This window comes from Chroicocephalus ridibundus, chromosome 4 (assembly GCF_963924245.1).
Source record: "Chroicocephalus ridibundus chromosome 4, bChrRid1.1, whole genome shotgun sequence".
Classification (NCBI taxonomy): domain Eukaryota; kingdom Metazoa; phylum Chordata; class Aves; order Charadriiformes; family Laridae; genus Chroicocephalus; species Chroicocephalus ridibundus.
This window is the reverse complement of record NC_086287.1, coordinates 54848470-54989414: the sequence shown is the minus strand read 5'-3', so window position 1 is coordinate 54989414 and position 140945 is coordinate 54848470. Positions and strand designations below refer to the sequence as shown.

The following is a 140945-nucleotide window of genomic DNA, read 5'->3' as shown; positions in this document are numbered from 1 at the left end:
TGCAAAATGATCAGGTGGCAGTTTAATGAATTACAGCAATAACCATTACGGCATGATGTCCAGCAGACTTAAATATCAGCCATGTTTTGCGAAAGAAAACCACCATGTTAAAATCTCCCTGTGACCACTGAGAAAGAAAATGCCCACTGAGAAAGAAAAGGACGTTACTTTGAAGAGGAGACTGCCACAACTGGGAAGCGACCACTGGGAAACCAGTCAGCAGAAAAAGGTAGGGCACAGCCCTGGTGAAATTCAGGTGAGGTCCATCAGTTCCTAGTAACAGGAAAAATCTCACTGCCATTTGGCTGAGCTTTATCCATACTTTAGTCATGGTGAGGTGGTCACAGGAACCAATGCATGAGCATGTGAAATAGTGACCCAAGTACTCCTCAGCAAGCAAGGAAGTATTTGGTACAAATCTGATGAGACCAGAGCACAGCAGAAGAGCTCCTAACCAAAAACCCAGGGTTATGTTTTGAGCTTAACTGAAAACATCGCTAAATAACAGGAGACACAGCAACTTGCCGTGCTGAAGAGCTTGGTGTTGCCTGGTGTGCTCTTCCTCCACTGCTCCATCACTGGGAACCAGCCTTACTGTACCAAGAGAGAAATTAGATTACCAGGGTTTAATATTATTTGGAGAGGGAGCAAGAGATTTGTAATTAGAGAGATGCAGTGTATTATGTGATTTTGGTAATATACAATCATTATCAAGTGCATTTCACTGGTTTCATCTGGACACGTGCATTGCCAAGGTCTACATCATTTTAAGAGATGTCCAGTACAATCAGCTTCAAATTACAGCTTTCTCCATTCCTGAAAGATGCTCTGATTTGGGCATGCTTGATTCATTCAGGTGTAATCTTTGCCTCCAAAACAATCAGATGTTTTAAAAAAAAAACACAGCTGATGTTCTAGTATGTATTAGCCTTCAGTTACTAAAGTGTTAATATTCTAAATATTAGCAGATGTTTCTTTTCTATCAAAAATATCCCTTCAGAGTTGATCTTCCGTTTAATAAATATTTTATCTAAGCCACTTCCTTAAGGTTCTTTTGTAACTATTATCTCTTTGACCATTTTTATAGCACAGAAACAATTGTCTAATTGCAAGCCAACAGAGAAGTTGCCCTTGAAAGTGGCCTGAATCCAATTAATTTTTTTTTAGTATTCGGGAAAAAAAAACTGGGAATATTAATACCAAGATTCCTGGCATGTTCTGAGCTTGCTTTATTTTTGTTTCTAGTTAAAAAAGCACTCACTCTGCTGCATTTAAACACTTCTCCTGCTGCTCCTGTCTTGCACCATGGCACGGTTTGGTATATCATTGGGAATTAGCAATTCTCCTGATTAGACTGAGCATCTGAGCAGTGCCTATGCCATGCCACCGTCTTCCCTGCCCATCCCATCCCAGTGTGAGCATCCATACTGTCCCGCGCTGAACAACTCAAGGTATAGCAGCAAAATGACTGAGGATGATGTTGTGGGTGGTCAATCCCCACTTTACTGTATATTATAAATAAAAACACTATACTCACGTAAGAAGCGTTATTGCACTGACCAGAGTTTGTGATCAGCCTCCGGCGCTGCTGGGCAGGGGGCTGGACGTGGTGAACGTGATGCACGGAGACCCAGCTCTGCATCCCTTAACAACTTATAAAAGAAAATCCTACAGGCTTTAATTTCTACCTCACTATATAAATGGCAAGGCTTTAACAAGCCGATTTTCTTTCTGGCTTGTTGGTTTCCTTAATCTGTGTGCTCTCATAAAAAAAAGAAAAACAGTTCAATGGTATTTATGTATATCTGCCTGAAAGTATTTTATATTATATATTACTGTGGCTGAAAGAGAAAGGAAGTTTCTTTGTAAATAGCAGCTGGCTGTTTTGCTTTCCTATGCATTGATATAAATTTCATGAACTCGTTTTCGTGCAGCAGAAAAAGAACTCGGAGCCGGAACGTGAATAAATTTCCCTTTACGTTCAGCATCGCTTCCCCCTGCACACGCAAACAGAAATGCTTTCAGTATTTAAGGTTCCATTTAACACAGTCGCAGTCGGAAGCAGAAAAGAATATATAAAGAAAAGCAGTGGTATGGCAGACACATCCCAGTGAACGAGCCTGTGAGCCAGAGACAGCCTTTCCTATTTTGATTTGTAATTTGAGGATAATTCAATTAGACATTTCAAGCAATTTAAACATTCATGCATTGTCCGGCACCAAAGCATGAACTGTTCAGCTGCAAACTAGACCTGACAGCCTTAGCAGGCTGAGGAAAAATCCCAATGTTTAAAATGAAAAGCCCTCACCTAATTGATGCCTACTGGAAAATTTAAAAAAAAAAAAAAAAAGAGGGGTGCAAGGGAGGACAAGGCCGGTGAGAGAAGTACAAACAGCAGAAGGAGGTGTATATCCTGGCTGGGGGCTTCACACCTCATTTGCAGCCATTTGCCTAACAGAATATTTCAAGACATGTACGCTCCTTTTAGAGAGAGATTAAAATACAAACACACCTGATCACCCATCTGCTCCACCTCGCTGGTGGTAGCTGAAAGGCAGGCAGGCGTTGAGGAGCAAAATAGAAGGGAACTGCTGATGGTGATGATGACGATGAAAGCTGGATTCCTCCTGCCCGCGCTTAACAGCATCCAAAAGGCATCACCAAGGTCCCGGTACCGTGCCCACGCAGTAGGAGAAAGTCCTGCCGGGACCTAAGGCCCACTTAGAGAAGCCGGAGAGCAGGAAAACCCATCCCTGTGCCTGCAAGGAGTTGCATGACTCCTTGCCCAGCACCACGTGTGGCGGATGCAAGGGGTCAGGGACCCAGCCCTGCGATAGCTCAGTGATGTTAAACACTGTGTATAACAATAATGCAAGAAGTTCAGGGGGAACCTCAAACAAGGATGCTTCAGAGCCTTGTCTGCTCTAAAGGCACTCTCCTCTGAATCCAAGGGAAGGAAAGCTGCTTGTCTTCTCCCCAAGAAGCTGTGCTGGAAGCAGAGGGTCACGCTAACCTATCAACCGGCTGGCTGGCTGGCAAGACTGCTTTCGTGGACACAGATTTGGGCTGCTCAAAGTCATTCTTTTGGTAACAACTTTTATAGGCAGGTGATAAAAGCATCATCATTCATCAAGTAAAACTTTTCTGGCAGGCTAGATCCCTTTCGTGTTCCTTCAATGGCTCATTGGGGAATCTCTGGTGCAGAAAACTCACCTGCAAAACTTTTCAGGAGTGGATCACGCCTATCCCCTCTTCATTTTAAGCATCACGCGGGACCAAGTTTGGATGGCAAAAAACTGGAAAAGTACATAGAGTAAATGTGGATGCCAGACACAGTGGTAACTTTCCTTGAGCCTTTCTATTGGAAGACCCAGTGTCCACTGTGCTTATAACCTATTCAAGTGTGCTGAAATTTTCCATGCTAACTGCTTGCTGCAAGCTGACCTTTGTGTTTGTCTAGGGGCTGTGGAAGACCAATCCCATTGCTTCCAAGAATGATATTTGGGGAAAAGATATTAAAACAAAACCCAGCAGTAACTTCCGACTGTTTTATTGAGAATCTCTAATTCCTCCAGTCTTTGGAGAAAGGATTAAATTTAATAAGCAGATCGATGCTTTTATTGCCAGTTACAAGCCTCTGGAAACTCATGATTTCCCTTCCTTACAGACCACTTGAATGGGATAGGTAAATCATCTGAAAAGTCTGTTTGTGGTAAAGTTGCTCCATCTCTGATACTCCTACTAAAATTAAGACACCAAATTTCAGTCAGTTCTTGTCCAAGAATTAATCAATTCAATATCTGTGAATAAAGTCAAGGGTAGAGCTGAATAAAAGCGATTCAACTCATTTGCTTTAAAACCTGGAGTTTTGGAGGATCAAAACTATTTGGAAATTGAGTTCAAATTAGCAGTGAATTTTACTCATAAAACTTTTGCAATATTTAGAAATGGAGTGGAGAAGAGGGGACCCTGAAATGGCAAAGCATTTATTTTGGGCATTAAAATATGTCATAGACTGAGACACAGCAGAAAAGTTGAATATTCCAACTCCAAAAATGTTTGGGACTGGCCCAGAGTACAATCTTTTGATTTGCCAAAAACAAACCCCACATTTTCTTTTCGTTCTAACTGAACACATCTCCTTCTATGTTTTTTTTCCCCCCTAATTCTACCAACAAAATAAAAACTCTATACTTTCCCAGCTCTACCAGACACCCTTGAACATTGCATATTTATCTCATTACCAAAGCAGAGGTTGGATTCGTTCGTCTCATCCTTTCCTTTCTGCCTAAAACAATGAGAGAATGCCCAACTTTTAGAGGAGGATTGCCCCATCTTCCAATATTTTGGTAGAAAGAGACCTTAGTAGAATAGAGAAACCACTTAGCAGAGATAAGCAGAGTCTCACCAAAGGAGAATCATCCTACTTGCTCTGTTAGTGGGAATGAAGGATATTTTCAACATCTCCTGGTTGAAACAGGTGACTGGATCATACATGAATACATGAAACAAACCGTCAGCATGAGAAATCCCTCAGACGAATGACCACATGAATCTACTCCACCTTCCTGGTACCTTGGGCGGTGCTTAGACGAAGCTACAATTCAACAGCTACTCAAACACGCCTCAAACACCGAGGTGTAGGCACACCGACCCACGCATACGGATATACAGATACACATGGGGCCTGTCAAGAAGTGGGCAGCAACTATTTGCAATTTTCCATGACAATGTGGCGTAAACTGTTTGGGGACATCTTTTGAAGCAAGCTTTTCTCCCTGTCCCAATCACTAAAGGGAAATTGTTATAATCTGATTTTCCTTTGAAAAATTGCAATGGGAAAATGGAGTGGGAGATATCTCTGGGTTTATTCTTTTCCTAACGTTTGAAAGTACTGATAGTGCACATCTGAATTACTGAGGCTTTACGGGGGTGGAGGAATGTACCTGAATGAAGAAATTACAGATTCAGCAGCTATGTTGGCTTATTCTTCTCATGCCTCATCACCTGCAATATGAATTCAGGTCTCCAAATAGGGTTTTCAGCTGCATTTGAGCAACTCATCGTTTTCAGGTTATGATCTTTCTGACCCGCAGCTGTATTCAGGGAGGTTGTCCAGGAAGAAAAAAAAAATATGCAATTTTAGCAAGCAGTTCCCCAGCTGAGGCATCAGACTGTATGGTACCCATAAGGTCACCCACCAGCTTCACTGGCCCTGCTAAAAGCAGTAGAACTACTCCTTAGCAATAGGCATGGGGAAAAGCACCAGAAGTTTATTTTAATAATTATAATTTCATGTGAGAATTGTGTTGTTAAGATCCCACAGAAGATGGAGCCAAGCACTTTGCAGAATTAAAATTTAACATTTCTGAGAAAAAAAAAAGAAGTCTTCTCTGAAAAGCTATTTACTGTAAAAACAGGAAACGGATCCATCATAATTTTGAGGGATGCTCTAAATTCAACATTCCCTTTATAAGAGTTTTAACTTATGAAAATGAGTCTTGTGATGAAATTTATACTGTGCTGGCTGCCATATAAACACAGTGAGAGACATTTTCTTCCCAGCACCATGGGATCTGAACAGGCCCAACTTCTGCTGTCAGGACCTTGGGGGATATAAATAATATTGCAGTTTCATTTGTCATATGGGAGAAGGTGTTTATTCTCAACACCTATGACTTATGAAGCCCGACGTGCAAAGCCATTGAATGTCTGAGGCAAGATTCCTCTCACCTACTTTTAACCAAACTAAAATTTTGGTGCTTAATGTATCTAAATTATCTAGAGCCTTGTCATCAGCGGAGAAAGACAGCGCCTCCAGATGGCAACCCATCCTACCCTGAAATAAGCACCTATGCCTGGGGGGCTGAACGGCCCCAGCCTGTTTGATTGTGCACGAACAACGGCTGCAACACGGGACGTGGCTCCCAGGGTCTGAATTTATGGATAGTGAGAGGGCAGATGCTGCCACACGCAGGCATTTCAGCAGGGGGTTATCATCCAGTCTGATGATGTAGACATGCCCATCCTAGTGGGAAATAATGCAAAATTAAGTAGTAGTAATAACAACAACAATAATAATAGTAATCATTAATCAGAGTCGGAACAGTCCATCCAAAATCGGACATATTCATACAAGCTTCTAAAGAAAATCCAACCTTATTCTGGAAAAGACAGTGGATTAATTAATACAGAACAGGACTTCAGAAAATTTGAAGAAAAACATTGTGTGTATGTGTGTGTCCATCTGTGTGCAATTTAGTTCACCCTGAGTAGAAAAATGTTTTTCTGGAAATAATAATTCTTGGACAGACAATACCTTTGAGGTCACTTGCACAATCTGGTCAGGCATCCACTGAACGGGACAAATGAAAAGACTGCGGCACATCCTCATAGCTCCCAGTTAGCTCCAGCACGGCCAGCACAGGCTTCCACAGCAACTGCAGGGTCGCGGCTGCTTGGAGGCCCAGCTTCCCCCTCTGGAGACAGAAACCCAACCTGGGACCTGATGGGGGTCCAATGAGCGCACGGGAGAGGAGCTCAGGGTCCCAGCCCAACTTTCTGGCAAGGCCATCTCCCTCCAGTGTTGACGTGAATGTGGAAACGCAGGCTACAAACATATTAAAACATAAAGCCCGTCCCCCCCCCCAGCTCCTTACAACCCATTTTCTTTTTTTAGGTTAAGAAAAACTGCAGTGGCCACAGGACAACTCCTTCAAATCTGTTTTGCCTCCTGCTTTTGAGCAGTTTCTCATATCAGACACGTAAGTGAGGATGTGAACGCCCATTGAACTGACTCGCCTGTAGGGTGAGGGGCTGCAGTGTCCGTCCAAGCTGGCTGGTCGCACGCCATCTACGAGAACGACCAGAGGCGCCCGAAAAGCCAACTCATCCCTTCTGATGGCTGCAGTCTGTCACCGTCACCTGAATTCAGCACGCATCGCACAGACGTGCCCGTTCTCCGAGGGAACCAAGCAGCTGAAGGCAACATGACACTCCATCAGCTTAGGCAAGCTCCAAAACAATCAGCACTGAGTTTGCACCAATGGGTTTTCAGGGATTTTCTGCCTTGACTTATATTTAATGAGCAGAAATAAGGAAAAAAAAAGGTAGAAAATAAGAAAAGCTGAGAAAAAAAGGGAATCTAAAACATACCAGCTGCCAATTCACCTTTCCCAAACAGCTCTCAAGCCCCATTTGCTCCAGTAAAATACACCTTTATTCCAGGAATGTTCCTGCTGATGTTATTTGTAGTATGAACAGAAATTTTTAAAATAGGTTTTTTTGCAATTGTTTTTCAAACCTGCTCACTGCTCTCCTGTTTACACAAACAACTTGTCTATCCAAGGGGAGATCTGCTTCGGACCAATTTCTTTTGGTCAGATTGTGCATCAGTACCTCTAGACTTTGCCGGGAAAAGAATAATAATTTAAAATCTTGCTTTGCCCTGTGTTTGTTTTCAACTGTAGCTGAATTAAGACAATGACCTGTAAATAACGCGTATGAACCATGAGCCAGATGATCAGCTGAGGCTGCAAAGCCTTGATGCTGGATTGGAGAGGGGATCCCAGCCATCAAAGGCATTGCAGAAAGTACGATGCCCAGCGGATGATCCTGGCTGCTAACAATTAAGGATCTGCGGATGCTGCCAGATCTGAAGGGCTGAGGAGGGAGAGCAGAGTTGTGTGGTTGGTGTTTTTTACAGGGTGGTGCACTATGTGTGCTGATTTCAGTGGCTGGGCTCCCATGGACTTGGCTGGTGGGTTCATGTTCAGGCTTTCAAGACCAAAGGGAGTGCTGTTGCATTTCATGCAGAGTTCTGGGGTTTGAAGTAGATAAGAAGAGGATGTTTATTGAAACCAAAGTATAAAATATTTGTCTGAAACTTCCTTTTGCATAGAGGAACACAATTTTAAATGACACTGGAGGCAAAACCAGCTATTCCATATTATGTTCTGCACATTTTATCCCATGCGTAATATGCCAGGAGACAGACTAAGGAGATGCACAAGTGATGAAATTCCTGTTTGCAGGAGAGGGCAAAAAATCCTGCAGTAACAAAGACAGAATTCAGCCATGTATCATATGATAGCGATAACAAAACTAATATAAATGAGACGTGACACTTGAATGCTAGAGAAAGACCTACATTCTGCATTTGTTGTGATGATTCACAGCAATGAACTTGACCCCAAAAAGAGCTACGTAAGTGCTCAGTATTATTAATGATAATCATTATTCAGAGAATTCCCAGATGGATTAATTCAACTTCCTTTCCACAACAGCTCCGGTCTCCTTTTATTCAGCATGTCCATTTTATTCCCTTCTAATTAAATGCGATTTTCTCAGCAGATGCCTTCATTTTTTTATTCAAATATTTGACTCAGCAGAGCTGAGCAATGGGCATCCCATCCTGCCCGCCCAGCGAGCGCTCCAGCTCTGCCTCGCAGCCATCCTCGGGGAATGACACCGCTCTGGAAATGCACTGAAGGGAAAAGCTGTCATTTTTCGATGAGGCCCACAGTGCGGATCGTGTCCTCCTCTCTGCATTGATGTCAAATGATAATCACAAGGCCAGCCTGTGTGTTCTTGGTGTAACTTTTAGAGAATCAGTCTTATCAGTATGGTAAGATTATTTAGTGGTTGATTCTGTTTTCATGAGTGGGGTTTTTTTCCCACATTACATTTTTTTTCCTAACCTCCTGAATACTACCATGATTTATAGCATTTTTATTCTTCACAAAAACCAAGGTACTGAAAGAAAGAACTGTCGTATGGGTAACATCAATTTCTCATAGAGTCCCCCAAGAACAGAAATAATGCAAAGGTCTTGCCCTACTAATTGACTGCATGCTGCAATTTGTCTCTCTCATAGAACTACGCGTTCTCATGCAAAATAGAGCAGCTGCCATAAACCTGTCCATTCATAGAAATGAGCTGAGATCTTCACCTGGTAAATAGTCATGTAAATCCCGCTGGAGTCAAGGAACTTCAGTTTTATCAAAAGCAGAGATCCAACCCCTTTGCTCCCTTCACCAAGATGCCAGAAAAAAACCCAGTCCCGTTGTGAGCTGATATCTGCCTTATTCCCTCTCCCCATCTGTGTTGGCTGTGGTTGCTCCCGCACAGCTCTATGCCCTCTGCCTGAAGCTCCAGGATGGCTTCCAGTCTCCCAGAGCTTTTAATTCCCTTATCTCCATTATTTAGACAAATGCGGAACACTTCTCCAGACATGTTGCAGGGCGCCAGTTTATCTGCATTAATATAATAATGAGCCTTTATCCACAGTATCCAGCCTCTCCTTAAAAATCAATCACTGCCTGATGAATGTTCTGTAAATAGGGGGATCTCCATGCTGCAGTACTAGATGTACTGCCCTCCTCGTTTGATCCTGCTCAGCTGAGTTTCACTGCTTTTCTTCTTGTTCTCCTCTTCCGACGTCACCTGGCCACTGGCCGTCCTAATGTTTATTGTTAAATAACCAGTGTGAAGAACATTCACGATCTGTTTAATGGGACCCGTGTCACACATTCAGAGGAGTTTAGCTTTAACGCACTTACCTCACTGGTCAGGGGCACAGGGAAGCCGAGGTGTCCTGAGGCTGTGACTTGTTAATGAAAACTGTTCTCTTTGTCTCTGTACCGCCCATGAAATCTTGCCATGGTCAAGGTGTCCCAGGGCTAAGCACAATACCATGCAATTACGTGGAAAGAGGAAGACCATAACATTTATTTTACCCTGGGAACTGTATGAAGCTATACTGTAGCAAACCAGCCAAGCAATACAGAGCTTTTTGTATGACATACTTATTTTACCTGGCTTTTTGGGGATGACCTTTTTCTTTTAAATGCCAGATTATAAAAACTATCACAGAAAGACAAAGCTGAGTATTTTCCTTATGCTCTGTCTTCCTATAATTTTACAAATTATAGGAAGGCCTCTCAGAAACATAATCCTATGCATGTAGCCATATGTGCACACAGCATTTTGAATGCCGCCTTCTGGGCGCTCTAGATGTGCTGCTTAGGACAAGATATGCTTTTTATGCTATGGAGAAACCTTGTCAAGAAGTAGAAAAGGACACTGTCTTTAAAAAATGTGGCAGGTCACCATGTTTTACTTGAAATGGATAGGGACTCTAAAATATACAAATCTAATATAGATAGGGAAATAAGATGGAAAATGGCTTCTTTTTGAGCAAAAGACAGGAAAAAGGACCTGTAAGAGTCAGTCCAAATTTTATGACTCACCTATTGGAAAAGAAGTTTCCTTCATTGCAGGAGGATAGTTATCTTCTTCCAGCTCCTTGTATGAATTTCCATCTACGTACGGACTCTGCCTCATCGCAGATGGGCATACCGTGAGAGAGGTCCAGTTACGCTGGGCACTGTGCAGACACATAACAAGAGATATTCAGTCTCCAAAGAACTGAAGAGAGAGCAAAAGCTAGGAGAAATTGATAAATTTTACTCCCATTCGAAAATGGGAAAACTGTGGGACACAGTGGCCTGCACAGAAAGGAAAACTCACAGGGAATAGCCCAAAAGCCCGCACTTCTCGGGATTCCCATAGCATCCAGTGAAGCGGGGAGATCTCAGCAAGAGTCGTCTGTGTTCAGAGTGTAACCGTGTCACCGTGGCCCTAAACCACCAATAACCACCTTTGGGGACAGCTACCCTCTGAGCCACAATGGCCCATCTTCTGTCACTGTCTGTGGTGGAAACTTCTGCCTTTCAATGCTGCTTTTTCCTTGGCGTTTTTCCTTTTGGAAGAAATGTGGTTTTTCTTTCCATGGAGAAAGCAGTTCAAAGGCAGGGTCTCTTTCCCTAACTTTCCTAAAGAGAAAAAGGAGGTCATATATGCTGGCATTTTCTTGTAACCTCTTTCACCATCTGCAGACCCTCATGGTCTGCTTGTCCAAACCAGTTAGGACTGGAAGGTTTCTATTTTTCTTTCTAGCCAGGGGAGAAAGTTCATAAAACAAAAGGAAAATGCCTCAGAGTAGCATTTCAAACAGAAAATTATCTACCCTGAAGATGTGAAAACCCTTTTTGCTATATTTATCAGTTTCATAGCAGAAAAAGGTCAAAATGTGAATTTACCCAGCAAAATCAGAAAAGCCTCTTTAGGCTTCCAGTGTCCCAGCTGGCATAAAACTAAAACTGCATCTTATGGCTTAATGTTGGCAGGGCTCGGCTTTTTGTTGTATATGAAAATGTTGTATAGAAGGTCTGTGGTACTGAGACAACACAGGGTCGGAAAAATCAGATTAAAATTAACAGTCCACAACTGTGCAATTAAAAACCAAAACAACAACAAAAAGCACCAGGAAAAATGATGCAGAACCACTTCTATTCTAGAGACAGCCAAACCCATTAAGCTAATGAGTTAAGCAGCTGATGTTTTGACCTGATATTTTTTCTTCATTTAGGATCTTTCGTTCTTCATGCAAGAAGATCTCTCATTATTTCTTATCTAAACAAACCCCAGTATATGGGCATTCTTCTGCAAACAGTTTGCTGAGAAAATTGTCCTCTAAACAGTCCCAATCTAAAATTTGAACAGTGTGACCAATGTGACCTATTACATAAATTCTGTTTCTCTTCCCTTGTGAGCCAATGACCTAGACTTTATAAACAACTTCCTTTTTATCCCTCCCTCAACAATTAGTTTCACTGCAAAATAAGTTTCCTTTTAAGATTTTTACTTTTAAAAAACAGCAGGGAGATGGATGACAGGACTCTTTAATGTAAAGCCCTGCTCTGTCACGTACTGCTCGTAAGACACGGACACAACAAACAAAGCCAGATCCCCAGAAGACATGTGACAGAGCAACCCAAAATGCAGGGCTCAGGAACACCTCTTCAGCTGCCGCCTGGATTGAGAGGGGCTTAAATTCACTGGCTGCTGGGATCCCCCCAGTAGAGCAGCTCAGTTCTGGGCACACACATGATTCCATCCATCCAAGCAGCCCCAAGAGCTAAAATTCATCAGAAATCACAAACTTGTCATTTCTTCTGCCCTGATCAGACTGGGCTGTGGAGGGAGACTCTGGATTCGCAGCCTGGGCTTAGGGCACTGACAGGGAGGAGGGGGTCGTAATCAGTGCCCTGGTCTGGTCAATATTGTGCAAAGTGGGGACAGAGGAAAGAAAGGAAAGAGATCCCTACCCAACAACGCCGGGAAAGGCCACAGACTGGAGGTAAGAGCCAGATTCAATTCTCGGTATAAATCAAATCGGCAAAGCAGCTGCTTTATCTGCCAGAGACGTGGGAAACATTTCATCTCCCCATGCCCCACCATGGTGGCTGCGCTGTGTGCAAGTAGAACTGAAATGGGTTAGGTGTTTAACTGAAACCAGCCAGGTGTTTTAATATGTTTTTCAGAAATGCTAACTCTGCACCAAGGAAGGCAGATACCGCCAGGAATCATTTAGGCACTGAAGCCCATGACCGGTGATGGCCAGTCACGTCAGTTTTGCGGGCTCCTGTGGAAAACCTCCTCTAGAAATGTTGAACACAAAGATTACTGCAGGTATATACAAGCTTGCTTGTCTTCATCAGCTTTCACAGCTTCCCAAGGAGTAGTCCGCAGGCTCCCAGGGGCCTGGTGTGTTGAAAAGCATTAAGTTAGAGACTGAAGACGTGTCTGTGCTCTGAGTGCAGCAGTTTGCAGAGGTACCTCAGCTAACACTGAGTGAATCATCATTGAAAGTAAACACCTCCATTTTCATGACAGTATGAGTAGGCACACAGAGGAGCTTACATGCCGTGACTCCGTTCCCTTGCAATAACTCATTCATGCTTCTGTATTTTGTATAAATATTCATATCTTGCAATAGCACATCCATTATCCTTCTTCTCTATCCCGTATAAAGAGCCACCACTGAAGCCAATGGATACTGACCCACTTCATACGACACCAAGGAAACAAATATCTCTCCTTTGGGAGGGCTCTTCCACACCACACTCACAGTGCAGCAAACAGGCAAGCGGGGCAGGCCCACCGTGAGCACTGGACTCCCACACCTTCATCCCATAATGAAGGAGAAGAAAGCTGAGGAACGGGGCAGGCCAGCACCACCTCCACACCTGGGACCATCACCGTGCCAGACCTTAAAAGGCTTTGCTCCCTCTTCAGTATGTTTCTGCTCCCTTCCTCCCCCAGGGAAGTTTCTGAGATTAAAAGCTTAAAAAGTCTTCCAGTCGTGTTAGGAAAAGCGGGTGCGTTTCATGGGGTCTCTTTAGCCTCTCTGTCAGGATCAGAAGAGAGGAGATGGCTTGCGTCCAGCCCCGAGCTTCCCCTAGGTGAAGTGCACAGCATCCCCGGCAAAGTTCCTGGGATGGGTAATTAAATTGTTCCAGCACAGGCTCGCACGCCTTCCAGGCTGGCACGGTGGTGATTTAGGAGGAAACCAGGAGCGCAGCTGGGAGCGGGTCTTCTGAGTCCAGAGAGCTTGTTTTCTCATGCTTTTCCTATTCCATCATGCTCTCCAAAAAAAATGAATGACCAAGCTTGACTTTTAACAATTTAATTTTCTGAGTGTGTTTTGGCATTGATCAAGAAGCTGCGTGTTCTGGACTTCAGGTGATTGTCTCTGAATTGTTACTCGCTATACGTGCCTGCAGTGACTATACATGCCTGTGACATTTTTGCTAAGCTAATCAGTTCCTGCTGCTGAAGCTTAATAATTGTTACTCCTCTGCCATGCAAGGCCTGAGGTTGTTCTACTAAGGAAAACAAGGGCAGAAATTGAATCCGAGGAGGAAAAGTTTCCTGCAGGATCAGAGTTTTATATAAGCCTTAATCCTTGAATACTTCTGAATAAAATACCTCATCAAAACTAAGAAAATGAAAACATCTTCTACTTTTGTAAGCAGCAATTTTCAATTTTTTTTTTTTTTTCACAAAACAATCATTTACTTACAAATCTTGGAGAAAGTAATGCAGACTGGATTGCTACTCTTGGCCAGATTCTGCCATTCCTCCTACCTTGAACCGACTTCATTGCCAACCCAATGTTAGCTGTCATTACTGATAATTGTAAAAGGATAGCACTGGATTTTGGTCTGGTATTTGCAAACTTCCCTCTTTTCAGTTTTTTCACGTGTTTGATGACTACATTTCGAACCTTTGAAGAAGGCTTGAAGAAGAAGCATACGATTCCTTTAACAAAAAATCTGCATGCCCTCCTCCTCTGGGGGAAGATGGGCTCCAGCTCCTGTGTGCAGAAGCGACAATTCAACATTCTCCTCTTGCCTCACAGGTGGATATCCTACATATACGAAGGAGCTACCTTAGGGTATAAATTCCCCTAAAAAGACCAGACATGTACTGTGTTATGTATGCCTGCTGGTAGCTTGAGGTCCAGAGCTCTAGTGATTCAAAGCACTGAAGGGATCAGACATTCAGAAAATCAAAAGCCATCTCTCCTGTTGCTCATCTCTTCCTCCTTCTGCCTTTTTTTTTTGCTAGGGCCTTTCTTTCCCCATTTTCCCCTTTGTTTAAATTTAAGAATGTCTCCTTCGTTCCTAACAGGAAGAAATACTTCATCCTAGAAATGTTTATGGGTCACTGACAATGATGCACAATTTGTGTTTTGCTCATTAAGGACTTCCCAGTCAAACTTCAGCTCTTTCCTGTCTATTGCTTCAATTAATCTTCCATTTGGCATTTGCCTGCCTATTAACACTAACAAAATATTGTTATGGAAACATATCAAGTTGCCCTTCTTAGACTATAATCACTCCTTCTGGCATGAAGTACAGACAGGTTCAATCTGGGCTTTAAGTTCACTTCTAAATTTCAAAACATGATACAATCTGCAAAAATTCAATAAATTAAACCCTCTTTCTGCTCCATCTTCGGTGTTAGCTAATCTACTTTTTAATTTTGGTATACCCTTAAAACCAGGTATCACATGCAGAAAAAGTTGCATCTGAAATGTTTCTTGAGTGGGTAGTTTCCCCTCTATGAGCCCTGGAATCTATTAAGAATCATCAAATAAATTTTTTGCTTGGCTTTATTTTTTTGCTTACATATCCATGTGGAATTTCTTCCACTGGCCCATTGAGAACCCATAACTACATCAGTTCTCCATCTCTTGGGCCCTTCAAGTTCCTTTTGAACCTGCTCATCATCTTTCGTGCACAGAAGATCTTTACACAGAGACACCGGGGGTAAGGTAAGTTCCTTTTACACTTCTCAGAGGGCTTCACATGTATAAACATGTTTCTCATAAAACTGCTCTGAGGAAGGTCAGTCTGACCTCCCCGGCAGTGTGATGAAGGAACTGAGACACAGGTGCTTTGTCTAAGATGGGTCCCACTCCAGGACCAAGAGGATGGAAGCCAGACCTCTCTTTTCCATGTCCAGTCCCAGGGCATTCCTGTGCAGGCTCATTTGGTGCCTGACAATTACTCGAGTCAATGGAATCACTGTATCTCACTTAATGAATGCCTCAGATTAAACAAAGGTTTTTTTCCTATATGTATATTACACAGTGGGTCTACACAAGTCCCAGATTTTGTTTGCCTCACAAAAGCATAAAACATTTGTTTCAATGTTTCAGGGACAGTTTAAACCTGTGTATGTCAGAACTGAATGTAGTATCAAAGTATATATATTTGAAAACATGACTCTCTGTGATGGCAAAAAAGATCAGATAATTTGAGGACAACCAAATTTAATTATGTAAATATTATTTCTTTTATTCCAAATTTTTTGTTCCTAAGCATTAATTTAGAGGGGATTTTAGCTTGGCTAATCCAATAAAGAGCAATGACTTGGAATAAAAACAGCGACAATTACTCCGAGTCCTCTGCTTTCCCTTGTAGCAAGCAGCCTATCCCACCATTAGCTTTTAAGCTTTCAGACACATCCTTTCCATCTCACCTACTGCTGACATTTCCCAAATGAACCGCCTCCATGGACAGCAGTGTTTCAGCAAACAGTCATTCTCTCCTGCCACAGGATATCCTACAGCTGTCTTATCCGGCAAACCTAATCAACCTGCTGGGGAGAGCTGAATTATTACAGATGTAAGGCTGATTGAAATCAGTGATTCCCTCCACTTAATCCCAGTGTGAGAAAACAAGCCTTTGCATATATAAATATCAAGTTATCTCAAGCAAGTATGGAGCAATAATGACCCGAAATACCTGTGTTGTTCTGTCAGTACTGCATGAATTGCTGAAATATTTGGGAAACCGATTGAATGCTGATTCCAAGCTTGTTTCAGATTGTCATCCTGGGTATAGCTTTCTATAGGAATGAGTCATAACAATTACAACTTATTAGATTTCTTAGGGAAGAAGTCTTAAATAAGCCTTTGCAGATCTGGCCAAGATCTTTTTGTATATCTTTTTCACAGCAGCTGATGCTGAAAGAGCCTCCAGGGACAAGGGCATCACAGATTCCCAGCCTTGGAGATGGCACCTTGGATCAGGAATAGAATAGAATAGAATAGAATAGAATAGAATAGATTCAGTTGGAAGGGACCTACAATGATCATCTATTCCAACTGCCTGACCACTGATCACAAGTTAAAGCATAGGTTTGCCATGGCAAGAGGAATAGTACTGTGGAAGTCAGGGAAGACTGTGAGACTTCAGACCAAGTCAAGCACCACCATATTAGGGAAAGAAACTCCCAACTTGTCCAAAGGAACACCACAGATCCTTGGGAGAGGTAAGAATCCACCAAAAGTACCACTTAGTCTAAAATTGTTCCGCTGGCGCAGTACTACTGCTGTTCACAGGTGCCTTGATATATAGGCACCTGCTATCACTAAAGCTTACTTCCCTTCCCACATGGGATGAACAACCCACTGTAAACAAGCCCACACCAGCACAGCTAGGACATGGCTCGCTGGTGCAGACTGGCAAGCCTGCACATTTCCCCAGGATGGGAGATCATGGTCCCAGCTGCAGGGACGCTGCTGTTAACGAGAGCCAAGTCCTCGGAAAGTAGTGTATCTATTGAGCTGGTGTGCTTTTATTTTAAATGATAAAGACCTTGCTGTATTCACCACAGGTTCATTCTCAGGGAATACTCCTCCTTGTGGTTTCTAGCGTAGGCCAGATGGTGAAACTCTTTTCCCGAGAGGGTTTCCTGAGCCATGAAACCAGTGGAGGACCATACTCCAATCACCCTATTTGCTCCAATCAGTGCCTTAGATCACAAGAGACTGTAACAAAGTCATTAGGCCTACTGGAGGAGAAAAGAGCTATTTAAAGTAGATCTAGCACCAGAACTGGACTGAAGTGGAATTTTCCATTTTATACGTATGAAAGATTAAGCTGCAACTGCGCCACGCTGCTGCAGAATTAGCCGTGGATCCAATTATGACTCTTCTCCCTTCAGCCCTGTAAAGCTCCCTTTCTGAATTTGCAATCAGCAATAAATCAGTCAATGTTTATCTAAAACGCTTATAATGCCTCCTTCTCCCTTGTGCTCCTTGTCAGTTTGTCCTTAGATTGCAAGAAAACATATTGTTTATCCACCCTGGACGCATTTCCCAGATGTCTAGGGAAGACCTTCACACACACCAGGTGCTGCTTTTAATAAGTAAGGCTTTAACTTTCATAACTTTCATAACTACCACGCTATTTGCTACATGCTGTGGTTTAAGGGTAAAAAATAAACCCCACAACAACAAAACACACTAAAACAAGAATGTCAGCCCAGGACACGGCCTCCCCCTTTCCTGGGCTATTGCAGAAGCATAAGCCCTCTGAAGGTTACTTCTCTGCCAGTTTCAAATATTGACCTTGATGTCCTGTCCCTTGCAATATTCTTTAAAATCCATCATCTGCAAACTAAGTTTAAGTCCGAAAACCTAATTAGTAACAGAGACAATGAATAACAAGCTTAAGGGGAGGGAGGAGGGAACCTCTTGCAGGTGGCCAGCTCTTAGCTGAATAATTCTCTCTGCAATGGTCATGCTTCAAAAATTTAATTCTCTGTAATTTCATTTAGGATGGGGAAAACAAAACCAAATGAGCAAAGTGATATAGGATTTCATTTATATTCTGGCAGGTACATTCATCTAAAGTTTACCTATAATAGCTGCAGTTACTGTACCTTTCTTCCAAAGCATTTAATGGTGTGAAACAAGTGGCAACAAAAAAAAAATACAGGACCTACTTGGCATTGCTATTTGCTATTTTTATACCAAAAAAAGAAGTCTCCCTCCTGTCAGACTGATTGTGTTAATCTGAGATTCCTACAGTCCTTCAGACTTGATTGCTTTTTGATTCTTGCTTAGAAGTGGCAATAAAGAAGCTGAAATCATAATTCCTATTTAGAAGGCAAAGGGGAGGCCGCTTCACTTCTGCGGTGAGTGGCACATTTTGTTGCTTTGATTAAAAAGTTGTTCTGAGAAGCTTAACTGCTTCTGCAGTATTCAGAGCACAAAAGGGATGGTATTTACAGAGACACTTTAGGGATCACCCTTGCAATTTTTCGGAGCTATGTTGATGTTGTTGCTTAAGCATAACAAGGCAGAGAAACAGGCATCGAATTCAAAATATTCTTTCTGTCTTGAAAAAAATAAATCAGTCCTCTCAATGATGGACATATATTTTCCTTTCTGTAGTTCTTAAAGTGCTATCCACCTTTATTAAGGCTCCTAAAGGGAGATTTTCAGCGACAGAACAACCTCTGAAAACAAAAAAAGTCTTAAGTATCAAGTAGTAATGGAAGGCCTTTAGCCCAGAACTGCAATGACTTGCAAGTGCCTGCTCCCTTTGAGATGAATGCCCAGAAACCTCTAAGAGTCAAGGTTTTTATTCCCTGAGAGTGAGCCAAAAGCGAGCATCACTGTAGAACCACAAGCTACCATTCTTTTCTGGAGACAGCAATGGCTGACGGATTCGTCAGTGTATTAAGCAATCATCCGTGCGGGCCAGACTCCCTTGAGACTCAATTTTCACTTTTAAAAAAATCAATACACTTCACTGCTACATTCAGCTTTTCATATGACGACAGCACTGAGAATTAATATTTTACTGAGATTAATAACAGTGGACTTACGGAGGGCATGTAGGACTTTGTGCCCACTTCGGAATCACGGGAGAGCTCAGGTAAGATGCTGTTGGCTTAGAGATATTAAGTTAAATCACATCTAGGTTTTTTATTTGCTGATGCCAGGATCCTTTGTGTTGTCTGAGACTATAAGATCAGCTGTTCCTTTTGCACTGGCGTCATGACAAAGGCCCCTGCTAGCTTCAGATCTAAGCTCAACCCAAACTACACAGATGTATTTGAGGTGCCTGTTATGTTTCCCTCTGCTCCAGCTACCAGCAGAAATAGCGCTCTCATGCCAAACAGTAAAATTAGCTGCAAGGGAAGTAAATGTCCCAAATCCAAGGTTCATTTCCTAATATCTGAAACTACTTTTTACTAGGAAACTCAGTTGCAAGTTAAGCTTGTTCTCACCAAATCTTTTGCTACAGCTCAGAGTTGTCCAAACCTACTGTTTTCACCTGCTGAGACACTGAACAGGGAAGGAAACAGCTCAGTCCCACTCAGATCTGCTCCGCTTTGTGACACTTGAGGCAACATTATTAAATTCCCTACTTCTAATACCTTCATTTGAAGAAAAGCATCTTCAGCAGCCCTAACGTTTGATCTCAGCCTCACAACTGGGGAAAAGCACCAGCTGTTTTGTGATTCAAAAGGAACAGAACAATAACCCACTGAGGCTACTTCTCCTCCACGTGGATGGATGAGTCAGATGAATAACTGGACAATGCAGATCAGTTAAGCCTAATTCAGTTAATAGAATTAATTTGCAAATTAGTACACATTAGGTGAATCAGCTGCAATTCATTTTGACAGAAACATTGAAAAATATTAAAGTAGTTACAACGAAACATAGATAAATATTGCTGCTGAAAAGGTTCCGAAGAAGGCAGTCGCTACATGGAAGCTTTTGTCTGTAAAGGCTGGGGATGCATAGGTTTGAGTTTCATAAAATTAGCAGGAAGCATGTTTTCTTCCTGATTTGTACAGCTTTTATCACCCTGACAACTCTCAATGGATCTTAAATAATAATTAGAGAAGGGCTCAGAAAGTTCTGTCTATGATCCAGGCATAGATGCTTTTGGGGCTGATGTAGGGGTCTGGTGCAAGGAAAGGAAAAGAAATGGTTTTAAATTTGAAAGCTGGCCTTGGGAAAATAGCCTGGCCCTCTCACACTCTTCCTAAGAAAGCCCAGAAATACGTCTGGGCTTTTGTTACCGTGACACTCAGAGCAGATGAGCATCTGATATTTGAGCCAGCTCAATGTCTTCAGGGTGCTGATCACTGGGAGGAAAATGCCAGGAGTATTATTTTCTGTGTTACTGAAAGGCTGGAAAATGCTTTGGTCAGGTACCGTTAATAGGATCTCCTGAGGAAAAGTAGACCTGCTGCTACTGGAGCACTAAGATGATTTAGGAAGAGGCTGAGCTGAGGTGTGCGTGATCAGAGCAAATTGAAGGCACAAGCTAAACACAGGAGACCAGATGTGCCATCCCCCCATGACAGAGAAGAAAACCTCCACTGTTGGCTTGATTGTGCAACGATGGCGAAACCTGGTGTTGAATAAATGTATCCGAAAGAAGAAGATCAAACCATGACTGCATCGGTTTACCAGTTCCATCTGACACCTCGATGGACTGAGGTGACACCTCGATGACACCTGATCGACTAGCACCACAAACATATTGCTGAGGTGCTTGCTTGCTTCACAGTATCAATCCTTGCTCTTTCTGAGCTATAAATACAGGGTTTGATCCTTAACAGGTGTAAATCTGCCTCTCTGTAGACTTTGGTACACGTCTGGCAGTTTGTACTTGCTTTGGATCTCACTAATCAACACCGTGTAGGCAGGATTTCCTCAGCAGTGCAAAATGGGTAACAGTTTTAAGGGATTATTTGTTTCTTTTGATGATGGTCCTTTATATTCTGTTTTACTGACATTTTCCTGCATGGCAAGGCTTCACAGGTTTAGAAAAGCTTTTGTAAAGAACATCACTGCAATCAATTTGACTTCACATGAAAGCCATGAGCTGCCAGAAAAACTATAACCTGCCTAAAGGAACTATGACCTGTAAAATTTTTATTCTATGTGTAAAACTTCACAGGCTATTGTGCTATGGTACCTTTTGGAAGGGATTTAAAATAGTAAACGAGCCGTAACAGTTATGTTGCCCAGCTGCTGAATTATACATCGAGAAAATTGACCCAGCATCACGTTGTGTCTATCAAACCCGGGGCCTCCTGGCTCACAGTCATGGCTTGTCGGGTTTGATGGGGAGGTGGTTAAAGGCAATGTCGGGGCAGGTTACCTGGGGCGGCACGCAGAAGGCTGCCGGCCAGTCAGCTGGCAGCCCCATGGTATCTATCAAACCCAGTGAAATACTGTAAAGTCGTTCATGATGCAGACTCCCAGTAACAATCACGGGTTCTGCTTTGCCACGTTAACGCTTCGTAACTATGAATGAGAACGCAGACACCCTTCCCCAGTGCTGTCAGCTCTTCACAACCTCCTGCACCTTGCACACAAGTTATGATACACAAACCACACACAGCCATAGTTGGAAGCGCCCCGGTTCCCAGCGGCAGGATTTGGGGACCACAGCAGCTCACCAGGCTGGCCAGGCCTCATCGTCATGCGGCCTCCCATTACCTGAGCCACAGCATCTCCAATGGTGGCCCCTGACTCCTCATCAGCAAGCCCTGGGGAGGCCGATTCAGGTTCTCTGCCCGGTCCCTCTGCAGTTGGAGGGGCATCAGGACACCTTCCCTTCCACTCGATCTTCTCACTGCTGTCCCTCAATGCTCAGCCTCCAGCTGAAATTGTGCTCGGCAGAGTTTGGAGGGAGTAATTTGGAGTTATAAATCAACAGACAAATGCAGGGCCTTCCTTTCAAATTTGCATCAACCCAAACAAACAAGCAAGGCATTCGACACAGTCTCCCACAGCATCCTCATAGGGAAGCTTAGGAAGAGTGGGCTAGATGAATGGAGAGTAAGGTGGATAGAGAACTGGTTGAAAGACAGAGCTCAGAGGGTAGTGATTAGGGGCACAGAGTCTAGTTGGAGGCCAGTGACGAGTGGTGTTCCCCAGGGGTCAGTACTGGGTCCAGTCCTCTTCAATATAGTCATCAGTGACCTGGATGAGGGGATAGAGTGCACCCTCAGCAGGTTCGCTGATGACACAAAGCTGGGGGGGGGTGGCTGACACACTGGGAGGCTGTGCCACCATACAGAGAGACCTGGACAGGCTGGAGAGCTGGGCAGAGAGGAACCTTATGAAATTCAACAAGGGCAAGCGTAGGGTGCTGCACCTGGGGAGGAATAACCCCATGCACCAGTACAGGTTGGGGGCTGACCGGCTGGAGAGCAGCTCAGCTGAAAGAGACCTGGGAGTCCTGGTGGACAACAGGATGACCATGAGCCAGCCAAGCAGGCCAATGGCATCCTGGGGTGCATCAAGAAGAGTGTGGCCAGCAGGTCGAGGGAGGTCATCCTCCCCCTCTACTCTGCCCTGGTGAGGCCGCACCCGGAGTACTGTGTCCAGTTCTGGGCTCCCCGGCTCAAGAAGGACAGGGAACTGCTGGAGAGGATACAGCACAGGGCTACCAAGACGATTAGGGGACTGGAACACCTCTCTTCTGAAGAAAGGCTGAGGGATTTGGGTCTCTCTTCTCTCTGGAAAAAAGACGGCTGAGGGGGGACCTTATCAACACTTATAAATACTTAAAGGGTGGGTGTCAGGAGGATGGGGCCAGGCTCTTTTCAGTGGTGCCCGGGGACAGGACAAGAGGTAATGGGCACAAGCTTGAGCATTTGAAGTTCCACCTAAACATGAGGAGGAACTTCTTTACTTTGAGGGTGGCAGAGCACTGGCACAGGCTGCCCAGAGAGGTGGTGGAGTCTCTGTCTCTGGAGACGTTCAAAACCTGCCTGGACGCGTTCCTGTGCAACCTGCTCTAGGTGACCCTGCTCTGGCAGGGGGGTTGGACTGGATGACCTCCAGAGGTCCCTTCCAACCCTATGGTTCTATGATTCGATGAAATAGCATATCAACTTCAGGACAACTCCAATGCTGTTGCCTCCACCTGGTTTTGGGCAGATTGCTGAGACGAAGACCCACGTTGTTGACTAAATGGCACCCGTGCAATCAAGATTCAGATGCTGCTGAAGGAATACAGGCTTCCACCCTGCTGGAGAATTACATTAAGATGCAACAAGGAAAACAGTGGATGAAACTCTCCCCCAGAGCTGTGTGCAGCCAGGGGAACAGCACAGGAACCTTTGTTGCAGAGCTCCTTTCCAGGACACGCTAGCGAAGACCAAGCAGCCCTGGGCTCTGGTAATCTCCATCCATCTCGAAAAGAGGCCATGCAGGCCAGGGCTCAGAGAGATCTTCAGGCCCAGAACGTTTGTCCATCCTAGAGCACATCGACTCTTGTCAGAGCATGAAAAGCAAAGCCAGAAAACCCGCTGCGTGGTTTTGGGGCCTTTGACCTGCCACGGCTCTAACGAGATGTCACAGAAATGTTACGTATAAGACAAGGCACGTATGTAGATCATAACAGATGTGCTGCAAAAGCCGTTTGTTTGCGATATCCTGTGTGTAGCCCAGTCAGTGGCTGCCCCTGGCAGGCAGGAGGAAAGCACTTGGAGGGGCCCGGCAGTGACGTTAACCTCACTTTTAGGACACCGACTTACACAATCCAGTGTCAGGACACCCCACAGCCCAAGCGGGGTTTTACCCCTCCCTTCAGCCAAAGGACCCCATCTTGTTGAAAATTTCACAGTTCGACGCACAGTAAATTGATTCTTTTACTAGGTCGGGCCTGGCAATAGGCCTTGATTTAAGTAGCTGATTGCAAGGGCTGACAAAACACTGCTCCTTGTGATCAGAGAGAGGATGGATCCTGCTCCTGGGGACATATTCCCAGACACATAGCCGTGGTGGGAGCATGGCAGAGCGGGAAGACCGGCCTCTGCTATGTGGTAGCATTTTTAGGGAACAACAAATGTTGTTTACTTCCTAATCTTCCTACAGAATATAAAGAATTGCTGCTCTGGGCTATTTCAGACTGATAATGTGAGTGACTCACTTGAGTTGTGTATTGACCTCAGGCACTGTAAAGATATATTTTACAGTGCTTTTAAAAACAATTAATGCAGATTTCTGCACTTCCGAAGATGCCTAGAGTGCACTTAGAGATTTTCATGAGGCGTTAAGCCACGCACGTCTGGCCAAGCCCCATGTTATTGATTATTATTAGTCAACACATCCTGAATCATTGGTCACACCATCTTCCAGGCTGTATTCTCTATGCTAAAGCAGCGTCTCAATTCGTATTTGCAGTCTTAATTTGCCTATGTATAACAGCTCTGTAAGAACCATATTAATTATAATCAGTGACAGATCCATGCTAAACCAAACGTTCAGACATGGAGGTAGATCCTGTGACCAGCTCTTATCTCTAAACCCTGAGCTGAAACCAGATCTAAATTCCCCCAAAGTCTTGAAGTGTTCAGTTATGGAGCCGGATTGAGCAGGTCTGGTTTTGGCTTGCGTTTAATTTTAGTAACTACCCACCACCGCATTTGCATTCTTTTTGTGTTTTGCCAGTCTGAATAGCGGATGCTTTGAAGCAGAGATTTTGCTAGGCAGGGAATGCATTTGTGCCATGTTGCCTACATTCATTATCTACTCAGTGAGATGCCTGATCATGGCTTCTGCTTTCCACAAGTGACTTTTAAAGACACTTTCTCAGGCTCTGCTCTTCCCCACAAATCATCTGTCTTCATCCTTTTAGTTTCCAGAATCCCCATTACACCCATATAAGTTCACCCACCTCACACCCAAGGGCTTCATATTCCCTCCCTCTTCTTGCCTTTCAGTTGGTCTTTCAGATTTGCCAGATGAAAATACAAAAATCTCTCTCTCCTACATGACCCATTTTCAGGCCCCCAATAGCACTTTCATTTCATTAGGGTGACCCCAGACCCCACAAAGTGAACCTGGGCCCATGCCTGGAAACATTCCAGGTCAGGTTGGACCGGGCTCTGAGCAACCTGATCTAGTTGAAGATGCCCCTGCGCATTGCAGGGGGTTGGACTAGATGGACTTTAAAGGTCCCTTCCAACCCAAACTATTCTGTGATTCTATTCATCAATGCATGCAGATCTGCACAATCTCAATTCACCATGCCAAAAATCAAAAATCAGTGCCTGAAACACTGAGAAATTATCATCTGGTGAATCTCTTAATAATCATCACATCAAAACAGAAATGTTTTCCAGAAACTCAAAAACTCTGCTTAGTCAGATGCAAGTCACTCACCTCAACAAATAGAAGCAAAACTAGTTACAATTACATAGCTTAACGCCGAATCGTAGATTTTCTTTGGTCCATTTTGAGCTTAGACTCTACTAATGTGTGAATCTGAGAAGGAAGGAAAGAAAAATCAGTTTCTCTCCACTGAAAACACAGAGAGGTGCACCTTTTAAGCAAGCTAACACATGCTTTACCGTCTTCTGGTTGGCTGGTTGATTGGTTTGTTCGGGTTTGGGGTAGTTTTTTTAAGCATAATGGTACTTTAATGTCAGATTTGCGAACATTTCCATTTTTCCTTTGGTAAATGCACTGAGGAAAGACTGACTCTCCACAACTGAAATGTACTTAGGCAGTTCTTTCCAGGTATGCCTTTCCACTTCCATGCAATCAGGGAGGAAAAATGTCGATTCTAAGAGTGGTAACAAAGAGTAGGAATTTAATAGCACTCTAATACACAACTTAAATGTGTGTTTGTTATTCTTCTAATCAGTGCATTACAGGAATAAATACAGAAAATACAACTGTGATTGCACAGATTTCAGTATTAATCACAAGAGGCTGTAAATCATGGTGCTCTCAAGATTTTATGTAAAATCCACTGAATTAATTGAGTCTCCTTAGATTCCAATGGGCTTTGGCTGAGTCCCTTAATGATATTAAAATCCATCTGTTATTAAACATCATGTTTAATACAACAGTATGCAAATGCCGTGATTTGTAAATATCATTATGCAAAAGTTCAGGTCCAATCGTGCTCCTCTTGAAGTCTGCAAGTTAATTTCTGTAGACATCAATAAGAATACATCTGGGATATGCATTTTTAATTGCACTGTATACAAGTATTGACAAAAGAATACAATACAGTAGTCACAAAATTAAAGAGGCTTCTATGAAACCTACAAAGAAGAGCAGCACAGAATCAATGAAGTAAAAGCAATATTTCAAAAAATAATAAATCAGATTTGGCAGTTTTGGAAAACAGTACTGAAGAAAAAGACAAATGAATTGGCACAGTTTAACAACCTAATTTCTAAGTGCACTTTATAATAACTCTCCTTACAAGCTGCTGTTTTCCCAGAAGATGATGACAAAAAGCCTTGTTAGAACATCACTGTTTTATAGTGACAGGTTTTATTGCATTGCCAGCTGTGAATCTAAAAAAAAAAAAAACCACAACAGAAACCCCCCAAAAAACAACTTCTATAAAGGTTCCTAAAAACCCTATTTTCTTTTGTTATCATCAAAAATAGCAACATAGCACTTCCATATGTTTGTGAATACCCACAGTTCTATTTTTAAAAAAAATAGAAGTTAAAGAAAAGTGATTTTTGTCTTAGCTTCAAAAATAATGTAAAGAAACATTTAAGAACAAGATATTTCAATGATCAGAGAGATATGTACAATGTGATAGATTTGAGTCCAATCCTGCAAATACATGTTCATGAATGCAGACTTGAGAACCTGTTGATTCTGATTAAGTGTAATTAAAGACCGGCAGGATCAGGCTCTTAGCTTCACCCAAGATAAGCTTTTCCACAATCTGCCCTAGGCTAAAAAGTATAGATAGTGTATATACTCTGTATACTGATTTATACAAAAGGTCTCTTACAGCTCTAACCCTGTTATTGCTAGGCTAAAAATGAACATTTGGAACAAATTACGTGAATCATAAAGGATAAAATTGAGATGCAGCTTCTGACGACTGAATTTCCACTTGAGCCATTTTAAATTGGGTACACTGTAGCCATTTGCGGAGCACAGATGAGGTATTGTTGATTTGTCCTGACCCCTGCAACATCCTCAGGCTGTGATGGTTGACATTGCTCTGGATGGCTTGGAGGCGTAGCTGGAGTCCAGCAGATAAATGCTGTTGAAATAATGCAAAACATTCAGTTTCTTTCCTTTAATACAGCACTGGGAAAGGTATCGGTTGTTGGCCAGGGAAAGTTCTGCAACTGCCCCAGTGTCACATTTCTTTCTTCTGCATCCTGCACTGTAGTGTTGCTATGAAAGGCAAACGTGCTTCCAGAAACAATTCCATCCCGAGACCAACTCCAACACTTTTATTCTCATCACCAAATTATCTTCACTGGCAAGCCACACTGATCCACTTTGCCCTCTCTTACAAACAGGGCCAGCTAGCATGGTTTTACCCAAGTGAGCAGGCCCACAACATCTGCTACAGAACCCAAATCCATCTCCTGAGCCAAGAGTCCCCATCCTGATTTGTCAGGGACTCTCAAACCAAAGATAGCACGAAAACCACTGCTGGGGGAACAACCAATGTCAGTAAACAGGGAGGAAAGGCCCTGCCCCAGGACCTGGTTAGAAGAAAGTGTTTCAGAAGGGAAAGGGAGAGCAGTACTGATTGCAGGACAAGTATCTTAGCTGGTGATGCTCTCTGTATGCTCACACCCGAAACCTTCAGTGCTGAGCCATCCAGCACATCTGGGTATGCTACAGTGATCTGTATTCAGAGAGACTGGAGACCACATTTAGTGATCTTATTTCCAGAATTTACAGAAACGTGTAACACTAAGAATAAAAAGGTACTAAAAACAACTTACCTTTAGATTTGATTGTATCATTGGCAACCACATTGGTATGAGCTGTAAGAAAAGAGGTGTATTTTGTTATCATACAAGTGACTTGTAAACATGCTCCGGTTACTGTGAGACAGACACGGGTATATCTAACGCATTTAGCTGTCCGAATGGACATAGCCTGAACCCCAAATCTGCAAACGTAGTTATTTTTAAACAATGCGTATGTTTCGGGGCAAGTAACTCTCAGAGGTAAAGAAGCCAGCTTCCCTTGTTTGTAGCTTGATGAATCACCAGTAGCAATTACTGATATCCTGTTTAAGGCAACGATGAGGGTATACAATAAAAACTTGTTACAGGAAATCACTTCTTATTGTCCTTGTGAGGGTGTTCCTGTATGTGGAGGTGAGCAATACCGGAATAAATACAGTAAACATCCTGCATGGCAAGGTATGCATCAAGAACTGAAAAAACAAGCAGCAGAAGTTCCTAATAATGGGCCAGATATTTAAATGATAAACAGCATTTTATAAGCCACTAGTCACATCAGCGCATCACTGCAGAATGTGACCTGTAGGCATGGGGGCACAGGTAAGAACTCTTAACTATCCAGAACAACAACTCAAGGAAGTCTGAGAATCTATCACCCATGATTGGATTGATATGTATTTCAGTCTCCTGCTCGTCGGAGAACTTTTGTTTCTGAGTAAGTATAACGTGACAAGCTTATGAAAGACAGAGAGGCATTTCTAGCAAAAGTATTCATGTTCTCCAATATTAATTTAACCACTGAGGTTATTGTTCTAAAATGTTCCTCCAAATGGCATTAAAATTTGCAATTTGCCAATTATGCTACCGGGAGCTGCAAGTTAAACCTAATCACTATTGACAACATTAGATAAAGTGCTTTCCCTTGTGCAAGGAACAATAATTGTTCCAATTTCAGTGCTGTTTTACTGGAGAATCATATGCAGCTCTGTCAGGACTGATTACTCAGTCTACTACATGGAGAACCATATTCAAACCTCAGCATTTACAGATAGATGCATGTCAAAACAGCTGGAATGCAGCCAGACATGCAAGCTCTGTACATCCTTCCGTTGTCTCTCACACTAACGAAGTGCTTAATAAGATCCAGTGACCGCAAGGCCCGATTGCGGTTTTTTGGAGAGGAGGGACCAGGTAAGCATACTGAGAAGCCATGCTCCATGTCCCACTGGCATCAACAAAATGTCACTGAAAATTTCAACCAGCATTAATGAAGTTCCTGTAGGAGCTAGCCAGAGGTGACAGGACTGGTGTCACAAGTGTGTCAAGCAAGGAGGGAAGCTAGGCAGAAAACTTAGGGTACCCCTCTGCATCTGAACCAATTCACTGCGTATCTTTTACAGTCAGCCGAGAGAGTCAAGAACTTCTCACATCCAGTTCATCTTGTCCCAGAGCAGGTATCTAAAATAGATCAAGATGAATCATGTCCAAAAATACCTGTTTATCTCCACTGACTTTAAAGGGCACTCACGGAAACTAGCTCATGTTGGTATCTACTCTATAGAGGTCTAAGGTCAGATATAGATCATTGTCCTTCAGCGCCGCTTCTGTCTTCCAGGGTCTGGACACATTTAGGGAAATGAAACATTCTGCTGCAGGCACAAGCAAGCAAACCCTCCACTCCTACAGCTGCCAGTTAGATAAATGAGAAAAGAAGACATTTTTATTGAGGCACTTGAGTTTTATTACCTAATCCTCAGCCAGCCTTTTCTTCACAAAGGAAGAATACGGAGAGCTAGTTAGAAAGAACAGCTGGAAGAACTGACTGCTGTCAGACACTGGCAATTTTTTTGAGTTTATATTTTCGACAGAATTATGTTGATTCCAGTGCAAGTTTTGATGGAAACCAGGCTGGAGAACAGGTTTGTCACTGTTTTTCTGGCTCCCCAACTCCTCTGTCTGCCCAGTTCTTTAGAATTCTACCCAGCAGCTCCTGGAGCTGCTCAAAACCCCTAGGTGTCTGCAAAAGATGCTGTAGTTTGCTGAGCTGCTCCTTTCTCTACTGTAGGCTCCCAAATTCCTCAGACATACATCTGATGGTCAGACAGAGAGCTGTGATCAGCAAGCAGCTGGTCTCCATCATCAATGACTGTCCTGGGATGGCTAGTTTCCCAGTTCCTTTGACAAAGAAAAATGACAGGAAAGCTGAACACTATCATTACAGCCCTCCTAAAACAGAATGCCTCTCCTCAGAGGAAAATATAATGAATTAAACAGATACGTGGGTATGCGTGCACCTGTGTAAATGTGTGTGTATATATATATTTATAGAATCACTCCAACTTAGAAAGAAAATAAATACATAATGGTTGAAATCTTTTCACAGGAAAGAACCTTTGTTTTCCTCACCAGATTGGTAAAGATAGTCTAACATCAGATCCAAAAAATATCCTCTGAGAATACAGGGAATGGTTCAAAGAATATCAGAAGCAATCAAGACATGTCTCAATGCTATTAGTGAGAGTTTAGTCCAATTTAATAGCAAAGGCCAACACAGTAAGAGGAGGAGGAAACCTCCCAGCACCAACACAAGGAGGAGATGAAGGAGTGCTTATCTCAGGCACCTCTGCTTTCAATGATGGAGAGCTGTATTGTTTATGTCTTCACTTTCTCTCTTGTTTTAGGACATATTTTCCCCTGACTTGTCACACAGAAAGTGGCCACCTAATATAAATATCCCATAAACTGCCTGGGACTCATGGGACATGCACCACCTTCTCATTGTGGTGCATTAAAAATACGTGTGTGCTGAATCATGCAATGACTTCATTGACAAATGAAGTTTTTCCAGCACCTGATTCCTCAGGTGGAATAAAAGACACTGCAGCAAATATAGTTATATGAATGATAAATGCTTGGGATTTATCAGTGCTACTGTGCTCAGTTCCAAGAGGAAGTCATTGGGAATTATTAATTTTGCTGAATGAATCTCTGATAGAGTGCTAAGAATGTTCTGTTTAGAAAAAAAAAAATCTCTCACTACACTACGTCCTTTCCTTCAGTGAAAACTAAACCTTGTTTGAAAGGCTTACATCTAAAATAAAGGAGGGAAAAAAAAAAACCTTTAAAGCACAAGATAAAATTATTTCATTATCAAAGGCAGGGCAATAAAAGATTGTCTAGAATAAAACAAGGTACCAAAAAACTGCCCAGTCAACTAATATGCAAAGACATCCTTGCAGACTTCTGAACTAGAAGTAACAAAGTTCAGATCTTCTTCACAGCCACTGAAGAAGGGACAGTCTCAAAGTTGGGTCTTTTTTCGAATTATTCACTTACTGGTTCCTGTGTGAATAAACTTTACACTTCTGCCTCTTTGAAGGACTTCAAACATACAGTAAGTCCTTCCCCAAATCATGACACCTACTTTCAGATCTGCTATATATATTTTTACAATTAGTTAGTTTTGAAAAAAAATAGTAATCTGGGGCTATGAAACCTATAACGCTATTATCTATGTATATTATTCCTGCAGGATTTCACTTTAGGAACAAGTAAAGGGGATCTGGACACCCAGATTCTTTTCTTCCATCTCTCATCCACTGAACATGAAAGCAAGCTTAGCACCTTAACCCTGAATTTCACAAGTTTGAGAGCTTGATTTTGCAGTAACAACAATGTGCTTTTAACCTGATTGAGCATATTATTGATAAATACTCTCAAATATAACCCCCTGAAAGCATTCATTTGAATTGTGACAGGAATTTGGCCCTAAAGGCCTCTCTTTTCACAGCTTTAAAGCCATTCTTTACCCTTGTCAAATCCTGGACAACCAAATCCTGGACAAATCTCCTAGACTCGCTGAAAGAAAAGCCCATATGTCTTCCAGGGACAGCCACGATCACTTTAACATCCCACAGTGTCAGAGTTTCTGTACTGAATCAAGTCATTACTGACTATAAATCTGTAATTTCACAATGAGTGTGAATATTTTCATGCCAGTTGACATCAAGACCTTCAATTTTAGCTGCTTTATTTTCAATTCCTCCTTGATCGTAAAAGACTGGAGTAAAACAACAGTCAGAAGTTTCCTTTATAGCAACAGAAGAGCTATATAAACCAACATATTTCAGTTAGATTCAGAGTGCGTTAAACTATTAATTTGTTGATATTTTATGTGAAAAATGCCTTCAGAATAATGCAATGTGAAAACTTGTTAAAAAAGCTAGTAAAAATCGATTCATGCTTGTGAGACTACCCCAGTCTTTTGGGACTCTGTTCTGAAAACGCTGTGGTGACCCACAGGAGAGTGACCACTGATTTCCAAAAAAAGAGTTTTACACAAATGGAGCATGCAGGATTTGATTCTCTAACCAAAGAATACTCTGTTACACATCCCAGGGGAAGAAGATTCACTATCAAATAACAGTTGACTAAGTCAGAAACTTAGGTGTCTAATAATAAGAAAACCACTGTGGCACAAAGTTGTTGTTATCCATCTAAAAGAACGTGAGGATCAGAACAGTGAGGCAATATGCAAAGGTCCTATGATGATTAAAAGTTACAGAATTGCTGAAAATTCAGACAGTACCTGGAGGTTTTCAAAGTCAGTGACACCAGTTGAGTCTATTAGATGAATAAGACCATTGAAACAATGGAAGAAGGAAAGAGGTGAGAAGTTCTTATAAAAAAAAAAAACAAAACACAAAACAAATCAGGAGAACGTGGATTTGAGATTATAGTCTGGTCTTACTTTTTACCAGAGATTTTATTTTTTGTTATACTCTATGAGGTTTTATTTCTGCGTTAGCATTCAATCTCAGCTTCTTCCACTTTCTTTTTTTGAGTGGGAGGGAAAGCAGAGGACAGTATGCCTACAAATCACAATAGACAGGCAACATCATTAACTAAGTATTCATAGAATGGCATGCCTACCTTTACAAAGATAGTAGAGTTGCATTCCTGTAAAGCCTCCATTAAACTAATCACATGCAGGCACACCATTTCCACCATCTTGAAAAAAAAAAAAAATCAAGCATAAAACCAAATTAGTGTCCAGCTTAACAGTGTTGTAAGCTAAGCCAACAGTCTCTAAAAAGACTCTTCCTGTACTTGCTTGGCAGTTACACTGAATCACTAGATGTGCATTTCTTAACCACTGACATATAAGATTAAATATTACATGAGCACTCAAGGGACATTTGTCTTTATTTAGTTTTCCCCTGATGCGGCAACACCTATCTGTTAAATATTTCAAAGTGCTTGATGTATTTTAATTCGTATCGCACATCAAAACAAGTTGCGTTCAGCTTTGTTCTTTTCAGACATCATAAATCCTTTTACATGCCTTTGCTGTGTAGTTCTCATCAATCAGTGTGTCAGAAATTGATATGTTTATTTACTGAATCTTCCAAAATTAACATACCCACAAAACCACCTTTTTTTTCTCCCATCAAAAGACAATTTATTGCTCTGAACTGGCAGCTAGTCCATAATTCATCCATTTTGTACCATGAATTATGACAGATGCAAATACCAGTTATTTGGTAGTAGACAGCATTTTATGTTTTATATTGTATAAATTCATAGGTACAAGACAAATACCCTGAGCCAGCAGTATTTACAGTGCCTGTCTGAACTATGTGTAAATTCCCCTCGATAATAATAAACTTAGCTTTTATGTAGTGCTTTTCATCTTCAAAGCGCTTTACAAACACTAACTAATTAACCTCACAACACCCCTGTGAAACGGGCAAGTATTATCTACATTTCACAGAGCAATAGCTGAGGCAGAGAGTTTAATAACTTGCACTAAAGCCACATAATGAGATACTTCCAGAATAAGGCTTGGAACTTGGGACTTCCAAGTCATATTCTTGTCCTAAGGCTTGACAAGAAGACTTTGTGTCTGACCAAACAACTGGCTAGTTAGAAGCATTATGCACACTGCCCGTTCATTCAAATGGAGCTTCATGAACTGCTGTTCCCAACAGTGGCTCCTCCACCAGAGACCTCACTAGATGTCAGAGGCTAAAATATCATTTAGAGACAGCTTTTGGTGGTCCTTGCCCGGTATGGACAAGGTAGAAGGGAATAGTAACTGGTTCAAAGACATTCAAGTGCAGCCCATGCAAGTACAATTGAAAGGGCAAAGGTCCGTACCTGCCTGGGGTGGAAGATGTTTCGCATAAGGAAAGGGGAATCACATAAAATAATTTCCAAATAGATAGCAGGTCACAATTTAAAAAAAAGAAAAAAAACCCCAAGCAACGAACGAATGAAAATCCCAAACCTTAAGAACACCTGACTTAGAGGACTGGGCCACGTATAAAGAATCCTTCTCACTCAAAGCTAGTATCAGGTTCTCCAGAGCCAGAGCTCCTATTTACCTTCTCAGGTAAAGTTAAGAAGTTTTGACAAGTCATGACAGACTTGTCATGACTTTCTCGGAAGTAGGAAACAAAATACACTTGCCCATCAGAAAGCAGCACTCAACCCTAAGCCTGCAGGCACAAAGAATCATTAGCCAATGGGACGCAAAGGTAGCGCCTATGAGAAGGCTGCTGGAACCCCTCCAGGTTGCTATTGTACAAAGCTGCTCTAACAGCAATGAGTAGTTGAGATAAATAAATGCTTAAATGTTATTTCCAAAACATGGTCTGGACGATTTCTGAACACAGTGAACATTTCCCTTTCAAACCTGATCTCTAGAGATGCCTCCTTCAAGTCATTCATTACTTAAAAATGTTTCCAGAGTATTTAGGTAGCTTATTTTTATGAGTAACTAATGGGTTATGAGTAGCCAAGTGTCAGCATTTTGTGTATTTTTTTCACCATCATGTGGTAAAAAAAATATTCGAATGGATATTGACAGAATTATCATAAAACATTTGGTTGATCCTGTAAGGAAGAGTCAGATGAAACAATAGGACCACTGTGAAGAACAGGAAGATATATAAAGTGAGACCTGATGCACGGAGCCCTTAATCCAACAAGCAGCAATTCTAGCTCTTGATTCTGTTTCAGGCAGATCCTGGCTAATCCTGTTTCAGGCCTACTGCAAGTTTAAACCACTACTAATTAGCTTTCCCTTTAATTTCTCAAAAGCATCGAAGTTGCTTTATGACATCATTCATGGTCCAATGTATTCCACTGAAACAAAGCCAAGCCCTCCAAAGTTTAATCTGTACTAAATCTGTACACAGCACTTGACTCACCACTTTGTTATGTGCCATGAGCTGTAGGATGCTCGGTGTCACTCGGCTCCAGAATTCCAGGGCTGTAAGGATTGCCGTAAAGCTAAATTCATTCTGATTCTGGACTGTCGGAGCTACTGCTGTTTGCTCACAATACACTGTCCAGAGCTGAGCAAATATAAAAGCATGGAAGAGGGAACACATGTGCAGAACAGATGTCTGTAGAAACAGATAACAGAGGAAAATGTTTATTTAAATAAGTATATTGGGATACAGCGCAGAGGATTTCATCAAGTACTCCTTTGTCGTGCATCCCAGCTTGCCCCTCACTTTCCCACATTTCCCTCCCATTAGGAACTAGTAAGTCAAGTACACTTGATAACACCTTCTCCATGTTTAAAAACTGGTTTTATATATACAGACTAAAACCCACATTTGCAAACACACACTCCCGTGCAATCTTAGTGTATGGCATTAAGGTCAGTCCCTTTAAAGAGAAGGTTAGTTCTCCAGAACAGCTACTCAGGATTAGTTCTGAGACTTGCTTGATGGAAAACTCCACCGCAACCTGTGGAAGGGCTGGAGGCTCTGGCACATATGACAACATTTCAAAAATGCTGCTGGGATAAGTCATTCAGATTCTGATCACCTGAAAGGAAGCCTATCCTACAAAATGCATCATCTTACACCTGCTCTGTTCATCTGTCATCCGTTTCTACCTTGCTGGGACAGAACTGCTCACAGTCAAGAAAAACAAGTTTAGAAAAGCTAACAGAGAATTCATTTTGCATACTCAAGCACAGCTCTTTGCTAATACGTGTTATATATCACAGTGCCTGAGCCTCCAGGAGCACTGGACATGAACTACTTCATTACGAGAAAGATGCTTTTGGTCAGAGACATGTTCTTGGTTTGCAAGTGCAACAGTGATTCATGCGCAGTGGTAGTATGATTGCACCAAACATCGCAATGGTTGCTTAGAAACTGGGAAGACTTATTTGAAAGAGAAAAAAAAAAAAAGTCAAAGAAATTAATGGGAAGCACCAGTGTCTTGACTGGGTAAGAGGAAAGAAAGGGGGATTTTATGTACAAGATACATGTGTGATCACTCTGCTTCTGCTACTAATAAAAACCTGGTTGGTGTCAAAGAGTGCTGCTATATCTGTGTTAAACTACTGTCACAAATGGCTTATGACTTGCAATAACTCTTCTTGTCCAGAGCACCTTGAGAAAAAAAAGTTGTGCTTGAACCATCACTGTAATTAGCTTTTGATCATAACATTATTTATAGGTTATCTAATTCTACTATACAACTAGAATAAATAACTTTCTGAGAAATTTGCTACAGAGATTGTCATTGCTAAAGGTTCAATTTGGAATTCAGTTTTTCCTTCCTCACTCCTGTGCTGGGATATTTTGAAATAGCTGCATCTCAGACTTAATTGTAGTGATTTCATCACCAGTTTTCTATGCATGAAGAGGCGGCTAAGCAAGAAAAACTACAGAGATTTCTTCCCCTAGATCACAGCTTTTACCCCTCCTTTTTTCTGACAAAGGAATAAATAAGTGTTTGCAATAATACGGCCAATATATAACACAACTCCACTTAAAACACAGAATCCCTTACCTTTGATTGCTCTGGAAACCCAATCAGAATAACAATAAGGTGGTCAGCAATTTGTGAACCCGCATCCAGTGGAATAGGCATGCAAGATGATGGAGAATTTGGACAGACAACATTGTGCGTCAGAGACCCCAGAAGTAGCCAGGACAGCAAACGAATGTGTGAGACACATTCTATGAACTCTTTGGGCCTGTCAAGAAAGAGTAGATTTTACAATGATGCCAAGTTTTCTGTTTTTCCCCAAAATATGGAGTCTCCTTATGCACACTAGGCAGATGCAGTCTCAGTGTGCTGGAGGCACAGATCATTGGTACATCTTATGGGAAGACCAGAACCACACAGACTTTAGTGGACTTGACGTACCATTAACAAGTCCAACAGAACATATTTGGTGGGTCTAAGAAAGTGTCTCCATAAAAGGCTAAAACACTCACAGATTCACTGGTTCCATACACAGTGATATTTTTTACATAGAAATCATCAGATGGGAAGAGTTGCCTAAGTGGAAATGCTCTTCTCCACTCCCCTGGACACCACACAGCTGACAGGGTGATGGCAGGAAATTCTTCATTCCACAGCGAGCTCTGAGGCAGGCGCCATGCCTTACTTCCACTCTCTTCCACTTCCCCGTCAGTAAAGTGGAGTTAATTTGCCTTTCCTCTTTTCCTTAGCCTCTACTAGGACATTTAGACTGCATGCTTTGGAGGGCAGAGACTATACTTTTTTGTGACACTTAAATCATCCAGTGCAATGTCTAATTGTAAAGCAATGTGCTTACAGAATCTAAAAAGGACTCGCACTTTTCTGGTGTCTGTCCCCTTGCTGCTACCAAGTTCAGATTACATACTCATTTGAGTTCATAGGCACAGGAAAAAAATAATTGTTTTTCAATCAATAAATCACTATTTACTAGACGCCTCTCACTACTGTTTTTACTTTCTAATTCGATGTCATTGTCAAGGACTCATAGCACCAGAGAGACATTCCATTAATTTATTTTTTTTAATAGACTCTGATACAATGCTCTTCCTCAAGTACCTATAGGGTCTTATAGGAATTCACTATCTTAACTCAGAACACAGTCCTTTTTTTTACGTGTAAGAAACTAATACACAAGGAGATAACAACTCTGTATTTCCAAAACTAGGTACGCTCTACATGGAAGTACATGCAGATGTATCTACAGGACTGGAGCCCAAGCACCTTAGTCCCCATAATCCTGGGGCAGGTAGTCTGGAACAAAGCTGGGACCAGAATACAGGTTTGTTGAAATAATACAGTTCAATAGTCTACACTCAAAACATCTCATTTGTTGTCACTGTAAGACAAGGGACAGTATCCCCCCTCAATATATTTTCTCTAATTCTAGGACTGATCAAGTACCTGTGGGCTTTTCACTGGCTGCATCTAGATCGAAAATCAAGTTAATTTCCAGAGTAACTCCAGTCAAGCCAATGGAGTTACCTCCACTGTTCCTTTGGCATGGACTTTAAATATTGCACTGATGAAATCCTCAGTTAAGGATGAGGGAGCTGCTGACCAGCTATTTCAATGTCCCACAGTCACTATTCCTTACTGCGGGTCTTATCTATGGAATCTGGCAATAAACACAGAATTCTGTGAAGATTTCTAACTCATTTTAGTATTCCTTTTTGTGGAAAAGCATTCTCACCCTTGTTGCATTGCAGAAGGAGGATGGTAAAGCCAAGGCAAATATCGGATCACAGCTTTGTTGTCTCTGTGGTTTCCCCGTGTGATTTCCATAGCAGCAATCTGAGCTAAACCAACTTTCAGGTGTCCACCAAACGTGTCTTCATGCAGTGGCTGAGAACAAGTCTTCATGTGACTCTGCAAGGCAAAGATCTGATTTTCTACCCGAAAAGAGTATTTCGCTTGAACCAAGTTCTTACAAGTAACGCATATTCTATTTCATTTCCCTTCAGTTCCCTTCTCAGGGTCTCTAACTGTGTATACAAAACTGCAGAACAAAACTCAGAAATAGATTTTCAAAACTTCTCCAGTCCCTATATTAGTAACAGCTTATAATGCCGAGGCCACATTTTCAAGAGCCCCCACAAAATATGAATTGTGCAAAACATATAGGCAGCTTTTGTACCAGCAAACTCAACAGCTGATGAATACAAACTAACGGTTGCCCATGCAGACAGCTTAAGTGAAGATGAAAAAAATCAAACCATTTAGCAAGACAGCATCTGGGCGGGAAAGGTTTTCCCTGTGCAATATGCCATTTACATGTACAGAAATAAGCTGTCACTCATTCACTGGCAATATGACGATGTTGCATTATTCAGCTGCTACAAATGCCTTCAAGCTCTGGAAATAAAAGTGATAAATCTTTTACTGAGAAACATGCAAATATTTATGCCTGGAAAGATAATTTATTATCCTGCTTTGTCACCTCTAAGGAATGTTTCATTGGTACTTCTTGAGACACTTGTGTATTTCTAATTAAGCTAACTTTGCACTACTTACTGTGACTAGACTAAGAAAACACATACTGAGTGCATTTGCTTGCTTAAAGGAGAGCCATTTGCTTTGCACAAGAAAATCCATGTCATCAGTTATTAAATTATTACAACAGGATAAAAATCAGAGCACCAACAATAGTTTGTAACAGATAAGTATCTGACCCCAGCAACCTACACTCAAAAATCATTTACCTGAAGTCTCTTTCAAGAGGGAAAAAACAAAACAAAACCATGTACCACCATGAATATCTAACAATTCTGTTCTACAGCCAGGTACAAAGGATAGAGAGGTATGCAGGCAGATACATTATGCTTCTTCAAAAATGGTGGAATTTGCTAAATAAAACCTTACTGAGCTTTACCAATTAAAATGTCAATCCAAAAGGAAAAACAAGGTAATAAACCGAACAGAAACAATAAACTGGAATGCGATTATCTTGAGAATTAACATTTATACCTTTCTTATAATGCAATAGCTGCTAATAAGCAGGACTGAAAATAATTAACCTCTTTCAAAGAAACTGTTCTCAGACATGCAAAATAAGACATTGGAAATGAATAAACAATTTTAACTATTTGTGTTCACTGAATTTCTGCGGAGAGTAGGCATTTCAAAATTTGAAAACCAACATAAAACTTTTGCTGTTGGGATTGCTACTGGTCATATAAATCATATAGTATTCTTTGTGCTAGTTTGATAGTCCAGATGCTGTTGATAATACGCACTTATAGTAAGAAATTGTACAACTGGATAATCTTAGGAACTTCCTAGGAACTTCACTTCCTAGGAGCACTTCTGTTAACAAAATGCTAGCAGCATAAGTAAACATATTAAATGAGTTTACAAGAATTTGAATCTAGATGTTGTGAATTTGTTTAAAGTTCTGACCATTGGTAAACTTAGAAACTTTTTCCTGCCTATGTTGGAACCACAGAATAAGTTTATCTGATCTAGTTAAATAAGAACTGCCTTTTCATTTTCCAAGTCAAAGCTTATTCTTCACAATACATAAAATGATGGTCATGTTTGACTCTCCTATTATGTTCATTTTGTTCTCAGATTCTTGCAGTACATGGCTAAGTCAAAACAACATGAAATTTTAGACCATTTAGTTTCAAATGGCCAGACTACGCTTTTGGGAAGCTTCTTGTCTAATTTCAAAATATAAAAATGAAAAACTGGGTTAAGTTCATGTCCTACTTAGATCTATGCATAAAAATTTTAAAAATAGTCTTACTGAGCATAAGAAATTATAATCTTATCAGACTTAAGCATTATAAGAGCATTTCTAAAAATCAGACTACAGTTCAAGGGAGAAGGAATGGAAGGAAAAAGTGCAAATAGCAGAGAGCTTTCTGCAGGAACACTTTACACAGGAGAGAGAATACCTGCAAGTATTTAGAAACAAATTTTCCCCATTTCTGGTTTCAAAAAAGTTCATGTTTTTCTGTGGAACTGGCAAACCAGATATATCTCTCCCTCATTTATGATTCATTTGCCTACCTATTCTGAAAGCAGTTCTGAACTGTAAGAGAAATGGGTGAATAACTTTAAAGGATACAGTGGGAAGGCAATCCAGTTCAGCTGAAAATGATTAATTAGTTTGTGCTTTGAAGTAAATTTCTACTCCAGCACAAAAAGATGCTTCCCTTATTAAAAGTATTTTTTTTAAAACTCAACATGATTAAAGGCATATAGCCAACAGGGTAAGAACTTAACAAAAGGGATATTTTGTCCAATAAAACAAGGTTACTGTGAGTTTCAAGAGACATGAGATTCAGTTTAGCTAGGATTCTTCTTCGTTTGTGATAAGTATTATTAACTTGCAATAAGGTGTCCCCCAGGGGGCACGGGGTGGGGTGGAGGGGACAGGGGGACAGTGAACAAGTAAGTGTGCGAGAAACCAGTAGGGTAAAAGATCTCATCTCATTGCTTCACAATAAACCCCAGTATCGAAATCCACAACAGGTTATCATTTATTCGGTGTTGCGTGACACACAAAGCTTGCATGAACTTGTGGCATGAAATGCTCCCGTGCATTTCCAGTAACTTTCAGCAGAGGACTGGTGCAGTAGTAGAGAGGCCCTTTCAGGGCAACACTGTACTGAAAGAGACGTCTATTAGCAGATGAACTCTGTGTTATAGAAACACAGTGGCTCTCTTGAGGTTAGAAACAAACGCAAGACCACGGTCAAAGGACTTCCCTAGAAGACCACACATGCCCAAGCCCAGGCACGTAAGCAATGGCAATGATTCAGGATAGCTAGAACAGGACAGCACTGCTTTTCTGTATCTGTCAACTGAGCTTTACATCACATAAAAGCAGCTTGGCTGGGACTATGCCCAGTGATGAAATGAGCTCTTTCAGTTGATGAACCTCCTCTTGGATCACCGAGTTGCTGGTGTACAAGGACTAAAACTCTACTGCCAGATTTCAGGATTGGCCGCATCTTTGACGGCGCAGACTCTCCTCCGTATCTGCAGCAGTCCCTCTGCTGCACTCCCACACCGTTCATTTGTCTTGCCAGCTTTGCAGAAGTCAGGAGCATCAAGGTCTAGTCACACCTCTGCCTCCACTCCATGTGCTGAAGGAAATCCACCCAGTGCAGGGCACGGTATGTAGCTCAAAAGACTACGCTCAACTTTGGCTGGCATTGAGAAGTGACAGATGGTTTCACTATAGAACAGGTGTTTTCCCTCTACAAAAAGCAAGATTTTAACCACCAAAGTTTCTCCTCCAGCTCAGTGCCCACTTAGTACTCAGCTTCAGATGGTACAATAAAACTACCTAATGGGATAGCTTTATGCTAAATAGAATATATATTGCCCCCTCCACAGCATTATGACTGTTAGTGATATTTTAGCTGAAATATAGCATCTATTGTTAATAGATTAAATCAAGAATTAATGTTACTTTGCTAGCAACTGAAACAGCTACACTTCTATTATTTCCTATTATATAGCAGGAATATTACCTAGCCTATTTCTTTTCTAAACCATCTTAAAAGAATTTCCATTTTGTAGGAAATTTAATAGGTACTGGCTTCCCCCGTGAAACAGAAATTCCAGGTTTTGACCAGCTAATTGTTACTAGGATGTTTTAATGAAATACATTCCTAAATAAAATACTTTATGTTGACAGTGGTATTTTCCTATCGCTCCTCTTGCAATTTGGCATCAAACTAATTTACAGAAACCAAAAAGCAGTCTGGACTACAGAGGTAAGAACTACTCAAAGTTTTCCCCACCTCAACAGAATATAACCCGACAATGAAAACAACAGCACTGGTAAGAAAAAGGACACTCCCTCCACCCACCCCCCTTTTTTTTAGGTCAATTACGGCATTTTAATAACCTCTGAACTTCCAATTAACTTACGTTTCTGTTTTTGTGTATGAGAGACACAGGATTCATCCAGAAGAGTGTAATTAGTTGTACAGACAAGGAGTTTTATGTTTCCATGGTTATATTAAACACGGCTGCTTCTTGCAGTGGTTTTGGCATGACATGAGCTTATCATCAACTTTACAGAAAAATCAAGCCTGCATTTTTATTGTGTGCTCACTATATTTGAATCAGCCTCCATTTCAACACTGCATAAGTGTCTAATCTATAAAAGTACTAACATTTTTTTAAAAAAAAAAGAAAAAAAAAACCTGTCAGTCATCCTCAAAGACTTCCAACCATTTTTCCCAGGTAGGTTCATTACAGAAAATGAACCTGTATGATTTTTAACATATTTTTATTAAAAAGCACAGACACTTTAGATCAACGTATGCCCAGAACCAACCTTTAATTTGGTTAAGGTATGCATATCTGCAATGAAATCCAGCACTTCCCCAACATATTGCCTCATGCATTCCATTGCTGCTGTTCCACACTAGAACATAAAAGAAATAAGTTTAAGTACCAGGTTTTGAATATGGTCATGTTCTTGTGTTTGTTTCTTGTTCACCAGCACACAATTTGTCTGTCTCAAATTCTTTATTTTGCTTTTTAGTTAGATTACTTTAATTAGGAATAGGTATTTTTTATGTTTTTCTTCTCACTGTAATATGCCCTCTTATCTGAGGATAGTATATAAGTCCAGTCACTGTAGCTTTTCCATGAATGATAAAATACTCTCATCTGTGGCAGCAATAAAAGATTAACTGTTGAAACTTTCAAGAACATCCTTGTCATGTCATCCTGAAATTTACAGTGGTCCAGAATCAAAGTCTTAAAAAGTCGATGAGAGTTTAACAACCCAGTTCTTCAAGCAGCTGAGCATTTCTGCAAGTGGAACCAATCAGCTACAAACCCAGAAAACAAAATTCAGTCACAGGCACAGATGCCCTTACATTCACATTAATCATGATGGAAAAAAAACAGTTTAAATGACTGGCTTCGGGTATTTTATGTGTAAACATCACTAAAATGAATACCGCTGAAATTTAAGTGTTGGGGTTTTTTTTTCCTTCTTTTTTTTATAAACTAACAAATGTTTCTGGGATATTCTTGAAGCAAGTAACACAAAATACAGCATTCTAATGGCACTTAGACAAGTTGCAATTTTCAAAAGCAGAGGCAAGGACTACAAGTGATAAATGAAATCCTTCAGTTTGACCATAAAGGTGTAAGCACTGAGAAGTGACCTGTGCCAGAGGAAGAACGACCTCAAAGGGAAAACAAACCAACTTAACGTTGCGCTTGTTGTATTCACACAGTAAAAATTTTCATAATCCTTCTCCTAGAACACAGAGAGAAATGTGAATCTGGCCTTTGGCTAGTATAAAATGTGCCCAAAGTGCGCACAGCAGTCAACAGGACAAAGCTGTAGGATTAAATACAGGCTTCAAACAGCCAAGAGAACCTGGAGAAAAGCTTTCAGAAAGCGACACAACTGACCCACTAGGTATCATATAAACTTCTGTTTACATGTTAATAGTCTGAGGTGAAGGTATCTGAATTCAAGGGGAACTACAAATGCCTCATTCTCTGGGGCCAACTAAAAGCAATGAGTAACTTTTTGAAGTTGCCAAAAACTACTGTATCCAAACTCATAGGCCCAGGGCAAAACACTGCAGTAAAGTTTACAGAAGAAAACTACTCTTCTTTGACCTCTATTTAATTACCTACGCTTTGAAGCACTGAAGCTGATTACCCTATCTGAGTATACATATGAACCAGATTTAGTTTTGATCACAGAATTATCAAGCCATAATTTGACTTTCAGTGGCTGAAACCTGAAAAACTGCTAGCATTCTATTTTTAAGCAACTGACCTGGGCACTTCTCATTTTTGTATGTTAATATCAATCTACACAGTGTTGAACTATGCCACCTTCTGGCTTTTCAAACGCTACGCCTGTCACTTCCCTTGACAGAATAACAAACAGTAAAACAAGGTAACTGGCAGCCCTGTCAACATATCCACCATCCGGTCTATGCGGACTAAGGATTCCACAGGGGTTCTAAAATACTGAATAATAGAATTATAAGAGATACTACACTCAGACCTCTGAAAATAATGCTCAGTTGTGACAGACTTCTCTCCAACCATCTATTCTGTCTCATTCAAGCAGCGTGCAGCACGATTCTCTACGATCTCTTCTGAAATGATCGCTTTCCTATCATACCTTGGAACACCAATGTTAGTTTATCTATTTAAAGCAAGTATAAATTAAAATATTCTGTTGGGAGGAAAAATATTATTAAAGATTTGCATTTAAAAAAAAAAAGATAAAAATCGTACACTTCAGAAGATACATGGAGATCCTATTAGGTCACCCCTAAAGCTGACAGACACACACATACAGCGGATGAGTTCTCCTCAGCTCCTGGGCTAATGCTCAGCATCAGTCTGTGTACTCAGTCACATGTGCCGTGGAACAAGTCAGGACCTCCAATTGCGCTACTTCCTTGCATATTCACCAGGTGTGTATTCAGCGCCCAGGCAATTATGAGTACTGGTAATTTAGCTACACTCATCAGCAAGATATAGATGAACGCCTTATACATTACCAGAAAAATACCATTAACTCCTTTCTTTAACCAGATAATCTTTTGTGAGAACAGAGGCAGTGGCTTGGAGCTTTCCTCCCTGCTACCATTTTTTGAGGCATTCAGCCGCTCTGTTCTTGTTGTCTTCTAGAGCACAAGCTCCAGCTGAAGTCAGTGACATGACTGAAGATTATCAGTGAAAGAAAGGGAAGCAACATCCAGTTCAGAACTTTTCCAACACGGAAAAAAATGGAAGCATCTCCACCTCCACCTCTGCCCGCAATACACCTTGCCAACCAGAAGAGACATGAAAAGGGAAGAACATTAAAATGAAGAAAAATGATCTGAATAAGATATATTTTTTTAAAAACCAAGACTAAGAGATGGAGTTTGATTCAGTACTTACTCCAGGCATAGAGGCAATCATCTGTTTATGCAAGATTGTTGACTCAGCTAGTTTTGTTCCAGCATCCGCACAAACAAACTGAGAAGAAATTAAAGACAAGTTATTATTTTTGGAGGAACCTGAAGACACTTGTAAGTTATTCATGACTTTATTAAAATCAGTTCAGATCTCTTCTCGCTTTTATTCATGGTAATTTGCCTTTAGAGCTCTTTCTTTATAAACAACCTAGTTAACTCACCATTATAAATGGGCTAATTTCAATGAAAAAAAATATCTGAGTTTAATGTGCTTAATTAACACATATGCTGTGCAGAAGCAATTTGAAGAGTATTATATAATAAATCAGACTTCCTTTATGAACAAAAATATTTATCTTTGCTATTCCTTACATATATCAAATGTTCCTCTTTCATTATAGAGTAAATCATGATAGAGGATGACAAGGCAGCATGCCGCGTTCTTCACTGTGATATTACTCCACTTTCATTGAACTTCTACAAAGATGAATTATATGAACAATTCTGAAGCTGAGAACATACTGGTATGGTGTGGTATAGCTTCTGCATAATACAGGCCACAATACTACAAAAATACAAGCTGTTTCTGAGAGAAGGCCAGTATCGTTTTATTACAGTAGAATATCTCTAATTGCTTATATCCCTTATGCTTTTATTTTCCTTGCCTTTTTTTTTTTTGCTTCTTTTTATTTCCAAATTCCTTGATCCAAAACATCTGATGTCCACCTCATTCATACATTACACCTGCTAATACTGTTACTTAATCATTATAAGCTTCAATAATACATTGGACACCCTGCAGATCATTTGCTTGTTCCTAAAACTTGTTGTCCTAATACTGTATTTGCACTTGAGCAATTTCTGTCCCTAGTGATGCATTGCAATTTTCTAAGAAAGAGCAGAGAGAAAAGAACTGTAAAACCAAGGTCTAAGCCTTAATTTTCTTTCTTGAAAATTAACGCCATGGTAACCTCACAAACTGAGATAGATATTGACTACACAATATATTTTACAGTTGTCTGATGCATGTGTGTTAGCAGCACTCTCAATGACTGACCGCTCTTCTTTCCAAATACCCTCTACAGACCTAGAATTTAGTCTTACACTTCCATGATCTTTACCTTTCAATGCCAGGTTTAATCTGAACTCAGACTGCATACCAAGACTTGGAAACCACTCAACCTATGTCTTGACAAAGAGTCTCTTCTTTGGGATAAATACACAAAGGACGTACCTGAGTTTAGATTAATAATCTAATTAGGTATCCTCAGACACAGGCCTGGCTCCAGTTAAGTCATCTTCTGGTTAGAAATTATGTTACAACAGAAAAAGCCAAAAGGAAACAAAACAGCAATCTAACTCATATTTCAGCTGAGAGGGCCTGCTGCTCTTCTGTACCACAGCTCTAATAATTACATGGGAAGTAAAAGAAATTCTTAGGTTTATGGGCTGGATCAATCCAGTAAAGACAGTTGAGTCTAAGTTCAAACAGCAACCATGACTCTCCACTTCTCTTTTAAAAGAAGGACCATTAGTAGACTTCGGTAAATAGATGACAGATTTTCTCCTACTGCACCCTATCTCAGAAAGAGCAACGCTGACGCTGGCTCTGCTGGACAACAGATACGTTATTTTCCTGAGTGAAGCATTTCTCAGTCAACCATCTGCGTGTAGAGTAGGCTTCCCTTGTACTACATCAGCTGTAAAAAAGGACCATAATTCCCTGAAGAATATGGGTGAGTATATTTAGGACCTAGCAATGAGTGCAGTGCAGTGCAATGCTACAGGCGTTGTGGAGCATTCACCATACAAGTCAACAAAAAACCCTTGCCAAAGACAAATGTCATTTATTTCAGGCATTTTCTTTTAACAGTAATAAGAAACATCAGCCAAAGCAACCTCTGCTGGCCTCATAAGGTTTCTATATCTTTTGCACAGAGATGTTTGGGATAAATATCAGATACTTATTCATTTCTAATGAATAATTAGGCCTTGTTTAGGTTATCTTTCTCATCATCAGACTTCCAGTTCCAAGGACCCTTCCTAAAGTTGCAATGCAGTCAAGAGAGAATGGAGAAACAAAACTCAAAATGAAAACTTTCTGACATTTCCAGTCCAATTCACTGTCATTTATGTCGTTTCCCTCTACAAATACTATCATACATTAAGGTGTCACTGGCAAGCAATTTAATGCCAGCCATGTGTAAAGAAAAAAAGGAAACAAAAATACCCCCACACTGCAAAAAGATGAGAAACGGGCAAATCACTGCCATGCTGCTTATTAGCGTCGTCTGCTGAGATACAGCTGCAGAATAACATCTAAACAGGAATGTCTGCTGACTGTAGTGAATTATCTATATACCATAATCTATCTATATTATACCTCCATTCACAATCAGAGTTTTTAAAATATATATTCTTACAAAAGTATTATATGTAACTTTAAATCCTTCCATTCAGTATTTAGCAGTTTAGATCTTCACGGAAGCATAAACTGGAACTACTAGATACACACTGATCTACATTAGCAGAAGGTCCAGCTGAAAACAGAAGTCACCTAAACAAAACAGCTCAGCTACACTGAAGCTTAGAGCCTGACTGAACAAGAAAATCCTAATGAGATACTCATATAATTTGAAATCAATGGAAATCCTGAAGACCTCTGCTGCTGAGATGTGAGCAGGAGAAAAGTACTTGGAAACAAAATGCTGGGTGAAGAAGCAGTTCCTATGGAAACCCATGGAAGAGCAGCACGTATATGATGGCTTTCATTTGCCAGGACAAATCAAGGAGACACTTTCTGTACCCTTTATCATCCAGGACACACCTGTGCTAGGATTGGGGTGATCTCGTTAAAATTCTCATTCTTCGTGAAGCGTTAACTCTCTTCTTAGCACTGATGTCACCAGTGACACTGATGGCACCATGGAATCTGGATGAATGTGGGTGTCAAATGTACACTCCTAGGAATTCCTTTGTTAGTCAGCCCACGACTGCTCTATCATTAAAGTGCTCCTACCTCCTTTGTTATCTCGAACATTTTGACTGAATCTCTGTACTCTGTGTGCACTGTCTGTATAGAATCTTGTATACAGGCTAACATGTCCATGGGGACATGACTGTCTTGGAAATGAAAACCATTTCCATTTGGTGCTGTGTTAACCCTGCTATAGCTTTATGGATTCAAAACCACACAATTTGAATTAATATTCTAGTGGCTTTGTGTGGTAAAGAGGTGAAGCAATCCTTTCATTCTATTAATGACACCAAAGAAAATTAAAATGATCAGATACATATGTGATTTACTAGTAGGTTTCTTAAATTACAACAGTGCTTGAGACGGGCTTAGTGGTTACTATGGTATTTAAATTCAAGAGGGTGTTGAATGATTCAGACCACATACTACCGAGGGCTGCCAACCTGCAGAGTCAATGGGACAAGTAGTCATCATGTCTCCAGTAGGCATCTATAGCAGATGGTCTGAATACAACCCCTGTTCTTTACCATTGACTGCATAACACCAGAAGCTGGCTGCTTTGGATAGCAGGAAATATGAATCACTTCATCAGCCGCTGAAAGGGAGATGTCATAGAAGACATTAAGTGCTGTTGTGCAAGGTATGAATACATCCCAAAGTGAATACAACACACGGGAACAGTGCTAGGAGGAAAACCCAGGCAATTAGCATTTTATCTTTATGAGATAAAGATAACCCAAGAGAGTTTTGCTTACTGTGTCTATCAGGTGATTGACTCAATGTGAAGGACAAGTGTTTACCAGTTATATCCCACTGCCAAAACTGACATGACACGTTTGCATTCTCAAATGAGGAATTCAGAATTGACTAGACTGTGGGATTGTCACTGTCCTGGTTTGAGCGACACAGGATTAATTTCTCTTTCAGTAATTTCACTTTGCAGTAAGGTCTCTTCTAATGCATGGGAAAACTGCATTTTTAGAAGACTCTAGTGGTTGAATTTGTGAAAATATTTACTTTATAACCAGGTATTTTATGTGGGTTTCCAGGTCTCAGTGTTTTCGAGCTCGCCAGGTGCAGGGACGGGGAGGGGCAAGACCCAGGCACTTGACCCAAGCTGCCACCAGGATCATTTCATACCATGAATGTCTCATTCAATATAAATTAGAAAGTTGGCTGTGTAGTCTCTCTCTCTCCCTTGATGGCTGCCATCCTGAGAACTCCTTGCCCCAGTGCCAGAACCCTGAGCCCTTTCCTTCCTCCTGAAGCCGCAGTGCTCACAGTGTCCCACATTTGCTGTCCCCTGCTGGGAGTGCACGGCTTCTGCTGAGAGAATGGGGTGTGTATAATCCCTGTATATTTTATATTGGTATTGGGATCAATATTGGTTCTTTGGTATTATTACTGTTAATTATTTAGTATTGTTCTATTAAATCTGTTTATATTTCAATCCTCAGGTTTCCTTGTTTTTTGCCATTTCCCCTCCCCAGGTGGGAAGGGGTCATCGGATGATAGAATAATTATCTAAATGACAATAAATTGTTGTGGGTTCTTCAAACCGTAAGAGTCACTCTTTGAGATAGCCATAGGACTGAGCTATACAATGGAGCAATGCAGAAAAATTGCTTTATTCTGTAATACAGGAAATGTCAGCTCAAGTCAACAAACACTGATGCACATGGTATCAAGCTGCATCACTGCACACATAAGACAGAAAGACGTTGGTGGTTGTTAAGTTATCTGATGGTCTTGGCTAGGACCAAAAAAAGAAGCTTAGGCTTAAATTAAAAAAAAAAAAAAGCAGCAAATTTATTTCTGCTTTTTAAATTAAAATGGATTTTAAAAAAATAACCCTTTACCATCGAAAGAAAAAACCCCATTGTTCTTCCCCGCCACAAATTCTTCCCCTAACACTGATGGCATAATAATTGTTGTCAGAGCTATCCTAACTGCTATATAATTTCACTTGTCAGTATTATTTCTCTGTCAACTGGCAACCACTTATTTACTAAGAGTAATGAAAAGAAAAAGATCCCAGAGTAAGCTATAAGAAGCTATATGAAGCTTCCCCCTCCCAAAACGGGAGAGGAAAGAGTGAATGGAGCTGTGATTCTGGAAGCATTATGAATGATCTACACAACAAACATCTCGCTTGAACCATAAGGAGCGCTCTTATGCTGGTTCCCCATCATTTAAAGTTACTAAACACATGTAAGGGTTAGCTCGTTGTAAACAATGAGAACTCACTACCTGTGATTAAAATTGATGGAACTTCAGTAAAATGTTTTTGTGGGACAGGCTTGTGGTGCCAAACAGTGCCACACTTGGCATTTTGAAGGCAGAAAGATTTTTCATAAGTTTGTATCTTACTTCCTCAGATTCTCCTATGAAAAAGCTAGCTTAACTCCTACCTCAGCAATCCAGAGAGTGAAATGAACAGACATTCTCTATATATTCTTTGCTGAAAAATTCCATGTTAAAAGAGAACAGCCTTCAGGGACTGGAGACAGCTTACTGCCTGAGTAAACAGAAACTAAGTTCTGGCCCATGATCGACCAGCAGCCCTTCCCACACAGACTGCTCGCTGGTTTTGGGGCTATGATATGAAGACAAGGCCACAGCTAGGGCAGCTGTCCCATTGCGACATGGTATGAAGCTCAATGGACTCGATCCTTTTGGGTTTCCTTCCACTCGAGATATACTCTAGGATCCTCAATAAATCAGCAATGATGGACAGGTCATTGTCATCCTGGGAAATGTGGATCCCCAATTTAGTTTCTTAAATTTTAGCATGGGAGTCTAAACATATGCACCCATGGTTACAAATGTAACTGGATTTTGATTCAAAAGATTCTTGCTTCCCCTGACACCGCTGGTACTTTCTGCAACCACGTGGGACTTCCTTTGCCCCTTCGCCCCCCCAAATTTGGACTGAGACAGGATCAGTATGAGAATTACATGGGAATCTCCTGTACCTGCACCAACAGCAGCAGATTCATGTCTGGTAAGGGTGACTTTAACTTGAGTGCCTGCAGTAACTCCAATATCACACTGCGTGTCAAGTAGAATTTGTCCCTTTCCTACAAAGAAAAACACAGAATTATGAATGTCCTGAAATTCACTGACACCCACTAGTAAACCATAAAGATATTCTTTATCTGACTTCGAAAATAAAAAAGTTACACAAGTGTACTGGTTTCTCCTGTCTTACAAACAGCAGAGATCATTCATCGTTTATGTAATTCTACAGACTTGATTGAACAGGCATAAATGAGGGTCATTCTCCTTTGACCTTGTTTCAGGCACTATATCCAAGATTTTAATATTTCACACATGTAATATAGATAGATTTTATAAAACAGTTACCAAGGCCAGGCATGCAGCATGGCTTTCACAAAGTCATTCCATATAAAGGGAAAAGGGGAAGGCAATAAGGATTGACACAGGAGAACAAAAATGGCAATAGTATTTAGCATTATTCGTTCATTAAACCTGCCAGAGATGGTCTACATTTTGCCATACCTTTTTTCTGTCATCATTCTCCTTAAAATAAGGGTGCCTGCACTAAGGCAGCTTAGACATCTATTTCATTCATTAGACTAGCAGTACTTTTCCACTTACACAATAAAAACCATCTTGGCTACAGCTGCTACAACAGAAACATTTTAAAACATAGGGGAAAATCAGCCAATGGAGATTAGAACACAGAAGCCTAAGAATAGAGTTGCAGAGCTGGGACAGCAAGGAGGTACAAGAGATAAGATGAGCCTGTTACACATCTTACTTTGACATTCTCTGACTTTAGACGATAAGATAAAAATGTGGAACAGATCTATAACCTGTTACTGACCACAGCAGCTCAAGAATTTTGATCAGCAGGAAGACTTACACTGAGCTCTCTTTCAAATGACCATTAGAAATGAAATAATGTTGTTTAATAAAGAGAGCATATCCAAAGTGTGCTTAAGATTTAAAGCCTAGTATCTTCCATCTTGTCTTTCATGGATGTTATGATGCCAGTCCATGAATCAAGAGACCTTACTGCAAGGCCCTAGTTTGATCTTCAATTGCATGGAGTGTGCAGACAGATTAACACATTTAGCTGAAGGAATAGGCCCCCAAAATGCAGCGGTCCTTGTCTGACTACATTGCTGCAGTCTAGGCAGCTAAACTCACAGGAAGCCAACACTCCTAAATAAATAAATAAATAAATAGAATCATTCCCTTATGGGAGCAGCAAACACTGAATCAGTTCTGCTGTGTTATGAAACCACTACTTCAGGGGACAAGTACTCAAAAGTCACGCATCCCACATGCATGAGTGGCGCTCTGATATGAATAATACAATGTAAGAATATCCAGGAGAGGTCAGACCAGAACAAACGTCCTCAGTAACTTATCTCCAACAAGGCCATAAGCAGATGCAAAAGGAAGAATAAAAACAAGGCAAGCATGTAGAATTCCCACTAGTATGCTCCTAGCCACCAACTACTTTCAGCTCAGGGAACTTCTGAGCTTAGAGTGGTTCCCGTATAATTCATAACTCTCAGTGGATTTCTCTTCCACATGTATGTCCATTGACCTCTTGGACCCATGTCAACTTTTAGCACCCAGAGTACTCAGCAAGGAGTCACACACTGATGAAGAACCACTTCCCTTTAGTTGCTTTGATGCTGGTTCCTACAACTTAATATGTTCTTGTACTGGAAAGGCATGAAATTACCGATCCCTGTCTGGGTCGCTTTTGATCTTACAGACCTCCCTCACATTCCCAGCAGTTGTTGCTTTTTCAGATTGAAGAGCCCCAACTTAGTTGCTCTGCATGAGGAACTCATCCCACTGTTTGGTCATTCTTGTTACTGTTATCTGAACTTTCTCCAATTCTACTATATTCTGACTGGGAATGGAGAACCAAAAGGGTGCACAATACTCAAGGCACAAATAGATCCTGATGACTTGCTAGAATCCACCAGCAAGAGCGACCCTTCCCACTGTCATATACCTTCACATCCATAATGTAACGCCATACTCAGTTGACAATTACATCCCCCAAAATACTGGACAGAAGTTCCTATCAGTAACCCAGTGCAGTAGCCTGCACATACTGGAAAAGAAGAAAGGTGACATTCTTTCAAAAGCATTCAGCTATTTTACAGACTAACACCTATGCCACACAGGATATAATTGGGCCATAATAAGTTGCTTTGTCAGAACACTAGGAAGGAAGCATAGGCTTCATGAATCCCAGTTTTCCTTGTCTCTAAGGATAATACAACAGTGAGCTACCTCTTTCTCTAAGAAGTCTCCCATCTCCCAGTTCAAACTCTTAATGTTTATTAGGCACACGCTGTGTGGAGAGATGAAGCAAAAAATCAAGCAAAATGTTTTTTGACATCTGACCTCTTGCTTCCTGCACTGTAAATCAGAAGTGGTGACACTGAAGTCAATAGCCCAGAGTACCCTTCCTATCAAAGTCTACTTATTCCTATCATTCCGTTGGTGATAAATATGTATAAACATAGTTTGTACATACTTTAACAACTTTCTGTTCTGCCACAGAGCTGTAAACGTGTATTAGTTCTGCCAGAATAATACCCAGGGGAGACATATGTGTAAACCTGGTATCAAAGAGTCAAGCATAAAACCCCGTTTAGCCTCTGTTCAGCCAAATTAACCCCCTCAAATGTCTATGCATTCCTATAAAAACTGCCTTGCAACCTTCAAACTGTGTCTATGTGTAGAACGTGAAACTACTGAAGTTTGTTTCTAGCAGTACCTCAGGGCCCAAACTTAGTAATGAGAACAATAAATTTGGTTCTTTAACGGAGTGGTATGCTATCTACCAAGTAAGCCAGTATAAAGCAAAATTGTTTATTTTATCTTTGTTGCTACTACAGTAATTACAAATACTGAAGATCGTCCATCTCAATATTCTTTAAAAAAATTCAATAGCAAAATCATGTCATGCCAAATTCGAGTGGTGTTCTGCATTTACTTAATAAGTGTCAACAGAATGCTAGCAAAAGACTAAGTTTAGGTTCAAGCTTCTGCAGCTGTAAGAGATAAAGCCAAAACGTGTCCATTTCGGACCTTAAGATACTTAAAAGGAAAACGAAAGATAAGAAGAGTACAATCCGCAGAAGAGATGCTACTCTCAACTGAGAGTTCCAAAGGCACTGAAAAAAATCAAATTGCTGACCTGGAACAGAAACTCAGACAAGGAAATATCAGATTGACGTGAGTCTTCAGGCTCCCAGACAAGAGATATTCCTGCCACAGGGTATTAGGAAAACGTTGGAGATAAAAAAAGATCTGGAGGGTTGTACAGCATTGACCTCTACAAAGTACATGTCAGAGTGGCTCAGTCTTTGAAAAGACAAGAATCCTCCATAGCTTAGCTGAAAGTTGGTGTTTTGTTCCAGCCAGAACGTTCAAAGTTGCAAAACAAGTAACTAAATCTGAACAGTTTCAATGTTCCCAAATACTATTCCTTCTGGAATTCACTTCCACGTGCTATTCCATCACAAACAATGCTCCTACTTGGCTACAGTTATTTCCACTGCAGAGAAACACAGACATCACAACTGATTTTTTTCTAACAGCAGTCATTAATTTGATATTTCTAATGCAAAACCATGGTAAGCTTTCAGAAATAACAAAGGTAATGTAGTGTGGAGTTCCACTAAATTAAGCATTTTGTGGCTATAAATTGCAGGAGACCATTCACTAATGATTCCATTTCTGGGTCACCAGGTTGCATTAAACTAGATCACAGAGGAGATTTTACCAAGTGCTATAATCCAAGCTTCCTGTGTACAATTAAGCACTCGATATATTAATAGAACACTGAACCAGGAAGCATGCAAGAAAAACATGGGGGATTTTAATACTGTGTTTTTAATAAAATTTTATTGAAATAACTGAAACCGCGAAGCATGAGGAGAGAAACATTTCCTGTATTTCACAATTTGCTTTAGCAGGCATACATGAAATAGTCTTATCAGACCACAAACGTAAAAAGGAATGTCTTTGCTTCAGTTTTAAACAGGCCTTTTTTTGTTTCAATGAAAAAAAAAAACCAACCCACTGTTGGACTTTAAGTTATCTTTCTCACTTTGCCTTGCCCAAAGCCTTAACTATAGGTCTAATTCAAATTACTTCCAAAAGCTGGACAGTCTCTTCTGTAGTCAGGATTTTTTTCTTTCAAACGAGCAAAAAAAAAAAAAAGGTATTATTTGCTTGCCGTAATTAAACACACTGTTAGTTTCTATTTAATGCTTCAAACCATTACATCTAGTAAAAGTTTTTCCTATTGTCTTGTGGTGCAGTTTTTCTGTGTCATTGCTTTTATCATTTCTTCTTCACTGTTTGTCCAGTGATACTTTAAGTCTTATCAAGACTGAAGCAACGCATCTTCCAGTTGTACATTATCAATATAGAAAATCACGTAGCTCCTAATGAGAGAACATTTCCTGAGGATTAATTACAGTTTTGACAAACATATCGAGGATGGAAAACCATGCAGTTAGTGGCTGAAGCAATATTTTTGCTCAATACCTTAACAATATACATAATGGAGCATATACAGCCCTAGTAAGAGGTTTGATTGGTTTTTGTGGATTTTGTTGCTGTTCAACTTCTCACCAATAGTTACAAAAATGAAACTGAGTAATAACTGAGTGTTATTTCTACACCATAGCTTTCATCCAGGAATCTTAAAAACTTTTAAAGGTGCACACATACTGCTCTCTTTTCCACACAGCTTACAGCCGCGCACGCCAAAGTTAGACACCTAATACGGAATGAAACAGATCTAAGCTGGGAAGCTCCTACCTTGGAGTCTTCCACTTTACTTAGCTATTTGTTGCCTCCTCTCATGGCTTTGCTCTCAAAGGGCCCTACCAGGAATATTTTAAGTTTTACTGCACAAGGCATGTGGCTAAACTTGTGCTCTAGGAAAGATATGACTGTACAGACATTTTAAGGAAGTCATGCATGAATACCAGGTATCATCTCTACAAGAGAAAAAAAATTCAAGTCATGAAATCACACCAAAATACTTTTCTGAGCAATGTTTTTGGCAGGTTCCCTTTATCTGCGTCTATACCATGAATGTGAAACTCAATAGTATTAAAAAATTCAGTATTATTAAAAGGCACTGAATCACGATCACTACTTGATTAGCCAAGCTACATTAAAAATGTTGAAATGTCTGAAACTTGATGCTGATTTACAAACATACTACTTGAGGGAAGTAGGACTTTGTCTGTCCTGCTTTCGGTTGTCCCTAGAGGAAAATATAGTCTCATTGTTACCTTAGTGAAGGCTCGGTAGCACAAACCACACAGTTCCACCAGGTAGGCCAGAGTGAAGACAGCATTCTGAATTACAAAGCTTAGTAATTTTGAAAAAGGCTCCAGAAGACTCTGCAATGACATGATTTAGAGAAATCAATAACTGGTTGCTCAGCAAGACAAAAAGCATTCCAACTCTGAAACGCCTGAATGAACAGCATTATTTTTAGCTCAGAGGCTATCTTGCTAAGATTTACACTGTTTCGATCAAATGGCCATTCTATCTAGCATTTGCTTTCATGCTTGTATGAGAAATTAGAAGCAAAAAGTCAGAAAATAGCTTCACCTCTGATACAGTGCTTATAAGATAGAAGAGATTCTTATATCTTATGTTGTGTTTATGTAGGAAAACCTCACTGACCTCAGCGGAATTGTACTGCAGAACTTCTAAGGAACTTCATTACTATCTTTTTTTAAAAAAAAAAAAAAAAATAAATTTTAAAGGGAATAAAGAGGAGGGGAAAAAAAAAAAAACGAGAACATCAAATCTTTAAGAAGATATACATTCACACCCGCACAGGAATGTAATCCCACCCACACTTTACTGTAACCTAGATTCCAAAGCTCTTATCATTCTCCAAAGAGTATCGGACTGCACAATTTTAAGCTTATATATAATACTTTCCTAGCTAGGGGATAAGAACACGTTCATAGAATGCCACAGGCTGGCTAAATCTCAGGCAACAGAGTTTTGTCTTCTTGGAACTTACCCTGCTAGCACTAGTGGTAGGTATCTTCAACAAGCAGATCATGATTCTTAAACTAGAATCTAAAGAACACTGTGAACATATTTGAAGGCAGGAAAGAAAAAAAAAACAAAGCGGAGTTAGTACCTTTCTGTGCACGTGTCTTGCTTTTAGTGGTGGCAGCTATGACTAATTCTGGGTGAAGTCTGAAAAATTAGCCCTGATAATTTTACTTTGCCTAAACTGGCTTATTCCTGAACACACTATCATACCCCTTCAGTGGTAACATACCACAGTGCAGGCCTTGAGATGAGAAAGTTTCACTAAAAGGCTAGTTTAGAAAAGTTAACTTCACCTCTTTTATGACAAAATTTTTCTAGCAATATACTGCTACTGTAATAAAAATGGATGCTGGGGGGCAGGGGGGAGGGGGTGGAAAGAGGGTTAGCAGGAGGTACACACCATCTGCCTCACGTTATATTTCTGTGGTTGCCCTGGGCTGTGACATTTCCCCCCTCACTCCAAGCCAGGGCTGTAACTCACAGCCCATAACATCAGAACGTGCCCTGGCAAGAGCTGCTCCAGAGGCCCCTCTAACATTTTCCTAATGGGGTAATTGATTTTTCTTCTGCATAAATCCCACAGGTTGCAGCAGTGAGTAGGACTTGTCAGGGCCTATCCATTGTCTTGCATCATCCCTGCTGCAAACATCGAGAACAGCAAAGAGTCATTTATGACCCCAGAGGAAGGAACAGGAGATGCCAAGTTCAGCAGTAAGCAATTGTTTTACTTGTATCACTAATGATACCTCCCATGAAAAAAAAAAAGGGAAATCAGAGTAAACGCTCCATCTAAATGTTCCGTGAATGGCAGATATGCAGTTGGAACTATTAAGATCCAATTCATTTCTTTTTATTTATTTCAATTAGACAAGATGCAAGAGATTGGAGTGGCTAGTATGCAAAGGAAATGGTTATTGCCTGTTTGGCTTAGTAAGTGCTACAGGATAGTGCCTCAATTTACCAAAACCTAAAGATGTTTCAAGATCTGACTACTGCATAATAGTGCCAAGGAATTTGATATCATTCATGTAATTTGATAGCGACACCCAGTTTAAAAGACAATGTTCTAAGTTACAAAGTTAGATTTTGGATCCCCCAATTCATCCTGAGCAACACTGCTTTGCACAGAAGAAATTACCACTGGCCTCATTCATGCCATCGGAAATAAAGTCAGAATAAGGGCATCAGAATCCTCTGTTTACTGTAAAGACTTGGAAAATTTTTTACTGTGTTTACGGAAAAGACATCTGGAAAGATACACACTAGGACATAGCTCCCTCTATATGTCCCCTGAGCACTCCAAAATCAGAGCCCAAAGCTTCTAGATTCAGTTTCTGCAACTATATTCTGATTACAGCCAGAATACAGTATGAACTACAACCTGATCAGCCAAGCAGGCTAGGCTCAATTCCCAGTAGTCTCAGTTCTCTCTGCCTGTCTGACTATTGTGTACTTTTAGCAAATGAATTAGGTGGTGCTGCTCTTCTTGAGAGTTTTATTTTGTTTTAACAGATAAAACCAGATGGGTTTTTATTGCCAGAATGCTCATTCTCTCAAATGCAGTATTCTAGTCTGACAAACAAAGGGCATGGAAAGCGTAGAGGAAAAAAGCCAACATAGAGGTAAAGAGTACTCAGGTCAGGGTTGTTACTGTTACCCACGGAAAATATAATTAAAGGGATGGATCAGATATACAACAAATCCAGTCTTCTGGAAACACTAGTTGAATAGTTGAATCACTAGAAAATATTCACAGTAATCCACTCTGATTTCTCATCTACACCTTTCCCACTGTTTCGGTACATCCCGAGCAATGGCAGTATAGCTCATTTTCACTTACCTTAAGTGGCAAAACACAGGGGAGTTTAGTAAGAAAGGTCTGAAACTGATTACTAATTGTGGTCCAGAGGTTGCTGGGCGAATCCATCGGCAAGGCTTCCATAAAGGTAGCAATATTTTCCAAACAGCGTAGCATTGCACCCCCTGCTGGTAAATTCTTTTTGTTGTTTAAACCCTGGGAAACAAAACGAGAACTGTAAACAAACATACACATGTAGAAATGGTCCCTTTAATAGTATTTGGAAATGCTAAGGTGATTTTTTAGGGACTAAATAATACTTACCTCTTCTATAATGCTAATGATAAAATTTTGTGCAGGGAATTTGAACTGTGTATGTGGCAGTTAGGTCTAGTTCAGTTCCTAAAGCACTAACCAAAGGTTTTCGAGCCAAAATGTTCAAAGTGGGGTCCTAACTCATAACCTGCTTAGACTGGCATGGCAGTAAAAACCTCATAAGAACTCGTAAAGTATTCACCAGTGGATTGCCCATGTCTTCCTTTGGACAGTATTAAACAAGATGTTCATTAATGTTCAGTAAATCATGTATGTGTTTTTGGCTTGTATACTAAGGTCAGGACTGGAAAGACATAAGCAGTTTTAAAGTGATGTCAAAATCTTTGCATGAACCGTCCGCCACGTTCTTGGAAGAGCAGGATAATGCAAGTGACTAGTGCCAGTGGGAGGATAAAAGTTATGGTAGGAACAAGCTGAGTGCACAGAAGGCAGTCAGTGAAAGGCAGGCAATACAACTTTGGACTACTTAAAGAAACTGCCATCAGACACAGAGGAGAGTGAGACCTGAGATTTATGAGCAGAAATGTTCCCAGAAACCAGAAATAGTGCTGGACAAAGGGACAGCCCACACTACCACTGTGTAGGACAATTCCAGGAGTTGGCTGGGGTTGGGGCTGGGGGAGGAACAAACAACAAACAAAAAAATGCAACCGCCCCCCACCAAAAAAAAAAAAACAAAACCAAAAAAACAGTGACAGCAAAACCCAGAGGGAAAGCGGTGAGGACAGCCTAATCCTCCTTCCAGGGAGGACTAAGCAAAAATTCACATTGCTTTTGGTGATGCAAGTTTGCAATCTTCATGAATAAGAAGAAACGATCCAATCTGCCTGATAATGCTAATAAAACTAGCACCATTAACAGAGCCGATTGCCCACATACCTCTAACAGCTGGCTCAGAGCGGCAATGGAACTCAGCTCACTGAAGTCCATAAGAGACGTGGCCAAGGTCCGTAAAAAACTTCCATCTGAAATTCAAATGACATTTTTGCACTGGCTGTCCATAGAGAGGTAACTGCAAGGGTCAGAAATGCACTCAGGTACTGCACGTTACCTTTAATATTGCTCTGGAAGAGCTGGGGGAAAATGCCGTTGGGAGCCAGCTGGTGGAACACACAACGGAGGAACTGCTTGGCCACACCTGCAGCATTTCCAGGGATCATCATGCTGAAACGAAGAGAAGGAAAAAGAAGAAAGAAATTGCATCGCATATCAAACACTTCCCAAAGCTGACTACACGGAGAAAATAAAGATGATCATATTCTTTTTAATTATGAAAGTGTTCCGTTATGAGTGAGACAGTCAAAAGCAGAACTGTCCTGATCTCAAAAAAACAGCTCAGCATGTTGATTTTATGACTTCAGCGCGACTACGCAGAGCTGAAAAAGTTATGTACGCATACCTAAAGTATTTAAGTCTCAATAAACAGTTGCATTTTTCCCAATTCTCCACATAATTTTATTTGGGTCATCTGAGTTTGAAATATAATCCTGCTCTCACCTTGTGTATTTCAGTGATACACAAGTTGAAGGTTGAAGTTCTTGGCTTTACCATAAAACACATGAACAAGAGGTAAATACACACATTATAATATTCATTTGCCTCTTAAAAGGGATGAAGTACTTCCTAATCACTTATAAAATGAATGGTTTCATTTAAAAAGCTACAGTATTATCTATTTACTCATAAACTGCACATCTTAACATTTTTTACAGCTTCTCAAAATTCATTTATCCTATTCAGCATCTGATTTACATAATGAGACATCACTACCAGGGGTTCTCCACGTCCAAGGATGATTCACTTGATTGAATGTATGGAGATAGTTTATCAAGACAAATACTGAACACAGAACCAGCTAGGAAAAGCTGCATTGAAACTGTGGAAACCAGAAGGCATCTTTAAATTATATCTGAATCTCAGTTTTTTCAAGTTCAATACATGTGGATATGGGTTCCTGTTCATTTTCAGAACACATGAGATATTTGAAACAAGTGGGAAAGGACAGGTTTTTCCTCTTGCTCACAAACCTTAAATAAATTTTTTAAAAGTTAAACTGAGTTGATTTCAGGGCCGTGGAGGATGATGCTTTAGATTAATTGTTTACTTTTGGCCAAGGTATCCTTTGCTACCATACCTTTCTGCTTGATTAGAAAAACTGGTACTTGATGCCAACCTGGAACAAAAATTAAAAAAAAAAAAAAAAAAAAATAAGTGAAGCTCATATGCTTTTTTTGTGTTTCATTGTTAAGTAAGCCAATAAAGTACCATTTTTTAGAAATAATAAGTAAGAATTTTAGAGAACATTTAAAATGTCACCAGAAAGGTTGTCTTAAGAGCACATAAATTCAGTCAAATCATGTCTGCACGACATAAATTCTCTTCAGTCTTGCAGTCTCACAAATACTTAACAACTCTAAAGAAAATTCTGCTTGCCTCCCTGCACTAGCGTGAAGATAATGAAGTAAAGCTATTGCCTTGCATGCACATCACAGATAATTACTAACCTAGAGGGTTTTGGAGAAAAAAGAGTTTGCCAGAAGCTGCCTACAGACTAAATTGTTTCTGATTAACACAGCAACATGGACTAAGCCAAAATTCTCTACTTGGCAGCCTGAAGTGAGGCTTCTAGTTACAGATTTTGGCACCTAAATAACTGGCCTAATTTCAGAAACATTAAGTATCTACGAGTTTTTACAAAGTCAAATGAGAAATACCGTGTTCTCAAAAATCAGGTCATGTCTTCTAGTACCTAAATATAGACTTTAAAGCCAAATATAGGCATTCAACAATGAAAACACTGAACACAACCTTAAAGCAAAATCATACCCCTCAATATCCTGGACATGTAAACGAATAGAATCAGGGTTTATAATATCAAAGCAACACACTTTTAATACTAAAAGCCACTAAAAAAGCAATTATAAAGATGTACACTTGAAGCATCTCTTACATACAAAATACCATGCAATTTTTATTTTAATCTGCCGCATATTGGTACTTCAGCTGGTATAAGTCGATATGTCTAAATGGAAAATTCATGGAGCTACGCTAATTTACATCTGCTGATGATCTGGCCCTTCAATGCTTATCTTTGATTCACAATCCTTTTAGGCTGGATTTAGCTGTTGCTCAATCCTCTGTCAGCCTCTGCTCTGAAGACAGTTTGTGTCTCTAGTCACCACTGCAAAATCCAAAAGAGACCCTGAGGCAGCTCAGTTGAATGCATCAGTGTAAACCAAAATGGACAGGGATTTTCATTAACGATGCATGACAAGCTGAGGACACAGCATACTTTCAACAGTGCAATAACATCAGGCTGGATGGTTTGAAGATTATATTCTCTTCAGTTGTCCCAGCATATCAGAAAAACTCTACTGAGTCCCTGACTCCACTGCTGTTAAGAGGAGTCCACACTAAAATACAGCATATTAATTCTGGTGTGCAAAGCTAATTCTGGGTGAAAACAGGTCTGAAGCTACCTTCAAACAATACAGACCTTGATTCTGGAATAACTGTAGCATCTGCTTACATTAAAGCTCATGAGGATTTCTGCAGAAAGCAATGAGACTAATCACATGCCCAATGGACACGACACTTATTTTCAAAAATCTACTAAAGCATACAAATACAACAGCAAGATATTTTTCCTAAAAGAAATTAAAGTCCTATGCAAAGTTTTTCTCTTCTTTTGAATGCAATAGTGCAAGTGGGTTTTAATGATAAACATTTGGGTTCTACCTTCGGAAAAACTTCACGAGACATGAACTACACTAAACACTTGAGAACATCTGAAACTTTTTGAAATCTACAGCTTGTATGTATTTATCATTACTACTCTAAATATTTTGTTGCACAAAGGCCATGAACTCTCATCATTACCTCCACTTTGCAGAGCAGAAAGCAGAACAGTAAAGGGACAGTAGACAGTCAAAGGATGTGTTCAAATTTGTACATGTTAAGAACAGAAGTTAAGCTTTTCAAAGCTCCTCACTAACTCAAGAGCCTAAATGCCATTTTCAAACAGGGCTTTGATACTTGGAAAGCTAAATCTAACTCGAAATCAATGAAATAAGAATTAACAAGTCAAAAATCATGATTCAGAAGGTAGAGCATAAAGCTAAGCACATGCCAGAGTCTTATAAACGTGTCAGTCTCTAATTGTCAGTAATTTGAACCCAGAACTTCTCTTCTGAAAGTCCCAACAGATGCTTATCTGTACCTGTGGGTACTCAAATAACTTTTGCAAATCTTTCTGTATATTGTTTAGGTATTCTGAAAGACCCTAGATTTCCTACTCCTTGTTTCCTCTTCTAAGCATGAATGTAGTAGTTCTTTTTCTAAAAATAAAAATGTAAGAAATCTAATTCAGTCTCACCTCTGCTGTCAAACGGGTATTTGGAGGTAATGATACAGCACTGCTTGATGAAAGACAGACTTAGGTTACGTGCATGAGGCACCTGAATGCCTCTCTGCTTGTACATGCTACTTATTTTGCATGTATTCAAAGTAACTCCTTTGTGGGGAGCCTCTTACTGGGCTTAGAATTTGCCAGAAATGGCAGCCAGTAGGAACAACACAGGACATTTACCAGGAATACCCCATGTTGCATGCCATCTGCTGCTCTAAAATAATCAGCTGTCTCACTCCGAAGATGCGGCATTTCTTCCTCAAAGCACAGAAAAAGGTAGCCCACTCGGCCCTGGTCCCCTGATAATTCACTTTCCAAATGATTTACTCTGTGGATGTAGTTCTGCTGTATTTACAAGAATCACACAGAATGGATAGCATCTGTCTAGACTAGAAACTTTGCCTCCATCAGAGTTCATTAGCAGTGACAGCAGGGAACTGCAGCCTTGCAATTAGTGGAAATGGAGGACTCGAATAGCTGCTGTGTTTAAATGGAATCTGGAGACAGTGATGAGACAGGGCTGTGAAGAGCCGTGCCCCTGCAGAAGTCATAGTCCAGCAATTTTAACTTCAGTCACTGAAAAAAAACTGGAAAAGGACAGCTGGGCACCATGTCTGTCTCCCCAACACACTCCTCCCATCTCTTAGGCAGGAAGTCGTGGAAGAGGCCGAGGCAGCACCGGCAAGTAATACAACAGTAATGGTGCACTTCAATCATCCCATGCACACTGGGTAAGAGTCACACAAGAAAAAATAATGGACACCAAATATTTAAGACCTTATCAGAGACAATCTCAGGGATGATTAGGAAGCCCTTATAAGGAGATGCAACTCTTTACTTATTCTTAATTAGCATACAAAATATGGTTGAAAAGCTTGAGGAGCTTCAAGTGTGCTAATGAATGATCATACCCAGGAGTCAACAGTCTTCCAGGAGCAACAAAATTCAGAAAAGCTGCCCACATTTGTGCGTAACTTCTGAAGCAGGAACTACATAAAAATGAAAAAATTATGTCAAAGCAGCAAAAAGGGGTATCCAAGAGAATTTAGTCTTTATAAGAAGCAGAGAAACTGTTTAAAAACATTGGAAGCACAGGGCCAAGGTACTCCACTTGTTAAGACTTCAAGAGAGCACAAGAAAGGAAAGGTGAGGGAGGTTATTAGAAAAAAAGAACGCTTCTTTCAAAAAGCTGAAGTCATGTTTCAAATGAAAGCAGAAAACAGCACAAATTCCGACAAATCCAATGTAAAAACCACAAGAAGGCAGGTCAAAAAACATTTCAAGGAGCAACTAGCAGAAGAAATAAAAGCTAACAGTAAATATTTCTTCCAATAAAACAGGATCAAGAAGCACACCAGACAGTATGCTGCATCAATTGCTGTTCAGGGAATGAACAGGGCACTCACGGAAGACAAGGGTCCTGCAGAAAAACTGAATATCCTTTACATCACTGCTTACAGTGGGACAAGCTGGGGAGATTCCTGACCTGGAACCTCCCTTTGGAGGGTAAGAGGGGAGGACATCAAAGGAGCTGCCCAAAATTGAAGTGACAGTGGAAGAAGTTACATAAGAAATTGATGAAATGATGAGTAACAAAGAAGCAGACAGAACCACATGTTATTCACTTAAGAGTTATAAAATATATAACTTTGTTGATGTAAACCCAATTCCAGGCACAAAATTATTTCGATCCCACAGGAGAGAAGAAAGTCCTGCATTTACCTGCCTACAGACTGCATGATGTCCAACAGCAGAGGAGCAGCCAAGTCTGGACTAAGGTGAATGAAGGTTGAGAGCACAACTATGGCCAGGCCTAGTGTTTCTTCATCATATTCTTCAAGAATAGCCCCGCAGTCATGGCACCTGCAAAGAACAGTTTTAAAAACCTGCATTAACAAATTTAAAACAAAGTATTACTATATATAGATATGTGTATAATTATCTTTTTAAAGTACTATTATTTAGTATATTCTATTCAAAATGTATTTCAAAAGATAACGTAAAGGTTATCTTTTATAATTAGTAACAGTCTGTGGCTTTCAAACGTTATTAAAGCTCCTCACTAGCTGCACTGGCTGCTTCTTCACTGACAAATGAAAGAGGGCCACAGGGCAGGCCTTGTTTTGGGTCCTCCATTAGTAATTGTTAGCCATTTCCCTCGCCGTATTGCACTGTGTCAGTTTGCACCATCCAAGAGAAATCTGCAGCAGTGAAGACTAGTCCTCAGCAACGTGAACATCTGCCAGTTCATGCGAATTGGGCTCAGGCAAGGGCTGAAGTCCCTGGCACTCTTCTGTTTAGCAGCACAGACACAAACAGTGACGCTCACAGATGATCTTAAAGAGATGGAACAATTTCACATTGTCCTTCCTGTCAGTCATGAATTATGAATAACAAATTATACAACTAGGAAACAATGGCCTGATTGGTTCCCATAGCAGTTATAACTATTAAGAAGGAAATGAAAGGACCTCTCAGGGGCACAGAACCTTAGATTTCAGAGAAGTCTCCTTTCCCAGGGCAGATTTGCTGCTGAGTCACTTATCCTTCCTGAAATGCTCAAAGACAACTGATGAAGTTCTGAAAGGGCTACATAATGTCTAATTATAAAGGGGATGTCAGATTTAGGAGAGATGAGACAGGCTTTCACAACCTATGAAAAAGGCAAACCAATGTGGGAAACTGGCTTATCTCAGCCCGGTAGGAAGGCTTTCTTAATTTTATCAATCGGTTGCTAATGACTCCAACAGATTGTGATATTTTAACTTAATGGAATTGTACAGGCAATTTTCTTGCCTTTGTTACTTAACAGAAAGAAAATATGCCAACAAAGTCAGGAAAAGTCAAGCTCAGCCAGTCTGTATGTTAATAGGTGGTGCTGGAGCTTTGGGGAAAGGGCCAAAGGAAGTGCCAAAGATAAGCCTAACCTTTGGGATGCTCCACTTTGTCACGCAATAAGGTCCACTTCCAGCCACAGCCTGCACAACGGCCCTGTATTTCTCCAGTGATCATCCTGGCATGACTGTCTACTGGACTGAGCACAGGAGCACAAGTAAGAACTTACAGTTTTCCTTCCCAATTTTTGACCAAATCAATGCACGGCTCCCTGCTGACTGCTTTACTTCTCCATTGAATGGGTACACTTATGTTTAACACTTCCTTTAGAGGCATTTTAACCAACCAGTTAAGGTTTGCAAAAGCTTTCAGGATCGGTGAGTATCAGCTTTAAAAACGCTATGTTGATTACACATGATTACACATCAACAGTTAACCTATTTCAACAGAAACCCAAAGGAATTTTTAAAAAGAGCTTTTTATTTTTCCTAAGGTGAAAGTGGTTTCTGATGGATCACAAGGAACCCTTGACTTAAAATAGGATGGGAGGTGCTTCCCCTGCCCTCCATGCACACGCAATAGCCTGAGTCATCATTTCGAATGTGCAAACTCATACAGGTCCTACTGAATTAAAAGCACATCTTGCTGGCAGTGTTTAGAAAATGTTTACCTCGGGGTAAAAAAATTAATTGAAAAAACTTAGCATAGAGATAACTGATAGACTGGACTTTATATTTCCATAAAGTATATCTGTACTTTACTTGACATAGTTGAACTTCAACTACTTCTTTGAAAGGAACAGAAAAAGAACTTACTTGTCAGTCATCACAGTGGGCTGGTCATCAGCAAATTCTTCTGGTGCAGGTACAAACATACTGACTATACTGGGTGCTGACAGCAAGCTAGATTTTGTGGCACCTTAAGGCAATTAGGGGAAAAAAAAAAAGGAAAGAAAATCACTAAACCAAAATCCAAACTGCTTGAAGAGCAGACTTCTAAAGAAGAGCCATAATGGTTTTACTGTGCACAGAAATAAGAAATAAAGTGTGTCTACAAAAGGATATAGAGCACATTCCTTGCTTCTGTCAGATTATTCCAATTACCTAGAACTATCAATTAAAAAAAAACCAAAACAACTTATTAAAAAAAACGCCTTGGAAAAAAATGATCACGAAAAGCAAAAATTCCAGGAAGGCGGATGGAATTGTAATCTACTTATTTTATTTTTTTTTAGGGAGAGAGGATGATGCTACTGTTGCTATGAGACTGGAGAGCAGATGATTTGCAGTGTTCCCCTGTATTTCTGGGGAATTACCTTCCCATAGTTCTCGGTGACACGAAGAAGGAAATAAGTTCCTATGTTTCAAGACCAAGTCATCAATCTATTCATACCATCTCTAACAGAGGCATAGGAGAGAAATCAGGAAAGGACAGCAAGAAGAAATAATTCATAAGGAGTTGAGAAACACTGAGAACATTGTCGGGCTGATGATTAGAAATGCTTTCCATTGGAAGTCTTCAGAAGCATCTTTATTCTCCGAAGCTGAGTTGTTCAGCTGGGGACACTGCCACTGTGATCATGCCAACACATGGGGTTCCCTATGCCCTTGGCAGTTTTTGTGCACCTAATTTCTGATAGATGCTTGTTTTAACAAAAGAAAAGCAAATTAAAGAAAAATATCTCCTTTGGTTGCCACACATAGCTGACACGACACAGAGAGCATTACTCCTGTTCCTATACAGTTCAGCTCCAGTAATGAATCCAGGGACCTCAGCTGGTAGATACCATCATTATGTATATAAGCCATCCTCAAGGGCATCTCATTCTAAAGACCAATCTATGAAAAGCTCTTTTGTGAACCAATTTCTAGAAGAGTACCAATGCTCTTTTGATGCCAATGGAACCACAAATTAAGTAATCCATTGTTGACTTTCTTGCTGGTTGTTTCAATCTGCAGATTCAGATTTAATGTTAACATTAGCATGTTCTGATAATACTTAGCTATGGAAAGAGGAGGAAGCTTCTCCACCTAAGCTCAGTTCAGATGGAATTTCTGATGAGATAATACCAGTTACTGCAGGAGAATCAAACTTAACATCAACTCTCAGCCAAAATAATTTAAGAAGCTCCCACAATTTCTGAACTCAAAATATGTGGAATGATGAGGGTTTGTTACACAAGAATAATGAGGTTTTAAACAATCATTTTACTAAGTATAGAAGGAAATATTTCTTTTACATAGAGTTCAGTATTCCTAATTGTCCCCTGAGATTTTGTTGGATATGAGCAGATACTCCAGGAAGTCCAAAATACTCTTCAGGTAATATAGGACACCATCCAGAATGCATGGAATAGGAGTAGATTTTCACATACTTATAGCCCATTCCCCCCCCCCCGCCAAATGATCCCTCTTTAATGACTTCAGAAGTTTCACTGTCATGTTCTCTAGATCTAAGTCCCATTGCAGCACACAAATGCTAAATGCTGTCATAATGCAGGTTACAACGTTGGAATAAGACTTAACTACTCAAAATAAAAACGTCCCCTCTCGTGCACTGAACAGTAGGGAAAACAACTCGATTTAGGCTATGAAGGTAGGTCACTACCCCATTGCAAGGCTGTAAGAAAATCTGGATGTATTTTGGCTGTGATGGAGGAGAGTTCATAAAGAAATTGGGTTCAGCCACACTCTGCATACAGAGTCTTTTATTTCCAGGTTGACAGCCAAAACAAGTACGAGCAGAAAACCAGTATTTCTTATCAACTGTCCCTGTCTTGAATGAAATGTCTTGTCTAATAATTTTTCAATAACCTACATTCTGCAGGACAGTGGAAGGTTTTAATAGAGCTGAATGGAACATAAAATTGAGCACCATTTGGTACTAACCAAAAAACCTTCCTGGCAGTTTTAGGAGAGAGATCAGGTCAAATGGATACTGGACTAACCTCTGATTCTTAGTGGTGGTCCCTCCAGGTCAGGGTTTAGGCAAACAGGGACGTTGCACATCCGCTTCCCATGCTGTATCTGCTCTGTGAATAAATACAGAACTTCAGCCTCCAGAGCTATGAATCCAGCATCTGCCACCAGCACCACACATCTTCAACAGTTAAAACAAGAGAAAGACAAATACAACAGCTACTGAAAAAAAAAAGAGTTAATTTTTTAAACACAGAAAAGGGGGGGAGAAGGAGGGGTAGAGAAAGATGAAAGAATTCCGCAACAGAAAAAGCACACAGATAACCTAATATCAAAGAAGGCATTTTAGAAAAGTATCATTAAACAAGAAAGGAAGTGCTAGCTGTAAAGATTCAACAAGTTACAGAACATATGAGTCACAAAAAGAGAAAGACAATGTTTAGAAATACCAAGAGAATAGAAGTCAGGTATAGTTTGTGCTGACAGAAGCTAGACACAAAATGATTTTATTTGACAGATAGCAAGCTTGGGAAAAGTGCAGTTTGAGAAAAAGAAACGAGACACACACGTTACCTATCAATGTGAAAAAAAAAATCATGCATGAACCAAGCATGTATCTTATACTTATGTGGCACAACACTATTTCCTAGTTGTTACATCTAAGTATAATAAGTCTTAAGATTCTGGTGTGACATTAAAATGACAAATAGTCACACTGAGAATTTGTCCTGAAAAAAAAAAAATAAAAAAAAAAAAATCAAACCACCTGTTTTCTGTCCAAATAACAATTTTACTTTGAAGCTAGTGGTTGAAAAAGAGTCTGAGAGATGCAAAGCTTTCTGGAAAAGAACATTTTAGTTTGTATCTCCATGCTAGTAGACCTCTAGCTGGAATGAACGTTGGTGGAAAAAGTCACAGATGTTGTGAAGAAAGCTAGTGGACTTGGAGCAAGATGAACAAGACAGAGTTCCCAAGTGGCTTTGAGTACTGAGTTATTCCTCTTGAATACAGGCTAACTACTTCTTGCAGAATGAAAGCAATAATTTTTTCATCTCTAAACCCCTGAGAAACTAGGTGATACAGCTAAGTCTCTTCAATAAACTTACCTGCTGATAGGACAAAAAACCCCCATTGTTATCATGGGCAAATTCTGACCTTTATGACTGAAGGATCTCATGCTGAGCATGCTACTCAGCAGACTGGAGTTGAAAGGATAATCCTGAACTATATACCGTACCTTTAGCCATTCTTCAGCTACGAGATTCAGTTTAATGGAACTTGACACTGAAGACTGAATTAAGCAAAAATCTTAACTCAGCTGTCCAGAACTGGTGGTGAGACATTCATTCAGCATGCTCAGTTCATGTAACGTTTTAAGCATCTAGAGAAGGGAATCCTTTCTCTGGATGCATCTGGATCTACTGATAAATTCCTAAGAAGCATGATTCTGTAATGTCACTAACATCAAGATGGGCAATAAAATATCTAGCATTTATGATAAACTAGGATGAATGAACTGTTTAGCGACATCTGCTATGAATTTGGTCATAACAGAAAATCTTTTATAGAAGAAAAAAAAACCAAAATACTTGGTACTGAGAAAATTATGTGCTTAATTCAGTTTTCATTGCTTTGCATTTATCTTAAAGGAAAAAAAAACAAGTCAGTGAGTGAACAGAAACTTCAGGTGTTCAGCATGAGCTGGCAGAAACTTCTCAAAAGAGAAATAAAACTGGCCGGTATAAGGCACAACTCCTTGGTGTACCAATGCCCCTGTAAACATACATGCAAATAAATGATTCCATGCACCAGGGATGAAATCCTACACCTAATGAAATCAACAGCCATACTTCCATTTCATTCAATGAGGCCAGGAAATAATCCCAGTAATATGCAAAACTGTAGGGATACCACTGTACCAGAGGGACTAACCTCCCAAATATGTAACTATTCCAATTCATACCAGGTTAGAATCTGGTACTCAGGATAAAGTTTCACTTTAGACTTGAGATTGATTACTCATCTGCAATGGTGGAATAGAAATACTCACTTCTTTAATGGATTGATTCGGCAAGTAGTTGGTTTAGGAAATAGGAAAAAAAAAGAACAATAAATGCAGCTCACCAGTATCCCAAGTGCTGATATTGTGGGGAGCACTAGACTGGTGTTCCAGCTGCCTCTTCATTAGCTGGTTCATTGTCAGAGCTCCCAAAGAGCCTCTTTTCATTTGTCTGAACTGAGCTGCAAGTCAGAAATGCAAAAGGATTTCAGGGGCTCAGACAACATGTAAAACTACTCTTATTTCCTGATCTTACAAGTCAGCATGAGATAAATACTGAAAGGGCAATGACTGCTTGCTCTAAGGATCTTGCTCAAGTCAATATGCACTTTTCACACAACTACACAGGGTACAATTCTGGCCCCGGTGACATCAGTCATAAGTGACTTGGATTCGGGATCTCATCCATTGTGTCAACTGTCAGTGCCTTTTTGTCTCCGAATATCATGAAAGCTGTTCAAAACACTTGGTATCTGTGAAGTGCAAGATACGACCCCAAAATTCCCACGCTGACAGGTGATAAATGTATATTTGAATCTCACTCATATATAAAGTACCGAGGAAGGAAACTTGGTCTCCTCCCAGCAAAGTATGGAGGGCTGCTCTGTCCATGCTCACCGCAGGAAAGCAAATTCACTGACTGCGTACTACCAGCACTCTTCGTGGGTGACACAATACCCACCACTCGGGCAGAACACCTGCACATTCTTCTGAAGCGTGAAGCCAGCATGCCTTTGAAGATAAGCCCCTTTTGTAACTTCACTGCCATTCCTCTGACATGGAGCTGTCAAGCAACAAGCATTCTAATCCTCGTCCGACTATTTACAACAGTTCTTTAAATGGGTATTACTGTTTGCTTTAAGAGATGTGTCTCACTGGATAATGTTCACACACACACACAAAAAAAACCCTGTGGATTTAAATTTTAAGATTTTTTTTTTATCATGTATTTTCTCAGTGCTTAAATGGAGGAAGAAACAGATGATATACAACTTCTTACTTTCTTACTTTTTTCTCCATTCATAAGAAAATTCAAATTGAACAAGCACAACACATTCACTTTGACAGTGGAGTCTGAGCAATGCATTTCCACCACTGAAATCAAAATCATTCTTTAAAGTATGAAGACGGAGTTTTAAGGCCCGGCTTGAACAAGGCATGTGAGGCTGCTGACACCCACCTCCATGCAGGAAAGCTTTTAAAATGTTGCCTTAAGCATATGCTTAAGTGTTTTCCTCAACAGGGCCTAAAAGCAAGGGCAACAAAGCAAAATCTTCTCACAATGATTATTTTCATCTGCAAATATATTCAACACCGTTAAAAAGAGTATTAACATCATATCAGGTAGCTAAGCTCTGAAAATAAACCCACCATTTCATAGATAAAGGATAAACTCTAACTTTCAGAAAGCTCTGAGGGGTTAAGTGCCTTCCAAACTTGCTCTACTCAGTTTCTATCTGAGTTTTAAATTCAGGGAAAGCAGAGTACTCCCTAACAAAACAAATACAGGCCCTAAGTAATAACAAGCACAAGGATAACTTCAATGGGAATCTGCATACTGAAATTATTTTATCAGATGAAGTATTTTAAGTTTTCCCTCAATATATCCCTTCAATGTATCAGAGTGAATTTAAACTCTATTTTTGGTCCAAGTACAAACTTCTCCAGCATTGCTGCACAGCAGTCCTTGTATAACTGAACTTCTGGAACTGAACCAGACCAAGAGACCATTCCATATTTCACTTTTAAGAATTATATTGCAGCTGCCTTTCACAGCAAATTAGGAGAAAAATAGAATTTCCATTGTTTCCAGGGCAAAGATTTTAAATAGATGCTTTATCACTTTATCAAGCATAGAATTTCCTGATAAAAGAACAGCAATTAACATTAAAAATGACAAGACTGCTTGGAGTGCAGATGACTGGCAAAATATAGAAAATTATCTCTTTGAATTTTCTTAACAGTAATTAAAAAAAATTTCATGCATATTTCACATAATCAGGCTATTGTTGAGCAGGTTTGGATTTCTAGGGCTATTTACCTGATTTCTCAAGGACAGCCATGATTTCAAATATTTATAAGTTAAGAAAAAAAAAAATCTAAAAAACAAAAAAAAAAAAGCCCTAAAGAGCTGCCAGCCTTTGAACAGTGTTGGAGCCAGGCTGATTGCTGTGGACCAGCACGTGACTCTTCATGCCCACGACTGACTAGTGGCATAGGGAGGGAAGTTCTCCTTGATCAGATTTCCTACAGGAAACCTAACAATCGTAAGATCAGTAACCTTCATATAGTAGCTGGTGAGCCTTTGATATGTTACCTAGAGGTCTGGTCAATCATCCCTCCGTTGCCGTGGAATTCTCTACTCAAGAAGAGAAGTCCAAAGGCAAAATCTTCCTATCACATGTGTGACAGGATTAATGATGTACGCTTTCTGCAGCGAGGCACCGGCTGTACAAGTAATGTTATCTAGTGCCTTGTGCTCACAGTCCTGATCAGGGCTTATTATGCAAAGCACTGTAACTGTAAAGTAGAACATCACAAATATTTCAGTTATATCACAGTAAAACATCAAAAATATTTCAGTTTAAATGGACAAGTGACACAATGAAAGCACTCATCTCCCTCTTTGCAGTTGAAAACTGGGGCACACAGAAAGAGGAAAGGAATGTAGGCTCAGTATCATACAGATACTATTTCCTATTTCATATACTGGAATTTCCAAGAACACCTAGCACTCAGTAAAACCAGAGAGAGATAGGTCTTAACTGGCACCTCTTTAGCTGCTTTAGTAAGTTACACCTGTATCATTAGGTGTCCAACAAATGTCCTCTGACTACAAGAGGGCACATGACATGAGACGCTTGTGGTGAAACTGGAGAGAAAACCTCTCATTTGGAGTACTCATCTAGCACATCTAAAATAACATCTTCCTTTAATAGGTCGCACCCCCTTCCAATCAAATCAGCAGACGCTGAATTTCAGAACTTAAAATTTAACTTTTCTACAGCAATCTGAAATTGCAGTTCAGCAAGACACTTGAGCTGATCTAGGAACTCGCTGGTATTAAAGCAGGTCATCATTCCCCCTTTTCTACTAGTCAGAGTCCTGCTCCATCAACCTTCGGATGTGTTACTTAACATTACCTAGATGGAAATGCCATTTTGGATTTTGTTATTGTTCGCTTTCCATTGAAATGGGTATGGGAGTCTCAGGTAAATAGTTACTGCATTTCAACGAGCAGCTGAGGAAGTGGCATTTCAAGGCATTTTACAAAAATTGCAAGAGATTTTTTTTTCCTAAGGTACAGCAAGAAATGTACCGAAGAGCATAGTGACAGCCCCGTCAAGCTCTCATCCTCTGCTTCTGTGCACTGACAGTTGACAAAGCTTTCTCTCACTTTGCATTCAGCTTTAGTGAAATATTGCTTTTAGCTGCTCCCCTTCAAGAAACTACTCTTGAAGTAGAGTAGCTCTACTCTACTCTAGAGCTCTACTCTAATTCAAGAAAACCACATTTGTCAAATTTGCCACGTCACAACAGATAATCTTGCAGCCACTAACTGCTAAAATCCTGCTGACCATCAGAGATTTAACAGATCTAATGATATCCAACACAGCTGTACTTCCAAGAATCAATGAAACTCAGGGGAAGGCATTTACCATACATGATATGCATCTGACGCACAAATACAGCAACTTGGATTTAATCCTCAAACCACAGGTAAACTTACTTGATACAAAAGAATGACTACTTGTCTCTGGGACTCCTGCTTCAAGGGTCGGTGCGGATGATGACTCTCTTGGCATTTCCAGTGTTGAAAGTCCTTTGGCAGCAGGATCTGCATGTGACAATTGTGCTTAAACTCTCAGTATTTAGAATCGATAAATATTTTCCATCCTCTTTCTCCCGGGATGCCTTTTCCACATCTTTTCAGTCATCCATTCACCATCTGGCATACCCAGCAGTTTTAAAAGAACTCACTGTGTGTGTTGTAAGAATTTTTATAGAGGCACGGGGACCTACTGCTTAAAATCACTTTTTAAAGGAGATTTCTACCTATGTTCTTTAAGGCTCAGAACTAATAAATGCACATAGAGTTTGATTTTCATCCCACTCATAGGGGGATTATCAGAACCACCAACATGGAAATAAGAGGGGTACCACTGATGTAAAGCTAGTGTAAGTGACAGCTTAGCATCTTTAAAAAGCCTTATCTCCAACAGGTTCTCAATTTTCATTCAAAATTTCAAAATATCCATTTTCATTCATCTCATTCATTCTAGCAGTTGATCCTAAAGATTCAAAAAGTTTACAATTCTATCAAGAATTGTAAGAAAAATTAGCCATTAAAACTAATGTTTTTATTTTATGATAACTGATATTGCCAATATGGGAAGAATAAAGCCAAAAAATTTTCAGGATGGCTGGTTTCAGCATATCCTATAAAAATGAAGATGTATCTGTAAAAAGTCTCAGGTGGGAAAGTCTGTAGCCCAGCATCGTGCACTCAAAGAAACAATCCGTTTGAATATTTAATTCAGAGATCAGTTATATCAGAAGCCCTTCTAAAACATGTGGAAGTATAGTAGGCTGACAAAAGACTTTGATATTATAATCAGCCCATTATGATGGTGATATTAAGCCTACTTAAATGAATTACAACACATATGTTCTCAAATAAACTAATCAATAACACTAATGAAAGGAAAACAGAACATAAGAGATAAATTAAACGACCCAAGTCACTAAATTACCTAGTTATCTGAACTGCCTGCATCAACCTGTAATGGAAGTGAGCACTTAATGAGTCATTGTGAATGTTTTATGCTCCCCTTGGATGACATACTTAGATGCATGCAACCAAATGACCATCATATATGCCATAATCCTAGGCTCCCCACAGTATTTCTGAACTGGGACAGCCCTTCCAAGCAGTTTCAAGGATGATAGTGTTGGTTACTGACTAATGGTCAAAAAAGCATTTGAGTCTAATTGCACAATTCTTTCATTCTTCTCTAAGAACCTACGTGAAGTGTTCAAAAGCAATCAGCTCTCTTTTGTTTTTACAAAGCTCCAATGGTTCTTCAGCCTACTGGAACCATAAATGGGACGACAGGCCTGGAACATAAAGGGAACAGAATAACTACGATCACACTGAATGATTTCTCCTTGTCAAAGTGGAATATCGTTATAGGAAATTATACTATGGTTCCTTCTGAAGCAATTAAGAAAGAAGTGAGGTCAGGAATGCATAAACGTTGCCAGTGAAGTGATGGGGAATAAAGAACTGAGGCCTGACAGATTCTTTCCTTTTTTTAATTAATATGTTAAAAAAAAGGCTGGTAAAATTCTAATAACTGAGAAATGCTGAAAAAAAAACCAAAACCAGCCACAGAAGTAAAGAGGCAGCAGCATACAGTTTTTAAAACTGGAAACCGAGGAAGCAGCTAAAACACACTTTCTCTCCACCTGAAAAACTTAGTAACAAAACCCTGTATTAAAATGATCTGAAAAAACTTGGGATACACAGAAATACTGTATGGCTTTTCCCATGCTTGAACTTTAAGTCTTTAACAAACACAAGCCGTGTAAACTTTGTAGATACCCAATATAAAAAAGGCTAAAAAAAGCTTTTAGTGTATAAAACCAAAATATGTGTGGTTGTCTGATCCTAAATGCAAACTGTGATTAGTTCTTAGTTCTGAAGTCTACAGCCTGCTCAACTTTACACTTCGTGATCCAGCCTGTTTTCCATTGCCTTATGCTTGCAGAAGAAATAAAGGTCAAAAATCACACACTCAAAAGAGAATCAGTGTAGCATGGACTAGATTAGCAGGACAAAATGCACAGAAGTATGACAATTTTTCTGACTCCCCGCATAAAAAGGCCATGGAGTTGCATCCTTAACTTGGCTATCAGAACCAGTATTTCTGTCACTGAGCTCCGCTTCCTTTTCAAATGGGTCCTCACACATGCACAACGCCCGTATGGTTAGTACCTTCCTTCTGAGAAACAAACACCTGAAAGCATTCAGCTAGCTCAGACCACACCACATGCTCCATATACACATCTCTCCCTGGATGTACGCACATCTGTCCTTACACTGGGCTGTTACTAAAACCTTCACGCAGTAATTAGACTTTTGATCGGGTCAGCGATTGAGCTCACCTGCCTCCTTCTGCTCTCCCAGCTTGTCAAGGATGTTAAAGGAAATATCCAGGTATTCTCTCTGAATGGCACTCACAGCAATCTTCCTCTGCTTCCTCTGGCGAGGAACAATCTGAATCTTAAATTCTGACTCCTCAGTCTCCTCCTCTTGCTTCTGTTCTGTGTTTTGTTCAGTGTCAGACTCTGTGTTGGTATCAAGTTTATCACTTTCTGTTTGGTTTTCGTAATCTTCGGGTACTTTAATAAGGACTGTCTTTACATTTGGGCTTGGAATTGCTCCACTAGGTTTAATGTCCTCCACGCTGAGCTCGGAGTTATCATCAAGGGACATTTCTGGAAGGGCAAATGACTTCTGCAGCAGGTCCCTTTTCTGTTTCAGTGTTAGTGGGTTCCCACAGGACGTGTCCTGAAGTTCTTCTGGCTTAACTAACTCTGAAGAGTCCTTTTGGACTTTAGGAGAAGTGGAAAGGATCTCATCTATTCCTGCTGAAGCATTGTTGCTCGAATCCTTAGAACTAAAGTCTTTAGAGCAATCTTCAATGCTGAACTGGACCAGTGGAGTTGTGCTGAGGCTAAGTGCGGAGATGTTGATAGGAGTCGAGGGAGATGAAGCAGCAGTTTTGCCAGAGACCTCATCATTCAGCTGGTTTGTTGTTTCTTCTTCTTCATCACTCTCCACTATTCTAAGGGGAGGAAGTGGTTCAAAGACTAAAGAGTCACTGTCTGAAGTGGAGAGTACTGAATGCTTTTCAGGACCCGATGTTGAGTCAGAGGACAAATCTATCAGATCTACATCTTCCTTGGGACCATCAGGTTTAACCGGCGAGTCCACTTTCACTTCATAGGTTTCCATGCAGTTTAGCCTAACTTCTGGTATGACGGGTCTTCTTGTTTCCTGGAAACTCTCTGTATGAGGAAGATTTTCTTGTGTTTCTATATGTTCCGCTTTAGTAGAAGAATTCTGCCGAGATCGTCCATAATCACTCTGCCTGTGTATGGCATAAGCAGCAGGGACAGGTGGTTTTTCTAAGTCACACCGGTCTATGCAGGACTTCCTGCGATGCTCATCTAATGAAAACAACAGGGAGTCTGCATTCCCTATATCAAGAGATTTTTGTTTTAGAGAGCGCAGTTTTTTTTTCTGAATGCTTTCTTCTCTCACACAGCGTAGAATACTGTCTTGTAAGGCCCCCGTCTCTCTATATTCAGCCAGCTCTATTTCACCTGATTAAAACAGAAAGAACTAATACTACCTCAGTTGGAGACTTCTGGCAGATATTTCATCTTTATCTCACAATTCAACATGACTGGCATTTCAAATGCAAAACCAATATTAGTCAAAATTGTCTAGATTTTGTTTTAACCTCAGAGCCACATTACATAGATTTTTTTACAACGAACAACAACAAAAAAGCCCTACTATTTGGATAATAGGGTTTATCTAAATTCTATCCAAATTTTACTCATCCTGGACAGATGTACCCTGAAGATAGACTGTTTAACGTTATGCATTGAAAAGAAGATTGCACAGGCAAGTAATTTCTACAGACACTTGGAATGGCTGCATTAGGCATGAGAGATGAAAGAAGAAATGAGCTATGCAGACCACTTTGAAGAGGTTTCCAAATGATGGACATCATTTGGACATCAACATATATTCAAGTACACCTACATGTTATTTACTGCAGCAAAGTGGGCTTAAAATGGATGCTTCTCATTCAAGAAGCGAGGGTAGCAATAACAAGCCTGAGATCAGACAGGTGTTCAGAGAATTTTTGCCCCCAGTGCTCCTAGACCCCAACAGAGTCTTAAACAACCATCACACCAAATAGTCATACCTCCCTGTCCCAGGGAGGAGCAAAGTGAGCACAGTTATAATACCTTCTGGGACTACCACTGCATTGTTATTTTGCTATGTGAACACATTCATTGAGAACGTTTCAAAAGCTTATCACTATTGTTATTAGGAACGGCATATTTTCACACAAACCAGAATATTCCTGGTCATTACTAGCCCCGTATTTCAAAATGTTCCACATATCAATGACCATGCAAAAAAGCAGTGAGAGAGTTTGCTCTAGTCAGAATCATTCCCCACCCTGTGCAAAAATCTGAAAGAAAAAAGGCAGGTGGGTGGTGGTGGAAGTTTCTTCAATTTTTTTTTTTCTTTCTTTTTTTTTTTTTTTTTTTTTTTTTTTTTTTTTTTTTTTTAGGGTATTCATTTCAGATACTTAAATTTGAAAATAAAATCCTTCCTAGTTTTTGAAGCCACCAAATGACCCTTTATACCAATGGAAAACCATAACATTTGCAGCAGCAACAACAAATTTGCTTACCCTGGAGTCCCACCTCATCAAAAAAATCAATTTCTGTGAAAAAATAAATTTGAGTAAAAATCTTCAGCCCAATGGTGGAAGAAAACTGCAACGAATCCTCTTAAACATTTTTACATTCAAAAGACCTTAAACTTTCAGAAAACAACTGCTGATTTTAGGTATTTTTTATTTTGGAGTGCCTACTTTGAGATTCCCGTAAGAGAATTCATTCAGGGAAATGAGGAGTACCTGCTCTCAGAAGTCAGACAGAGTAATTGTATTCAAATTAGGCAGTGCAACAAACTCTACAAAGAAAGGTGGTAGCTTGAAACTAAGACTAGGAAATTGTATTTCTGCATGATTTTATACCGACAAAACAATTCATACTTCTCTGAGCATTCATCTCAACTGGTTGATATTTCACCATTTTGCTGCCACCAATTCTTTTCAGTCTTGCAAAGAAAGTTTGAGATTCTTTATTGCAAGGTCCAGTTGGTGTATCATGAATATCAGATTCATCAAAAACACTGTCTTCCTCTGCTGGAGAAAGAAAAAACTTTATTACTCTTAAGAGAGTGCAATTCCTTGAATGAAAGCTGTCTCTGTAACAAAACCTCAGCTAGTTTCAATTAAACTTGAATAGGAAAATGAAGAATCTCTGAAGTTTGTAAGAAAATTTATATCTCGGGTATAACTGCCATTCTTGTTACATCTTGAATTAAGGTCAGAAAGGAGAGAGATAAATGAAAAATGGGTTACAATGCAACAAAAGTATACCAAAGTTTTTATCATTCTAAGCTGATCTTTTCTACTGATAATAATACAGATTCTTTAGATACAAGAAATACAATACATCTGAACACTGACTTGAGTAAATAACTTCTATAGTGCTCAGTGAGAAATGGTAAATTGAAGATCGAAATTAATACAAGAACTTCAAGGTAGCAATAAACCAGCAAAATAGGAAAGTGGAAAAGAAAGATATGGATAATCTTGGGAAGCTGGTAATAGTAATAGCATAAGACCTAAGAGTATGAATTATGAGATTATTGATCTAAGTAGTAATAGTAAAATGTTATGCTTTAATTTGAGACCTGCCGGTTGAAAACAGCTGAGAGAAAGAAAGAAACAAATCTATTTATTCTTCAAAAAATAATCACATCATCTCTATGAAATGGCTATAAAAAAGAAATTTAAAAAAAAGGAAAAATATGTATCTCTTGTGTCTAGTGATTCATCTCCAAGGAAATAAGAAACACTAGGGGGACGATAAAGAAAACAGAGCACTCAAGAGAAGAAACAAAAAAAGCTTGCCTTGTTTATTCTAGTAAGCAAACACACTGGTGTCTAGAAGTGAAGAGCAAGTTAAGCCATAGAGATAGAATGGCCCACAACTGGAGACTTAAACTGGACATTATTATCTTTAGCTTTGAAATTGCAGGAGTTTCTACTACGTGTGAAGCTATGGAACTGCCACCTAAAAGCATCAGGGATAAGATACCTAACTGATATGTTGAATAAAGAAAAATCAAAGTCATTAAACCCAGGGACTGCGTTTAATAAGTTAGGAGATCACTTTTAACGTCATGTCCTATGTGTCTAACTTCTTCTTCCCCTTGGCAACAAATGCTTTTTCTCACGAGATTTATTATCAGCTCTACAATAGTCTGTACGCTTGCCATGATCCCCACAACAAAGTTTGGCAGAAAAATTAGGAAAAACATTCAATAGTGGGAAAATCCATCTTTAGCATGGGGATTCTTGCTGCCTGACAATGAAATCCTCATCTGTTGATTATCTAAACACCACCTTTGACGATGACAGCAGCACACACACCACCGGACCAGAGACTAAACAAGCTTCCTTAGAAAAGATGGGAAAGGCTTCAACTTCCAGGTCCTTATGGAATTATATTGGCTGCTTCTTGCCGGTGGAAGAAAACTCTTCTACATCCTCTTTTTTCTGCAGCACTTCAGCAAAGGAGGAGGATGAGCCCTATGATTAAGTCAGCATTTATAGAGTAAAATTTGCCCATTTATAGTCGTTTACCTCTGAGCCCCTTCACAAGAGCTTTGGAAAGCAAGTAAATACTATTCTCCTTACTTTGAACACAGGGAAACAATGATGAAGTGAGACACAAGGCCACCCAGGGAATCAGTGTTGGACATGGGTTTGGAACACCACGTTTTCTAAACCTAACTTGGCACTTACTGTGAACTGCAAGCTGGGCACTTGGGCACCTCGCTTTGTCTTAGTAATGACTCAGAATTAATCCAGAAACTGAATGCATTTCATAAATGTATATTACTACCATAATTAAGTCGTTATGAATTAAGTCATTAACTCAGCTCTGGACAAAGACAAATTCATAGTAAGCCGTCAGTTATCTGAACGCTCTTAGCCCTCCTCTAGCAATAAAAAATGTCCAAGTGAGTGAGAATATGCAATATATCATTTACATCCATTTTAAGGTTGATTTAATTTGCTAAAGCTGAGTAATATGGTGTTCAGGTAAACTAGATTTTGTGTCCTTGTTCTACTGGATATTTTTTCATGAGCAACAAGCAGCAAAAGAGGAAAAGGTACTGACACCCATAAAAAGTGTGCTTCTTGTATTCTTTTTCGGAAGAAGAGTTTGCTGCACACTTGGAAGACTGTTTGAGAAGGAGGATGTAAATAGCAAATAAGTAGCTAAAGGCAGCTACAGATTAACACCAAAAGAACCTGTTAAACTTTGATCATAACTACTTATCACATAATAAACTTCAGAATTGTAAGGAACTACACTCAGTGACACCATGTTATTTCAAGCCCCAGCCTTACACCAGTTCATACCACCGCAGTACCTCTGCTACGGCTAGCAAACATACAGATAACAACTGGATGCAGACGCTAAGGGTTGAACCATTCTCTTCTGCCTTTAGACATTCACATCATATACGTCTGCATGTACACTAGTCAACTTCAGCTCCTTTTACAGAGAAAAACAAGCTATAGACTGAATTAATATTTTTTTCTCTTCAAGATCAAATATTTGCTACTATGCCATGTTATTAAAAAGTATAATCAGAATGTGGTGTCAGGCTGCTTGCACACCTTGTGTGTGGGCATAATCTGTTATTACTGTCATAGAAAATGCCAAGGACTATCCAGGCATAGGGACTGAACTACTAAGATTCCTCTGAGAGATGTTAGACCACTGTGCTATGCTTAGCCTACAGGGAAATTGTGAATTTCTTTTACTATAGATGTCTATAGCTGGTCAGATAAGTCACACCTTGGACTTAATCCTGAACCTGAATAGAATTATGTTCTAAAATTCAGACCAGATTTACCCGCTTCTACAGCATCTGCAAGACTTCATTAATTAAATCAATGACTATCACATAAATGAGAGGGTTAAAAGTACCTTTTTCCTTTTCACTGTATCGGCTTATGTTACTGTTGTCACTATACAAAGGACCAGCAGTTGCATGGGGCTTGCAGCTGTGATATTGAGCGTTGAGAGTATTGACTGTGATGTGGATTAGGTGAAGTACAATCTTGCTGATTTCACAGTCTCTGTAGGGGTACTGCGCAGTGAAAGAGAAAAACTTCAGCTTAAAAATCTAACTTTTCTCCTTGGATAAATGTTAAGGTGGTAAAATAGAAAAATGACAAGAATATTGTCAGCTGGATGGCCTTTGCCTTCCTTTGATCACACATTTCTAAATACATCATGAGAAGCAGGACTGTTTTCAGCTTTGTACACAGAGTTATTTTTAAAAAAAATTTTAAAAATCCCTATTAGTATAGTTTCATATATTGTTTTCTTGACTTTTATATGACAAAACCAACTATTAATAATAATGCAAAAGGTCTCTCATCAGAACCATTCTCCAAATACTATATTTCAATCAGCACATTATCATTCATTTCCAGTGTCTCTACTTCCTCGTAAGTACTACAGACCTGCTAGAAATTTGTTATGCATACCAAAAGTATTCACAGCTCCGTTTTAGTGCATAAACACATTTCATTTTAACAACACTTCCCAAAAAGCATCACTCGACTAAAGAATACAAGCTGTTAAGCTGACCCACTCACTTAAAGTTACTAATTTTTTTAAAACTAATTCTAAGCTACTCAAAATACTCTTCATTGGAACTTTATATAGTATTTTCCTATTTTCAAATCCATGTTTTTCTTGCTCAGGTAACCATGTGAAAGACAATATAGACAGCAGAAGTAATAAGTCAGCAGAACAGATAAAAGCCTAGCTACTTCAGACATTGAAATGAAATGCAGCAAGTCAGCAAATCAAAGAAAAATGTTCTTTACAGGTCCTTTCATTTGCAGCACAGTTAGGTGTTCCCTGTAAAAAATTTCAAATTGAAGTGTAAATTTTAATGTGGACAGCATCTTTTTAAGACCACTCACCTTATAGAGAATGACAAGCAAAGCCTTTAACCACATCTGCCGAATGTGAGGTTTGAGGGACCAGAGGGAGCAGCGAGGAGGCTGCTGAAAGTAATGCCTTAGCTGAGGACAAGAGCAGTATTTCAGCACTTGCACCACCAAGGGAAGAAGATGTTTTCCCAGGTTGATGTTATAGTCCATCACCTGAAAAGAATATTAGCACAGGAGTTAGCTCACCAAAATCAAATCCTCTGATGTTGAAAAGCAAAATATCTGATACAGCTGAGGTATGCTAAGTGAAAAGAAACAGATTTTTTTTAAGGAAGTCTCACTATCAGTTAGAAACTTTCTGCCAGCTTGCTGCATTCTCATTTTAGTTAAATAGGTAAAATGAAACAAAAAAAGATGTGTTCTGAAAGCCTTTTATCCTGCACAGACTAAATTTTAACATACACTGGCAAGATCATAGATTATATTGTGCTGGGATAGACTTGTATTATGGCACAAGTTGATCATGCTTCAATAGATATAACCATATTAGGTATATGCAATGTTTAACAGATAGGATGTATTTGTCAGTTTTAGGAGGGAGGGCTGTATATTTTGTCTTTTGGGGGTTTTTGTATTAACACTGCATTGCCAGTTTTCATTGTTTTCTCAGCAGGCTTGCAACATTAGCTGTTAGGTTGGTTTTTTTTTTAAGCCCCATGTTCTGGAATCAGGTAATGAGACAAAAAGGCCACTCTTCACTATAGGAAAGGTAAGAGTTTGTCTGCAATGTTATGCAGAAAGTCTAAGCATGCAAATCCTACAGGATCCAAGAATAAAGCTAATGGAAAATAATAACTTGCTCTAAATAAAATGCTCATCAATTTTAAATGGGGGTGTTGCTGTAGACAGGTTGCTGTTATCACTGCTAGTCATAAGCCTTGCCTCCATCATGACCTTTGAAGAGCATCATGCTATTTGGTACCTATCCCAGAGGTTCGAATCCTGATGGTTACATGCAGTGTGGCCATGTGTTCCCACTACCCTGACACAACTGTGTTTTCAATTGAAACTGCATTGCTATTTTTCATTATCTCCTCATCAGTCCTGCAACATTAGCTATTATTATTTAAAGCCGTATGTCCTGAAATCAGCAGCTGAACTAGATCATAACAAGAATCCACAAAGCCCTTGTCTCTGATGCCAACCTATACTGGTTGACATCCAGAATGGTTTAACAGCAGGCCAAGCAAACTCCAACACAACCCCCAAGATCTAACACATCCCTGCAGTTTCAGTGAACTTAGTGTGCTTTATCAGGAGCCCAGTACATCTAAACAGACACAAACATCAGTTTCATCCACATCATCCATTTCCTTCAGGTCTGTAGTTCTTTTTTTGGTTTTGTTTTTATTAGAATAAGGGGATGAGCCTAATTTACAAACACAGAACTCATCTCTCAAGCTCCTTCCTGCACAAGCCAAATGGAAGGTTTTTCCTGTAAAATTCTCTAGTTCGATGTGCAGCTGTCTCAAATTTTTATGCTGCATGCATAGAGCTACATAGATGAATCCCATGTCTATCCATGTAGGGTTAGCCTGCCAAACAGATGATAGATAATCACCAAATATGGTCCTACCCTGCAATGCTGTGTCTTCTCAGAGTGTGATAATAGTTACATAGCGTGGTTAGGAAAAACTCATCCGTACAAGGAAGACAGAGCCCTGCCTTAACACGGCACATAGAATCATAGAAGGATTTAGGTTGGAAGGAACCTTAAAGATCATCTAGTTCCAACCCCCCTAAATTACATACTGTAATATAGACATGTCTTAAGCTGAGCAGACCCATTTTTTAAGTTGTCACATGAAGATCTGTAATGAATGATGTTGCAAATGCTGAGCAGAGCTCAGCTTGGGGTGCTGAGCAGAGCCGGGCACTGATGGCTTCCCCACTCCGACGGGCTTGTACAACATTGCCACCATGCGGGGCAATTCCACACTGACCGCAAACACCAAAACTTGGCCACTTCTGCTGCTAGAGAGAGAAAAAGGCATTTTACGCTTTCAAGGATTCCACATAGACAGATTTTATGATGCAAAAAAAATAAAATCAAAAGTCTTTTAGTATTTTTCCTTGAACTGACCATTCCTGATCAAAATCAATGCAACAGCAAGTAAGCCCAATCCCAAACTCTGTGGAGTTGCTTGGGGCAAGCAAATATTTATGACAAATATTTAAAAATATTTATGGAGGGGAGCGTAACTGAAATACATCTCTTAAAAGCACTATACTGAGTTTTCACTCTGTAAACACATCTTCAGGTTGCAAATAGCATTTCTCCTGCAGCAAAGGCGATTCCCAACACAAAGCAGCCCTACAGCTAAGAGGAAGAAAATATATCCCCCCAAAATACAAATTAAAGTTTTGATATCTGCTACCTGGAGAAAAATCCTGGCCTACTGAAGTTGTCAAATTTCATTTGACATCAAGGAAGCCAGTATTCAACACAAAGCTTTTCAAACAGAAATGGTGGATTCAGCTTTCATGAGACACAAAAGGCAGAAAAGGAAAGGCAGGGGCTGATATTTAGAGCTGCAGAAGTACTTCCGAAAATCAGGTCAGTTAGGGCCACTGAAGTTTGGCAATCCAAACTTGGAAAACATGTAGAAAAATGTGGTAGATACTGCCCTGTGATCTAAACTGCCACTTCCAGACTCTCAATAGAGCAGTAACAGGCCAGAATCTCCTTTTACACACTTCAGCTTAAAACTGTACAAATGAAAGATGATTAACACCACATAGCAATGGTGCTCCGAGACAATGGATCAGGATACATTTGCAGCTACCCAGTTTGCATTAACACCTTCTATTTTGCCTGCTGAAATGTGGATACCTGACTTCTCCATGACTGTGAACGTTTATCCAAGAATCTACATTACAGTTGACTTTGAAAAATCACCGATTCCAATGTGTGAACCAAAAAATCCTGGTAAGAATTGCAGATCAGAAGAGGTGAGGGTAACTTTGAGCAAAGTTTGAAGGTTACAGGAAGCATTTTAAGAGCTAGGGCAGGGGGAAATCTGAAATCACAGCCCTCTCTCTCCCCTGAAGTAATCCTTTATGAGAGACCGTGATAAGGAAAAAGTGTGGAAGTGATGATGATGCTTCATTGCACATAATAAGAACACGCTGCAAGTGTGAAATGTTTTTCAGCCTAGCATCGCCAACTGCTCTATTAGTAAGAATTAGTTGAGCCTTAGAAGAGCCTTGTGAGATAGGAAATTACCATACTTCTTACACAATAGAGAAAGAAGGCACAAGGAAAGGATATTTATCATAGCAATATATGCAGAAGTTTATCATGGTGGCACCACTCCCTAGGAAAGGGAGAACAGAAAGTCTTGGTGCACTCTAAGGAAGAAGAATGAGCCTCCTACAAAGTGAAGAATGTCAAAGAGTTTACAGACCATTCGCACAGGGAAACAAGCAAGAGTACATGGGTCCCAGGTCTTCCTGAATGGGAAAGGAGGGAATGACATGGGAGGAAAGTAAGGCATTCAAAGGCTAGGGAAAGAGGGCAAAGAGGTTTGGAGTAGTCTCTAATTTTTCATACAGCGGTAGTATTGGCATGCTTCCATGCACACAAAACCATTACCTCTATGCCAATGATGCAGCAAGTTCAGCATACTTCTATTTAACTATTTTTTAACTGCAAAGCAAAAACCTACAGAAATCACTTAGGCTACATGGAGGCCTTCTGAGAATAAAGAACAAGCAGCAAATTCTTCCACCAACTGAAGAGGTGTTATGAATTTTTAAGTAGAATTACCACACTCAACCATTATTTTGGTACAAAGAAGGCTGTGCTACCACCATTTCAACAACAGGCAATGATAAATAGGGGCAAAAAGTAGTAAACGCCTTCACCTACTTGTGCTATTCCAGCAATAAAGGCATTAAAGCAGGTCGAAACACGCATTTTTTGTGGTGCAATCATGAAGCATCCTTCCTGCTGATCATAACCAAGCAGGACGTACAGATGGCGCTTGACTGTGTTGAAAGCTTTAGCACTGCTGATGTCCGACTCAGCGCTGCTCTCATCCTTTGCCATGAACTTCATTAGCACAGTAATCAGCTGGTGGACAGTCTGGTGATCAATCCCAGCATCCTCTGGCAGTAGGTCTTTTATTGTATTATCATTCTCTGGGGAGGGTTGTCCTATTGGCACAAGAGAGATATTGGTATCAGACACCAGATAAGACTATAAACAGGGTACAAAATACACCAGAATATCTTTCCATTGCTCCATTTCTGCCCAAACACACATGGTGAAGTCACAGGAGATAGGTATGCATTTCTGAAGGCATTGTTCCTCTGTTGCCTCAGACTCAGCAGCACTTTAACACCTACTGTGTACACCGAACTCCATTTCTCAGTTTTCCCATATTTAAGCAAGCTGGTAATCCGCCCATCCCAGTGCGCTTCTGCCAAATTGAGTGGTATTATTCCTTCATATCCAAGCATTAAGGGAGAATCAAATCCCACTGCCACCAAATTCTCATTTGGCATAGTTTTCAGTCTTTCTTCAGCAAAAGTTAGTGGATATTAGTCTTTGCCAGTGGAGGATGTACAAAACGGCAAAGGTAGGAGATGGAGAAAATTCTACCAAATAATGATGAAACAAAGAATGAAGACTTCCCCATTTTGCATTGAGTCCATATTTCTCCTCAAACAACTTGGGCCAAAATGTAGGCACTATATGAGGTTTTGGGACACAAAGTCAAAGTTTTGATGACTTCTTCACAGAGAAGGCGGCCAAGACTTGGTATTACAAACACTGAATGGAAACAACACTTTGCATGGGAATACGATCGTGTGAGAGGCGAGAGGCTACTCACAAAACACAAGGAAGGCTGGGTGCTGGCTATCACTATCCAAGCAAAACAGACACATTACAAATAACGTTGCCAAGTGGGCAAGTACTTTCATTTTCATACTTCATTATTTTTTTTAAATATAGCATTTCTAGTTACTTTTAAGACTAGAATTCTCTAGTAATTGCCTTTGGAGTTACCCTCTTCCCTTTCACCCTGTTTGTGAGGCCTTTTTTTAGTGCTTAACAGTTCCTAAAAGATTTATGTTATACTAACACTAGGAATTGAATTCATGAAAAGCAGCAGCTATTTCACCCATCAGTGTATCAGGTTCTTTTTATTAAATAATTCTGAATAAATGCATGGCTAAAGCACAGTAAAGTAGATTATTCTAAAGTGTTCTATTTTAAAACAGGAATATAATTTAAATGCTTCTCTATAGATAAAATGCATTATATGTGGATTGGATTATATGCAAAATAAATAAAAATTATTTCCACTAGGATAATCAAAGGGATCAGAAAAATATTTTGACAGCATCAAAATGGGGCCATACTTGAAAATTAAGTTTTAATGACACCATTAATTTTAGTTTGTTCATTAAACACTATAGCTCTTACCAATTACAATTAACTGTTACTAAAACATATTCTGATGCATTTTCTGATCTATGGTTAAAAATCTAACAACAAATAACTGAGATAAAGCAAGTTGGCATGAAGCAGAATTATAAAATGATCTGCTCGTTTTCATTTCAATGATAAATCCTTTCAACTACTGGAGAAGGTCCTTACTTTTGCAAGAACAGTTTAAGTTGAAGTTTGCAGGACAGACCCTACAAGCAAGATTAGCTCAAAGTATAATCTTAAAATTGTTCTCGCATGTCTGTGTCAGAGTTACTAGCCAGCAACTACTATCCACTTAGTCCATTAGAGTTACTTACATGTCTTAGGGTTTACGTAAATTCATAGCTATATATTTACGGCAAATACTAAAAGTTATTTTAATATTCTAATTTACCCATACTCTAAATGTAATACGCTGTTCTGACAAGGGACTCCTTTGCTGGTACAACTGCATCTGTCTTAGTTCTTCACCAGCAAAACTGCAGTGTCTGTCATTTTTAAAATAATTTTTAATATTTCAATGTTTTACTGGCGGGAGAGCAAAGGGTTTTGTTTGATTGGCTGTTTTGCTGAATATGGGAGAAGGCTGCTATTTTCATGATAGCTGAAAATGAAAACTAGGGGGGGAAATTTTCAGAATCACTTCTATTAAGAATAACTTTCCTCTACTGGTCTCATTTTGGTAAAAAGAAGTCATGAACTTCATATTACAGAATATTTTTTATTCCAAACAGTTTTCACTGGCATTTTTTATTTATGGAAACCTTTGTTCAAAATGAAAATTCTCTATCCAAACTTTTGCTGGACCAAGATTTGCAGATGCAAAAAAGAAAACAATAAGTTCTGACAAAATTAGAATGAGAAACACAGCAAGTTCCATTTTCAGAAGCACATTAAAAATGTATATAGGAAATAAATTTAGATCTGTGGACAACAAATGACAAATGACCTTTCCACATATTATAGGAACCTTAAATTTTTCCACGAAATTGTATCAAAAAGACACTAGACTGTTTTCTTCAGCCCTACTCATTTTTAGCTCTGTTACGTGTTGTGAGATTTTCCATAAAACAAAGGAGGAGATAAGACGGAATGAGTCAAAGGATCGTGAGGCTCTAAATAAATCCTGATTCTCCAAATAGAACTCAATGAGTAATTAATCTGAAAAGATTAACCTATCTTACTTTCACTTGCTGAAAAACATAATTTAGAAGCTCAGTGATGAAATGCTCAATTTTGCCACAAGTTTGTAACGCTAACACCAGTTAACCAACACTTCCACGACTTTTCCTGACATTTTACTCTCCAGAAATATTGTTACACTTTCTGAAGCATTAAAATCTCATTTCTTATACTTCACCCTCTCTGAAAACTATACAGCAGGACGTAGTGAACAGAGCTTCACCCTGAGTAGTTCATCACCGCTCTACTAAGGATCAAGCCTGGAGAATGTCAATCACCTCCTGCTTTCACTTCTAATGCAGAAACCTGCAATGAACCAGCAATGGAGAAATGCTTGTTTAAAAATACAAAAACCTTACAATCCCATTCAGGCAATAGACTTTCAGGGTCCAGAAAACCTTCCTCTACTCTCTGAAATGGGTCTTACCTTGTTATCAAGCTTGAACTAAACTATCACTTCTTTAACACTTGATACAGGGTGTCCCGTACCTAATCAAGCTGTTTACAGTCAAGGTAAGAATGCAAAACCAAGGCAGGCCTGTCTTTACAGTGGCTATGGTGGCTTTTACCCCTCAAAATATATGCACATACATATACAGTTTGTGTATGTGTGTGTGCACCTATATACAAGGTATATACATACAGACACCCCCCAGGAAAACCTTCTCACATTACCACACACGCAGCCTTCTAGTTAATATACAGCCACCATTCCTGAATTCAATCTAGCGTCGTGCCCACAGCTATATCTCTTTATTCACGTGTCCCTTATATCAGACCCCTTTACCTTCAAATTTTAGAGGTCTTTCTTTAAGGTCTATCACAATACAACAAAAAAACATCAGATCACAATTCTATCGTGCTTCATCCCCGTTGTGATCCCTGTGCCTATTGATAAAACTATCCCAGGTACTGTAAAGGGTAGATGAACAAATACATGATCCTGGTGCCTAATCCCTACAAAATGCGCATTGAATTCAGCTTGTATTTGAACTGGGCAAGGTCTACAGTTTTAGATCTAGAAAGAACGGATGAGCATGGGGACTGGTTCATTCCAGTCGTATGCATAATAATAAAATAAATGTTTTTCTACAGCAGATGTACGGCCTACATTTAGGAGTCAGTTCCTTAGACGAATCAGATATGCTCAGTACTGCCAACGCAAAGTGTTAAAAACTATGAGTCAAACCTTAAAAAAAACAAACCCATTTTACAAAAAAAATAAGATTTTAGAAAGAAATAAATACTGGGCAGGCGGAGAGGGGCAGTCACTTGTCTCCTAGTTTCCAAACCATCTGTGATAATTTTGAATCATATTATCAGACTTCTCTTCACATCAGTGGCTCCTAGCTACATGCAACCTTTTATACATACATTTTTAGTGGAACCTGAATTTGCAGCTTAGGTGATCAATTACCTGAGCCTGGAAATTGAAGCTTTGAAATACCAACATATATCTAATAAAATCACAATAGCTAACAATGCCTACTGTGAGGCCGACACCTCTTACGTGACAAGTTTCCCCAAGCCCAGTATATAGCAGGTGAACCGTGACATTAAATGAAGAACAATCATTCACTGACACATCTGTTCATCACACCATTATTTCGCTTGCTCCTTCTATAAGCCTGTGACAACCTGCACAGGGTTGTCTGTAATGTATGTACAGTGTGTTCTGTAAGGATCTGCTTGATTTCCAGCTCTCACTGGGCTGGTATGATAGGGCTATATACTGCTAGTTCAGAAGCTCTCTTAATCCATTTCACAGCTTAGTCAGCACCCACACTGGCAAGGTATTTTCCTTTCAGCTGATCACGCAGCAAACTGGCCTGCTTTAATTCTGAATTTGTGCCTGTTTAAAATATTGCAAGTCTTGAAGAAGGAATATGAGAAGATCTGGATCTGAGATTTTTCACCAAAATTTCCATTTCCAAATGGTCAGTCTACATAGGACTCAGAGCAAGAACTGTTAGTAGTCACAATTATTTAGAGATCACTTGGTCCCTGCTGAGCTAGCTATCCTAAAAATGCCTGACAGAAGGGTGACATCTTCACAAAATGTCAGTAAATATATAAGGGACTTAAGATGTCTGTAAGCATACAGAGGAGACAAGTGCAATTTACCAACAATCAAAAACACTCTGTCTGCTCTCTCTAAAACCTGAAGGTCAAAGATCAGGCTGAAGACAGGTGACCCATGGGGCCAGCCTACTGAAGATTTATTTGTTCCTGTGGGCAATGGAAGACAGGAGGGTGAGGTGCTGCTGGCATAGCTGACTGCCTCTGAATAACCTCCTCCTAGCCTGGAGCACTGTTTAACAACTGGGGGCAGTTTTCAGTACAGATCAAGAGCAAAAGTTCAATTTACACCTTTTGGAACCACGCTGAGGCGTGATTCACTGTGCCATTTAGACAACTTCCATCTTGCATAAGTTTGTCTCATGAGTCAGCAAGAAAGCCAGCACTAGTGCCTTCCTTCTCCGGTTCCATCCAAACACTCGCCTTGTCAAACCCACCTGGTGTTTGCTCTGGTGTTCCTCCAAGTGCTGGAGCAGACTGCTCGTGTCTGGTCAAACTCACAGCTTAAAAAACAAACAAACAAACACACACACAAAAAACAAGAGCAACTCTGTTTAAAAAGGCAGTACTGACATCTACTTCAGCATATATTCAGTGCTAGCATATTTATGTTCATTTCCTCATGCACAGTTGTCAGGCAGTGAGTGTAACTGTTTGAAACATGTCACTTCCGTGCCCTACAGATTTGTGCACCATGTTCTATAATGCTAGTTTTCTCCATCATTCAGTTTTGCTGTCACAGGAGTCACTGCACAGGACCCCCTGTGCAGGATCAGAAATTGCTCAAGAAGGATTACCTAGGAGCCCCAAAATATGGTTGTGGGTTTTTTTGGAGAATAAATTACCTTTTATCTTAACAGTTCAACAATGCCCAGGTTTGAATATTTTATTGGTTCCTATTATATGGGTAGGAACAATGCGAGAGGTCCAATTTTAATATAAAAACTAATCTGTGTTTGTAAAATTCTTTAAATGAGAATGGGGAAGCTTTATTTCTGCTTGGAAAAGTATCTGTACAGCGCTCCATACAGGCCTATGGATTTCCAGCACCTTGCTCCTCCTAAACAAGCTGGCAGGAAGGATCTGTTCCATGGGTGTTGTTTTCCTAACAAAGAAATTCTGAAGATATCCAAAAGCTTATTTGAGACATTAACAGTTGTTTTTAAGATGTCTAGCATATGCTGCATACACTGATTAATAATTACAATCAATAAATAAATTAGTAACAGAGGACTTTTTCTGTAAACACTGTATCTATTTTAGACAAGTCTACTGTGTATTAGCCACAAATAAAAATTAAGATCTATCCACAAACTAGTCTTGAAGCATTTTGTTCTGGCATTTTAAACAAACACAGCATAAACATAGTGTTTGCCTATGTTATTTGTCAAACTCACTAACTTGTCATTATCTGAATAACGCCCAATCAGTCAGAAACCTGAGTTTTCTATCCCAATTGGATAAACATTGACAATTCCAATGTGTACCCAGCAATAGGATACAATCCTAAGGGAGAAGATACAGACGTGTCACAAAAATATAAATAGATACTCAACGAATTTTGGTGGTTAAGGTTTCTGGAAGGGAGAGCGCTCTCTTTGACTCCACTGGTCCCTTCACACTGTCCCTCAGGGAACGCACACTCTTCTGACGATTACGTGCGAAACGAGCCCTCTTGATCTTCCACATTGCTGCATCACTGAGGTTGGCGACATTTGTCCGGACAGCAGTGATAGCTTTGCAAATGCAATTGACCAAGTTAGGATTCATTCCACAGCATGGTGAGGCCCTAACGCTGCCAAGTGCCAAATGCAACTGGGCCCCAGGTCCCACTCAAGTCAAGAAAGCTTTGTATGGGCTCAAGGGGTCCATCTGCAAGGTACTCATTTGCATGCTGTCATTATGAAATCCATAAAACCCCAGACTGCGTAACTGTGTTTAAAAAACTACACTGTTACTTCTTTCTTCAGAGACTGGATAAAAACAGGTTCTCGAAACCAAAACTGGAATTTCAGGCTAAGGGAATATGAGGTGCCCTCTGTTTAAAATGGCAGAAGTCTCGCAAATATGGATCACGTTTAGTGCACTCACACCCAAATGTGGCCACTAATTTTGACCTCCTATCCTGCCTACATCTATCACCCTGGATTTGAACAGCGCCTCCAAAAATCTGTGAATGTGATTTTGCGTCTACAATGGTGTAACCAGCAGTGTCCCTGCATGCCTTAATGGGGTCACCAGTACTTTTCTATACTCATGTCTACAGTGCATCCAAACCCTTTAATCATCTGAGCAACTAAAGCCGTTGAGTTGATCCTTTGCACCACTCATGTCTTTGAAAAGGCAAAGAGGTTAAAAAGAAACTTGAAAAATATCTTTTGCATATTTTAAATCACTTCCAAATATTCATATTTAAAGATGTGACCCTACATTTGCTGCCTGAGGTGCTCAATACTAGTGCCAAGATTCCCTTCTCAGGCCACATTAGGAGTTCCCAGCTTTGGGTCAAGCTACTCACATATTGAGAAGAAAATACGTTTGCAGTTCCACCCATCACCTGTATGGTTGCAGCAGCAGCACCTGGGCTTTTTTAGGCACTGGGCTCCATGCAAGTGTAGGAGGAGGCATTAGGCTGCTGAGGGAGCACACGCTGTCCAAACAGCTGTCCCCACCTCCTCCAAGCAACTTGGATGGAAACAGATCTGCCTCAGGTGCCACCACTTAGGTAAGGAAGTTTGCAATTACTCAGTGTGTTAAACAATCATGCACAAATTATTTTTTAGCCCCCCCTAGTGAATGGAAGGACACATGGGATCTCATCAAGAACCCACATATGAACAGGACAGACACAAACATTTGTCACTGCGGGAATAGTTAACTAAGCACCATACCTAAGAGTCTGCGTGCTGTGCCTCATGCATTTGTTTGTTTTTCAAGGGTCATACAGCTCCTAGGGCTGTCTTTGTACTGACCACTACAGAACAGGGTGAGGCATGACCTAAGCCTTTGTGAATAGCAACGTTTATAGCATAAGAACATGTACAAAAAACAAGTGAGTTAATGCAGGTTGCAGCTGATCACAGAACCAGACTGTGTTTCAACCAAGGCTGGCAATCGCATCCTAGTGAGAGTAAAACATAACACCCAAAGGTGCGACAGCATATAGCCTAATCTGTATTCAGGCAGTCAAAAAATGCTCACTTCAAATTATTCTCTATACAGGTGAGATCTACATCTCTCTCAGACCCTTGCAGGCAGCTGAAATTCCAGAAGCTGATAAGAGGGGATCAGGTTGATTTGGACTCTGCTTACTTGTTGGGAAAGGGAATTCTTTGTTGCAGTCCAGATGAAGCTGTGCTTCCAGAGACAAGGTCTCAAAGCGATTCACAAAGAACTCCCAGCTCAAAGCTGGAATATCCGCTTTTAGAAAATGAAGTAGCAAAAGCTTACTAAGAATGGTGGGCCTGTCCTTGACAACTGTGTCAAACTGGAAATCAAGGCAGAGACAGAGACCCTATAAAGAAAAAAAAAAAAACAACAGAGAACTGAGATGTGAAAACTTTAAGCATCTTTTAAAGCAAAAGGAGGTCAAAGCTCCCAAATTCTCCTGGTTTAGTATAGGAGGACAGGATAATACAGTAGTATGGTATTTAGTACAGAATAAAGATTTAGCTCCTTTTTCCCCACCAGGTCCCTTACATCAGGACTAATGCTACTGATATCAATGGAAAAGTAAGGTAAGGAAGGAGATAAATGAACATCATATTTAGAACATAGTATTTGCTAAGATTTTGAGCAATACAAAGGTATAGGTAAAGTTCTGTCCTACCCATAGGATAAGACCGTAAGGCTTGCCTAAAGAAGTATCAGCAGCAACTGTGATGCTGTATGCCTGAACCACTTTGAACTTCAAATGAAAACCCAGATTCTTGTTTGAACGTGCCTTTTCCCCATATAATGAACCTACCTGTAAAGCTGGCCTCTTTATGGTGTCAAGCAATAGCCCAGCTCTTGTAGCTACTGCTGGGTTGACATCTTCTACAGCAGTTAGGAAACAGCAGAATGCGTGAGCCAAAGAGTACTTCAGCAAGTGGTTCTTTGTCACAGAGTGAATATCCAAAAATCTGCACAACACAGCCACCTTCTCCACTGTAGCAGACGTGCCCCCCAGACAAAGAAAATACGCATGTTAATTTAGGCAATGGCTTCTTTATGTCCTGATTAATATACCTCTCCTAGAAATGTGCCCATCTGAGAAAGTAATAACAAAAAATACCCAGCAAATGTTGTAATTTTGATTTTACTTAGATTATCCAAAAAGTCTCCTGTTCTCCTCTCTTTTACTGCATTGTTGTGCCGTAGTTTTGCACCAGACTATCTCCAAAACTCCCCAAGCAGCAAAAAGATAATCACCTATTATATCTATCATAGGTCTCCTCAGTTACAGCAGAAAAAGCTCTACCTCTTCAGTGAAGCAACAAAGAGCAAATAGTGTACAATTCACTGGCCCACCTGCTTCAAATCTCATCTTCCAATCTTTACTGTTGAAATTGCTGTTTATGATTGTCCAGAAAATGTCAGCTCCATGGGGAAGCGAAAGTGCATGAAGAAGAAGTGGGACTGCCAGGGAAGAAAGCTGAGAGAATTCAGACTTCACAACTCCCCATAAGCTGGAAAGACCAAAAAGAGCAAGCCTGCTTATAAAAACACTCCCTTGACATCCTTCCTTCTAAATGTCTGCACTGTATTGTTGGCGGGAACACACTTTTCATGAAAATTTCTATAAGCCATCCTGGGCATTTATGTGAATACTACAGAGTTGCTGGTAGGAGGACAGAGATACTTGCAAATCTTCTTTGACAGGATTTTGCCTAATTCAAGGCAGAACTGCCATGGAACATAATCTATGCTATGAATTAGCAGTTTCAGCATGACTAGCTTCAGCGAATAAGCCACATGAACTGTCTTGGTATCATGAATCATGTGCATCCACAAATGACTAAGATGTCGAGTGCTCACAATTTGCTGGTATTTAGATTCAGGACAGATTCTCTAGTCTGCTAAAACCCTACGGTCTCAGGAGATGCTCAGTGAAATTGATACTGAGCAGCTGTAAGCACTGATGAACACACTATTTCAGAACATCATATCCTGATGTTTATTCAGTCAGCGTTCTGCAAAAGTCACTTGCTCCAAAGAGAATCTTAAAAGCACCGATTTCAATCCACTTCACTCTGATACTAAACGAAAAACCTCCCTTTACCTCTTAAAACCAAGGTGCAGTACTGTTGCTCTCACAGCTTTAATGCTAACGCCCTACAAACTGTATGCCTGCCTCTACATCCTCCTTTATTTTACTTTGTACAGTCAGAAAAGATACCTCAGGTCTCAGACAACGCTATTATTCAATATGAGAAATTCTCTGACTCCCTGCAAAACAAGTGGTACATAACACAGTAGCCATAATGGACAGAGTACCTTGTTTCATTTGCAACTTCTTAATTAGCCTGTGCCACGTGCCCTTAAAGAGTTACTTAACCTTTCCATGCTTCCCTACCACCCTTTCCTGATTTTCCATATTATACCTGCAAATTCTTTGATGCCAACAACAAATACATAGTTGGAGAACCAATGAAGTATAAAGACAAAATGTGCAATAAAAACATACCTTGCAATCAACATGTGATCTTGAATATAGGCAAGAAATTGGGGATGATCCTTTCTTGCTATATACAGGCATTCCCCATGAAGACACAGGATCTTCAGACAGTTCAGCATGTTAAAAAGAATGTCTGGTTCTTCAAACTTCGACATTTCCTGTGTAAGCAGAGGTACTACTCTCAACACAATGATACCATGTAACGAAAAATTCCAACTAAACGAACAAGTAATCAATGTTACCTGCAATATAGTGTACAAGAGCTTCAAGGTAACTGGAAGCTGCTGATAACAAAACTTTCTTTCTGTGTCATTCTTTATCGCTGTTAAAAATGTAAGTTACACAAAATCTTGTTAAAGTTCTCTCATCTGTGGATTCACAATGAAAGTAAAGAATGCCAAAGTGATGAGAGAGAAATTAATTCTAGCCACAGTAACCCCACAGTCAGTAAAGTTGCAACAGTACAGAATTTGACATGCAGTGTTTTTGCTACTTAACATGTTCAAAAAGCCAAGATTTCTTCTAACGCTTTTTGAGAGACAGGCATAGTTTCTATCAACGTAAATACAGCCTTCCCATGTAATTCCCATTTAACTAATATGGTGAAAGAATCAAATGCATAAGAAAAGAGTGACCATGCATTGCTGGACTTGAGACACTGCTTCAGAACCTTGTATTCTATAAGAGCAGAAGCATTTCATTTAAAGCTTTACTGGAATGCTCAACCTTCTCGCCCTCCACCTACCTGCATTCTCCGTGGTCTCTGTGTGATTTCCTGGGTTTTCTCCATGTTTTGGTGCCAATTTGTCTTCTTCTTCTCCTTCAGTTCCTATAATAAACTCGGGTCTAGTATACAGAAGACTATCCTCCAGGTTATCTGTTGGCTCCTTTAAGAATATAATAAGTTAAATTAATTTATTGTTATCTAAATACATGAGGCCATATCCTGCTGTTTAAGTTAAATTTGGTGTGATAAGCTGAGCTCAAATGAGGCAGACACCGTCTAGTTCCATGTACACTTCTGCATTCAAATCACCTGCACATCTAAAATTCTGCATCAGCAAATGCATGCTGACAAGAAGACTATGTTTCAAACATGGATTTAAGTGATGACAGAAACTGCATATCCATATTGGAGCTGAGGTGGATACAATCACAAGGTGGTGGTTTCACCAAAGTTGTCATCCTTGACTCAGAGGAGTAACGGAGAGGAGCAGGGCATACTTCCTACGCTACTGTGGAGTTAGAGGAGCTACCTCAATCACTTTTACACTGAGAAAAGGACCAGGCTGGAGTTACTTCTGCCTGTGGCCAATGAATTCACACAAAATCATTAATCATTTCAAAATATTCACTCTTAGCCTTTAAAAGAAGACGGAAAGCACTAAGTATTGACATTTCACATTTTATTTAAGACACAGTATCATGGAAGCATCCTTCCAAAGTGAAACAGCACTTCAGTGTTGATGGGGGAAGAGTTCATACTCGATGAATATTGTCATCTTCCCTGGGTTCTTTGAATCAATTCAAACCTAGGAAGTTTTACAATTCAATGGCATTTTGCTTTAACCTCCAAAATCCTCCATGACAAAGGTCTGCACAGCTTTGCTCCCTTGTGCACGATGTAATGAGAACAAAGAAGAGGAGGAGTTTCGGCACACCAATAACGTAGGCCCTTTCTTACTCTACTTACCACAAGTCTGATTTCTTCTTTTGGAGCAAGCTGTTCCAGCAGCTCAAAACCCAGCTGGTAACACAGAATGCTGGACTGACACAGACCACATTCAACTGCTTTTTCATCTTTCTGACAGGTGTGAGAACCCCCCCAGGGTGCCTGGAACACATTGTTTATGATGGATATTATATCTTTTGAAATGCTGTTCTCTAAGCCCAAAGTGACACCATCATCCTGGAGTTCCATCTGAAAGAAAGTGAGAAGAGTAAGGATTTATTATTTATTTAAAAGCTAGAGCACTAACTATTCTGCCTATTCTGACATTTCTGCCAGTGTTACATTACAGTACTAGGAGGAGTTAAACTGGAACTCACAATTTTGAATTGCCACTGGTGTTGAGGCCTAAGCTCAAGCAGGTAGAGTAAGATTTTGAAGTTAAATAGACAATTTCAAGCACGGGATCCATGAATTTTACCTGGAGACAGTTATCAAAAAAACCCTTGGTCTTGGATTCACAATGTACAAATTTAGCTATACAGAAGTTACGCATCTAATCTAAGCCTATCAGCAAGCCTCTGCTTCTAGTCTGTAGAAATAAACATATCTCCAAGGAGAAGTTCCTTTCACTCAGATGAGCTATCTAACATGAATACAGAGGTGTCTAAACTTCTCTTCATTGACCACGAACCTATAACTCCTATATGGGTAAAGGCAGATGACAGCTATAGAGAGAGATTTAAATCTCTTCTACTTATGCCAATCCCTCAGCAGAAAGGGACTCAATACAGGATTAAAGGAGAGCCAAAAGTGACTACAGAACTTCAGTGTCTCCTCAATGTGGTTGTTTTTTCTTCTGCAAGTACCTGTTTCAAGATGAGATCAAACATCAGAATGAAGCAATTAAGATTCATTTCATCGTCTTCACAGTCAAAATCAATGGCTTTTCCACTGGGGTGTCCAAAGTTCTTGAAAGGGCTGTGAAAAGGACTACGTATTGGACTCCGAAATGGGCTCTGGAAGGGGCTTGGGAAAGGACTCAGCATGTTATGCTGAACTCTGCGCCCAGGGTCAGAAGCAACGCTTACCTGAAGACATAAAGAATCAACGTAACCAAATGACTGTTAAGCATTTAAGCAATCTCATTCTATATGAAACTGCAGAAAATGGCAAGAACTTTTGACAGCCTTTCTACTCCCTTCTGTAGCTTTTTTGCAAAATCTACACATGTCCCTTAACGCCATTAAATGATAAAATATGATAGAAGTACAGGAATCATTCTGCACAGATGTATACATTCTCTTAAGCTAAGTGGCTGGCATTCGTTATCTTATTTCTACTAAGGAATAATTTTAGCATCATAAACCAAACAGAAAATCGGTGCTGGCAGTACAGTGGCCATCAGGTTACAATGATCTGCTCCATGATCCAGGGACATGAACTTCAGTAGCAGGAGGGTAATAAAGCAGACTATCTCAAGACAACAGCGTAACTAAGGGTACACCAAGGATAGAGGTAACGAACTAGACACAACAGCAACAAGATGCACGTGTCTGTATTGATTTATGTCCGCACCACAGTAGGCCACCTAAAACACCCTGAGAACTTTGAAGTGTTACAGGGAGATACAGAATTAGATGACACATTAAGTCTATTTTTAGGCAGCTGTGGTCTGAAAGACTAGACAGTGAGTTAGTCTGGTTTTTTCGGCTTAGTTTAGAAGTGGTCATGGGCTAACTGTGGGAGTGCTCTCTGTTGAGCTACATCAGAAGACAGGCACACCACATGTGAGGAATCATCAACTGCCTAAATGCTGTAGTTCCTTAAACCTAAATATCTGACCTTTCAAGCACTCTTGTTCCTGCTGTCCTTGAAGCATTTCATCCAAGACTACTGTGTACTTGGTCACATTAGTCCAAGTACATGTAGTGCCTACAGATTTGTACATGTTTTCTTCCGGAACGTAAATCTCTGACAGACAACTTTTAATCAATTTTTGCATCTCTTGGATGGGGAAAAAATACAGGGAAACAGAAATAAATTCTGTTCTGTCACCTTCCCAAAACATACCTAGGCCCACCAAATTTGTACTAGAATACAAAAGCTGACTCTGGATGACAAGTTGTCCATAATAACTTGTTGATGGTTATTAATAGAAGGTGTGGAGAATGAAAATGGCTGGAAAAGATACCAAATACACTCCAAACATACCCCAAACCAACCAGTTCACTAAGAAAAAACTGCACAATTTTTCTGCAGTTTCTATCTGCATTCTCTTCACACTGACCATGTGATACAGTGGTATTAATTGAAGAAGTCATGCCATTTTCCTTCCATTCTCAAAATTTATAATGTTTCCAATCAAATGCTGCCATATTGAAAGATGACTTTTCAATTCTTCACATGCATTATATTAGGAAAACTGTTCTAAGAAAAAAAATAAGCAGGATATATCACAGTTACCCTCCGAGCTGCAAGATTTCCCGCCAGTTCACCGACTCTCGATTTTCTTTGGTTTGCTAACTCTTTTACAGAATTAACCCCATCAGAAAACATGCTGATTAGTAACTGAAGAGGAACAACAATGTCTAGTTCAGATAACACCTAGGAAAGATAATAAATAAAAAAGCATGAGTTCCAAGTTTGATTAAAAATGCCAGCCACTCTACAAGCACCTTTATCATATGACCCTCAGTCCAGCAAGTCCCATGCAATTAATTTTGGGATTCAATGAGGTGAACTGCGAGCTTAGATTTCTGTTAGAATCAGGGCAAGAGAGAACCGGACAAAAAAAAAATATTTGTTAGCATCCGCTTGGTGTGCCTTGAGATCAGTTTTATGCACAAACACACAGGGATGTGAGGTTGTTCCACAAAAGTATTTTTGTAAACCAAAAGTATCACCAATACTTGGATGAATAACTATTTACTGTATTTATTATTATTTAAAACTGAATTCCTGTGTTTATTCTAGGAAGCCAGTCGGCACAGTGACAGAATGGTTACCTGCAAATCACTGAGGGAATATTCATCATCCGTTTTGTCACCAACACTCAGACAAATATGAGCTTATTTGTACTTCTTATTAAGTGTTATGAGGTCAAAAAAAAATTAAAAAAAAAATCCAAATCATACTTTACTTGAAAACTCTGCATACATAAAAATTTCCACAGTCATCAGGTAAATGGGTCTTTGCAGAGGCTTAACCAAAATAACCCTCAGCAGGAAACAAGCAATAATGAAGAATATAGGTATTATTCTGAGGTGCTGTGGAAAATTTTATACTCTTTTGAATTCACTGCCCCCATCTGACATGACTGTCCCTGCAGGTTTTGAATATGAACACTGGGCGAATGCCAGCCTTATGGGTAAACATAGCACAAAAGGGCCAGAGCAGAAGAAAGCCTGATGAGTAAAGAGTCCAGATCTTCATACGTGGGAACAACTACAGCTGCTTCTGGAGTCTGGAATTAATTTTGGAATCTACAAACCAAATTCTGTGGAGACTAAAACCACTGCTGGCAAAAAGTCAGACAGCTGAACGGCCCTTATGACACAACTGACATTCAAAGGTAAAAGGAATTCCCAGGCTTCAATTATACTGCCCATGATAAATAAAGCTTCCCAGGATCTGTCTACCAACCATCCTTACACTGAGACTAAGCAAAGGGCAGAAAGGTTCCATTATCCTTGAAAAAATGGTTTCTTTCCCCTGCCCCCACCTCTGTTTTTTTTCTTCTTTTCCAAAATCTTAAGCTGCTTCAGCATGACATATCAAGAGAGAACACTTACATGCAGCCAAAGTAATGCTTGCTCTTGCACAGAGGATGGATACCCTGTGAATCGACAGCTAATGAAGCCAAACATCTCCTCCATGGAGAAAGGGAGAGGGCAAAGTTCAATGTCAAACATTTTGCTGAAAAGTAGAACACAAATATAGCATCACTGAGTTACCATGGCATACGCTGTGTGAGATATAACAGAAAACTGGTAGAAAGGCAATCTCATGACCAGCACTGATGAAGCTTCTGTAATCTTACTTGCATCCTCACCCTCCACGGGAGTTGAGCTGGTTGCTGATACCACCTGTCCTGACTGCACAAGATCATATCGGAATTTGGTGATGCACCTTAAGAACTCACATCACATAGAATCATAGAATTGCCTAGGTTGGAAGGGACCTTTCAGATCATCGAGTCCAACCATCAACATAACTCTGACAAAAACCATCACTAAACCGTATCTCTAAGCACTACGTCTACCCGTCTTTTAAATACCTCCAGGGATGGTGCCTCAACTACTTCCCTGGGCAGCCTGTTCCAATGCTTAATAACCCTTTCAGTGTAAAAATTTTTCCTAATATCCAGTCTACACCTCCCCTGGCGCAACTTGCAGCCGTTTCCTCTTATCCTATCACTTGTTACCTGGGAGAAGAGACCGACCCCACCACTATCTTTTTCAACATCCAATGTAAAAACTGGAAAATTTCTCATCTCACCACTCCTCCACTATTCCATGTTTACACTAAAAAAGTCTACACTGATACCTACAAATATAAGCTTACAGTCAGTTTCAAAGCATCTTCAGTTAAAAGGCAATGTGAAGTTTTATTGTCAAAGGCATACACCAGACATGCAATTATCACTCAGACAGCCACCATTCTTATTCAGGTGTTTTCTTTGCTCAACAGGGGAAGATATTAGCTAAATCAATACAAACCATCGCTCTTTCAGTGACAGCTCTACTAATGCCCACCATTTCTCATCAAAAGCAGGCCAAAAGGAGAAAGATGCTTCTTCCATCATGCTGCAGTAAGCCACTGAAAGCGTGCCTTGCTCACAGAAAAGAAGCATCCACACAGATAGCTCTTGATACAGATTTGAGGATATCAGGAGCAATAAAAGGAAACCTTCCCAAAGCTTAAGTGCTTTAGTTTAAATGTAAGTCAAAAAAATTCAGAAGCATTTACTCACAACTGTCTATTGGGCACAAGCATTTTCATTTGTCATCACCATCTTATTGTGCTAAAATCCTCAACAATCAACATATGCAACGACAGAATGGTTCCTACATGTGTCTACATACCTCAACACTTCCCGGAACTCTTTCAGTTGATTATCAGGCACTTCCGTCCTTATAGCTTCCAACCACTCTGGCATGATACATTCCCACACCGGCTGGTTTATCACATTGTATGGAATCAAGCAAAGGATTCGATTCAGCCCTTCTTTTAATTGGGTTACAGCACTACAGGATTTGTCCCAGTATCCACCAACCTGTGGGTAGTTCCAGGAATCATACTGATGAACAATACTTCTAGTCTCTGTAACTTGCCCCAGCACCATAAATTTGCTCAGTGTGTTACAGCCAAGAAACTGTGGGGTGTGATCATCAGCACCTTCCAGCCTGAATTTAGAATTCAGCCGTGGGGATTGCATTGTTTTTTCTCTCTCTCATTTGACCCACAGTACACAAAAGCACTGTCCAAGATTTAGATGAAGTTTGCTCACTTCCAGGCCATGACGCAGAGTAACCTCTCATTGTTTACAGTTCTCAACAAGGGACAGATTTATTGCTTGTACCTTCAATTATTTACTCTGGGCAACTTGTTACACTGCTGGGTCTTTATTTTGAACAACTTGGCCTGTACCAGGTGTTCTTTTGTAGTTGTTTATTTGGGGTTTTTTTGAGGGTAGGTTCTAAGTGATGGCAGCCAAAAAAAATACTTCTAAGTAAATAAGTAACTGGGCTACAAAGATTAATTACTCTAACTGACCTCAGCTCACATCTGCTCTTCCTGACTAATGGCTCCAGAGATGCCTGCTGTTTTGGCAGCAATTACTGCTAATCTCAGCCAACAAACTATTTTTTCCCCATTCATCACAGCTAATTTCATGGCTGTTTGTCTTCATGTTCTAGTGAACCCTTGCAAATCTGGCAAGTTGTCAATCTGGTCTTAAGTATTGCAGTGGGGGTAATAAAAGTCAAAAAAGAGGGCTGGATCCAAAACAAGAAAAAAATCCATAAGAGATTATAGCATGAGGTTCAGTCCTTCCTTTCTCCTTTAGCCTCAAAGGTCTGATCTTTTTTCTTCAGTTCTAACATTCAATGCATCCACCCACCTCTCAAATTCCCTCAGCTGCCCTCTGGCCTTCCCACAGCCAGGTGCGTCTCCAGAGCAAGACACACACACATGCTGGTCTATGCATATACAGCAAATCCCATATATTAGGTCATGAAAGATCCAGCGATGCACATTTCATCCCTGATGAGGTAATATATCACGTCAGGTCTTTATGGCCCTTCCTTGTCCAGCCACTTAATTTTAGAAAACAAAGCAAACATGTCCCCTGGACACTTTAAATAAGAAGGTCACAAAATCAAAGTCTTCTTACAAAAGCACATGTGGTATAGTCGGCAGTGATAAATGAGGAAAAAGTCTTAAACCCCTCACAAATATAAAGTTCCTATTTTCATGCTGATGTTTCCTCTTCTATAGAGGAACATTCACATGCCTGACTCTGTTGCCTGTCTTCACTATCCAGGTTAAGTGGCAAGTTCTGCTTCACAATTAATGGCCAGAAAGACTTTTTCTAGAAGCCATTCCAGCAATGGTCTCAGGCATCCTGAATGGCCTTCCAGGTAATATCTTTCTCTCCAGCAGCAATAAGGCAAACCACAGCAGACTAGTCTCTTAACTGAGTCACTTAAATTATGTACCTGAAGCAACAGGGCATCATTATGCCCAGAGTTCCTTTCAGCTACAACTGTGTGATCTCATGAACCTTAACTCACAGCTGCAGAGATGAAGTATGCAAAGAACAGAGAAACATTAGTAAAGCAGACTAGTAAAGGACAGGCTTATATCTAGGAGGAGACAATTGATACCTTTTACTAAAGATAAGCTTGGATGCTTCAGTGGCATAACAGAAGTGTGCAGCTATCAAAAATGTACAGTAGCTTCAAGAACTAATATTCTTCCAACCTGTCTTTATATTACTGTAAATAATCCCCACTCTCTAACACAGTAAAACTAAAAATGCTATGAAGAGGAAAAATTCCGGAACTCCACTGCTCCCTCAACCAGTGAGGTTTCTTTTGCCTTGAGGGAGCTGAAGGAGAAGTGGTCTTTATACCTAAGACTTTAATCTCTGTGGCAAATAAAGGTATTTTCAGATAAATTATTCTTACCCTGGCAAACTCCATTGGTTTAGGAAGGAGGCACATAACCATGACATCAAACCGAACATCACAGACTGTCTTCAGCCACTTGGTAACAAACTGGGGTTTGAGCTTTTCAACTAGGCTACCAACTTCATCATCCATCATGTAAGCTGTAGAGTGAAACCACTGGAATACCATGCTAACCAGCCTTGCTAAACTCTCTGTAGGTGTATTCTCACTGGGAGTGCAAAGGCTCACCTGGAAGACAGAAAAACAAATCAAGTTTCATTTCTGGAATTAAATGTGGCAAAGTGTTTGTCTTCTATATTTCCCATATTCTCTGAGATACCAGGATGCAGATTACATAGAAGACAAACGAGCTAATCAGTTTTAAGTAGAGTTTGGCACAGGACAATTGTCAAAACATTTCCAAACCAGAGAATAAAATAAGTGGGGGAAAAAAAAAACAAGCACTGAGTTTTTTGTTTCTTAGTTTCAACACTGAAAATATTAATACAGAATGCTTTGACAAACTGAAACATTTTGGTTTGAATTTTAAAATGACTTTTCATTTCAAAAGGTAATGTAATGCCCAGTAAAATATGTGATATACGTACACACACATATATAAGATGTACAAGATAAAAAGACAAACCAAATGAAGTGTTTCAAAAAGTCTGAAAGAAGATGTCTACTTAGTATAATAAGTGATCTTCGCTTTGCAAAGATTCTAACTTTGATATTTTTGTCCTTAATTGGAATGGGAATATGAGTTTTAAGTCCTCAAAAATTCTCACATAATAATTAATACTCTTTTCCCCTTCTCCAAACTCTCTGTTTCTAAAATGATGTCTGCACTGTAAAACTGTCACAAATCTGAGACCAAGTCAGTACCCCAGTTCACAGACCAGGCACACTGCTAAGCCCTTAATCACCCGCTATGTGAGCTCTTGCGATCTTCTGGGGACAAGAGACAGAGTCTCAAGTCAGGTTGCTGCACTGAATCCAAAAAACGGAAAGCAGCAGATGACAGGAGACACAGGAAGCTCCTTTAACCATCTATCAGCTGTTTGTTGCTACTTCCTCGTAAAAGCTGCACTCTCAGCGCTTGGCAACCTGAAACCAGTGACTGCTACCTTGTAGCAAGTGAACAAAGGAGACATCTTCATGTCATTTCTGGGGAAACAGCTGACAGCACTGCTTCCCAGAGAAGACCAGAACCCATCTAACAAGTGCTTTTCCTCCATGTTTTTTCTTGGGATAAGGCACCTTACAACACCCTTGCCAATTCAAAGTACAGTCTTCATTATTCTACTTCCCTGCAGGTTGTAGTTAAGGTGTTTGCTTTCTGGTGCCAAGGAGGAGAGAGCCTTGGAGCTTAAGGTGAACTGGAAAGAACCTGAGAAGGGGAATTCTCCTTAAGAATTGCAGAAGCAAATTTCTGAGGATCTGTCAGGGTCCAGCCTGGCCTGCTCATGAATTAGCCAGCAGCAGCCCTGCTATTCTGGAATAATCTCTGCTAGCTACTGTGAGGAGTAGAACCAGCAGGGCTTCACTCTATCACCCCACATGGGGTGAATTAGTTGGAGTACAGTGACTAGGACTGATTCAGCTAGAATAATCTGAAGGCAGGAAGGAAAAGCAGCTCACTAAGAGTCCTTCAGCCTCTTCAGAGGTAAGAGAGTGAGCTGTGCTTCCAGAGAGTAATGATGAAAGATGAAAGGTGAAAGACAGATCTTTTGGGGATTGCCTTTTAACATTAAAATAATGGCACTCAGCAGAGGGCACTTGTGAGCAGATGACGGCACATAGAAAGTCAATAAAAAAACTGAAAGGGTGAATAATTATGTTATACACTCTATACAGGACTTAGAAGGCAGCGAGCAGCTCCACCCAAACTAGTTCTGAAATCTCCAAGTCTGACAGCTTCACAGAACTTCTTTTCACCCACAAATCAGAAGAATATCCAACTAAATCCAAGAAGTGGGAAAAAAGAGATTAAACTGAGCCTTCGCAAAGGAAGGGAGAGGGAAGAGAGAAGCAAGAAAGGAGAGCAAGAATTTCTTACCAAGAACCAGATTCCAAACTGGCTCAGGAGGCGTTGGTCGTGCTTGTCATCATCTTTATTATCAAAGTCTGTGTTGTCCAGAGAGTGATGGGAAGAGGAGAGGCCCATCTGCCTCCTGCGGTTGAGTTCATACTCCCTCTGCTCAGCATGAAACTCTGCTTCCTTCAGCAAGCTATAAAACAAGCTTGTGGTCAGTAAATGCAGCTTTCCTGAACTGGAGACAGGTATCTGATCAAGAATGACTAGAGGTTAAGGCATGTGATGTCACCATTTTCCTGAGAATAGTGATAAAATAACATTAAATTCTAGGATTCAAGGCTGACTTCTTCCATGAGGACAACACTCACAGCTGATAAGTACTCCGCTAACACAGCAGTTGTTCAGTGCCCCTGCTCTCAACCTATCCTGGTGAAACTAAAAACCAACTTGCACAAGATTTGCAGGCAATATTTACATGAAAGCCTGATCCTGCATTACATATTGATGCCTCGTAAGCTGCCGTATTACCTGATCACAGCTTCCACAGTACACACAAGTTCCTCTGCCCCACACTCCCGGGTATTGATGGGGGGTGGCGAGGTCTGATAAAGATGGGTTTCTGCGGCTGCCCCAACTTCACTGCTGTGATGATTCGAGTGGCATCTTTTGCAATAGCGCACTGGCCTGTTGCCATGGCGGCCACAGCAGCCCGCTGAGAAGCAGGTGACAACAGCTCTTCTGACATGAGAACTACAGTTCTGGAAAAAAGAAAGATTTTATCAGGCCACAACCATCGGGAAGTGGAACTGAAAACAGGGATGAGAGTTAGCACTGGGGAATTGGCTCAAGCGTTGGGCATTTCCAAAATCACTATATATAAGCACAACTGTGCAAACTCCTGACGACAAGTGTCACTGAACTTCCAGAAAGATGAGCTCAGGCCTAAACGCTAGACCTGGACTTACACATCATGGTTGCTCTTCTTTTGGAGCAGGCCAAACCAACATTTTGGTCATCAACCTCAACTTTATGGCTTGGAGCAGTACCTAAAAATTCACACTAGTCCTCTTAACCCCTGTTTATACTTTAGAATGTCTTTTTATGTTACGTGTAGCGACAGGCAGATCCTTCGGAGTGTAATCAAAGGTGCCACATCAGTTTATGTTATGTAAAGATCTGCCTTATCATAGGTAATCATCCAAGCCTCCAAAATATGCGCTACCTTTATTTTTGCCACCTGGTAATATGGCCCAACATAAACCATAAGATCAAGAATATGACATACACTGTATTCCTCATTATTAGAATGTTATTAAAACACACTAGCTGGTATGTATTGCAAGCAGATTCTTTTTGTCAGACATCTTTTAGAGCCAAGCACTGAAGACTTTCAGTCCATATATTTTTAAAAATATACAGTTTACGGTAGAATTTTTGTCCAATTTAGGATTAATCCAAGACTTTAAGGAAACGAGAATATAAAAACACTTAGATTTAAAATTAATCTCTTGCTCTATCCTCTTCATAAGCAGCATTATAGAACAAAAACTGAGCTCAACTGCATAACTGCATTGCTTCACTAATTGTCACTTCAATAAAAACCTACAACTCAAATCAAACATCAGCAGTTTTAACAAAAAGAAACCTTGCTGATGAATCATTCCCATCCACCAACAAATGCATTTATGGATAAATTGTGAAATTCTGGAATGGTACAAAGAAGAACACACGACATAGTAATGGAATGACACTACACACAACATCAAATCATGCCCCATCACACAAATGGCTGAATCTTACCTTCTTCTGACATATAGCAGAAATTTCAGCTGTAAGGGGAAGGCATACAGAACATCAACACAGAATGATGATCCTTCTGTTTTACTACGGCAGCCATGGGAAAATGGACTTGCTGCAATGAAATCCCCAAGGCTAAACTTGTGTTTCCAGGTATTATTGAAAGTTCTAAGCCTGTTGGACTGTATACTTAGGCCAAGTGGCTATTTCTACACTGAAATGAAAGAATAACCTTGGTGCATTAAGCATGGTGTCGCTCTGCATCCCATCCACCTTCTATCTATGCTTCTGCCTCAGGGACAGCCTTGTAACAACAGTACCCTTGTAGGCACACTCGTGTGGCACGCTGTGGGAGACATGGCTCAGATGTGCATACGCTGCCTGTGAAAGCTCGCAGGATGAAAAATTAGTGAATATGGATGAAAAATGTAGGAGCAGCCACTATGTCTGTGGTCCGTAACTCCATAGCGAAACATTTGCAGATTCAACCTGTAAGCAGTAGCTATTCAGTCTGTTGCCCTGGCAACATCTGATTCAGTAAACATAGGTGGGCAAGTAAAAAGAAGTACTTCCCTGAAGTAAATAAAACATTCTTAATCTGGATTAGAATTCAACCATAGAATTCAACCAAAAGGAGACTGCAAAAAAATCTCCACTGCCTAAGAATTTTCATTTTGCGGAACAAAGACAGAGGGATTGTATTTGTTCTGTCATTGAAAGGGTTATTTTAGAGAATATGTGACTATCCTTGTAAATCCAGGAAATTCTCATTAGCCTCTCAACAAACTTTGTCTTCATTCTGTTAGGTAATAGAATATCAGGCTGTTTCACTGGCCAATGGACGATGACTGGATCAATGACTGGATCATTGAAAAATATTTTATGGCCTTTTCTGATACCCTTTACAGCCTTCTATTCATAGAATGGATTCTCAGAAGCTTTAAGAGCTTTCAATTCAGACACAGGTTACAAGAACCAGTCCCTTTTTTTCCACCCCAACTGTGGATGCTTCAAGATTTGAAAATCCATTCAATTGTCTATGTTTCTTCACACATAAAGGGTTGCATACTACTTGACGTAGAGGATTAGTCAACTTTTCATAGCACTCTAAAGACATTAAGCCGTATTAAGTAAAAGCTACTTTAAAATTCTAAAAAAATCCTTTCAAATAGAACGCAGCATTTCAAGTAATACAGTATGCAGAAATATCAGTAAGCAGAGGGTTCTACAATTATGATTAGTTTGTACCTACCCTTAAAATACCTCTTACCTTGTGGTAGAAGAACATCAATCAACCATTCACTGTGATCCCTATAAAAATTGCATATCTAATTAGCCTTCTATTTTTTATTTATATATGCATTTATTTTTTCACAGAGGAAATTTATCAAATTAATGTGGTAGGCCTGACATTATTCTGAAGCTGCCTTTTTACAGATGTAGTTTTATAAATTGCCAGCTGCTTTACATTACCTCTCTTTATTGTACTTGCCTTATTGCAAATTGCCACTTTGCCAATGTTGGTCCATGTTCAGAGCTTTCAAAAAAATTACTTTTAAGGCATAAATTTATAAATTTAAAACTGTGTGTGCTCCGAAGGTCTGAGGGCTAAGGAGTGATAGTGAAGAATAACAGACAAACGTAGGAAAAAATATTTTCCATGAGTCTCCTTAGAAGCTATGCTTCTACCAGATCCATTACTTCTTCCTGCAGCTTTAAATCAATAATGACTTAAAAACCTAAGGTGAGATGTAATTGCTTTTCCTACAGCTGGTGTGATATAAAGATGTCTTAAACTGGGGACAAAAAAAAAACCCTCATGTAGCTTCTGAACTACCTGTAACCTTGTCCATTTGAACTAATGATTGGAACTCCCTATAAGTATTAGATGATCTTGGAAAGTAATGCAAATCCAATTAGCATTTAAAAAAAAAAAAAAAAAAGAATAAGTGAGGTTAATTCATCTCAGGCTATATTCTTTCCAGGTACTGGACAAGCCTGGACCAATTTCAATTCTTTACTCTGCTGCTTCACAGTACACCCTAGAAAATAATCTGAAATATGTGTTACAGAAAAGTAATGAAGCTGCTGTGAAACAGCTTTCATTGTAATGTCCTGCTTTTAACAACAACTAAAGGATGAGGAGAAAAAAAAAAAAGTTTCATAAGCAAAAGCTTGTACATTAATGAGGTTCCCCTGCCACAGACAGTGTATCCCACAGTATCTGTTCATTCAGAGATCTAAACTTCAAAACTCACTACTGTTCAAGCCAGATGCAAATGCTGATCATATGGGGTAAATTTCTGTAATCCTTATTCATACTGAGTGGCAGTGTGCTCCAGATATTTCAACAGGGTTATCTATCTAAATTATATGCTAATCATACTGAAACAAAGCATAACTCCAGAATTCTGAACTCTGGAGTCTGACTACACCTGATCATTTTCCAGTTCTCAGTTTACCTACCCTGCAATTCTCTGGCTGCATTCTTCACAAAGATATAGGGGAGGTGGCTTGTCACCCAAAGCCACAGACAAAGATGGGTCAATGCACATCTGAAACGTAGAGAAGAAGAAGAATTAACTCATTTGTTCATTGAAGTTCACCAAGAAACTTCAACCCATTAATCATAGAATAGTTTGGGTTGAAAGGGACCTTAAAAGGTCATCTAGTCCAACCTCCCCTGCAATGAGCAAGGACATCTTCAACAGCTAGGACATGTAATAGAACCCAGCTTCAGTATGCGTTGAGAGCATTTAGTATTCTGAAAGATGGCACTCAGCACCCGGCAGTACAGGATCTCAAATTGTTTCTAACAGAGAGAGGGATGTAACTGAAAAAGAGAGCCTATGGGAAGAGAACAGGACATATTTCAGTATCGGTATTATCACTCTCTGAAAGAAAGTGTATTTTGTGTTACACCTCTACATTGCATAGTCATGACAGACGTACTTTTCTATTTTTTTTTTTCCAAAAAGGTAGTCACCTTCAAGGATCCATTGCTTAGGACAAGGTAATGTAAAAGTCTAGATTTTTCTCTATCAGTAACACCTCTTCCAGCAAAATCTAATTTTTAGTCATCATAGTTGTTAACTATACAACACATTTCCAGTGAAGGAATGAAGTTCCCTTGGCAGCAGAGGTCCAAACTTTGTCTTGCATTAGTTTTTATCCTTCCATATTAGCCAGTTACAGAAAACTGTTAGAGTTACCAGTCAGTTACATACACATTTGTTTAAGTGTTTTGTACTATATAAGGAAAAGATATATAAGGAAAAGACCACTTAAATCAAAATGTTTCTTACTATATTCAAGTGCAAGATCTTATCTATAAAGACAAATACCTCTTTGAATGTTTCTCATCTTTGTTAACCAAATTCACATTCATCTTTCCAAGAGATAACAGACTGCCTTTTTCTGAGTGATGACTGACCAAGACTGGTTCTGTCAAAGTTAAGCTAAGAGGTCATTCAAAAATATTCAAGTATTTCATCTGCAAAGCTTGGAACTGTAGGTTTCATTAGTATTTTGCTCTACTCAGTGATTAGTCTGAATCTAGTGACCACAACATTAAGCTACATCTGCCAGCTTTTTTTCCTATGAAAAGGGAACATGGAGAATTATTGGAGTAAGCAGGAAAGTGGTCCCTTGCAGGACTTGTGAGACAGGTGTCACCATTATGCCCTATCAGAATCATAGCCTGTGGAAACGGCTGACTGAAGAACTTTTTGACTGAGGTAATGATGTTACTATAAGAACTGATGCCAGGAAAATTGTTTGTAGCTACAAATTTAACTAGATACAAATGGAAGTAATCTGTACACCTGACTGTAGTATGCTCTGGACTTGGGATGCTATTCTGGCCTCTGCCATCAAATTGTTCCATGATCCTGGTCAAGCAATTTTACTTTTTGTTACCCTATCTGTAAACAGGGAAGATACCATTTACTTCCCTCAAAGAAGGCTGCAGAAGAGGTAAACAAAGCTTTGTTGCTATTTGCTTTAGGACACATTCCAAGCAAAGAATCACAATCAGAGTAGGCGCGTTGTATGACAATCGAGATACCAAGGTAAACATGTACGTATGTAACTGACATGTTTCCTGTATATAGTAATATTTGTGCACATATTAACACACATATGTGTGTTCATGAAAATAATTACATGGATTAGCCAGTAGCCAGCTTAGAATTTTATTAAGTGCTTTGCAACCATCCTCACATTTAACATCAAGACTTGGCCCACTGTAGTTGGAGGAAATATCCCATCTTTCTTTAGGCAGCCAAAGAACATATTCACAAAGTTCTGGCCCCCTTGGCCCCGACAGGCCTTACTGTTACCTTAGATCCTGCCCTTGGTCACTTGCACATGACCAGAGCACATGGCTGGTGTCAAAGTGCAACCTCCCACCCCCCAGATAGTTGGGTTTGACCCCCGAAGAAATAGCAGTACCTTCACAGCTGGTTTGTTAATCGCATTATGGCATTCAATGTGCTGGCAATGAATAGGATTCCAGGCTGCAAAACCAAAACACAGCTGATTAATAAATGGAGAAAATACACTTACATTCTTTGTAATCACAAGATCACAAGATCCTCTTGTGCTAAGTACTATACAAATATGAGAGAAGACCTAGCCATTCCTCAGGAAACCTAATAATTACAATAAACAACCTAGAATATACATGCCTACTGATTTGTTTTGGATGCAATCATGAAATGAATCATGAACTCAGTGAAAAAGGGGAAAAAGTAACACACGCACATCCCTGCTGTACACCCTTTCTGATCTCACCAATGCCTTGAATTCATTAATTATCCTTCCACTTCAGAAGCAGAATGGTAGGAGTAGCAGAGTAAATTCAGCAACATTCCCAAGCAAAAAGAAAAAACAGCCCATCCACAGAAGGAGCCTTAGCTTTGTAATGACAAGAAGTAAACAACAAAGGTATGTTCAAGTGGCATCACCTGGATGCTATAGAGAATGCCCTCAGGTCAAAGTGCCATGCAACTGCTGATAATACTCATCCCATTCTGCGATACACTAACAGAAAATCTTTATATAGGAAAATGATTCCAGTCTACCCAGTGCTGCTAACGGTTCAGATGGAATATCATACAGGTTTACAGACCTGCTTGCATGAAAGAAGTGATACGGAGCAGTACAAGAATGATTTATTAAAAAGTCAAGGAAATCTATCAATCCTGCAAGGGAAGGCTTTAGAGCAGATCAGACAAACGTATCAGGAACATTCAGTATGTACTTGAGTTGGTCTAGGGGGTCTTCTATGGTCTCTTCCAATCCTTCTTTTTCTTTTTTTTTTTTTTAATTAAAGAGTTGCATTCTGGTCCAGAAATTTTAGAAGTGAAGAAAACATAACCCATATGACAGAGATTATTTGAAACAGGTTGAGACGGGCAAGCAGGAAAAGCAAGTAATGAACTGCTGCTGGACAGCCCCCACTGTAGAAGCACAATCCCATCAGTATCACTGGGGAGCCTCGTGGACAGAGGACTTTGTACCATCCGCCTACTCGGCTCCAGCTGCGTTGTTGGCTTTCTCATTTTCACCCTATAGTCAGCCTTGAGCACTTATCCATTATACTGACTGCACCTGACACCACCTGACTTTTTTTTTTTGACAGTAACAGCCAGATAAGGAGCCTTAGCAACAGCAGCAGCGATAGCAGCTGGCACAACAAAAGCAACCAAAGGAGTAATTGAAAGGAACATAAGCCAGAACCCTTGTGAGGCCAAGAAGGCAGTTTCACAGACCATTTGGAACGCTGTATTTATTTCTTCTCCTGTTCTGGTTTAGTTAGTACTGGGAGTAACAATATATTTAGTGACCACAATCACAGTTTTTATTTTTCGTAACATCTTTTGAAAATACAGAGAAATGGATATTGTATATACTTAAGAAAGTACCAACTTATGGAACAAAATATTTCAAAACACATCGTAGAACTGTAAATATGTGATATTAACACACTCCTGATCATTTCCTTTATATTTATTTTGGCTTATACAAAACCAGCAGCACTGACCTGTGTACTGCAGTCCTCTGTACTCACTGATTGCCCCAGGGGGTTTCAAATTGGGCCAATAGTGAAATAACATTTGTACCGCTGGAGGTTTAACTTGAGATGGTCCATAGGCTATCACATATAGCAAATCCTAAGGAAAGACATGTACAAAATGTTTATTTTGCAAGATAACAAAACACAATTCAATACACATTACTTGCGTTCACAAAGATACATACGCACAAAAAATATATACATTTTGTGCCCTACCAAACATCCTTTGCATACTCTTACAAGTAGATTAGATGAATAACTTCAATATATTCACAACTGGCTTCTGAGTTTGATCAGAGCATCCAACAGCTACCACCCACCCCACATAGTACACTAACATATAGCAAATGAAGCCTCTGTCTAGCCAGCCCCTCATGAACTGAGAAGATTGGTGGTTATTGAAATTTCTATTAATTGCAGCCACAACCATAGAATCATAGAATTGCCTATGTTGGAAGGGACCTTTCAGATCATCGAGTCCAACCATCAACATAACTCTGACAAAAAAAATCACTAAATCATATCTCTAAGCACTACATCTACCTGTCTTTTAAATACCTCCAGGGATGGTGCCTCAACCGCTTCCCTGGGCAGCCTGTTCCAATGCTTAATAACCCTTTCAGTGTAAAAATTTTTCCTAATATCCAGTCTACACCTCCCCTGGCACAACTTGAGGCTGCTTTCTCTTGTCCTATTGCCTGTTACTTGGGAGAAGAAACCAGTATTTACAAAATGGAGCTCTGCTCTATAAAACACGAAGCTGCTTCTGTAAACTAAAAGTTAGAGGGAACTCCCTCCCCATAATCCAGAAGGAGAATTGGGTATAAAGATCATTTATAACTTCTTGGCATACAGTCAGTTCAATTTTCAAGCCATCTGGTTTTCATTACTATCCAAATACAGTCATTTCCACAAAGCATGTATGATCATAAACTTACTTTCCATACTTCTTGCTTATATTTCATGAGGCATTCCAATAATTGGCAGTGATACACTGAGAAAGAAAAGACAGTATGGACATAATACTGAAATGGAAACTCAAGTTACAGAAGTGACGTAATTAGGTGATTGGCCTTGCTTAGTCCATCCTAAACTCTAAACCTCATTTAATTACTTCTTATTTTAAAGGGTTTGCTAAAGAATCATTCCCCTGAGAGTCATCACAAAAGATTAGAAACTAAATATTAGTAACTTGTTTCTGTCAAGGAATGCAGTAAGATGAGTATTATGAGTGTACAGCTTTTTACACAGCAATGGAGATCTTTTTCAAACACATCTAGTTTAAGAATACCTGCTAATTCACTTAAACTTTGTCCCTCTGGCACAGTGTAAAGCTGTAAATGAGTATCTTGTCATTCACCTTGAGGCAGCAATGGAAGTCGCACGGAACAACACATTATTCCTAGGTATACCAAAGGCTATAGGAGCCACTCTGCATCAAACACACACAAGAGCCAAATGAACTACTTTACATGTCTGACTTCCCAAAAACCACAGGGCAAAATTTCCTCAGATGGCTGGAACATGGAATTCACAACAATAGAATGTTTCCTAAAAAAAAAAAACTAACTTGTGCTAGTAGCTTTCAAAAACGGTATGCTGCTTTTATTTACTACTGTGAACTACGTGAGCATGATGCGACACTTCTCACACACATACTGCAGTGTGGGGTTCCTTCCCCCACACAATATCTACCCACCTGCATAAAGCAGGAGATACTTTATTATCATGTAATGTAACAGCTCCCTCAGGTTTAATTTTCTTTCAATTTGGTTATGATATCCCACTGATTTAACTGGGATTGTGCCACAGTGAGAGAGAATGGCCTTGTGTTTAGATACTTATAATTACATTTAAATTCATTATAATTGAGTCTGCAGCCAGCATTATCTGTCATCTTTAAAAAAAACAGTATCAGCTGTGAACTCGGTGGGATATGAATCATAGTATAAGACAAAGTGTTACTATGAATTTCTATAGTCGAAGTTAGGAGCGATTTCTCTCCAACACCGATGTTTTGTATCAACACTATTTTCTGATGTCAAACAAGTAGATCAGAGTCTCCAATCCTGGGCCCAATTCTGTTTCTTCATCACAATGAGATCTCTTACCTACATAATGATTACTTCAAGCATGATGCTCAGAAATTCCAGTTTTGACTAAAATCATTTATTTTTCATCCTGTGTTGGATGATGAGACAAATTTTTCCCATCATCTGAACTTTTCTGATTGCATTTGACACAGTACTTCATGACACAGTTTTAGAGAATGACAACATGTTGCATGTTTACACGTACCTGGGTTTGATGTGTACTGCATTGCAATCATTAGCATTGATGATGCAGACAGATTGACATGTGCTGGAACACCTTCTCTTTTTGAGGATCCCACTTAAAAGAAAAGGGGGAAAAAAAAGAAAGAAAACATTTTCTATTGTATAACAAGGAAAATAAGGCGAGAACAGCATGTAACTCATTTCAACTGATGCAAATAAGATTTCCAAAGTACCACATTGTTTAAAAAAAAAAAAAAAAACCACACCAAACAAAAAACCCTAAAAAATCCTACAAACATTCTGTATCAGAAGGGGTGAAATCCCTTTTCTGCTGGAAGATAAACATGACTAGGAATATTGATTCACAGAGCGCACACCTGGTTCTCCAGATCAGTAAGATTACATTCTCAGAGCCGCATTAGCCAGACAGTGATCTTCTCAGACACTCTCCTGCAGAACCCACAGACTGGTAAAAAGAATGTCACTTACATAGTCAAGTGCAGCCCAGGCTTGGATTGTAGGAAAGGCAAGGAGGAAGTGGAAGGCAAAGAAACAAGAAAAAATGGAAAGCCTGCTGTTGAGGTATACTGATGAAGGGTTGGGGCTGGTGGTAGGTGCTGGCTGCTGGTGTACGGCACAGATTACATTCCAGGGAGCACATGGTATGAGTTCAAGTTACAGCTACATACCAGAAAAATTAGTCCTCCTTGTTATGTGAACTATGCTAAGATAATGATAAATAGTAGCACTGAAATGCAGCTAAGCTGTTGTAACTTTGACCTCACACATGAAGTGACTAGAGTTCCTTCTGGTCTCCTACAAAGTGGTTACTATTAAATGGTACACTTGGAAAAACCCTGCAGAGTGTAGGTGTTAATTTGCTGAACTATAACATGGCAATACGGCTTTGAAGGCAACCTCCTACGCAGAGATATGGCGTGGATCTTCCCCATCCTCACTCACAGCACCTTCCCAAGCCTGGCTGCCAGGACCCAAATACCGATAGATGCACAGAACTGTAGCTACCCGTTCACTGAGATGCTTTCGTCCCTCCAATCTGGCTCTCCAGCTGCTTACACAATCTCTTGAATCCTCCCTTTCGATCTGAGTCAAAGCTGAACACTAGGGGAAGAAAAGGTTCTGCATTCGCCTTGCAAAGGGGCACATCATTCCCAGTGGGGAAAGACTAGGACACCCATTAAAAGAGCACTCGTCTGGGAAGGAAGAAGGGAAGGGAAAACGGAATTTCTCTATCCAGTACTTCTCCACATGACCCAACATTATTATGGCTCTCTTCACTGCACTTCATTCATTCTTTTTTGAATCTCATCCACACACATAAGAGCCCCCAGATTATTACAGCAAGGTCTATTTGTATGGATTTAAATTGCAAAATACTCAGCAGCTCTAATCAAATGTGGCCATCAGCACAAAAGTAGGACACAGTACTAGAATCCAAATTTAATGAGCAGCAGACTGATTTCATACAGAGATCGAACCAAAACTGTTTGAGGAAAAAGGCAGCATGACAAAGGTTGGTCCCATGCTCTACATGAATGCAGTCTCTGCCACGGGCAGTTGGGCAATAGTACATATTTAAGTAAAAACTAAGGATTTGGCTCAATCAGTTGTTTTGGAGAACAATTTTACAGATCTGAAGATGGACAGGAAAGGATAAGCCACCTACATCAGCTGTTCTTTAACAGGTAACAGTAATGGAAGAAAAAGGAGTTTTATGCAACATTCTGTTCTTAACCCAAAAAGGACCTACTGCACATATGCATTAAATATATCTTAGTAATTTTCATTTGCATACTGTTATTAGACCTGTCAAAGATAACAAAGAAAACATCATTGTAATGTCTTACAAGGGTAAACTGAGGTACAGAAAAGCTAAGGGATTTCTCCAAGATCACTGACTGGTAGAGCCAGAAAACATACATCATAAACTTCTTAAATCTTAAGTAAAATCTTAATTTCAAAACACTGGACCATGCTTCTTCCCATGTTCTAACAGCACCTTCTACATGCTGAAATGACATAGTGTTGATCTCTGTACAATGTTGTTATATTTTTCCATAAAGGACTGGAATACAGATAAGGACGAGACATTCTCTTAGAATCACGGGGTGACTGATGTCAGAAGAGACCTCTGAAGATCATCTTGTACAACCCTCCTGCTCAAAGACAGGCCAACTAGACCAGGTACTCAGGTCTTTGTCCAGCTGTGTTTTGAGCATCTGCTAGGATAAAGAAGCTGCAACCCCTCTGGCAAACTGTTCCACTGTTTGATCACCCACAAAGTAAAAGGCTCGTTGGTTAAAACTGACTTTTAATATTGAGTCTAGCGCTTACATCTGCAGAACATGGTTATATTTCTCACTACTACTGAAATCCCACGAAGCTTTTTATCAGGTACACAGACAACCATTCCGAACACACCTCAGGATTCACATTCTGCAGGGAATATGACATTACGTAATTACGTGACACCTTTGCGGGGGTGGGGGGGAAGAAAGCAAGAGATAAAAAGGCAGGCACTGTCAGATTCAGTCTTAACACTTATGGATAGGAGACATTACAGGAGCAGCTATTTAGTACAGAAGTTAAAGAGAAAATGCCAAGAAGAGAGGGAGGGAGAAAAACTGGAAATTCATCACAACATCTCTACATTAAGAAGAGTCATTCTTGTACATGCAGATTTAGTCCAGATGCAAAAATTATGCATGTTGCTATTGTATCTATGGCCTCAGGATCAGTTTGTCCATTGACTCTGTATTCAAAACTCCCACTGCTGGCACCAAAAGTTCTACAAGTCTGACAACAGCATCTTTCTTAAAGAAGCTAAACTTCACCCTTTAAATTCAGGAAGAATTCACATAGTAACAGAGCATAATAAATAAATAAAAGTTATAGAATTATTTCCCTTCAAAAAATAGTCACATTGAATTATTTTACATATATACATACAATAGATTGATGTCCCACTACAATTCTATGACCAATCAAACTTTTGACTCCTACAGTCTGATACTATTATAGCAGTGCACCACGTTTTCTGAGACATAACAATACTAGAATCAGTTTTACTTACATATAGCCATAGGCAGAAAAGATGTGCTGAGATACTCTATAATATCCTTGTGCAGAAATGGAGGAAAGGTAGCTAGTGTTGAAATCATTGTATAGGGTAAAGTACTCAAAATATCATCATTGAGAAAAGGAAGTAAGCATGTAGTAGTGTAAAAAATTGACTGCCCAAGATCTGTTGAATAAAATGAAATAAATACAGAATCATTATAATGGAAAAATAATTATGACTATGTACTTTTTACTTTACAAAACTATAAAAAAATACTAATTTAAATTCAAGTTTTCTCTTCAAAGTAATTTGTGAAGTTAATCACTATAGATAAGAGACTTCCCCCATTACTTTCAAGACCCTCCTAAAAGAGAGGTAAATGGCTGTTCAACAGTACTCAGAAGAGTTTGGAGGGAATACAAATACTACAGTAAAATCATTGATTAAAATCAATGTTGATTTTAATCACACAGTGATTAATATACAGCAGCCTGCATTTAAGCAGAGATGTAATTAGAATTTGATATGCACTTTGGTATTAAAAAGCCTGCTTCTGCAAAAAGCATTCTAGTCTTTATCAGCCATAGAAAAATAAGATTTTGATCTTAATTACCCTCAAGAGAGTTACAAAGTTCCCCCCCACAACAAGAGTACAGGAAGCATCACTGTATTTTTCAAACATGTGATGGATCTCGTTTGCCACTGAGGCAAAAAATGGCCAAGGATTAAAAGGAAAAATATATTTATCAAGAATTTCCATACTTACTCTAATTAATTATATAATAACCCTTTGGAAGGGGTAATAAGAAATGTGCAACATTTCAAGATCCAAAGGGAAGGGATAGGTTATTGCGTATCTGGGCACTGTGGCATCTTTATACCCTCTTCCAAACGAGGAATTGAACTGAGGCCAAGAACCTTCTGAGAAAGGTTAGGGCACTCAATGAACCCCAAGTTTGAACCTGTTTGATGATCCCAACACATCAGGAGGCCTTTCCCCTGCATGAGAGGGGTTCTTTTTGTTACTCACTCTGTAACCTTTAGTATGTTACACAGGCCTTCAGTCTCATCTGTACAACTAGGATGATTTAAAACTGCCTCTGTAAAGTGCTCAGGGATCTGTTGCTGTAAACATCATGAGTCATAGTAAGAATTAAAATTAGCACTCCATTTCAGTGGTTCTGGCAAGTCTTCTATGCAAGGGTCTCCCATTAATGCTAGAGAGCATTTCACTCTTGCAATACGCAGTTACCAGCTAAGCCTTGAGAGTTTTGTATAATCCAATTGGACCAAAGCTCAGAACCGCCTAGCACACCAGTTGTACTTACCCAAACAACATTGATTGTTCTGATTAAAAAAAAAAATATATATATATATATTGCTTTTAATCAGATGCTAAACTGAGGGAAAAACAAATAACAAGTTGTATTGCAAAATTTAATTCTCTGTACACAGAACCACAGCAAATAGCAAGTGACCTCCCCTTGCCCCAAGTATGAGTCAACCAAATTATTCCTGGCAGATATTTATCTAAACTATTCTTAAAAGTTCACAAGACAGGTCACTACTTCTCCTGGCAATTCATCCTAATGTTTGACTATCTTTATAGGAAAAAGGTCTTTTAAAAAAAAAAAAAAAAAAAAAAATCCATTGCTGCAGTTCTTATCCTGATCAACTGTAACCACAAATAGTTTGGTTTATTTTATTTCTCCTTGCAGCCGCCTTTACATATTTGTTTATGATAATCATGTCTCCCTTCCATTTTTCTGTAACCTAGACAAACCAAGTTCTTTCCGTTTTTCCTCACTGTTCACATTTCCTAGACCTCAAATCATCCTTGCTTCTTTTTCCTGGACTCCTCCCAAACGGTCCATGTCTTCCTTGAAGCCAGATGGACAAATCTGAAAATATTACTCCAGCTGAGGCCTTGTTAGGGATGTTAGAATGGTAATCAAAATGCTTAGGATGTCTCATACACAAAGCACCTGTTTACATATTGCTAGAATAATACTAATATATTAGTGAATTATGGTCTGTGTCTCATCTAATGTAACATCTAGATCTCTGCAGTATGGTTTTCAAGCTAGTATTTCCCCCATTTCTTTTCTGCCTTTGATTTCTCCTGCTTAAACATAGTATTTTACATTTCTCCTTTGAAGATGTTTCGATTTGCCAAGGTTGTTTTAATTCTGATACCTTTCACACAAAGGACATCTTGACAACACCTGCAATTCAAAGTGTTCTCTCATTGTATCAACCAAGTAAAAAAATGTAAATATTTAATAACACTAGACCCAGCACAGGCTCCTGTAAGATTCACACTTGGTATACCCTTCCAGCTGACAAGAGCCACTGGTAATTACTCCTGGAGTGTCTTCCTCACTCAAGTGGGGACCATATGTCCCAGATTGCCTATTAGGATGTCAAGTGACACAGCAACAGAAGTTTCACTGAGGACAAGAAAACCCCACCAGGAGAGCCATTGTGCTGCCATAAAAGAAATTATGTTTGCTCGATGTTATTTGTTCTTTACAGGTCTCCATTGGTTGTTAATTATCACCATGTTATCTGGAGGCGTTCAAGGCCAGGCTGGATGGGGCTTTGAGCAACCTGGTCTAGTGGGAGGTGTCCCTGCCCACGGCAGGGGGGTTAGAATTAGATGATCTTTAAGGTCCCTTCTAACCCAAACCATTCTATGATTCTATTTAGAAAAAGATTGTTTTGATAATTAACTCCACCATTTCCAGAAACTGAAGTTAAGTCGACGAGTCTATAATTTGCTAGCAGCCCTGCTCTTACATGATCATACCATTTCCTAGCGCAGTAGTGTTTGATTCAAAACATGCTGCTGCCAACACAAATGAAATTCAGCATTTAACAGAAACAATTTCATCCTAAAGAATTTCCGCAGTTTATCAGATTGACAACAATCTTTCTATACCGAACTATGTGAGTAATACACCCCGATACCATGGTGAAAATTAGTATTTGGCTTCTGTAACGCAGGGAGAACACTGGGCTCCTGAATCCCAGTATGGAAAGCTACAGACTAACAAGCCAGACGTATGCAGAACTTGAGGGAAAACAATATAAATACAATAGAGTCACAAAAAACCTTTGTGATTAACTGATTCAAAACACAAGAATATACGGCTTTTCTGTAAGTCAGACACAGATATTGCTATCTTTTTACCCAGGAACATTTTAAAACCATCTCAAATCACCATTACCACGTTTTTTCTTCAATTAAATGTATACTACATTCTGTTTAGAGATGGACCTTCACCAAAACACTCAATCTGCATATTCATTATAGGCCAGATATACATTTGCAAGCAATTTTTGCCCTTTTAAGAGAGCCACCCCAAAGAGACCGGTCTGAAGATATCCCAGCAGATTCAAATTCAAAATCCAGATTTTTTTAGACCCATCTGTATTATTTTTGTTACATACCATTGTATTTTAGTTACATACCACCAGCATATCACTAGAAATCAGACAACCTCAGAATTGAAACCCAAATCCAGAGTTAGCAAAAAAACATCTTTTATTTAAGAAAGTCAAACCAAACACTTGGATATAAACGCATCCCAGGAGATTTGAATTCCAGATACAGGTCAGTTTAGGCCCACCTCTTCAACTGCATTTATGCATCACTCATGGATTCACAGCACTGAAGTTAAGCGTACTGGAAGGGTTCAAGGGCCTGCTTACCATGTTGACCATGTTGTAGCAAGGGAACTAGATCCAGCAGTGTCACCAGTGTCACGTAAAGTCCTTGATAGTCCAAAGATGGGTAGTCTGATAACTGAGCATCACGACTTTGCTGGCCACGTTCAGATGGAGCATCTCGCAGGACGCTGTAAAGGAGGGAGCGAGTAACAGTAGGGTTGATGGAACTGACCTGTGGTCTTAGAGATGGGGTGAGTGGGAATGGCACAGGAAAAAGACACATGGTCATGGGCACTGTCAAATTGGAGGCATCTTGATTCTCCTTCTTCCCTGTGCGGGACAAAATGCTGTTGGGGGGACAAAGAAAAAAAAGAGACAACAAAGACACAAAGAACAGCACATTACATTGAAATGACACTATAAAACAAATAATAAAACACCAGATACATCCCACATAAGATGCAATCGCTACCGAAACCAGTGTGTCTACAAATCTAGCAACCATTTACTTTCATGCTTCAAGGTAAGAGAATTAAAAATTGTCATCTAGGAAAGTTTCATTGCATCTCATGTGTTATCTGGTTCATAAGGAGCAAAAATATAAAAATGCATGTTTCAGTGCCCTACCCATGTTTCACAGTTAAGAAAAATTCTGAGAATTAAAAGTGTTCGCTATGGAAAAACAGCTGTGTCAAAAGAGGCTGGTATTTTGCTCTGAGATTTTGAGAGATTTATTTTTTCCCCCCTATAATCTTTTGAACCAACTGACTGAAAACATGCAAAATATAGGTGTGGCACTTGCAGAAACATGTTTTAGCAAAGAATAAACATGTGTGTTTGTTAAGATAGTCTTAAAAATCACATGTTTATTGCATTAAAATAATGTCTGTATGTATTTTATGATACTGTTTCATGACCACTCAGTATCATTTGAGATAATGAAGTTTAAACAGGCACATGGATTTAGAAATAATATAATATTTCTAAAATGTTAACTAAACTACATTTGGAAAAGTTATAAAATAATATATAGTAGATGGTCTTTAGCATATGTTTGTGAGCTAATGGTAATGGTTGTTTATGTGTGTTTATAATTTTGCCCATGTTTAGGGAGGAAACACTTTACTTTATGAATACAAACACTCCTTGGGTAAATAGTTACCTTCAAAAATCTAAGGGCTAAGCAAGCAAGACCAATTACGTAACTGCAGATCAGACAGTATGTTACCATACATTCCTGCTGTTACTTACGTTATTATTCAACAAAACTCACTATAAACTAAAGGAGAGATAATTTCAAAAAATAAAAAGGATTTAGTGGGAATCAAAATAGAGGCTATACGTCAACCAGCTTGTTATGTCGTTTTAAGAATGTTGTACATGATTGTAAACATGTTAATCTAATTTATTAAAAAAAATAAACCCCACTATTTTAAATAGAAATAAATTTTTACTTAAGCAGTGTTATATTTTAGTTATCAGGCAATTATAGGGTTAGTTCATAACCTCCATATGTGCCTATAAAATATAATACATCTTTTAAATATATTAAACCACACACAATGCTTTTTTTTTTTTTAAAGCACATTTTGCACCTCTCAGTGGTTGGGATTTCCAAAAGCAGCTGCTGTTGATTTAACTGTGTTCCCAAAGTCAGTGTTAAAACTTATAAAATACAAGTCAGTGGCATTAAAGTTTCCACTGACTAATGAAAACAGAGTTATGTCAAGAGGGAGCACTCCTGGAAACCTCTGTCCTCTTTAACAATACAGAAATCCCTATCGTATTATCACCTTAGCACAGACATATCTTATCTCACAAGTCAATTCAACAATTTACACAAGCTAAACTCTTGCTAAGGTGCTTATAAGAGAAGTGTAATTTATTTGCCATATATATAAAACACTTTTACAAGTACAGTTCTATGCCACGTGGCTACTATCATATCACATTTGCAGTCAGAGATGGCAGACATAGTCTGTTTTAAGAAATTACTTTTTTTTTTTTCCTTTTTTATTGTGCCTTACATATTTGGCAGATTATTTTGGTTTCTGTTACCCAATGTCCAGTAAAACATGGTGACTGTCATGACAGTGCTTATGAAATTGTATCAGAAAATCACCTAAGATCTAGTATAACTTTAAAAAAAAATGATCAGAGTGCTGATTCCTTTTCATTTGCTTGATGTTCATTTGCCATACTTTGCAGCTCATGTTTAGAGACATAAAGGTACTAAATTATATTTCTTCTCTGTCTACCAACAGATGATACCAATTACCCATCCCTTTACTTGCCAACACATCACTTCAAGCGCACTTATTTCCAGAAAGGATATTACTGTATTAATTAATCCTTGCTTTGGAAAGCGTAAGGCAGTGATGGAGAGCTTACACTACAGGCTTCCCTTCCTTTTAACATGTAGCTATGGCTCATCTATGGATAAGAGGCCAAAGCACACCATCTTGTACCTTGATCAGGGCATCCTTCTGTTCACTTCAGAAACAGCAATGAGGTTGTATCTAAATTCCAGCTGCAACCACACTAAATTTAGGAAAAAAAACCCCAAACTTCCAGACCCAGGCTTTGCCTGACCCATATGTTTTAAAAGCAATAAACAAAAGTGTCAAAATTGAAAATCTAGGCAGTCCCCTAGGACCAAGATACAAGAATTGTGGTTTGCTCCTGTTTCTGCTCAAACCAAGTACTGAGAACCTGGAGCATCTGCAGATCATAACCCCACAACAAACTTGCTCTGTGACAAGTGACAAAACTACTAGGGCTTGTTTCAAGATTTGTACATCTTCGCTGCAAATCTATCCCAAAATTACTGCCTTCCAGGAAAGGTTTCCTAAAATGCCTACAAGAGAACTGCATCTTGCCAAGGCAGCAAAACAAGCTTGACCATTAATTAGCCACCAGGCATTTATAACTAGTCTTTATGTGAAACATTTTACTTAGAAATACATATGGAGAATTTTCTCCAAGAAAATGCGAAAGAATGAGCTGTTCAGCAAGATGTTTATTAAATCTTAGATCATTCCTCAAATGAGGGAGAAAACACTGAAAATGAGCAGGGCATGAAACAAATTCATGCTGTAACGTAAAGAAATGCTTTTGCCCAAAGAGAAAATTAAGGAAGAACTAAATGAATCAATGTGCTATGCGTTGTGCATGGTGATTTTATGTGATGTTTGTTCATAGAAATAAGGAATTTAATTTTTTTCAGCCATTCCACATCATTTCCCCCCCACCCTTGAGCTTGTGATTTATTGAGCCTATGTACAGAGCAAAGGAGGAAATTAATCCCTTGTGCAATCCAACTATCGCTAGCAGAATGACACCAGATATGAATGTGATCCAAAACCGTGGGTATGCCCCACGGAAAAGAACACAGTCAATGTGTTCATAACAAGGAAAGGTAAAAAGTATAATAAACAGTAAAAGCTACACCTTAGAACCTAGTCATCATATGGAATTTCTCTGACTAATCACTATTCCTCCATTATTCCTATGACTACCTAAGTTCACCAAGAAATGTTTGTCCTAAAATAATTCAGCTGCAAGGAGAGTACACATCAAACTCGGAACTATTTTTTAAGGTTTTTAAAACAGTAGATGATCACAAGCAACCTATTCTGAAGACCAGACCCAAGATCTCCAGAAATCAATGGGCATTTTTGCTACTGTTTGATCAGTATTCTCTCAGCAGCTCAAATTCATTGCATATGCTCTGTCTCAAGCTAGATTATTCTCCACCATGTACTTCTATTATTCATGTTAAACCTTGCACAATGGAGTCTCAGTGTAGGAGGCAGAAAGAAGAATCAGCATGCAGAATATTCAAAGAAATTTCTGAACATGCTCTTCAGAAAGGTTCTTAACCAGTCTGTTTAGTTTTAGGGTAAATCTTGCAGAGATCTGCACACAGTAGGTGGGAGTTTCCTTCTTTCCATCTGCCACACTAAATACAGGGTGTGTTTTGTTTTGCTTTTTTATCCAGCTTCTTTCTTAGTATTAGGAAACGTATAAACTTATACTGGTTCAATCATAGCACTCAGGCTTTGACCGACAGTTCAAGTTCCCCAGTCACGGGAATTTAGAATGTGGATTTGACCTTGCTGAGCACCAGAACTCAGCACGCTTAAATTCAGATCCGAGTCCTGGCTTAAGTTTCTGGTGCCTTTTAGCTCCGAGGCTGAGCAGATCCCAGATCATGAAGGATAAAGCCATTTGTGCAAACCTGACGATCAGATACAAGTATCAGCTCTGCCCCATGAGGTTCAGCATTACCAACAACAGGATTTTGATTCAGTCCCATTCTGAACATGAAATAAAGAAACGGAGTTGCTCAATTGTGCAATTGCTGCCCCAATTTCTGATCTGCTCTCATAGTTGCTAAGTATATAGCTTTTTCAGTAAGTCCCGAAACATCACTGCTTAAGGAATGCAAAGAATTTGTCACACAGGACATATCAGCTGTATTGCTTAGAAAGATGAAAACAACAGGGTGGTATAAAGACACTTTCTTTAAGCAGCAGATTCTAAATCCATCCTGTCCTAAAGAACTTCTGCCCAAAAAGAAATGGATTTCATTATAGCACTTGTTAGTTACAGCTAAGATATACACAGCTATACATGTCCAGAATCAGGTCCAACTTTCTTGTTTTAACAGCTTAAAGGCCCACGGCATTTAAGCAGAGGCCATTTTGTCATACTTTATTTAAGTATGTGTGTTGTGCGAATAATCCATCAAAACAGCCTGATGGGGGAACAGAGACACATTTCAGAGGTATCTTTAGTGACTGAACATTTTTTTCCCCACTGCTGCAATAAGACATAATTTATTAACCTTAAAAAAAAAAAAAAAAAAGTCCTACTGGTTGCCATAAGTTTCATGAACACTCTAAATGATGAAGGAAACAAATTTCACAGTGGTTAAACAACTCTGCTCTTGAAATTTTCAAAAGTAAACAGGAGGTTTTTAAGTTTGCAGTGAACAGGTGTTCCACTAATAACAAGTACTTCTGTCTGTGTATCTATCTTTCTTATAAACAGGACCAGGAATTTTGATATATCCCATGTGCTTTAAATGAATGTTAGAATGAACTACTGTCATTCTTTCAAGTTTAAAATCTTGCTTCTCAACTTGTATACATCATAGGGGGAAGCGTACAAATACATGGATTAATTGTATTCTGTTAATGTTTCATCATCAAATAAGGCAAATAGCTGTATTTCCAAACAGCTTCTGACAGCAGGGACAATCTTTCCAGGTATAAACCAGGAAGCTACACATAGAAATGCAGGCTTTAACTGCGTTTTTCTGTGTGTGAAAACTAGTGAGAGCCAAAACCTGGGCAGATAAAAAAAAAAAAAAAAAAAAAAAAAAAAAATCACCTCTTTACTGTCAAAAGCCACTTTAAAAACAGTTTGAAAATATGAATCCACTAGGTAGCACTCTGAAATGTATGTCATTCCTAATTAAGTCTCACAATTTTTCCTATCTTTTTAGCAAGACAAGAGGTAATATTTCCTATTCAAAATGGTATTTTGTACTATGTATTTTTACTAAATATTGTACTAAATCAAAACCCCAAGGCAGAACAATTATGACCTGTTGTTGCCACCCAAATCCAGATTTGTATACAAACTTTGTGTCTGTTCACATTACTATAAGGGACTGAACCAGAACCCAAACCTGACAGCCAGCTGAACTATGGCACAGAAAGAACCTAGTTCTGCTCATCTGGCTCATTGCTCCAGGATCCTGAGGCACCAGGACTGCCAAGGAGGCCAAAAGTATACACATCTAAAACTCTGTAGGTCACAAACTCCACTCTTCACACGTTCAGCACGTTTGTGCATTCAGCTAAGTCTTAGGAGGGCCAAGCAAATGTGTAATCAACCAAGTTTATTTTAGAATCAGCCACTCAAAAAGCAGCTCAACTGGGCAAATTGGGCAACAGCCACTGAAGAGATTAATTCATAACATTCTTTTCTTAAAATATGCTCCGACTCCTTTTGGCTGAGCATTGACCCATTAAATCTTGCAACCAATTCAAAGTCAATCAATACCCCCTACAATTCTTTAGCTCTTTTTTCTTCAAGAGCATTAGTGAAAACTTACCTCAATAATGTCTGAGAAAAGTATTTCAGAGTATTTGCAATGTCAGTTCCAGAGGGCACAGGGTAAATGTTGTGGAGAACACGGTTATGGTATTCCTGAAGGTAACGGATTTTGGAAGCAACTACATCAAAGACAAAAAACAAACACAGAAACTTTCATTTAGGTTTCTTGCAGACTTTGCCAGAATCACATCTGTTCCTACCATTTCTTTTTTTTTTTAATTTAATAATTAAACTGTAAAAAAAAAAAAAAAAACCCAAACAGAAAAGTCTCTCCATTCCTTCTATTTTGACTGAATAAACTGAACACTCCAGTGCAAAAGTGCCAAGGGAAAGGCACAGAAGTGAATGTCAAGTTAGACCAAATTAGTGCTAGGAAATTTAAAAAAAAAAAAAAAAAGGCCAATAAAACAAAACAACAAAAAAAAAAAAACCTGCACTTCTCTGTCTCCAAGGATCTGGAGATTCATTTATAATGAATGAGTCACTGGATCACAGGAGGTTCATATGAGACAGATAAGTATTTCCACAGCCAAAGCAGAGATATAAGCTAAGACAGAGAGAGCTTACGTGATTTGCTTTAGACCATACATTTGCTTCATGCAATGAATTAAAGATATGAAAAGATCTGTGCTGTTTATTTAAGTGCCTTAGGAAGTCTGATCAAGCAGGTGAGGGCACTTCAAATAGCAGTAGCAGCTCTACACCTTTACTGAAACCATTAGAAATAACAGCAGGTTTATTTTTTAATAGAGATCTTTGTTCAGTATTGGAAAAAAGTGATTATGCACCATAGCTGCAACACGTTACATTGCCCGCATGGCACAAGACAGCCTCATGCAGAGGCACCTGAGCACACTCTCAACTCTATTTTGCTCTGCTCAGGCTCATCAGCTCCGCTGAGAAACAGAGTGCACTGGCAGTGGCAGTGGGCTGCACCAGCTCAACTATGCTTCCAGCCAGACTGCTCAGCAGTTGTTCATCGCATCGCTCTGTGCAGACACAGCCTCAATGAAAGCAGAGCCAGCCAGGAACTCCTAATCATGTTAAAAGTACGCCAAGACTATGTAATAGGCAGTTAAAAGGGGAGATGTATCTGAACGATCTCAGCCTTTGGCATATGGATTATGATAGTCTTTTGCCACACCAAGATATACCTTGTTCCCCTCAGGGCTCCTTCATTGTGGAAGATAAATCATGCTTCCTAAATGAGAAATTAGTCAATACTTTGTTTTATTCGCATTGTCAAAGAGCATTTATTAAAGAACAAATACCATGAAGTCCCCCTGAGAGACATCCCTAGGCCTCTCACTGCTGCTGTATCTGAACATTTCATGAGCATTCTGATTTTTTTTCTGTATCATTGACAAGTTGAATGAGAAGGGGTGATACTGTATCCATATTACAGGAAAATGGGCAGAAATGAAGGACAGACACCAAGAGAAAAGTGTCTGCAACTGTTGTTGGAGGTCCAGCTTGAGATACCGAGAGCCATTTTTGCCAGAATAGACTGCAGTATGTACTGGACCTTATGTCCAGTAAACAAAAGCACCTTTGAGTGGTCAGTCAAACAACAAATGAGGTTTGACAATTTCAAGTCAGTTATCCATAAAATGAGGAACACTCAAGTAATCATCAGGCAAAGAACACAGTTTGCTCGAATTGCAGGACAAGAAACCCAGTTTTCAGGTCTCAACTGCCCTCACCAGGATCATCCGTTCTCCCATTTCCTACTGTACTGACCAAACCCTCCCAATTTCTGCAGAAAGTGAAGCTTCTACAGACAAAAGTCTCCCTTGCAATATCATCCTGCTTCATCACAGGGAGAACGCCATTGTGTGACTGAACACGGCTGGGGTCTATGGGAAAACAGCAAGTTAAAATGCTACTAGGGACACTGTCATCATGCATATGCAGAAGTAATACCCGAAGGATGCATAAGCAACTTTAATTATATTTCCTTACTTTTATTTTCCCCACTTTTATAGGGGTCATGAAGACCCCTATAAAAACTAATCTAGATTATATTAGATTGAGAAAGGAATTACTTCATAAATGTATTTTGTGACACTACTTCCTATTGTCGGAGAAAAAAAAAAAGACGACTATGAGGCCAGGCATATTTGCAAAGAAAACAGACCTCATTTCACAGTACCCAACAAAGAACAATTCACAGCAAGATGCACAGTTTACTGTGGCTGCCATGTTTTGCTGTCAGATATCCGTAACTGAACTGGATTAATAAAATGCCAAAGATGATGTCAGAATTCAGGTCTAGGTGTATTTCAGAGAACTGTCTGCCTCTGTGTAACTATTTACTTTCAATAAAGGGTATCGAATATATAGAATCACTTTTTTAAATAAAGAAGAAAATATTTTTATTTCTATTCATCAGCATTGTCATGCAATTGTATCAGGCAAAATACCAAAACAGAAAACTTATTTATAAAGCCTAAATATTGACATTAACTTTAGGCTAAAGGTTTTAACCTCACCTCAGTTCTGTTTCCAAGAACACTCAGAATTTCAGCACAGCCTCCCAGAACGCAAAGAACATTCCGAAGAAAAGCCCCAGAGCAAAACTTTGCCACCTTTCAAGCTATAGGAGTGTATGAACGACCCAATTTTCTGAGTTTCTGAGCACCCAGAGAAACACTTCAAGAAAGTGATGCCACTCTGGAAGTACTGAGCCATTGTCATAGGGTCATCACATAAATTAAAAAAAAAAAAAAAGTTATTCCACAGTGCTTTGCTGGGTATCTCTCTCAGCTTTCCACAGACCTAACTAAACTCCCTAGCCCCCTTGTAAGCATTGATTGAATCAAGAGCGAAACCATCAGAAGTCTTTAAAGATGGTCTTGGTTGCTCCACTGTCCTGGAGAATAACAGGGTGGGTATCAGGCATTCCCAGGACATTATTTACCACAACTAAACACCAGTTACTGCTATTTAAGGTGAAATAGAACTCATTTTATTTGAATATAACAGAAACCTCAGGCATGCTGTGATAAATCGAATGATGAAAGTCACTGTCAATACCTATGGTATGAGATACAAGATGCGTGTGACAAAAGAGAGAGGCTTCTCAAGATGATTTCCCGGATTGCCACCATTTTACCTGTTGTTCATACAACCTGCCAGAGAGCTGTGGGGTGGCCACAGATTCATGTTTAGACCAGCGCCTTTTTGCTCTTCTGCTCTGATCAGTCTGTTTCCTTATTCATAGTGTTTTGCTGCTGTTCTTGGTAAACTGAGATTCGTTATGACTTGTGATTCCTTCCCAAGACATTCTGGTTCTTGCCTGTCAGTCAACGAGGGCAGAAGCAATAGCAGCAACAGCTGGGGTTTGAAGGTTTGCCTGACAGTGACGTGTGCGCATCAATATAATCCTTGTCCAAGTCCACCACCATTTGTCAAAAATTGCAGGTGAGGGAATCTTGAAGTTATGTAGAGGCAAAGACACTTGGTAATGTCATAAGAACTAGTCAGGGAAGCAGCCTTGGTAAACAAAATACATTCAGTAGGTTAGAATGCACAGGATATGTCCACTAACTGAATACTCTACCTGGAGTATCACGGACAAGAACACTAGGAGGCAGAAAGATCTGAAACCTGGACTCCAAGTAAATCTTAAAATAGCAACAGGGACATGGCGGGCCAAGATGCAGTGTCTTGAACAGTACAAGGGGATGAAAAAAAAAAAACAGCTAGGGAGGAAATGTGAAAGAGAAGCTCAAACAGAGTAGACCAAAAGCATTAGGAACAGGGGGAACAGAGAAGGCAAAACAGAAAAGGAAGAAAACGCCAAAGGCAGGGTTGGGACAAAAGGCAGCAGAAATTCTTCCACATGCCAGTGTGAAAAAAGCATAATTAATGTATAAGTACCACAAGAAAGAAGAAACAACTACAGAACTCAGGTGGGGAAGGCAGAAAGAACAGAGCGATACAGATCCGAACACTGCACACTACAGGGCTGTTGCACGGTCAGAACACTGCGTCTCTATTTATGAGGCCAGAATTGCATCCCCACAGCAATAAATTAGCAACCACGTAATATTTTAACAGCAACATCATCCATCACTGTAAATAAGCAGTAAACCCTAAAGGAAAAAAAAAATTACAAGTATTCTTTTCCTTAGATCAGTTCAGCACAGGCATGTATAAATACAGGGATCCTTCACAGTGACCTGGAGAAAGGAGACAGCAAGTCTCAGCACCTGAAGTGTCAGATCCCACCATGTCATGGTGACAAACATCAGTCCAACCACCCAGTCACAGAGCGCCTGCCTCACGGCCACGACAGGAGAGAAAGCAGCTTTGATAAGGGAGACAAGCTCAGCTACCCTGGTCTTTTTCTTTAAGCCTCCCACCAGGGCTCTTGCAGACGCAGCGGCTGTTACCAGCAGTAACAACAGTGGGGAACACTGGACTGGCCCAGCTGCTGATGTCCCAACCACCATGATGCCATCTGATTTTACCCCAATGGGATCTAGCCAACAAGGTGGTTAAAAGGTCCATGGCTGCCAGAAGGCAGGCTGGGCCCTGGCCGGGGGAATGGATGCCCCCCCCGGGAGTCCTGCTGGGGCACTCTGGGGGCTGTGCCTGGCAGGCATGTGGGCGCACAAGGCAAGGTGGTAACAGCAGGGTTACATTCACCCAAAAGGTGAACGCCACAAGCAAGAACGACAGCACACCTCTCTTCTCCCTCCCTCTCACAGCAAGAGCACCTTCAAGATGGCAACGCGTGGGTCACCTCTGGTTTCTCTCAGGTGGGCACATCCTTTGGGACAGGGCACAGAGGGGGCAGGATGGATGGACCCTTCCCGCCGCCGGGCCGAGGGCCAAGCCGGCGCTCTCCATCTCCACTCTGCTCCCTCCTTTCTTCCCCTCAGGCACAAACCCGCCGCGTCCCCGCTCCTGCCACCGCGGCAGCCGGGCTCCCCGCGGCGCTCCGAGGGCCGCCGCCACCAGCCGCTCGGCGGCGGCCGAGACAGAAAGAGCCAGAATGAAGGCAGCCTCCCCCGCCTCTCCTTCCCCTTCCACCAGCTGCAACGCGGCCGCCACATAACGCGGGAGGAGCCCGGGCGGCGCTACCCCGCCGGGGCGGCCGGCACCAAGGCAACACCATCGATGGGAAGGTACCCCCCGGTCGTGTCCGTTCCCCCGCTCCCCTCAGCCGCCCGGCCCCGTCACTCACACTGCTCCGCCTTGGTGGACATGCTGCCGCCCCGCGCTCTGCCCCTCAGCGGCGCCGGCCGCGGTGAAAGCGGCAGCGGCTTCGCCTCAGCAGCGGTGCCGCTGCCGCAGGGCTGCGGGGCCGAGGAGCGGCGGGCGGGGAAGGGCGGGAACCGGCTCTTAAAGGGAAAGCGCGTCTGGCGGCCGCGGACGGGGGCGGCCCTGAAGGGAGGTTATCGCCGGGCCCGGAAGATCTTGACGAGGCTCCCCCGGGCCCGGCGGTGCCCCCCTGGGGTGTTGGGGGCTGGTGAGGGGGGTGCCGACCCCCCCGGTTCGCCGCCATGGCACCGCGGGAGCGGCAGCGCTGAGCTAGGCCCGGGCTGGCGGCGGTGCCGTCAGGGGCTGTACCTGTGTGCTCCGCTTTATCCTTCGCTTATGTCCCGGTTTGAGCAACACAGGATTAATTTCTCTCTCAGTAATTTTACTTTGCAGCAAGGTCTCTTCTAATGCGTGGGAAAACTGCATTTTTAGAAGACTCTAGTAGCTGAATTTGTAAAAATATTTACTTTATAGCCAGTTACGATATGTGGGTTTCAAGGTCTTGGTGTTTTCAAGTTCAACAGGTGCGGGTCGAGGAGGAGCGAGACCCGGGCACTTGACCCAAGCTGCCAACAGCGTTATTTCATACCACGAACGTCACATTCAATATAAATTAGAAAGTTTGCTGAGGAGTTCTCTGTCTTCCATGATGGCCACCATCCTGAGAACTGGCCCCGATGATGGACCCCTGATCCCCTCCCTTCCTCCCGAAGCCACAGCACTCGCAGTGTCCCACATTTGCTGTCCCCTGCTGGGAGTGCACAGCTTCTGCTGAGAGAATGGTCTGAGTATAATTTTGTATATCTTATATTGGTATCAGGATTAATAGCGGTTCTTTAGTATTGTTGTTAATTATTTGGTCTTATCCTATTAAATCTATTGATATTTCAACCCTCATGTTTCCTTGTTTTCCCTGATACCCCTTCCTGGGTGGGGAGGGGTCATCGGGTGATAGAATAATTGTCTAAATGACAATAAATTGTTGTGGGTTCTGCCCCTGGCCACGGCAGGGGGGTTGGAACTAGACCATCTTTAAGGTCCCCTCCAACCTAAACCGTTCTATGATTCTTTGATTCTTTCACTACTTCTCCTCCGCTCAACCCCCTGGGCTCCCGCTCTGTACCTCAGTCGGGTGCCTCTGGCCAAGTGTCCCCCTTGTTTCTATCGTGCGCCAAGCATCCTGCCATTATCTGCCCTTCCCTAAAGACTGAGCTCAGCCCTAAAGTCCCCTCTCTGTCACTAGGTCCTAGCTATGGTGACTGCCCCAGGTGCTGTCAGTGCAGGATGAAGGGGGGATGGAAGGACCAGTTGTGGTGCAAGTACAGTAATTGCAATATAATCTAAATCACTATTCATTTGCTCTGAGAGAAATTATTTCAACAGTGTGTGTGTCCTGTCAGCTTCCCCAGCATCCTGACTTGGCCTTGCCAGGTCTCAGAAACAAACGGCTAGCTCTGAGTCTCTTCCCTGAAACTTCCCATAAAGAGTTTTTCAGATCCTCACACTTCTGAGAAGGGGTTGTAGAAGCCGTTGTATTTCATCAGCCAGGGCTCAGGAGCCTTGATGTTTATAGATAAAAAGCCAGTTGCAACATACTGTCCTCAAAAGGCTGGGCTGCATTAGATGAGTAGGCCTGCGGCAGCCAGAGAGAACCGTGCTGTGGAGGAAAACAGGTACATTTTATTATTCATCATGCAAGGCAGTGCATCCGAATTACTGCTGCCCTGATTTGGGGGTGACGCACATTCTGTCTTGGGAACTGTGGTGAAGGGGGCAGATGCTGTTCACTGGGTGGCTGTTTTTCTCAAAGCAATCTTCTAAAAATACTGAATGTGCAATGTTTTCCAACACCACTTAATTAGGTCCAAAATAGAGCTCTTAATGCATTTCCGTGAGGCCATAGTTCTTTCCACACTCCCTGCTGTTTGCGAGCCCCAAAGAGAGCACGGAGTCAACTTAAACCATTATCACAGGCTCATATGAACAAGCTGCAATGACTATAGTGGGATTGATCAGCAACCAAAAGGCATGAGTTAACTGGGAGAGGTGTCACCTCCATTCCCTTGAGCAGTACTGCATGAAAGCAAAGAGCACTGGCGCATTCCCGTATGTGGTTTGCTCCTTCTTCGTCTTGAGCTTGCTGCAAGATCCCGTAGGTTGCTACCTGAACATTTGAGTTTACTCTTTTACATTTAAACATTTAAGAGTAAACATTTAAGTTTGCTCTTTTATTAGAAACTGACATGTGATATCCGATCCTCTGGAAGTCAGTGAGAGTTTTTCTATTTATTGAATTTAATAAGGTGCCCAGGGAGGTCACGTCATGCTACAAGTGCCACTTCCTCCAACCCCAGGTCTCACAACATCGAACATAAGTGATGAAAATATAGAAAAATGGCTTTCAGACCTCACAGAAATAAGCTGTTGAAGGCAGATCTC

At 40.1% G+C, this 140945-nt stretch overlaps 1 protein-coding gene across 13 annotated transcripts; it reads right to left on the bottom strand.

Annotated features, from left to right (window-relative positions):
* Nucleotides 1–25772: 25772 nt before the first annotated feature.
* UNC79 (unc-79 homolog, NALCN channel complex subunit) lies at nucleotides 25773–138537 on the bottom strand. 13 transcript variants are annotated; one of them, XM_063332654.1, is made up of 53 exons: nucleotides 138430–138537; nucleotides 136351–136730; nucleotides 133234–133354; nucleotides 127149–127453; nucleotides 123447–123617; nucleotides 120375–120467; nucleotides 119015–119070; nucleotides 118044–118173; nucleotides 116450–116514; nucleotides 114464–114552; nucleotides 113268–113308; nucleotides 112001–112029; nucleotides 110729–110958; nucleotides 110222–110393; nucleotides 108181–108411; nucleotides 106075–106265; nucleotides 104782–104905; nucleotides 103454–103594; nucleotides 101857–102078; nucleotides 101012–101239; nucleotides 100064–100205; nucleotides 99561–99640; nucleotides 99328–99476; nucleotides 98172–98329; nucleotides 97627–97808; nucleotides 96972–97173; nucleotides 95216–95395; nucleotides 94097–94162; nucleotides 88830–89116; nucleotides 84929–85111; nucleotides 83919–84081; nucleotides 80897–81049; nucleotides 78195–79418; nucleotides 75757–75864; nucleotides 72092–72208; nucleotides 69997–70080; nucleotides 67865–67967; nucleotides 65937–66077; nucleotides 61941–61979; nucleotides 60858–60970; nucleotides 60686–60771; nucleotides 59513–59686; nucleotides 57635–57703; nucleotides 56886–56996; nucleotides 51546–51650; nucleotides 45577–45654; nucleotides 42980–43069; nucleotides 38372–38547; nucleotides 36703–36889; nucleotides 35097–35294; nucleotides 32815–32892; nucleotides 27916–27957; nucleotides 25773–27215 (listed from the first exon to the last, which is right to left on the bottom strand). In XM_063332654.1, the coding sequence occupies exons 4-53, from the start codon at nucleotides 127393–127395 to the stop codon at nucleotides 27015–27017; spliced, it is 7929 nt and encodes a 2642-aa protein (XP_063188724.1). In that variant the 5' UTR covers nucleotides 127396–127453; nucleotides 133234–133354; nucleotides 136351–136730; nucleotides 138430–138537; the 3' UTR covers nucleotides 25773–27014. The 13 variants fall into 13 exon arrangements, with proteins under 13 accessions (XP_063188724.1, XP_063188720.1, XP_063188722.1 ...); XM_063332650.1 differs by lacking the exon at nucleotides 136351–136730 and having other exon boundaries at nucleotides 138430–138534; XM_063332652.1 differs by lacking the exon at nucleotides 136351–136730 and having other exon boundaries at nucleotides 80897–81046; nucleotides 138430–138534.
* Between the last annotated feature and the right edge of the window lie 2408 nt (nucleotides 138538–140945).

Coding starts and splice junctions, on each gene's coding strand:
- UNC79 (XM_063332650.1), bottom strand. CDS start 138,451: ATGTCCACCAAGGCGGAGCAGT. Junction 98,330..99,327: donor GATCACATGTTGATTGCAAG/GTATGTTTTTAT, acceptor TGGTCTTTCCAG/CTTATGGGGAGTTGTGAAGT. Junction 79,419..80,896: donor TGAGATGAATGCTCAGAGAA/GTATGAATTGTT, acceptor TGTTTTAATCAG/GTGAAATAGAGCTGGCTGAA.